General features: G+C 40.6%; 1 protein-coding gene and 1 non-coding gene across 3 annotated transcripts; both read right to left on the bottom strand.

Annotated features, from left to right (window-relative positions):
* Positions 1 to 33,948: 33,948 nt before the first annotated feature.
* On the bottom strand, positions 33,949 to 129,191 carry Trim33 (tripartite motif containing 33). Of its 2 annotated transcripts, XM_028877324.2 has the most exons (20): positions 128,660 to 129,191; positions 91,592 to 91,710; positions 91,049 to 91,193; positions 90,586 to 90,718; positions 74,724 to 74,840; positions 70,670 to 70,784; positions 67,533 to 67,679; positions 67,141 to 67,258; positions 65,011 to 65,285; positions 64,076 to 64,240; positions 59,880 to 60,077; positions 50,857 to 50,989; positions 48,707 to 48,770; positions 46,025 to 46,181; positions 44,558 to 44,907; positions 42,788 to 42,911; positions 40,684 to 40,758; positions 37,432 to 37,584; positions 35,926 to 35,976; positions 33,949 to 35,846 (listed from the first exon to the last, which is right to left on the bottom strand). In XM_028877324.2, exons 1-20 carry the CDS (start codon positions 129,189 to 129,191, stop codon positions 35,634 to 35,636), a joined length of 3,384 nt encoding a protein of 1,127 aa, XP_028733157.1. In that variant the 3' UTR covers positions 33,949 to 35,633. The 2 variants fall into 2 exon arrangements, with proteins under 2 accessions (XP_028733157.1, XP_028733158.1); XM_028877325.2 differs by lacking the exon at positions 35,926 to 35,976.
* Positions 78,397 to 78,503, bottom strand: LOC114698593. Its single transcript, XR_003735384.1, has one exon. It is a non-coding gene; the product is annotated as a U6 spliceosomal RNA (small nuclear RNA).
* Positions 129,192 to 144,179: the final 14,988 nt, after the last annotated feature.

The following is a 144,179-nucleotide window of genomic DNA, read 5'->3' as shown; positions in this document are numbered from 1 at the left end:
GCGAAGGCACAAATAAATCCACTGAAAGTATCTACAGTAACATGTATGAACTTTAATTTGCCAAAAGTAGGGACATGGGTGACATCCATCTGCCATATTTGTCCAGGTATAAGCCCTCTGGGGTTTACTCCATAATGAGGTTCAGGTAGGAGCATCAGGCAATTTTTACAGCTTTTTACAATTTCCCTAGCCTGCTCCCTAGTAATTGAGAATCTTAGTCTCAAAGTTTGAGCATTGAGGTGGTGAAGGCGGTGAGCTTCACGAGCGGCTGCTATCTGGTCATGTTCCAGATGAGAAATTAAGATAAAACGTGTAACAGAATCAGCAAGCTCATTTCCCTGAGCCAGGGGCCCAGGTAGGCCTGTGTGGGCGCGAATATGGCCAACATAAAAGGGTAATGACCTCTGTCGGATTAACTTTTGTAACTCAGAAAATATTTGGAAGGTGGAAGTAATGGGTTGGATTATTGGGACCATTTCCAAAGCCTGTAAAGCCCCTACCACATATCGACTGTCTGAATACAAATTAAAGGAGCGATTTTTAAAAATTTTCAAAGACAGCGAGGGCAGCATATAGCTCCACCAACTGAGCTGACTTGAAAGGGGTCGTCATAACGCTCTCTTGGCCATTGAGGACATAGGCAGGCTTACCATTACTTGACCCATCTATGAACAGCACAGGGGAGTCCGGGATGGGCTTCAGTCGGGTATTTTTGAGAAAAAACAAAGGAAGTAAGGGAGAAGAATTGTAGTAGTTTGTTACTGGGCATCTGTGTCTTCGGCTCGGAGTCTGTGTGATGGGGATTACCAGAGGTGGTGGGGAGGGTGATGTCGGCTTCTCCCGTAAGGTCAGCCTGTAATTCCTGTATCTGTTGGGTAAGATCTCTCAATTCTCTTTTCATAGAGAGGACATCCTTTAAATTGGTGATCTGTCTTAGAAGGGATTCCTTGGTCTCTAAGAGACCCTGCATTCCAGGTATAGCGCGGCCTGTCATTGTCCTGTCATTGTCTCTCTATGAATGGGGGCGCTCGGGCGCTGGGAGTGGGAAGGACATAGGAAGGCGGGGAGGGCCAATGAAGGCTCCTTTCACCTGTTTGGTGGCTAGTAAACAAGGCTTGGGACTGAGAAAAGGGAGGAGGATCATATCTTTCTGTCTCATAACGTGCTGCCTCTTCTTCCAAGTTTACCTCTGAAGAGGGTCAAGCCATTCATCGCCTGGCGCATTCTTGTAAATGACAGGGTAGATCTTTTTATAAGATTTAGTGGAGGTGGGTGGTTTTCATAAGGGGGAGGTCAACTCATTAGGAATAGGTTCATCGATAAGAGAGGGGGCACTCGAGACCGGGGCGGCCGCAGGGTCGCCCGTGATCTCAATGTTCTTTTGAGCCTCCGTCAGGGGAGAAGCGGACACTCTGGTTTTACTTTCATTTTTTGGCGGAGCGGCCGCCGCGGCTCCAAACTCATTATTGGGCGTCAGGCAGAGGGAGTCTGAGAGAAAACCCTCCGCGAGGGCTAATAAATGTGAAACATGTCCGTCTCCCTCTGCTTCCTTTAAAATATCTCTAATCACACCAGAAAAACTAAAAAAGGTGTCGGGGACATTTTCCCCATCTCTGAGCAATTTGTTAATATCTTTTCCAACCTTGTTCCAAGTCAGAGGGTGAATTCCTGGGCCGTTAATCACCAACCAGGGGCATTTCTCCTCCACAAATTGGAAGAATTTTATCAGATCCTTTTTTTTTTTAACTCTTATTCCTCTCTCCCTAAGGTTGCCTTTCATTTCTTTAACAAAAAGAGCCTCTTTAGATAGATTCTTGCCCATGGTTATGGGACGACTGTATTTACCTCAAGACTTCCCGTGTGGCACGAGTGATGCAGTCCAGGCGTCTCTACCCTGCGTGGTCTGGAGCTCCGTCGTTATCCGTCGTCCGGTGGGTCACCGTGCCTCAAGCCCCACGTTCGGGCGCCACTTGACCCGTCCAGCAGGTCAGGTTATTAGGTGAGACCCAAGGAGGCACCTCCTGAAAACCAATGGGGGCGAGAGAGAAAGGAGACCAGGCGCATAAAGAAAGACAGAGTCAGTCTGAGTCGCGTCAAGGTCTCATTTATTGCAAGGGGAAGCAGGCTTATATATACTGGGGGATAGGAGAAGTGAATAGGGAAGGGAGGGGGATGAAAAGTCTCTGAAGAATAGGATCAGGGTGAGGTCTCTGGTCCAAAGCTTGTGCAACCAACCAACCTGAACATGTTTCAGGAAGTTATTCTAAAAGTACATTTTGTGGTTTTTTCCGGGAACGAGTGTTTTTGTAAGTTATTAACGGTTGTCAAGGGTGTAGTTATGCCAGATCATCCAAGCAAGAAAGGTCAAGGTGCAGTCATCCAATTTTTGGTTCCCAAAAAGGGGGAGTGAGGGGGACCGGGAGTGTGCCTTGGTGGGGGGCGGGGGCAGCCAATGGGAGACACAGGAAGTTAAGAGACTGAGCACAAACTCAGTTCAAAGCTCACTGAAGCTGGAGTTCTTCTGTGTGTGGATAGAGCACAAAGCAGGTCAGTGCCTTTCATGCATGCCCCCCGAGAGCTGCAAGGGAAGAGGATGACAGGGAGCTGACATCACAGAAGTGGGGGAAACTCACCGTGCAGGGAAATGTCTTTAATTCAACTTCATTTCTTCTCATTTTTCTCATTTTTCCATTTTCATATGTGTGTGGGATGCATGTGTGTATATGCATATTTTGCATACATGTATGCATATTTGCATGTAAAAGGCGTATATGTAGACGCACATGTGTGTATGCTTGTGTGTTGAGAGCCGAAGCTGATGTCAGGAGTCATCCTCCATTGCTGCTCTGCCCCATTCATTGAGACAGGGTATCTCCGTCAAAACCGGAGCTCACCCACATAGCCAGATGTGCTAGCCAGCTTGCTTTGGGGACCCCCTGTGTCTGCCTTCCACTGCTGGAATCACAGAAGGGCCACCATGCCCACTCAGCATTTATGTGGGTTTTGGGGATCTCATGGCAAACACATGAACCACTGAGCGATCAGTCCCTCAACTTAATTTCTTGATCTATTTACTGTGCAGTTGAAATCTTCCAATTTTTCCCACTATCCATCATCATATTCTTGAATTTTTTTTTCATTAGCAATTATCCTTTCTATTCAAATTCTCCATCATAAAATGCTGACCACCAGCCAGGGCTTTCTAATCTAGCAACTACAGGTTGGGAATTTCCTTTTGTTACCTTTTTTTTCTAATCAGATTGTCTGTGTTTAGTGATGTAAATTTATTCTTCAGTTAATTTTCCGTCGGACAGATTGCATCAAGTATAATCCCATTGCCATTTTCATTTAGTGATCTTTAAAACAATTTGGGTACAGCCTGGGTTTGTTTGTTTGTTTGTTTGTTTGTTTGTTTGTTTGTTTTGTTTTCTAGTGAGCCGGTGAGGAAATGGGAACACAAGGCGGCAGTGGCCCACGTCTTTAATCCCATGACAGAGGTAACAGTTTCCTTACAGAGAGAGAAGAAGAAGCAAGACTGACGTGGATAAGAGGGGCCCTGTGCCAGAGAGGGTTCCTGGGTTCTCAATCCCAGGTGGTTGTTCAACAAGGGCACCCCGACCCTTGACAAACACCCACCGCATGGGGAGCCAGTGTAGACATCTTAAAAATAAATAAATAAATCAAAATAAAAACACCCACCGCATGGGGAGTCAGTGTAGACATCTTAAAAATCAATAAATCAATCAAAATAAAAACACCCACCGCATGGGGAGCCAGTGTAGACATCTTTAAAAAAATAAAAACACCTACCGTGTGGGGAGCCAGGACTATCTAAAGAGCCCCCCCCCCCCCCCCGCCCTCCACTGTGTCTTTTTAAGGAAAAACTCCGCCCATTTCTCTCCCTTCAGCTTACCTCCCTCGAGGTGATCACCCTCGACCCCCCTTTCTCTCTCCCTCTCTCTCTTCCTGTCTTTTCCTATCTTTCTCTTTGTGCCTCATTATAATAAACCGTTTCCCCCGCGGATGCAGCCTTCGCATAGAGTGGGTCGCCTGCCCGTGCATCTGCCCAGCATGGTTCCCTGCTCGCGCAGGACACCCTCGGGGGTCCCCCGCATCATCATCATAATAAATCATAACACTCTCCCCTCCCCCGCCCCCCACGCCTACACCAGTGTGGGGTGAGCTTGCAGGGGAGACCTCAACTCCTGTCCCTCCCCGTGATTACCTCACCCCATTCCCAGGGCCACCACGACACCAGACCGTGAAGGGAGAGCAAACCCAGCCCCTGACTCTCCGCATCCTTCTCGGTCCTTCTCTACCTCCTTTTTCCAAATTCTCTGTCAATGTATTCATGGATTTTATTTTTTTTTAATTTTTTTTAAAATTTATTTATTTATTATGTATAGTGTTCTGTCTGCACGTATCTCTGCAGGCCAGAAGAGGGCACCAGATCTCATTACAGGTGGTTGTGAGCCACCATGTGGTTGCTGGGAATTGAACTCAGGACCTTTGGAAGAGCAAGCAGTGCTCTTAACCTCTGAGCCACCTCTCCAGCCCCGTATTCATGGATTTTAAAGCATGAAAAAACAAGGGGGTTAGGTTGTTTAGCAAATGTTTTTGTTGTTGTTGTTGTTGTTTGTTGTTTGTTTTTTTTTATTCTCTTGGGAAAGCGACAGACCGAAGACAAAACTTTGTCAGTGCGCTCCATCTGCGTGGTAAGTCTTGCCTGCCGCAGCCTAAACTCGTGGCCGGCAGAAACCAGCCTCAGCGCCTGCTCTAAAGGCTTGGCTGTCCCAACCCTTGCAAACCTCTAGGCTCTGCTGCAGACCCTCTGCCGCTCCCCTAGCGGCCTCCCAGACGTCGCGTCTTCGCAGGGCACTGGCGTTCTGCTCACTGTTGTCCACCAGAGGGTGCCCGTGCTCCGCCGAAGAAGGACACAGCCACGGCTGCGCGGACGCAACCCTAAATGAAGTTCAGGGAGGCGACCGCAGGAGGCTGCAACGTCCACAAGTGTCAGCTTCCTTCAACAGCATAAATTTGCCTAAACATGCAGCCTAAGGACTTTTAGACTGAAACTATTTCATATCCCTCGTGGCAGTCCCTTGACATCATCAGCATTATCATCATGACAATAAACCGTAATGATAGTTGCGGTTTAATTGTAAGGGTCTCAGGCCCAGAATCATCTTCTCTTGGCTGTTTCTCACAGGTTATCTGAAGACCTAAGTTACTACCTCTCCCCGAGGGACTTTTCAATTTTTATTTATTTCGGGGAGAAATTCATAGGTCCCATTGTGCTTGTAGAGGTCGGAGGACAGCTTGAAGGAGTCAGCTCTCTCTGCTTTCCACCATGTGGGTCCTGAGACTTGAATTCAGATTTTCAGATTTAGCAACAGGCAAACTATCCACTGAACTACCTTTGCTGGTATTTTTAAGTGTTTAATAGTATCTTTCGTTGCATACTTTGCTTGCAATTTTAAAGTGCTCTTCAAAGAACATATCATTTAAGCAGAAGAAAGAAGAGAAAAAGAAGAAGAGAAAAAAAAAAAGAAAAAAGGAAGAAAAGAAGGAAGAAGAAGAAGAAGGAAAAGAAGGAAGAAAAAAAGAAAGAAAGAGAGAGAGAGAAAGAAAAGGGGTACCTTTGTGGGCAGGAACAGCCATGCAAGCCTGTAGTCCCAGCATTTGAGTGGCTAAGGCATGAGAATTGGGAACTGGAGACTAGGCTGGGCTAGTCGAGTCCACGTTACGAAATCCCGGTATGACAGGACCCACAGGCAGCCTGTCCAGGCCCTTCGATTACATTTAAGAAACGGCCCTCTTGTGTTAATATTATATCACATTGGCTCCATCTCACAGGCTTCAATCACTGTTCTCCCAGAAGGAAGCTCCTGGCTTCCTTTATCTCTGCCTGGATACCACACCTGAGGACTTGGAAATAGAGCAAGTGAACCCATTGCTGTTATCAGATTAAGATAAAAAAGGTCTTTTTAGCCAGGTATGGTGAGCCATGTGGTATCTAAGCATTCGAGAGATTGAGGCAGGAGGATCATGAGTTCAAGGCCAACCAGGGCTACATAGTGAGACTGTCTCCCTAAAACCAAGGCCAGGGTCTGGAGAGGTGAAGGACACTGGCTGCCCTCGCAGAGGAGCCCGGTTCAGTTCTCAGCACTCACCTGAGTTGCTCAACTGCCTGTGACTCCATCCAGGGGACCCAACGCTCTCCCTCTGCAGGCACACACACACACACACACACACACACACACACACACACACACACACGACGCACATGCAGACAAGCAGGCAGAAGACTCATTCACATAATACAAAAACAAATGTTGGAAAAAAACCTTTGAACTAAAGGCATGGAGAAAACAGGCCCTCGAGACGACTCAGCAGGCAAAAGGACTCTGACAACCAGAGCTGTAGCCCCAGATTCCAAAGGAGAAAGAAAGAACTGTCTCCCCAGAGTTGTTCTCTGACCTCCACATGTGCTGAAATGCATGTGTGCCCCCACAACAACAATAATAATAATTTTAATATAGGGCTAGAGACAAGGCTCAGTGATTAAGAGCACTAGCTGTTCTTCCAGAGGACATAGGTTCAATTCCCCAGCACTTATATGACAGCTCACAGCAGAAATACATGCAGGCAAAACATGCCCATAAAGTAAAAATAAAAAATAAATTAATTTTTTTTTCAAGACAGCATTTCTCTGTGTAGCCTTGGCCATTCTAGAACTTTCTCTGTAGACCAGGCTGGCCTCAAACTCACAGAGATCCACCTGCCTCTGCCTCCCAAGTGCTAGGATTAAAGGTGTGCACCACCATCACCCAGCAAAAAAAATAATAATTGGTTTTTTAAAGACTTATTTTTTGTTATGTACACAGTGTTCTGTCTGCATGTATGCCTGCAGGCCAGAAGAGGGCACCAGATCTGTTGCTGGAGGGCTTCTCTCCAGTTTCCACCAAGCCCCACAGTCCCACAATCCACACATAAAATAATCACTCAGACGCTTATAATACTTATAAACTGTATGGCCGTGGCAGGCTTCTTGCTAACTGTTCTTTTATTTTAAATTAACCCATTTTTATAAATCTATACCTTGCCACATGGCTGGTGGCTTACCGGCATCTTTACATGCTGCTTATCCTGGCGGTGGCTGCAGTGTCTCTCCCCCCTTCTTCCTGTTTCCCCAATTCTCCTCTCTCCTTGTCCCGCCTATACTTCCTGTCTGGTCACTGGCCATCAGTGTTTTATTTATATAGAATGGTATCCACAGCAAGATCACATTATAGATGGTTGTGAGCCACCATGTGTTGCTGGGACTTGAACTCAGGACCTTTGGAAGATCAGTCAGTGCTCTTAACCGCTGAGCCATCTCTCCAGGCCCCAGTGATCCTTTTTTTTAACATAGAGAAGACACTGAGGTTTTGGGGAGCCTAACAACTGTTTCCCAAAGGCGGCCCAGTCTGAGATAACGCAGACTTGAGTGTTTCTGTGCGTGTGGATTTATGGTTTTCCACCAGGTTTACGTAAGCACTCCACTGTGCCGCGTTCCCACAGAGCCTCCCATCCGTACCGTTTCAAGTGCTCTTCATCAAAACCACCCAAGGTCTCTTCATCTTCCAGGGATAGTTCTGCCCCATTCCCAAAACTTTACTCTTAGAAACTCAGGATGGAGGGAACTGAGGAGGTGATGGGGCCGTGGCCAGCACACAGGCCGGCAGTCAGGTGGATCGGGCAAATGCATGGGCAGACAGCGGTCCTCGGATGTTAAGACTCTGGGCAGAGCTCCCAAAGGCTTCAGGGAAACATTCTAGTGCCCCAGGCATGCCTGACTACCTGAGAAGAAAGCCAGACAGGCTAAGCACAGGGAACCTGGCCAAGGAGATTTATGTGGCCGCTCGGATTGCTGAGGTCTGGGGCCACAGAGACACAACTCCCACTCGGATTGCTGAGGTCTGGGGCCACAGAGACACAACTCCCACTCAGGATTGCTGAGGTCTGGGACCACAGAGACACAACTCCCACTCTCAGTCCCTAGCACCCGAAACCGGCTCAATCAAGCAAGTGCTGACCTCTACAAACCTCCAACTTTACCCCAGAACTCCCCAGGCCTCTTGCTCTGTGGAGCATCCACCTTAGCCCCAGACTCGTCGAACATCCTCCAGGGAGTTTGTCGTTGACCAGGTCAACAGAACTCAGTGGTCTAAAGGTTCATGCACCCTAGGGCATCCTAGTCTCCCCTAGCACAGGAGAGCCCCATTACCACCCTTCACCGCTCTTGAAAGCCCAGTGAGACTGAAAAGCCACCATTGAGATTCCTAAACTCTGCAATGAGTTTTTTCTTTTCTGTTTGTTTTTTGTTGTTTCTCTGTGTAGTTTTTGTGCCTGTCCTGGATCTCGCTCTGTAGACCAGGCTGGCCTCGAACTCACAGAGATCCACTGGCTCTGCCTCCCAAGTGCTGGGATTAAAGGCCTGTGCCAATGTACCACCACCACCCCACAAGTTTTTTTTCTTTTAATTTTTTTCTTTTTTTATTTTAAATTTATTTTTTTACACTCATGATATTAATATATATAACTGGATTTATGTTTAGGTCTTTGATCCACTTAGACTTGAGTTTTGTGCATGGTAACAGATATGAATCTATTTGCAATCTTTTACATATTGACATCCAGTTATGCCAGCACCATTTGTTGAAGATACTTTCTTTTTTCCATGGTACAGTCTTGGCTTCTTTGTCAAAAATCAGGTGTTCATATGTGTGTGGATTAATGTCAGGATCTTCAGTTCAATTCCATTGGTCTGTATGTCCGTTTTTATGCCAGTACCAAGCTGTTTTTATTACTATAGCTCTATAGTAGAGCTTGAGGTCAGGGATGGTGATGCCTCCAGAGGTGACTTTATTGTACAGGATTCTCTTAGCTATCCTGGGTTTTTTGTCTTTCTATATGAAGGTGAGTATTATTATTTCCAGGTCTGTGAAGAATTGTGTTGGGATTTTGATGGGGATTGCATTGAATCTGTAGATTGCTTTTGGTAAGATTGCCATTTTTACTATGTTAATCCTACCCCTTCTTCCCTCTCCAATCCACGTGTCTCTCCCAACACTGAGCTAGCCACTGTACAAGCGGCCATGCTTCTCCTTTATCAGCTGAAACTTTATGGGGCAAGCAAAGCGTCCATCATTTTAATCTCTATGACCACAAACTGAAGCCCGCCTAGAGTGGACTAACCCTTATATGAGCAGCAGCACTGAATGAAATCACCATTCCGTCTTTGTTTAGGGAAAGCATTGCTTTGAAAATAACAGCCATGCTCTTCGCCTGCTGCTGCAGGTAATAAACTCTCCTCTACTTGTGCGTCTTTCCTGTGCTTATGGTCGCTTTGCACGCATCAGGATGCAAGCCCATTGTGTTCGTTTATAAAGGTATCCAGGGTGGCTTTGCTCTCCTGCTAGAACCTCCAAAGCAGGTAGTAAGAGAGACAGGGTACAAAATGGAGAGGGGTGCTGTCTTAGTTTGGGTTTCGATTGCTGCGAGGAAACACCAGGACCAAAAAGCAAGTTGGGGAGAAAATGGTTTATTTGGCTTACACTTCCATATTGCTATTCATTATCCAAAAAAGTCAGGAGAGGAACTCAAACAGGGCAAGGTCCTGGAGGCAGGAGCTGATGCAGAAGCATGGAGGATGCTGCTTACTGGCTTGCTTCCCCTGGCTTGCTCAGCCTGCTTTCTTATAGAGGCCAGGATCACCATCCCAGGGAGGGCACCACCCACCATGGCTGGGCCCTCCTCCATTGATCACTAACTGAGAAAATGCCTTACAGCTGGATCTCATGGAGGCATTTCCTCAGCTGAGGCTCCTTCCTCTCTGATGATGACTCCAGCTTGTGTCAAGTTGACCCACAAAACCAGCCAGTCCAAATGCCAAAGTCTTATTTATTTTCCTATTAGTGGGGAGCTGGGCTACACACGCCAAGGTCAGAGGATATCCGAGAGTAAGCTCCTCCCCTCCTTCCACCTTTCCGTGGGTTCCTGCGGTTGAACTCAGGTTGCCAGGCTTGCAAGGCAAGCCCCTCCAGTCACTGCGCCATCTCGCTTGGCATGCTGGGCTTTTATTTTGCTTTTAGCTACGCATGAGACCTCCAGGGGCCCAAGTGTGTGTGAGTCAGGGCCTCCAGCAATAGCAGCATCTCGGCCCTAGGGCAGCCACAACTCCCATTGCTCTGGGCTCTTCAGTTTCCTGTCCGGGTGAGGTTTGCAGCACAATGCTGATCCCCAGGCTTGGCTATTGGTATTTCTAATACATTATAAAAGGTCCAGGGGTTGGGGATTTAGCTCAGTGGTAGAGCGCTTGCCTAGCAAGCACAAGGCCCTGGGTTCAGTCCTCAGCTCCAGAAAAAAAAATCCATGGAAAGAAAGAATTTAGGAAAGCAATATATGTATATGTACATGTACATGTATATGTATATGAGTGAATGGATGAATGAATGAATCAATGAATGAATGAGGTAAGACTTAGCATGGTCCCTGTTCTGACTGTGGCTGGTCTCAGATCTGAGATTTTAGTATCAAAGGCATCATTTGAGCTACTGATGTTGCCAGGAACTGTTAAATTTGCCTGCAGGTTCTCTGAAGACAGTGAGCTGCAACCTAACTTGTGTGAACAAACTACAACCCACTCTGGTAACACGTCACTGAATCTCAGCCAACCAAAAGCAGCCAGCTGTTCAAACCTCCTTCAGATTAGGAACTCTGCAGCTATAGCTAATCTAGTTGTCTCCAGTACTGGACTCTACTTCCTGCAAGCTGCTTCCTGTTCTCTGGCTGTAAATATAACCTTCCGTGCTGAGATGGGTGGGGGTTCGTGTACAGTGCTGTCTTCCTGTGTAAGGCCCTGGAGAGACAGAGAACCGTTTTAGGTTAGGCAAGTGCTCGATTCTAGAACCGCAAATAAAGCCAGCGAAGATCTGCAACACCAAGGAACTGGGCGCAGCTCAGTGGGAAAGGGCGTGCCTAGTTCAAACAAGGCCTGGTAGGAGAGCCTCAGTACCAAAAAAACCCCAAAGCTCGATCTGTCGAGATGTGATTTGAGAGAATGCACAGGCACACAGACTAACTCAGGACTAACACCCCAAGCCCTGGAACCAGACCCAGAAATAGTGGCTCTCCAGACCAGCCATGTCTCTCTCTGCCTTGCTCCTAGCCAGGGGCTCATTGCTGAAGCTGCCTATGCTCTGTTCCGCCAACCCAGCTTCTTTCTCTCATTTCTCTCTGTGCTCTGTTCTCTTAGTTAGGGTTTCTACTCCTGTGAAGAGACACCATGACCACGGCAACTCTCATAAGGAAAACATTTCATCGAAGTGGCGGCTTACAGTTTCAGAGGTTCAGTCCATTATCATCATGACAGGGAGCATGGCGGTGTGCAGGCAGATGTGATATTGGAGGAGCAGCTGAGAGTCCTACATCTTACAGACAACAGGAAGTCGACTGACACAGTGGGCAGTACCCTGAGCATAGGAAACCTCAAAGCCCACCCCCACAGTGACACACTTCCTCCAACAAGGCCACACCCACTCCTTCAAAGTCCCATCTCCTAATAATGCCACTCCCTATGAGATTATGGGGCCAATCACAATCAAACCACCACATCTGTCTTACAGCCTCAGTCTCTCTGGTTTGTTTTCTTCATATTGCAGTTTACAAGACCCCTCAGAGGCCTTATGTCTTGTCCTGCCACCTTGTGGCCCTTCAGCTACAATCCTGTGCTATTTGATTCCCCCCCCCCATGGTCTCAAACTAAAAATGTCTGTTTTAAGTCAACAGCAGAGACAAACAGGGGGTCCCAACAAAGCCAGGTTTGTTGACCTGGTGTGAAGGATTCACATCCCAAAGGAACCCCAAGATGTCTCACTCCGGGATTATTAGAGGATGTCAGGAACAGTGGTGTTGAGGCGACATTGAAATGGGCGGGGTCTCACGAGGTCCCCACAAAGCAGAGGGGTCGGTGTGTCAGATCTGGGTTGAGAAGTGAGCCAAGAGCCTCTCACCTAGAACTCTGCAAAGAAGGATGGATCCAGAAGGTGGGCTACACACACCCCACCCCGATCTGAAGCTCTCTGCTTGTGATACAGACAGACTCCTGTGGTCCTGGCTGGTTTTCCTCTTAACTTGATGCAAGGTAGAGTCGTCAGGGCAGAGGAACCTCAATGAAGAAAACGTTCCACCAGATTGCCTGTAAGCAAGTCTGTAGTAGTCCTTCTCTCTCTCTCTCTCTCTCTCTCTCTCTCTCTCTCTCTCTCTCTCTCTCTCTCAGAGAGCAGGTTTCTCTGTGTAGAAGACATGGCTATCCTGGAACTCTGTAGACCAGGCTAGCCTCAAATTTAGAAATCTGCCTGCCTCTGCCTCTCAAATGCTGGGATTAAAGGTGTTTACCACCACGTCCTGGCCTGTAGTAGTTTCTTGATTAATAACTGATGTCCATGGGAGACAGGTGCCACCTTAGCATAAAAAAGCAGCTGAGCAAGCCATGAAGAGCAAGCCGGTGATCATCACTCCTCCACAGCTACTGCTTCAATCCGTGCCTCCAGCTTCCTGCCTTGGGTTCCTTCCCTGGATGATAGACTACAACTGTAAAGGGAAATAAAGACTTGCCTCCCCAGGCTGTTTTTGGTGAGTGTTTTATCACAGCAATCATAACCTAAGACACCTGTGTCAGAGTGAAGTCGAGCCTCCGAGCAACAAAGGGAGGCAGAGATCCCCCTGCCTCTGCCTCCCGAGTGCTGGAATTAAAGGCGTGCACCACTATGACCAGGCAAAATTTCATGTTTATTGATAGGATTAATTTCTTCCAGGGCTGGAGCAAAAGCTCAATGGTTCTAAGCGCTTGCTTCTCTGTTGTAAAGACAGAAGTCTAGGTTCCACACACAGCAGGTGGTTCACAAATATCAGAACTCCAACTCCAAGACATCTATCTACATTCTATTCTGACCTCTATGGGCACTGGCATAAACATGCACATACACTCATACACACACACACACACACACACACACACACACACACACACACACACAATTAAATAAAAATAATTTACTTTATGCCCTCTCTACTTTTCAAGTGACTTCATAGCCCCAGCAGGGGTCTCAATGCTGGCCCTAAGAAGAGACTCTTTCTAGAATGTTCCACCAGAATAACCCTCACACACACCTCCATCACCATATCCACCACAGCATTCCTTGCTGCCCAATCCCCTGGACATCCATGTCACTAGCTTCAAGTTTTAAACTTAGACAGACGTCTGCCCAGCAAAAGCTTCAGTGGGCAGAACAAGCATGGCCCCAGGTGTCCCTAGGAGCACTGGAGCACCCGGAGAGCAATGGGTGTCTCCAAGGCTTTTCCAAGCCTCCTGGGAACAGTTTGTTCTGTTCTCCACATGGGGCCCTGTGCGGCAGGTGTGGAGAACACACTGAGATTGTGCAGGCTTCTGTGACTAGTCCCCAGGCTGTGTCACTCGTCTGTGTCACTTTCGGTTCAGTGACTGGGTAGGCAAAGTAGCAGAAGGCAGGGTGGAGTCCAAACTCTCCAAGTACAGCCATGAGCTCCAGGTCACACCAGCTTCCCAGACCGGCCTCCGGAGCTAGCAGCCATACCCAGAGGGACCTGGGAGGCTGCGAATGATGGGTCCCTGATATGGCAGATACAATCCCAACTCTCAACAGACCCACAGAAGTGGGAACTTATGAGCAGTGTGCTCCCCCATACACAGTTATTGAAGCCATCCCATCCCAATAGGTGGCCTTTCAATTATAAATATATTTCAAAAGCTGGGCGGTGGTGGTGCACGCCTTTAATCCCAGCATTCGGAAGGCAGAGGTAGGCGGATCTCTGTAAGTTGAGGCCCTCCTGGGCTACTGAGTGAGTTCCAGGAAAGGTGCAAAGCTACACACACACACAAAAAAAACCCTGTCTCAAAAAAAAAAAAATTCACACACACACACACACACACACACACACACACACACACACACATATTTCAATAGGGGCTGGAGAGATGGCTCAATGGTTAAGAGCATTGGCTGCTCTTTCAGGGAACCCAGGTTTGCTTTCAAACAGCCACATGGTGGCTCACAACTATCTGTAACTCCAGGGATCTGATGCCCTCTTCTGGCCTCTGTAGGCATACACATGATGCAATACACGCATAATATAATATATTACATACATTACACATTATATATTACATAACTGTATATAATATAAATATATATAACTCATACATCAAAAATTAATGTTTATTTTTAAAGGGGAAAAATTAAAAGGAAAATCGAATTGACTCAAAAATGGAGCAGTGAATAGGTCCAAGGACTATGGTAATCAAAACGCCATTGACTACTGCATTGGTTGAGAATGATTTTCAAGTGGTAAACATCAGAAGTGAGAGGGGCTATCTCACAGAAGCCCTGCTGAGGCAAGTGCCCCTCACACACACCGGGAGACATTCTGACAGGAACAAAATGACCTCAGATACCTGTTAGCCACTCGGTCACTCCTCCGGGGAACTAAATAAATCCATCCGAAGCCCTGCTGTTGGGTGACTTCACACACACACACACACACACACACACACACACACACACACACACACACCTTCTTCGGTGCACTGACCTGTGAACTAGAATTCCTGTCTGTGTAGGCTGATCTGCTGATAAAAACGCCAGTGACTGTGGAGATTTGGCATGCTGCTGATCTGCTGATAAAAACGCCAGTGACTGGAGGTTTGATCTGCTGGTGAATGCCAGTGACTGTGGAGATTTGGCATGCTGCTGATCTGGTAGCCTAATTATAATGACCTTATCCCCCTCAGCCGTCATTCCTTGTCCACCTCTGCATCGGACCTAACGTCCTGGTAAACAAAACCTTTAGGATGTATTAAGTTAACAAAATCACATTTTCCACCAATCCAAGGGCTAGGAATGCCGTCGGCCAGCACCTGAGGCATACACTAGAGATCATACATCTGCCTGCTATTCCTGCCAGCTTGATGTTTCCAGCAATGGGTTTTTAAAATGTCTTAATTTATAACTTTCTTTGTCCTGTGACTATAAAAACCACGCGAAACTGCTTCCACATTGGAACATTATACCTAGGGAGATGTAAGGTCTATGTTCTAGACCGTGGTCACTCAAATTTGATTCCAGAATAAACTGTGTCTTATACTTTCTGAGGTGAGAAATGTGATTTTTGCTTCACAGTCCCTGCAGAGTTATTATTGGCATGTTTAAGGGGATAGCTGGAAGTCTCTAAACTATCATGTAATCACAAACTTTTAAAATTTTATTTTCTGTTTAATTATGGGTACATGTATGTCTGTGAGTATCAGGGACTACAGGGGTTCAGCCCCTCGATAGTCCCCTCCTAGGGTGTGGGAAGAACCTACAACCAACTGATAATTAATCTTTGAAGAAATAAAATGAATCTATGTACATGAAACTCCTTAGTCTTAATTATTCTGTCCATATGCTTATTATTCTGTGTCACTTACCAGCTTATAGTCTGCTCTCACTTTTTGCTCCTTTCTTGCCCAATTTCTCTTTACATTTATCTGTTGTCCCCTCCAGGTTCTATCTTAATTCCTTCATCTAGTTCTGTCCCTTCTAGGTTCTCATCCATCTAGTTCTTCCCATATCAGCTCCTCTCCCATCTCCTTCTTTCTCATCTTCTTCCTCATCTTGTTCTTCCCCATCTGGCTCTTCCTCATCTTCCATCTCGTTCCTCTAGTCCTCTCTTCTAGCCCTTCAATTTGGTTCTTTCCCATCTCAGTTTGTTCCTCTCAAGTTCTTACCCATCTAGTTCTTCCATTCTCTTTTCTCTTCTCCGTCCTCTCGTACCCTGGAAGTCCTGGTATATATACACTTACAAGCAATAATCCCTTAGCAGTGCAAAGCCAGGCTTCCAGGGTCAAATGGAGGGGTGATAAGAATCACATAGGGAGGCAATAACCGTTAATTATCACTTGCAGCCCCAAAGGGAAGTGACCAATGGGGAAATGAATTAACTAAAGGCTAAATTCGGGTATTATCTAAGAAGAGGGATCTTATGTACTCAACTATAGTTTTAAATGTGATTAGTAGAAAATGTTAAGAATCCTTAAGTTGCTAGGTCAATGGGAGAAAATAAAACTGCCTTCTTTTTTCCTATGGCTCCTATCTGTCCAAGCTATCTGCCGTTTTTCTGAAGGGTGGGGGGAAAGTGTACTAGGTCGCTAGGCAACCTGTGTACAGGTGCCTCTGGTGATAGTTAAAGGGAGATCTGGAACTGGAGGTAAGATTTTGGAAAGGAGGAAGTTAAGCCTAATTGGCACATCCGCCAGACCTTCTCAAACAGGTAGCCTGGATGCTTAAGTTAGAGAGTACAGAGGTATCTCTGATAAAGTATTTTCCTCCATCTGGGGATGGACCTGGCCGGATGTTGCCAATGATGATAATTACAGGGAGGCTTCAACTGGGGTTCTGGCTGAGCATAGCTGTCAGCGCAGAAGGTTATCTAAATATTCCTAGAAGTGGTTCGATAAGGAGTTAGAGGTCTATAAAGTTAGTAAGGCCGTAAGAAAGGAGGGTCTGAGCTAAATTGTGTAAAGATATTACTTAACATCTACCTGACCTAGGCAGTGTCTCTTTGTGGAATTTACCTTGAATCAGGAGACTTTCATGTGGACTGTTGTTACTGCTAGTCCTTGAAAGTAGCTAAGGGAGATATCTGATTCCAGAGAAAGCCTTTCCTGAGGCTGTTCTCCAAATACCTGGAATGTGTATATCCAGAGAGTGATCAGTCCACACTGTTAGCCCTTCTTAGGGAAAAGTCAATTGGGAAAACTATGAAGGCACACATGATTTTCATAACAGAATACAGCTGATATATAACAAGCCAAATAACACCAAAAGCTCCTAGGAATTTGGCTTCCTCTGGAGGAGTTCCTTGATCCCTCCAGGCAGTGACTTTGCCATAACCAGCTGAGTTCTTATGATATATTCCTGCGGCCTGCAGCATGTGAGTAGGTATATGCATATGAATGTAGGTGCCCTCCTCCACTCCAGCCCAGATCCTCCACTGGATCTCCAGGGGCTGGAGTCATACAAGATTGTGAATCGCCCAACTGTAGGGCCCTGGTCTCCTCCCATATTGAGTCAAGCCGTTGCCTGCTTGCCGACCTTGACCAGATGTCCTCCCTATGATAATTCCCTGCTGGTATCCACCCTTCTTAAGGAAAGTTCCTTGTCTGTGTGTATCCCGCATATTGGGCATTAACAGCTTAGATGCAAGAATGTTGGGTAACAAACTTCTGCCCTCCGGGGATCCTCCATTTGCTGTAAGCCTGTATTTAAGGTTCCCTCCCTCTTTCAATAAATGGCATTTGGCATTCGGCATTCTGCTGAGGCGATTGACCCGCTGTCTCTTATCTCTTATTTTTTAATCCGCAGCCCCTCGCTCGGACATGATCAACGGGTATTGGTAACGCGGGCGTCACTGCAACACCCAACAAGTGCTGGGAACCAAACTTAGGTCCTCTTCAGAATCTGTATACTCTTGACGGCTGAGTTATCTTTTTGGCCACTAATCACAGAAATTTTGATAGTGCAATAAGGAAAAAATTTGAAGATAGATCATTACTCACAGGATGGGAAGAGAGAAGAAATGACTGGGATGAAGACTGGTGGAGACATCAGAGCTGGGCTCCATGCTGGAAGCCAGATCTCCGGAGTTGGTGATGCTTTCATTGGTGATGGGGTGTGAGTCTCTCTATGTTTTGTTTGATTAGATGCACATCCTACCAAATGTTTATAAAATCACATCTGCAGCCACCCTTCTCAAGCTTCTTCTTTTTTTTTTTTTTTTCAGACGGTTTCTCTGTGTAGCTTTGTGCTTTCTGAATCACTTGGTAGCCCAGCTGCTCGACTCACAGAGATCGCCTTCTCTGCTCCGTGCTGATTAAAGGTGCGCACCCCGCTCAGCTTCTAATGGCAAACTCTAAATGAGGGAAATGCCCTCTGCATGCAAGCAGCCCTTTCCCTGAGCCTCAGGGCTCTGGAGGGTCTGGGAACCAGCCTTGCTTCAGCTCAGTTTGTTCTCACGAGGACACTGTGAAGCAGGAAGCAGGTGTTAGAGGAAACCCAAAATACAGAAGCATTCCAAGATCTTCAGTTCAAAGGCAGATCTGCCTCACCCAAATCTGGTCTCTTGTGTCTGTTACATCTTTGAGAAGTCTGGACCTATGTCCTTTCGGGTATCTTGTCATTCCTTCTGAGCATATCTCTCTCTCTCTCTCTCTCTCTCTCTCTCTCTCTCTCTCTCTCTCTCTTCTTCTTTTTCTCTTCTTCTCTCTCTCTCTCTCTCTCTCTCTCTCTGTCTCTCTCTCTCTCTCTCATTTTTTCCGAGACAGGGTTTCTCTGGATAGCCTAGCTGCCCCGGAACTCGCTCTATAGACCAGGCTGGCCTCAAACTCAGAGATCTGCCTGCCTCTGCCTCCCAAGTGCTGGGACCACACCAGCAACCTCTTTTTTTCTTTACCCTCATATTTAAGCCTATATTAAAATACCTTTATTAAACCACAACAACAGGGCTGAAGAGATGGCTCAGAGATTAAGAGCACTGGCTGCTCTTCCAGAAGTCCTGAGTTTAATTCCCAGCAACCACATGGTGGCTCACAGCCATCTATAATGAGATCTGGTCCTCTCTTCTGGCGTGTAGTCATACATGCAGGCAGAATGTTGTATACATAATGAATAAATACATCTTTAAAAAAACACAACAACAATGCCAGGCATGATGGCACATGCCTTTAATCCCAGAATTTGGAAGGCAGAGGCAGCTGGGTCTATATATCAAGTTCCAGGACAGTCAGGACTACAGAGAGAGATCCTGCCTGCATAGAGAGAAAACCCACCATGACAAAAGGCAATTGGAAGTCTGAGGCATGGGCATCACACTCTCCAAGGATGACGGTCTATTTCAGGGCCACGGCTGCTCCAGTCCTCCTCCTGTCCTCTGAAACAGATACAAGGTGACCAGTGGCACAGTCACCCAATGTCAACTGCTTACCAGGGTACTCATCATCACAGCCTCCTGTAACAGTCCCCCATCTTATTTAACGTTTTTATAGTACATGTATGAATATTTTGTCTGCATTATGAAAGAGCACTGTGGCCTTTCCTCCGTGGCTTCGGCCGAGGCTACTGTGTCCTGCAGAGCGCGTGCTGTGCCCGGCGGCCAATTTCAGGAGATGCCTGCCCTGGATGACTTGGAAGTAGGGTGGTCTTCACCCCCTTGAAGGAAGTAGTAACCTACAACAGTCCAAGTGTGGTTATTAGATCCGAATGAGGAATCTGCCTCCACCGGGACTTCAGGTTTCTGACAACACCGTGTTTTGAGTAATGTATGTGGTCCCTGTAATGTTGAGGTCCTTATTAAAATACTCAGATGGGGAGAAAAGTTAGATTGACTTTAGAGGATTAAAGAGCTGTGATAAAATTCCAGAGAATGTTTGCAAAGTCCAGCTATGGTTTGGGGCATGGAGCAGTAAGGGAGCTCACACCCAGGGCAACTGAGAAACATCTTCAGCTGTGATTTCTTGAGGCTCTAGCTGATGGCTGTGTGCTACATACAGCTGGCTACTTGTTAATTAGCTAGTGGTTTAGGGGTTCTATTTGGATAGTAGCCATTTTAGGACAGCTCAGAACATTCCAAAGACTTTGGGAGATTGCTTTTTTTTTTTTTGTTTTTTTTTTTGGTTTTTTTTTGGTTTTTCGAGACAGGGTTTCTCTGTGTAGCTTTGCACCTTTCCTGGAACTCACTATATAGCCCAGCCTGGCCTCGAACTCACAGAGATCCGCCTGCCTCTTCCTCCCGAGTGCTGGGATTAAAGGCATGCGCCACCACGGCCCGGCTGGGAGATTGCTTTTTAAAAGCAAAGGTCTATTAAGTTCCTATAATGGCCCAGATAGTAAATATTGTGACTACTGTCTTTGTTTTGGCAACTGTGTATGAAAAGCAGATGGTGTATCAGCAAATGAACATGGCTATATTCCAATAAAACTCACTGATAAACACTGAAGGAAAAAAAAAAGAAAGAAAGAGCACTGTGTATGTGCCTGGTGCCTATAGAATCAAGAAGAGGGTGCTGGATCCCCTGGAACTGGAGTTGCAGATTACAGCTGACACATAAATGCTGGGAACTGAACCTGGGTCCTCTGCAAGAGGAGCAAGCTTTCTTAACCACTGAGCCATCTCTGCAGCCCAGCAGCTGGCTCTTACCCAGAACTTCTGTGGGTTCAAACTTCGAAACCATCCCCTTGAATACATACTTTGTCAGAACAGTACTGCTGTCCCCATTTTACAGGCAAGCGTACTGAGACTTGAGGTGGATGTTACATGCGCCTTTTGGTCTGTCTTAGAAGTCCTCTTCACACTAGGAGACAGGACAGATGTCCATTCCTCTATTAAATGAAGATCTAGCCTTATAATGGGGAAATGAATGCCCAGCTCTTCAAACCAAGCAAGGTGCAAACATTGCCATACCACAAAGAATTACAAAAAAGAGGATGGAACCCCCATGGCTGCAAAGGAGCCAGCTAAATTTTTATGGGCTAGAAGACATGTTGGAGTGAGTTAACCTGGGCTACACAAATGGGAGGCCCAAAATGGGCAGGTTCAGATCCTGGGGTAACTACTTCTTCCCTCCTTGTTGGAATGCCTGGAGGAGCGAATGTCTCGGTCGGCCTTTGTGCACCAGCGTAAGGTTGATGACAGCAGCATAACACATTACCCGGCCCCCGCCCCGCCCCATCCCGGATCACGCAGCTCGTGGCACTGTACCCAACTCAGCCACAAACTGCAGCCTGCTGAGAAGGCTGCAGCAGTCGTGCCTACGGCCCCTAACTGAGGTCAGGAGAGCTGGAGTGTGTGACTCGGGCTCAACCCCGTAAAGTGCTACACTCATTTTGGAGAGTCATTCCAATCCTAGAACATGTTCTTAAGTCGCCATTAGGAAGGCTCAGAAAAGCGAATTCATACCAAGTTAATAGTGACTCGGTGTGCCAAAAGGCAGGGTAGCACAGTGGTTGAAGGTACAGACTCAAAGTCAAATTAACCGATTCAAATCCACTAAGACTCGGACCTAGAGCGAGCTACGCGTCCTGGCCTCATTTCTTTGTAACGTGGCGCTGATGACAGAAACTCCTTTACGCTTGTCTGGGAAGGTGGAAAGGCTCACGGGATTCGCCTGCTGTGGTAGTGACATCCTTGTGATGCCAGCATGGGGGGGGGGTGGCGGCTTGAGGATTCGGAGTCGAAGGTTATCCTCAGCTACACATCGAGCTCCATGCGAGCTAGAGGTACATATTGAGACCTTGTTGGAAGGAAGGAAGGGGGGAAGGAAAAGAAGGAATTAGGGGGGTGCCTAGCACAAACCATGTAATAAACGTTGGCTAATGTTATCTTCTAGAGGCTTATGAATTTGCATAAAGGACAATGAGAGCATAGAGCATGTAAGTCTGGGTATTCATGGCTGACGACTTTCTCAGTTCACACTTCCTCAGTTGGGAGGGGGCTGTAGTGTGGGTGCTGCAAAAGTGAAGTCGCCCATGGGAAACTGTCTTAGTCAGAAAAGAGTGCCTCTGGGCTGTGAAGTCGAGACATGAAATCAGAATGAGCCTGGCAGGTTGGTCTCCTGCTCACAGCGGTGGGAAGTCCGTCCGCCATCACTCCTGGGACAGCTCTGTCCCACAAGCCACAGGAATGATTATGTGAACCGGCTGGAATGGGGGTGGTGGTGAGGCAGACTTGCTGGATAAGAATGGAAGGAGTTTGAAACCTATCCAGCGTAAGACCCTCTGCCCTTCCCCTCCGTGGAGAGAACATCTACCTGAGCTGGGCTAGTATGGGGGACGGGAGAGGCAGGGCTGGTGTTGAAAGTGGAACCTTAGCTCTCTCACGGAGGACCTGCCTGCTCTCCTCTCAGACTGAGTGTCCCTGTCACTCTCACCTACCACACCACTGAGGACCTGCCACTCAGATGCTTCTCAATTCTGACGAAAACAAATCTTATCCGATAAGTTGCTGATTGCTTTCTTTCTTTCTTTCTTTTTTTCTTTCTTTCTTTCTTTCTTTCACGCTTTTCTCTCTCTTCTCTGTATTCATCTTCTTTGATGTAGTTTAAAAAAAATTGCATTTATTAGTGAGTGCATGTGTGCGTGCGTGCGTGCATGCGTGCGTGCGTGTGTGTGTGTGTGTGTGTGTGTGTGCGCGTGTGTGCCTTGTGTGGCACGCAAAGACCAACTTGTGAGAGTTGAATTTCTTCCACATGTTGGTCCCTGAGAGCTAAGGAATTGGGCCAAAAGTGTCCGAAGAGGGGGTGCACAGTCAAGGGAACCAGCCTCCCCAGAAAGACTGAAATGGGGCAGAGGGCAGAGAGCAGAGGGCGGCGAAGACAGCACAGCACAGCCAACAGCAAGGGGTCGGGAAGCAAAGGGAGCTGAAGGTGTGGAGAGGCTGACAGGCCGCTCAGCAATCCTCAAGAGGCAGTTCTGCGGAGCAGGCTAGGGAAGGGGGGGGGCAAGGCTATGCCATATCTGAACCCCTCTTCTCTTATTCCAATCTTTCTACAAGACTAGATGTGTGTGTGTGTGTGTGTGTGTGTGTGTGTGTGTGTGTGTGTGTGTGTCTGGGCCTGGAAAGCCAAGGTTGCCTCTTACAATGAATGATAATATTTCAACTAGAAATCAGTAACTTCAGGTAGACCTGGTGGCTCAATGGTTAGGTGCTTCCAGCCAAACGTGATGATCTGAGTTTGACCTCAGGAACCAACACGTGGAAGGAGAAAATCAACTCCCACAAACTGTCTTCTGAGTGTCACACAAGGCAGGTCGCAGCGTGCGCGTGGGCACGCACCACACACACACACACACACTAAAAAATGCAATCTTTAAATAAAAAAAAATCTAACTTCATTGAATAAGATTCGTTTCTATCAGAAATGGGACACATCCTCTGAGTGGCAGGCCCTGGGCAGGATGGTAGGGGAGGAGTGTTCTGCCGCGCAGAGGAAGCTCAGCCTGAGAGGAAAGCTGGCAAGTTCTCAGCCCCCAGCAGACCATGCCACAGTAAAGGGAGGGAGCAGGCCTAGCCTAGGGCGGCAAAGAGGAGGAGACACAAGACCTGGAGAAGCCATCCTCTGGGAGAGCTTGGGGATGAAGACCCCAGCAATGAAACTGAGCAGGGAGCTTGTAGGGTCTTAGTGAGGGGCTCAGGCAATCCTCTTGGTTTCCCTTTACTCTGGTCTGCTTAAGAAAAGATTTCTCCAAGACAAACACTGCAAAGAACGGGATCGCACTATTGTGCTTGGGATCCCACTCCCTTCCACCTTCCCCCGTACTCACAGCTTTCTCCATTGGGTCCTTATATCTAATCTTGGCACACACGCAGACAATTCCCTGTCTACGGGTCCTCCCTGCTGTCTCTTCCTCAGCTTGCCTGATGTCTTGGAGACTGGATGTACATTGTCTTGGCTCTGCTGTCCTCCAGTTTTGCAGAAGGAGAGAGAAGGCGACTCCTGCACCACTGCCACCGACGGTGCATTTGGAGAAATGCCAGCGCGGCAAAGCTGCAATGGGCTGGTGGGGGGAGATCATGGCCGGATGGAGTCTTCCCCCCCTGTCACCCTTCCCCCCACCTGTGCACAAGGCCGGATGGAGTCTTCCCCCCGGCACCCATTCCACCCTCACCGTGCACAAGGCCGGATGGAGTCTTCTTCACCCTTCACCTGTGCACAAGGCCGGATGGAGTCTTCTTCACCCTTCACCTGTGCACAAGGCCGGATGGAGTCTTCACCCTTCACCTGTGCACAAGGCGGATGGAGTCCTTCCCTTCACCCTGTCCCCCCCCTCACAGGCCGGATGGAGTCTTCACCCTTCACCTGTGCACAAGGCGGTGGATCTCACTGTGCAGCCGGATGGAGTCTTCACCCTCCACCTGTGCACAAGGCCGGATGGAGTCTTCGCCCTTCACCTGTGCACAAGGCCGGATGGAGTCTTCTTCACCCTTCACCTGTGCACAAGGCCGGATGGAGTCTTCACCCTTCACCTGTGCACAAGGCCGGGTGGAGTCTCCACCCTTCACCTGTGCACAAGGCCGGATGGAGTCTTCTTCACCCTTCACCTGTGCACAAGGCCGGATGGAGTCTTCTTCACCCTTCACCTGTGCACAAGGCCGGATGGAGTCTTCACCCTTCACCTGTGCACAAGGCCGGATGGAGTCTTCACCCTTCACCTGTGCACAAGGCCGGATGGAGTCTTCACCCTTCACCTGTGCACAAGGCCGGGTGGAGTCTTCACCCTTCACCTGTGCACAAGGCCGCATGGAGCCTTCGCCCTTCACAGCATTTAGAACATGTGAGGTTAGTGAACCAGGCTCCTATGACGAGGAACCTGCCTATGGACTAAAGCTCCTGCTGGCTGGTCAGTCCCAGCAGCCACTGCCTGCTTTGACAGGTGCAGGCTCGGGAATAAGTTCATCGGAGCTGCCACTCAAACACAACCCGTCTTCATCTCGTGACCTACTGTTAATCTCTGATGCCTTTCTGGATGGAAACTGTCAGCCCCTAGAGTAAAGCAGCAGGTAGATCAGAGTCAGGCTGGCCAATACGTATAGCCTGTTCCATCAGCAAAGCAAAACCATTTAATCTCATTTTCAGTTGTTCATTCATTGCAAGTATACAGAATATAAATGACTTTCATGTAGTGTCTTGCAACCTTGATACTTTTTTCATTGTATTTATTTTTGATGGTTGCTAAGGGTCGTCTAGTCATAAGTTCATGTTGTAACTAGCTTTGCACCCGCATTTCTAATTTAGGATAGATTTTGCTCTGTTTTCTGTTCTGTTATCACTATTCAAAACTTCTAGTCCAAAGCTGAACACAAGTAGTGAGGGCAGACACTCTGTTTGCAAAAGAAAATGCTTAGTCTGCCACATGAAAGAGGACAATTCCACAGACACTCTTCGGCTGCTATTCCTAGCGTACCGAATGTTTCGTCATGAAAAGGTTCTGGATTTTGTCAAGTGCTGTCTATTTACTGAAATGTCATCTTTATACTTGTCATAATATGATATATATTTACTTTCAGATGATGAAAAACTTTGCACTCCAGGATAAGTCCTACTTGGTATGCATTAAGTTATTTCTTCACTACTAGTAGAGCCAAAATGCATGCTGGCTCACCGCTCAAGGGTGCAGTCTATCAGGGAGAGAGGCCAGTGTGGGGCAGCGGCCTGAGGCAGCTGGTCACCTTGCGTCTGCAGTCAAGAAGCAATGACCTAGCTTAGCTCCCTTTCTCCTTTTTACTTAGTCTGGCAGTTGGATCTCCTCACCTTAGTTACACTAATCTAGAACACCCCTCAGACTGGCCCAGAGGCCTGTCTCCATGGTGATTCTGGATCCTGTCAAGTTGAAGACATTAACCACATTCCTGGTATAGAACTTTTATGTTGCTGTATCTGTATCTGTTTGTTAGTATTTCCTTGAGAAGCTATGTACATCCACCCACAAGACATACTGAAATCGTCTTTCTCAAGAAGTCTTTGTGATTTTTCAGCAGGATAACGGTAACCTCATATGATGAATTAAAGCATTCCTTTCTTCTATTGCCATCATATTCATATTAGCCCTTCTAATCAATCAACACAGTCATTTTCTCAAATATTTGTTAAGGACAAAGCATTTATGAAGAATTACTATTAACCCTTGTGTTTGATGAAATTCAGCAATGAAGCTGGGCTGTGGTGTGTGTGTGGGTGGGGTGCAGCTTGGTGGTAGAGCTGTCCTCCAGTGCATGCAAAGCCACCAGTCCTAGCACTTAGAGAAAAAAAAAAAAAAAAAAAAAAAAAAAGAGCATGCCAGGTGCAATGGTGCACCCCTCTAATCCTGGCACTTTGGAAACAGAGGCAGGAGGATCTCTATGAGTTCCTGACAAGTTAAGGCTATATATAATGAGACTCTGTGTAAGACAAAACAAAAACAGGAAAGCCAACTGGGCCTGCACAAAATCAACAGATGGATGCGAGAGGAGGAGGAGGAGGGGTTAAAACCCAGCCGCTGGAGGCCAGCCAGGTAGCCGCTAACCATCTCCACTGTTTGAACACCGGAGTTTTCCTCTCTCCGAGGCAGTATATCCGTGTCTGACTTGTGGTGCTCTCTTGACATGATCCATCTGTTTGTGGCTCTGTGCTTAGGTCCCACTCGGGCTCATACAGGGTCCTGGAGGCATTACTGTTTTCCAATAAAATTGGGGACTTTTCAGCCACTATTTCTTTGAATACATTTTCATTTCCTTTCTCTCCTTTCTGGATGTTAGTCGTCACCCACCAGGTTAAGAATTGTTAGTACTTCCTCGTGTCCTTACTGTCCACTTGATACATCAGTGTCATTGTATCTGCGTGAACCCCTTTTCATGGGTTTCCTTCAGTTGAGAACAGTTTGGGGTGGTTGTTTGGTTTGTTTGAGACAGAGTTAATTTAACTATGTTGCCCTGTGCCCAACAGACATCTCCTTCCTCAGTCTCCTCTTCCCCAGTAGCTAGGACTCCCCATGTGCCCGCTGTACTATGCACAGCCAGTTCTGAGCTTGTTACTTTTTGCAGTGCTTTGCAAACGAGCACGCTACAAATGGAGGGATAGGGACGCCCAGTAACAGTGCTGGGGCTGCCCTCAACGGCAGTTTGCCAAGGTTCTTGTTATTTACTACTTTTCCATTTGGGCTAATTAGGGTTTTTGTTTGTTTTTGTTTTGGTCAACCTAACACAGCCCAGGTCATCTGGGAAGAAACCTCAGTTGAGAAAATGCCTTCATCAGATTGGCCTGTAGCCACAATTGTGGGCCATTTTCTTGATTAGTGATTGATATGTGGGAAGGCCCAGCTACCTCTAGGCACGTGGTCCTGTGTTGTATAAAAAAGCAAGCTGAGCAAATCGTGAGCAAGCCTGTGAGCTTAAGCTGTTAAAATACTGATCAACCAGGGTCTTATAACAAATTTAAGCAACCAGGATGACCTTAAACTTCTGGTCCTCCTGTGTCTACTTCCTGAGTGCTAGGATTACAGATCTGTACCACCACAGCCAGTTTATGCAGTGTTAAGAATGGAAGCAGGCCACCATGCATGCTAGGCAAGTACTCTACCAAAGCCTCAAGTCTGTACCTAGCAGTTGACTCTGAGTGCTAAGTGACAGTCTGCCAGGGGAGATGGGCCTACTGTGCAAGTGGCATGACTATTATGGGGACAACTGTCCTAGTTAGCACCGCCAATTAGATGTGGCCTAGGGTCTGAGAAACTTTAATTGAGGAACTGCCTGTGTCAGTCTGTAGATTGTCTTGATGCAGGGGGGCCCAACCCAAGGTGGTGGTACCATCCCTTACGCATGTGGTTCTGGGTGTGTAAGAAAGCTAGCTAATGAGCCTGTGAGCCAGCAAGCAGAGTTCAAGATCCTGCTTGAGTTCCTGCCAGACTTCCTTCAGTGGACTGTCTGACATGGGGCCTGTTCCTTAGAAGGGAATTCCTATCTGGTACTACGAAAGTGGTCAAAGGCCTATGGCTGGAGCGGTCATGGGCCCCAGAAGGGAACCTACTACTACTGTTGTTTTGCTAAATGGACAAGCTGTCAAACTGCCTTCTAAATATTTATGTTTACACTGAAACTTAGTACGGCTTTCTATCTTGGCCAGAGCAGATCCCCTCACCCCCTGCAATGGGCAGCATTCAATGCTCATAGCTGATCAAAAGTGCTGAGACTGTTGAATGAGTGCAGTTCTAAATGGGACAGCTATACCAACTCCTCCAATAGCCCAGGGACCCCTGAGACAGTGACAGAAAGAATGGTAAATGCCAGAAGATGGGAAGGAGTGCTATGAAATACTAGCTTCTGGATGTGCCATGGCTCACACTCATGAGCTCATAGCCATCTACTGTAACCTGCACAAGAGCAAGCCAGCTGACATTCTAGCTCAGTTGGGAGAAGGACTCATGAGTATTTACCCAAGCCTACTTGAGGAGCTATGGGCAACTGATGGCTGCTGGGCAGGCGGAGGGAATGAGTCATTTTTCTTCAGGCCACTGGTAGACTACCCATGCTCTGGTGGATGGCCCTACACCCAAGCACATGCAGGTAGCATGTGAGCCAACAAGCAGAGTTCCTCCATGATTAGATTACATTCTAACTAGAATCAGTGAGTTATTTAACAAATTAAAAATGAAGGAGACATGATGAAGTTTTGGAGGAGAATGGGTGGGTGGATTGGGTTGAGTATGATTTAGATATTCATATATGAGATTGTCAAGACTAAATATTCTCCAAAAACATGTATTTTCAAGGATATGAGGGGGCTGAACCACTACAAAAACCTGGCTTCCATCAAGACTCACGAATGTGATCTGCTACTTCTGCAACATCAAGTATGCTACTCTGTGCACACAAGGCCACTTACCTACTAAAATAAGAAAAAAGATGACATCGTACCTCCAGGAACTTTAACATGGTTCTCCAAAGGGAAAAGATATTCCAGCACACCTTAGAAAATCAAACATTACTCCATATCATGTAAGAGTCCATACAAAAACCTTCTAAAATGTCCCTCAAATGTCTTTAGTGGCCATGCTCAAGTAACTCAAAATCAACCCAAACTGGATCCAGCACATAGGCTGATAGTCCCAGCTACTCAGGAGGCAGAGATGAGAGAATTGTTTGTCCCTAGGAGTTAAAAGTCTAGGTTAAGGACTCAAACAAAACAAAACAGAAAAAATCCAAGTTCACATCCATTACTTGATCTATTAACAGTCTCATCATCCTTTTATCCATTGATTTTTTTGTTCTTTTAAAAAATACAAGCCAGCCGGGCGGTGTTGGCACACGCCTTTAATCCCAGCACTCGGGAGGCAGACAGGCGGATCTCGGTGAGTTCGAGGCCAGCCTGGGCTACAGAGCAAGTTCCAGGACAGGCTCCAAAGCTACACAGAGAAACCCTGTCTCAAAAACCAAAAACCAAAAACAAACAAAAAAAGACCAAAGGTCTTATTAACACCCCTATATTCCAGTTTTGTTTTACTGTCCCACATAATTAGACTGAGATCAAATGCTACACCAATGGTGTGGTAGAGCTTTGAGTAATTTTTTTTTTTTTTTTTTGGTTTTTCGAGACAGGGTTTCTCTGTGTAGCTTCGTGCCTTTCCTGGAGCTCACTTGGTAGCCCAGGCTGGCCTCGAACTCACAGAGATCCGCCTGGCTCTGCCTCCCAAGTGCTGGGATTAAAGGCGTGCGCCACCAACGCCCGGCCTGAGTAAGTATTTTTAAAATAGTTGTTTTTGTAAAATCAATCTTATCCAACATTTGAGGCATTTTATACCATAAAGAAGGTTCCTTGGGACACTGTCAGAAACAAATGTCCCTAAGTATTGTTTTCTTTCCAGATCACTAACAGTCCATCTTTACAAGTGAGACTCACACACAAAGACCCCAAACAGTAATGCGTTTTATCATCTGAGGCTATGTAATATGAAAACAGGGAAAATGGAGGCAAAAGCTTCCATTATGTTTTTATTTCTGTGTTCTTAGTCCCTAAAAATCCAAAGCTTTATTAAGATTGTTAGTTGTACTCTCGAGGTCGACAGATCAACTAAATTAATATAAAAATGTTTACCAATTTGTAAAAGCCGAGGAAAGGGTTAGAAAATGTCTAGTGTGGAAGGCCTTTTTCATCACTAAAAGAGATTTTTTCTTTCTCATTCAAAAATATCTTTGAGACAGGACCTCACTATGACTCCCAGGCTGGTCCCAAACTAAAACTCTCCTTGGGTACTGAATGAATGAGAATAAACTCTGAAAGAGGTACTGGATTCCCGAGAATGAGCTCCACAAGCTAGATGTGCTCATTCCTGTCTCACCAATGAGCCACGTGACTAGGAAAGGTCCACTAAAGCAAAGGCAAAATTGGGCTCAAAGTCTGTACAATGGATGACCAAAATCCATTTTTACCTACTACATAAATTGACTTCCAGTTTGATTTTTTACTTGGTCATTCATGTACTTAAGTTTTGTATAACCTGAAGAAAGGCCAGGAAGCAAGTTTCCACCCACCTTATTCATTTTGCCAGCAGAGTTCATGCCACTCAATCTTGGAACAGCTCATGCAGAGTTGTCTATGGCTTCCTTATGGCTAAACCCAATTTATCCTTATCGCTTGCCAAAACATCACCACCACCATCTCTCTGCTTCTTGAAAACTATGCCATGCTTCACTCATAGGTCTTGTGTGCCAATCCTTACAGTGGAAAGGAGGGGCTGTATTTTATCTTTTAAGTATCTCCAGTGTCTAGCAGAGCATAAACTTTAATGAACTGCAATTAAGTCTCAAAAAGAAAGGAAATTCATTTGAAAACTTTTGCAATTTTCTAATTTAATAGAAATAACCAAAACAATGTGTTTTTTTAAACAAGGCTTCAAACTAATCTAATACAACCTCTACAACACATTCCAGAGCATTGTAACAAGAATTATTTACAGGCAGCTAATGTATTAAATAACCATGAAAAGAAAAAACTTGCTTTTATTACACAGCAGCAAAAAATACAGGAACAGAACAATTAGAAATTGTAACCTTGTTTAAAAAATTAAATATGATCATTTAGAGAATACAATACCACAGAAACAGCACTTTTAAAGAATCATTCTGAAGGATAGTTAACTATGTGCAAAAATAGTAGTAGTAATTAGGGGAGACCAGTTGAAATACTGGGAGCAAGGAACTAGTAAGGCTGTGACTTTAACCCTTTTGTGTGTGCATGTCTATGCAGAGAAATTAACAGGCTTTCCAAATGCACACACTTTATGTTATAGGCTTACATCCATGTTTTGCTGCTTTAAACCATAGTAAATGCCTACATTTCTCAGATGAGGAGCAGACATGCATTTCATTCTTAAGAATGAAATTTAGGCCACAATTGAGTGGAATATTGTGGCACTTAAAAATCATTTTGGTGCCTTCATAGGAATTCATTGAATGTAACACAGTATCACTTTCAGTTTTTAAATAACACTTGCTAGAAAAGGGCTAACCTTGATTCTATACATTCTGTAGTTTAACAAATATACCCAACTTACTTTTGAAGATAATTTAGCTTCTAGATACAATAAAAATATATAAAGGATCACGTAAGGAAACAGAAGTAACTAAGATGGGAGAGATCTTCTGATCAAGTAAAACATGCATTTAGCCAAGTAAAGAAGCCATTATACCCAAGAGTAAATGCTGACATTTGAAAATGTCTATGTAAACTGTGGCATATAAATTTTTTTCTTAAAAAAGTACCTTCAGTTTTTTTTTTTACTCAAACAGCTACTTTTAAAAAAATATGCAACTTTCCCCAATTTTTTTTTTAAAATAAAATGCCACAATATATTGTCATTACTTCCAGCATACATTTAAATTTCTTAATTTTTTAAAAGATAGATTGGGTGATATGCATACAAACTTTCCTAAAAAATCACCATCCAGGAGAGGGTTATGACATGCTATTAGGCAACAGACTCAAAGCAGCGTTATTGCTTTATCAAGGAAGCATTAACTGGAAGAAGTAAGTTAATCCAGGTCAGTCGTACAATCCAACTGCAATACACCTTGAAAATCCCAATCACCTTCAGCAGATAACTAGTAAAGAGGCAAAAATGGTGTATGTTAAAATATTGTGTTTGGGGGCATGTGTGGAGGTGTGTACACTCACATGTGTGTGAGAGCATATGTGCTAGAGTGCATGTGTGACAGTGTGTATGCTTGCGTGTTATGTGAGGGTAGGTGGAGGTGTGTATGCTCGCAGGTTGTGTGTGACGGTGTGTTGGAGTGCACATGTGGAAGTCAGAGGACAACACCTCCCATCTTTGAGAGGGACTCAGCGTTGAACATGCCAGGCATGCCAGGCTCTCTGGCCAATGGGCTTTTGGAGGCGCCACCTCCGCTTCCCTCCCATCTGCGGTACACACACTGGGCCCTACTGTGCCCACCTTTATATAGGTACTGGGGATCCAAACCCAGACCCTCATGCTTGTCGAACAAATGCTTTTCACTTATGAACCATCTCCCCAGCCCAAAGAAATTGTTTCAGTTGAGGGAGTTAGGGTGGGTAGGTTTTATCTTTTCTTAAATTTTTATTAATAAACCCATTTACTGATCCAATCCAATGCTGGCTACAAGAAAGGGAATTTTTGTACTTTATGTGCTGTATGTGAAAGAGGCTGGGTACCAGATGTAGAGGCTAAGGGAGGGGGGACTACAGCATCGACTCCCCATTTTGAATAGAACAGACTGACTGTTTAATAACATGTGGTAAGCCACAACCCAAGGGCATAGTTGGAAGACCTCAGAATCTGTTGGCTTACTAACACTACTCACTAATAAATACATGGCAGGATACCTGCTGAGGTAATTGATAAATCTATAATTTGCACACTTTAAAGCACTGTCTTTGGATTAACAAAAAAAAAAAAAAAAAAAAAAAAAAAAAAAAAAAAAAAAAAAAACTCAAAACCTGTTGTAAGAAAGAATGAGGATTGACTTTTAATAATCTAAGATTCCCTTGTAAGAAACCAAAGTGGAGGGGGGCAAAAACCCCACAACCTGTTGATTCCAAAGGGGGCAATTTCAGCAGGGGATCTAATGCTTACCATAGCTCTGTGCCAATTGTTTGATGTTTGCAAATAAAGCAAGGTTCACAATATACCGACTTCTAGAGCCCTCCCACACCAGACCTGATAAAGCAGCTCATTAGCTCAGCCAAGCACTGGAGTCAAGTGCTGAGATAGGTAAATTAAGGCCAGCAGAACAGATTGAAGAACATTTATCCTTAGTTTCCCTAATGGGAAAAATAACCCGGAGTCCATCAAGAACCTTGAAGGACTTAAAGGAATCATCATGTGGACTCTTCTCCATATCTGAGACAGAGGCTCCAGCAAGGAATGCACACATCAGAGTTATCACATCTGCATCCAGGACTTAAAAGACACTCTGCATCTGTCTTTTAAAAATATAAATAGGGAAACGGGAGATAAGTTGAGTAAGAATTTAAGTTTGCATACTTTTTAACCATACTTATGTTAAAGCTGAACAGCCTGGAAACAAAATAATTAATGTGCAAAACAGGGCTTTATGAAAGTTAAAGTGAATATCACTTAAGAGTGGCTTGTTGATAGCAATTAAAATTATTCCTCAGCAATAGGGGTATCTTTGCTAACAGAAATGGAGCCTAGTATACACTGACCAAAAAGAAGCTTCTAAATTGACGGTCTTAAATTAAAAGAAACAAAGGGAAAACAAAAACCCCAAGTAACATGAGAATGATTTTAGGAAACATTCTCTCTCAGGGAATCAAATATTGAGAAACAATTCCTTAAAAATCTGAGTTTGCCCCACTTGACAGAGCTCATTTACAACTTATTACTAAATTGTAAAGGATTAATATGAGAAACAAATATAAAACACTAGCTCAGAAGCTTCACAAAATGAAGCTAACCCTTACTCCCCCACTTGCCAAAAATGTACCCTTAGATATACATCTACTTACAAACTAGAATCATGGGTATTAAAGAAAAGAGAAATAGATATAAAAAGAACATGTTAAAAATAAATTTTCTTCCCCTCATAAAAAAACAGAACTTGAAACTTCAATAAAATAAGACAGTTTGGAGCATTTTTTTTTTTTAATGAGGCTTAATTTATAAGGAAAGAGAAGCTAGAAGGAAGCCAGGAGATGAAGCAGTAATAAGATCAATATTGTTTAAGTGCAGTATGAGAAGACCTAAATCATACTCCTCTTTACCCACATCCCTTGTTAAGAAAAGAAAAACCCAAAAGAATCTGTACAATAATTTCTTTAGAGCACTTTATTTGATTCAATGCACACTAAAAATATTCACTTCTTCGACAATTACGTCAAATAGTTTTCTGAGGAAGTCTACAGTCTGAACTGCTTAAACTGATTTTTTTTAAGAGGCAAATGATTTGCCACACATCTGCTGACACCTGAAACGTTTCTGATGTTGATTCTACTTTGGTCACTTTATAATTCTACTGTGTCCATACAAAAGTAGGACTACAACTTTTAATCCAACGGAGATGCGCACACAGTCTAGAGCACACTTGATTTGAGCATCACAACGAAGAGGAGAAAAATACACCAGATCAAGATGGTCTATCTGCTTCAGGTCCTACTCCTGTCCTCAGGTAGTAAATCAAGTTGGGTTTATTCCAATTACCATTCAAGTGGGGATTGGCTCGTTCTCAGGATTTACTTACAGGTCTCTTCGAAGTCATTTAAAGCCCCCAGTCCATGCACATGTCCCACTTGGTGGACAGATGAGTAATCTAACCCCACCGGGTTTATTTCAATATTTTGATATTTCAATAATAAGCTGCTTCTGAAGATTTTTTTTGAGAAGTCTGTTCTCTATTAAAATAAGATAGAACCTCAAAATATGAATGTGAACATTAGAAATAGACAGCATATATTACAAATCCATTCTTGATAGGAACATTAGTAAGAATACACATTAGCTTAAAAAACAGGCTCAGCAAATGTTGCTGATCTGCCAGAAGTCTGAGCTCACTATTTACAAATAAGACAAAGTGAAATACAGAAAATTGTACACATTTGGTAGCTGACAGATTTCTGTTTACCAATAGTGGTCTACTGGAAACTGGTACAAAGAAAGACTGGGTGAGAGTCAGTTGTCACCTTCTCAATCTAATTGACATGTACAGAAAATTCTGAAATAAATGTTCTGCCTTTTGAGGGAGTAACTGTATGATCGGATGATTTGACCAGTACGTGTAATTGTTTAGAAGGATTTTCTGGAAATGACGTCCATAAATCTGTATGATCCACTACTGAAGTTTTATCATATTCATTTCAGTACACCACTGAAGTTGACCAGATGATCAATGGTTATGTTCTTATAGATCCTACATCTAAGTAGAAAATAAAACTACCATAGGGTTCTTTAAACCAAGTTAAAAACTAAGGCCCAATAGATCCAAATGAGAGAAAATACAGTGGCATGATTCAATGCATCTTTAGTGCCATTCAAGTGGAATCTGACTTACTCGATTTTTAACCAGAAAACAACCCATTTGTGTCTGTGTAGGGGAGGCTTATAAGTTGTTTGAGTAACTGTGTGCTCTAGCAGAGACACATGATGCAACATAAGCCTCATAGGCTTGACTCAGTATCCTGCAGCAATTAACGCACATGATCATTTAAGTTTTTAACAGCCAGAAAACCATCTTCATTTGTAACAAATCCTCACTCTCATTCACTTCTGACTTTGTTCGTAAAGTTGCAGCATTCTCTCCCCATTTCGTGACAAGAACGTTTTCTGTGTCCAGTATTTCAATCTAATACTGTATGAAAGCTACCAGCTTCTTAAGGAGGTACCCACTGTACACAGGATATTCCAGTAACACTTAAATAAAAGGGCATTTTGTTTTGTTTCCTTCTTCTGTTATTTCTTTCTCTTTAAAAACGACCGATTTAAGTCCACGTCACTTTACTTTATATGCACCGGTCTCTCATCTGACTTTAGGCGCTTTCTGCGAGGCTGTACAAAGTCTTCATCAGAGTCTTCCGTTACATCACCATCATCCTCTTCCTGCTCAAACTCTGGCAAAGGAGCGAAGGTCCTGTCTGAGTAGATCTCTGAGAGTTTATCTTCAAAGTACAATGCAACTGCTTTCCCTGCCTGAGCTACTTCTGAATCAGCCTGCAAGCAAAAGATAGGAATATTCACCTATTGATAATGCATATTCCGTCACCAAGTTTGCATGGTCTGAAAAGCTTACCTTCAAATTAATCTCTTGTGTGTCTGCATAAACTTGAACAACTTTCATCATCTAAAAAGGATACCAGAGTCAAAAAAAAAAAGGGAAATTATAATCCTTTCTAAAGTTAAGAAACTGTATAGGATTGGTGACGAAAGTCAGCCATACTAGGGAGATCAAATGCTAAAACCAGATTAAGTGCTACCTAAAATTCTACAGAACATGGAACCACTTTCTTTACAAAATTGTTCATAAAGTTAATTTGAAACCTCAATAACAGTCTCATTCCAAATTATTGAGGTCAGTCTTGGTAGGAACAGGTCGGAAGACATCAATCTACTCAGAGAAAAATATTTGTGAAACAAATAATGAAAGAAATGCTATTGTGGAAAATGGTCAAACTTTCCATAAGATAATCAGAATTCTCTTTATGGCAATACATTAATCACAAATTAATGTTCCTTTCCGTTTTGTTTTTGAGACAGGGTCTCCCTACACAGCCCTGGCTGTCCTGGAACTACTCACTATATAGACCAGGCTGGCCTAGAACTAGCAAAGATCTACCTGACTCTGCCTCCCCAAGTGCTAGGATTAAAGACATGTGCCATTATGCCTGGCCTACATACAAATTAACCCTTAACAAAACAAGCAGAACGTGTTTTTTGTCAATGATAGTATACAATAGCATATCCATTTTGAAAATAAACTATCTTTTAAAAAAAAATCTGGATTTTATAGCTTATAAATTTGAAGTAAGATTTTACTGATTTATTCTGTGGCAAAATCATAGGGATTTGGGTTTGAGTATTAAAGCACCACTTAGATGCCTCTAGAGACAGCTGTCGGTAGATTTGAATTCTCATTCAAGACCACTGTCTTCTATAATGAAAATCTTCCACGAAAACAAACTTGACTTTATTCCAAAGATAGCAAAGAATAACTCCCCTGACACAGATTATCTGTCACATTTTTTCCCCTTAAGGTATGGGTAATATATCTTTAGCCTACAATAAATAGATAAAGTTAACAAAAGTCTCAATGCAGAAACCAAACCCTCACCATTACGTACTGGGACTACTAGTCAATGGGCCTTCATTTAGTCTTCACACTATGTTAACATGGACAGTGCCGGAACTGAACAGGGACACTGTTAGCTTTCCCGTAAGTGCCCCAAATGTGGGCACACACAATCATATCCCACCAAATGACTTCATATTCAACCACAACTCCCTTTGGAAAAGATATTCAAGAACACACTTAGTGTCTTATATTTAAGAATATACTCCAAATTATAAATAATAAACTTTCTTCTCTGGAGCTGAGAATAAAATCAGATTTCACTTTTATAGAATGAAGTTTTGCTTTTTATAAAATAAAACAAAAAAACAAAGAAAAACAACCAACCAAACAAACAAATAAAAAAAAAAACCAAATTAGGTAATTCATCAGGAAAAAAAAACCAAGAACCAAAAACCAAGCAAAGGAGAACTAACAACCCAATACTCTATAGGTTGGAAGCTAACATACTTCATTAAACCTTTCACAGTTCTTGAAGATCAAACGGACATCAGCCACAAAATCATCTGGAATTTGGTAATGCTGGGAATGTTTTTTCTGAAGCTTCTTTTTCACCGTCGATAAATCCATTGGTTTCTTTATAATTTTATAGTAGTTCGGTATCTGAAAAATAAATCATGGCAGGTCAGAATTCTCCAAAATATCAAACTATTTAATTTGAAAATGTACAGCATATTAATTATATTTGAGGTACAACAAATATATTTCCAACTTTCTATCCCAATCGTATCTTGAATACCAAATCCTACTGTAAAATATGTGCTGGTTTCCATGGCTACTAGAAGTTCCAAAGTCTTATCATTAATAAGTATGAATGGAAAAAAGCAACCAGCAGAAATTGCCTCCCTCAAAATTTAAGAAATGTATCCAGCTCACTTTTGTACTTGATGACTCCTAAGAGCTCTTATAAAACATTTTTAAAGGAAAAAGAAAAAAATTTTTAAATAATTTATTTTTTATTTAATGTATGCATGCCTGTGTGAGAGTGTTAGACCTTGTAGTTACAGACAGTTGTTAGCTGCCATGTGGGTTCTGGGAATTGAACCCGGGTTCTCTGGAAAAGCAGTGAATGCTCTTAACTGCTGAGTCATCTCTCCAGTCCCGAAAGAAAAACAATTTTAAAGTCTATTAATGTATAGTTAAAGCACAGTGTTGTAGAAAAAAAAAATCACTTCACACAGCAATCTTGGCAATGCTGGAGAGGAAGTTTGCATTTAGTGTTCTGACTCCACCTTTGGGCACAAGTTTTCTACCCGTAAGATCTAAGTGAACACAGTAAGGGGCTGGAGGGTTTGGAATAGTTTTAAGAAAACAGTCTACTATGCAGCTCAGGCTGGCCTCCTGTCTGCCTCCAATGGTAGCACTACCATACTAAGCTAGAAGCTAACTGAATGCGCCATGAAAAGAAAACACTAGGGAATTCTTTTCTATTGTGAACAACCTGAACTTAAAATAAAAAGGCTTTCTAGAATCAATGACTAGTACTTGTATAAGACACTTTCCATTTGTTTAATCCTTTGTGCTTTTAAAATTCATTTCTTAGCATACTCAGTAAATAGGTCAACAACTATTCAATAATCTGTTAACATGCTCATATTCGACAACAAATAGCTAACAAGTGCACATAGCACACTTTATTATACTAACCAGGCAGTGAGAACCTCTAGCCCTTTTTTATTGTAGTATTTTATTTATTTATTTTTATTTTTTATTTTTTTTTGGTTTTTTGAGACAGGGTTTCTCTGTGTAGCTTTGCACCTTTCCTGGATCTTGCTCCATAGACCAGGCTGGCCTCGAACTCACAGAGATCCGCCTGGCTCTGCCTCCTGAGTGCTGGGATTAAAGGCGTGCGGCACCACCACCTTTATTGTAGTATTTTAAAGGCTTTATCCCAAGTCTCCAGTATAATCAACAACAATAACAAAAAAAAAAAAAAAAAAAAAAAACACGAACACGAAGTCTCCTAGGTGTCTTTTCTCAATCTTGACTATATACATTAAGAGGATTTTCAAATGGCAAAGCCATTGTAAAAAATTCATCCATACACTTTTATTCAACTAACATTTATAGATTTGTTTTCTCTATCAGCAACACTGGAAGAGCAGAGACGAACTCAAATAATTTGACACTTCTACAATACAATGAGAAACGAAAGGCAGCAAAGCACATTGTGTTCCCAGTTACAAAGTGAGCTGACACGGGGTATGGTGGTTCCCACTTGTAATGGGGCTCTCTAGAGTTACAGGCAGAGTCCTGTAGAGAAAAGACAAATAGACAGGACAGGAGAGGGAAGAACTCAAAAGAACAAGCTTTTGCCCCAATTCAATGTTCTTCTCATTAAAACTATTTCCCTTATGTCAACCTTAAACAGAAAATGTAGAAATACAACACAGTTTCTATCAGAGAAACATATACACACAATTGTTTTATTTTTTAAAAAGACAGGATACAGTGCCTTGCATAAACCCAAGCTGTCCTCCAAACTGCTACCTTCCTACCCTAGCTACCCAAGTACTAGCAACACCATTCCTGTCAACAAAGGTAATTTTAACAAATGAATCTTACATCCATTTAGCTCTAATAAAGTTTCTGATTTGGAATGAGGGTATAGCTCAGTCATGGAACACTTGACTAACAAAAAGCCCAGGTTCAATTTCCTAACTAATACACATACATGCTAATTAAACAACAGACCCTTAGCAAAGTTATATTCTATTTATATACACATTTTACACTGATTATTTTATATAATCTTCTGAATATCTCAATGAAGTTAAGAATAGTAGTGGCATACATCTTTAATCCCAGCACTCAGGAGGCAGAGGCCAATGGAGCTCATACACGTAAATTTTTTAAATTGTAAAAAAAGTATTTTAGGAGCTAGAGAGATGGCTCAGAAGTTAAGAACACTGGCTACTCTTCCAGAGGACCTGAGCTCCATTCCCAGCACTCAGAACAGGTTACAGTTACTGCTAACTATAGTCCTAAGGCAGCCAATGCCTCTTCTAGCTTCCCAAGCACCAGGTATGCACACGGTGTACAAATATACATGCAGACAAAATATCCAAATACATGCAAATAAATTTAAGAGAATAATAATCAGTACTTTATTTTTTAAAAGGTGTTTACAGAACATTTATCCCAGCAATAGGGAGACAGACAAAGTCAGATCTCTGTGAGTTCCAGGAGAACCAGTCTCAACCCACCCCCACCCCCACCACAAAAAAAAAAAAAAAAAAAAAAAAAAAAAGAAAAAAGAAAAAGGTGATTAGTCTGAAGTGAGAGACAAGGTAAGAAAAGAAGACATTGTCCAGAGAATATAAAACTTCAGTTAGACTGGTGTAAAAGTTCCATTGATCTACTGCCTTACTACATGTAAATCACATTTAATGCTACATTGCATATTTCAAAATTCTTTAAAGATTTGACATCCCATTCTAATCACAAAAAAGTTAAGGTGTTGATGAGCATGTTAATCCGAGTAAATCTTTCAATTTATATGTAGATCAAAACATCCAACTATACCCTAGAAATATTCACAACTTATCAATTAGGTTCTAAAAGATGGGGAAGAAGTTATCAGAACATATTGAGTCATAGAGTAGTTAAGCAACTCACTGAAGAAGCCCCATCTAAGCCACAGCCCACACTCTTTAAGTATTAGATTTCTTTATCAGGGTAATACTAAGGCATGCAACTCACCGAAACAGGAACGGGCTCCTGGAATTCAATACTTAATTCATGGCAATAGAGGTAAAGCAGGAGACGTTCACATTTCTGGCCCCCAAAAGAAAAAAGAGACAATAATTTTTTTCTCTGATAAGATATTTTGGAGGGTATAGCAATAAAGTAATATAACAACAAACTGAACAGTGCCTTCTACATAATAGGTATCAAACAAAATAATTTTGCTTTCCATTAAATTTTAAAACTATGTTCTATTCTACTTTAATTAAGTATACTTTTATTCTAATAGAACTAAGGTAATTTATTATTAATTCTTGTTTACAGAAATATGAGTCATAAAAACAACTTACAGTAACTGAGTAAAGAAAATTTCACCACTAGTACCTAATGTAATTCCCTAAAACAGGCAAAAACAAGTATTCCTCTTTTTCAATGACTCCATGCAGGCTCAAAAATGAACAAGAACTACCTCTCCAATGCAATTAAAAAAAAAAAAAAAACAAAAAAAAAACAACTACTTCTCTTTTCATTCTTTCTTTTATACTTCTTGAGATACAGTTTTACTATATAGCTCTGGCTGGTTAGAACTTTTATATACATCAGACTTGGCCTAAAATTTGTAGCCACTCTCTTGCCTCTCCTGACTCAGTCTGCTGTGGAATAATCCTCTTGTACACTGTAAAGATTTGTCACTGGAGTGGGTTTAGTTAAATGCTGATTGGCAAGTAGACAGGCAGGAAGAATGGATGGCGTGACCAAACTAAGAATACTGGTTAGAGAAAGGGCAGAGTCAGGAGTCGCCAGCCAAATATACAGGAAGCAAGATGAGAATGCCATACTGAGAAAAGATACCAAGCCTGTGTCTAAACATAGACAAAAGTTATGGGTTAATATAAGTGTAAGAGCTAGTTAATAATAAGCCTGAGCTACCAGCTGAACATTTATAATTAATATAAGCCTCTGTGTGGTAATTTGGGAAGCAGCTGCTTGGCATTTGGGAGTTGCTGGTGGGACATAAGATTTTGAGTTTCATTTTTAACATGGGATGCTATTGAAGAACTGTAGGAACTGGAGAGAAGACTCAGCAGTTAAGAACAATGATTGTGGACCCAGGTTCAGTTCCCAGCAACTACATGGCAGATTGTAACTGTGTGTAACTCCAGTTCCAGGGGACCTGAAAGCCATGGCAAAACACTAATGCACATAAAAAATAAAATTGAAAGAGACAGAAAAGAAAAAAGTCCTGTTAAAAGAATTGTAAACAATGAAGTGATAAATGTATTTACATTTTTTTAAAAATAGGAAGAACACTGCTTAAATATAGAAAAACAGACTAAACGGGTAAGACAAGAAATAAGGAAATCATCACAAAATTATCAAAACAGTCCACATAAGAAATTACGAATGTGGGGGCTGGAGAGATGGCTCAGTGGTTAAGAGCACTGGCTGTTCTTCCAAAGGTCCTGAGTTCAATGCCCAGCAACCACATGGCGGCTCACAACTATTTGTAATGAGATCTGGCGCCCTCTTCTGTCAGGCAGAACATTGTATACATAATAAATAAGTAAATCTTTAAAGAAAAAGAAATTACGAATGTGTTAAAGTGATAATGATGGGGAGCTAAAGGAAAATGGCATTACAATCATGTTTGACTTGTTACCTCATAGGACTCTTAATGCAACAACAGAGGTGAACAACGGTCCCATGTAGTGACAGGGAATACTGAGAAAGGAATTATCTGCCTGGTGTTTGCTATCATTTTGAGGGAGAGGATCAGAAATTAGGATTTTAGTTGAAAGACATTAAGTTGAGAAGTCTGCCTGATGGTACATGCTTGTAATCTCAGCACTCAGAAAGGAGTACTACTGCAAATTCAAGCCCACCCAGCACAGTATAGCAACAGATTAATTACTACCTTTAAAAAAAGTCTTGAACCCAAAACTAAAAATAAAGACTTTAGAAGTCTTAATACACCAAACGATACAAAACTTACCAGGTAATGTGCATAGTACACAAGGGTGGGTATTGTACATCAAATGGGTGAAAGAGGAAGCACAAGATCCACAGGCTGACAACCATAAAATCCCTTTTAACAAGTCAGTTTTGACACTTAACTTACCCTTTGGTCCACAGGGCTCAAGCCCTGTGCAGTTTTCCCCTTCTTACTGTGTTGCATATTATCACAATCGTATTCCACTTCTGGCTTCCCAATATCTCTGCAAAATGTGCATATCCAGTCTCCACTGCACAGGGAAAAGGGCAATTAGTCCAGGAATCACAACAAAGCCTATTCTGGAGAAGATAAGTCCTTAGTTATAAGTCTCTAGCTTATTTTCTTTTAGTTTCCTTTTTTTTGGAGAAAATGACTTCTTTATTTTTTTTTTTTTTTTTTTTTTATACAGAAGTTGACATCTCATTACAGATGGTTGTGAGATACATTGTTGCTGGAATTGAACTCAGAACCTCTAGAAGAACAGCAAGTGTTCTTAACCTCTGAGCCATCTCTCCAGCCCGACTTCTTTATTTTTTAATCTCTTAAGTTGTACAATAAATTTTCCAAAACGTTTCCCAATTACACATCAAGTAATAACCTGGAAATCTATAAAATGGAATCTCTACATTAAACACTAATCTGTTCATGATACAAGTCAATGATCAGTTTCTGCATCAAAATACCTGACAACTTCTCTCAAGTTCCCATATCAGCATCCCATGGTTTTAATTCTGTGACAGGAAAACAATCTGTCAGTCAATTACTTTCTTCCAAGCACAAAGACCTACTTGGCACCATCACTCCTATCACAGGGGAGAAGGGTGGAGGAACCCTGGGGTCCACTGGCTGGCAAGCCTCGCTACTTGAGTAGTTCAAGTAGGCATCTGAGAAACAACACTCAAGGCTGTCCTCTGGCCTATACCTGCATCTCCCTCTACAATGTGCATACATAGTAGAAAATAGTAGAGAGAATGTCTTATAGTGTTCTGAAGTGTATTAAATAATACACCAACAACAAATCAAATCTTTTTCACGACCACTCAAAAAACTAGATATACAAACACATTCTTGTAAGCACAAAGCATATACATATATTCCTTTAACCTTTAATTCAGATAAAATAGTTTTTTAAATTAGGATTTCTATTAAATTATAAATTTCACAAATTATTTGTTCATACTTTTTCTTTACTCCCTGTGTATATAAATATACAGAGATAAATAGAGGCATATTAATCTAGGTAGATGAACAAATAAATACTAATTCTAGGAGTTTTATATAAAATCTATGCCAATAGTTTATATTCCTAAGTGTCTGCCTTTGAAAACTGGCAAAATCTTAGCTAGACGTGGTGGTATACACCTTTATTCCAGTACCAAGGAGGCTGAGGGAAGTAGATCCTTGTGAGCTCAAGGCCAGCCTGCCTGATCTACATAATGAGTTCCACAGGAATACACAGAGAAACCTTGTCTCAAAAAAAAAGACTGACTCCACTAAGTTGTTCTCTGACCTCCAGACAGGTTCCACAACACTATATGTACAAATGTGCATGCACACATGCACAGACATAGACATAAAAATGTAAGAAAAAAAATTTCCTAGATCATCAGCAAAGCATATCTGTAAGATTTAGGTAAGTAATACAATTAAAAAAGAAAACAAAAACAACCAAAAAATATCCTGGCACTGTTTATATAGCTATTTTTCTTTCCCATTTTAGTGCTTGAAATTAAACCCAGGGGCACATGCTCAACCAATGGGCTATATATTCTCAGCCTCATTATCTGCTGTTCGATCTTTAAATGGGCTTTTTTGAGAAAAGCCCAGAATAACTTTTTGCTATACATTTAGATTTGAGAACAAAAGGACTAAAAAAATCAATTATTTCAGCGGTACCTTGGAAAGCTGAGAAGTGTTGGAACATGACAAGTAAGATGAAAGACCTTCGGACATTTTTCACAGCATAAAAGATCCCCTCCATTCTGGCAGACGGCACACCAGTCTTCATTTGGGTCGTCATCTTTGCTATTGCCATCTCCTCCAACCCTTGCTGACCTGTGCATGAGGTTTCGAACTGGAGACTTTCCATTAACTAGGCTACTGAGTCCTGACTGTTTGCAGCTTTCATTCATATCTGTAGGTTCAGTTTTCACGTGGTTCTCCAGGCCTGTTAATGTATCCAGCTCACTCTCTAGATGGAGGTTAGTTGAAAGAGGTGGTGTCAAACTACTCTCAGGACTGCTCAACTACAAGAAAACAAAGACAAGTTTTTAAAAAAAATCATTTAATCCTTACTTGTATACAGTGTGTGTGTGTGTGTGTGTGTGTGTGTGTGTGTGTCTATATTAATACACATACACTAAAATTATTCTTTAAATAGCATTAGTGAAATAAAAGAATACAAATAACCTAATTACTTACATACAATAACATGATTTTTCAGGGTTCTGTCCCTCTAGTATTGGTTCACTCAAGTAATTCAGAAATTTAAACCATTATACACAGTGATTGAGAAATGAAGTAACAATCATTCCTTTCTTACAGAGAGCTTATTACAGTACACTATTTTTCCAATTAAAATCAGTTATATAGCATTTGAGAAATATTTTATACTATCCTTTGGCACATATATCATTCAAGTGATAGAAGACTGTGGCAAAGTAAAACAGATCTTTCACCATACTACCCTTTTCACTGGGGCACTTTCTAAACTAAGTGTTTCAGTGGAAAAAATGGCATTGTTATAAACAACCAGCTTAAGTTGTAGCTCTTTAATCCATACATTGCACTGAATATAGTAATATGCTAAGATTCCTATGTGCCAATAACATAGACAGAAAAGTAAAAAGACTGGGCAGGAAGAATACAAATTGTGAAATAAATGAAGATAGGTTTGGACAGTCCTTCATTCTGTTTTATAAATTATATAAACTATTTCGTCTACGAAGCTCTAGAATGGTTATTATAAAACAAAAAGGAACTCTTTCTACCACAAAGTCTTTGATCAACAATCTTCCTTCACATGAACTATCTTAGTGTTGAGCTCCTAGGTTACAGACCACAATAGTTAAGTTTCTGCTGTGGCCTTGAGATCCTATGTGTACATTGAGAACATTAATAGAACATAATTTAGCATCATGGCATTAGCATTAATGAAATATAAATTCCAAGATATTATCAAGTGAGTACTTAATGCAATCAAGTCTTTCTGATTAATTATAGCTGATTGTTAAAAACAAACAGAAAAGGAGATACTTAGCTTATGTCATCAGACAGAAAAATTTAAAGACAAATAAATACGCCTACTCTGATGGGAGGTCAGGAAGTGACCTCCTAAGGTCTGTCAAATCCTGGGGAGCTTACCATGCAGGCACTCCTCCTGCCATCCTCTGTCTTCTCTTGTTTCACAGCTCCTGAAAAGCTGCATATCTCTTCCTCAGTCCCAGGTTCTTGCTTAACCTTCACCTGGTCAGATTTGAAACTATGATTTTTCTCAGCAGTTCTTCCTGACGATCCACAGCTAATAAGAAACAAACAGCACGTTTGGTTGTATAGCATAAGCAAAGTGAAAGTACTATCATTAAAAGATAGTAGACCACTACATCAAAAAGGAATGTAACAGACATAATCCCAGACCTTAAAATTATACTTCATGATCTGAAACACTTAAGAGTAAACAGTGAACCACTTAAGAATTCTAGTAAATGATTACATTACTCCATGCCACCACAAGTTGAATATCCCTATTTCAAACACCTGACATTAGTTTTGAGATGTTTTTCCTATTCTGAAATATTTACATATATATAGGGTGGGATGACTTGGAATGGAACTCAAGTATAAATATGAAATCCATTTTTGTTTCTTACATATACAACCTGAAAGTAATTTCATACAATAATTTAAGTGTACCCAGCAATTTGATTGCAACCTAGCATAACATGAGACTAGGTAGGGAATTTTCTACTTGGAGCATCATACTAACGCTTGCATTTTAGAGTATTTCAAATTTCAGGTTAGGGATGCTCAACCTGTAGCATAAAATGTCAGTGATTGTGCCTCTTTATAGAAATAGTTCCAACACTACCATCTCAAACAGCTAAAGAATACAACATCAGCACAAGTGGGGACAGGAAGAAAAGAACAGTAAGTAGCAAACAACTTGACACAAACTTAGAATCACTATAATGAAAGTGGAGAGTACAGATACATGGCTAAAGGTTCTAGAAAGCACAAACAACAACAATTCTCCACTGAGCAAAGTAAAAAGACTAGTATAGCCGGGGGCTGGAGAATGGCTCAGCAGTTAAAAGACTACTCTTCCTGAGGACTTGGGTTCAATTCCCAGCAGCCACAACTGTCTGTAACTCCAGTTCCAGGTAATCCAACACCCTTACACAGACATACATGCAGGCAAAACTTTAAGGTACATTAAAAAAAAAAAAAATTAAAAAAAACAAAAACAACACCAAAACACTAGCACAGCTAGTCAGAATGAAGTTTTCACTGTTTCTTGTTCTTTTGAAAGTACTGGTCATTAAAGTACTAAAGAGCCAAACAAGCACTTTTACTAGGAACAGCTTTCAGAATATATAGACATGTAAAACCCCAATTCTCAAATATCTTGGTTAAAATTTCATACTTTATTAAGTGATACAAAGTACAAAACAGTAAAAAGGTTGTATTTATTATGTTTAATCTTAAAACATATTTCTTAGCTCTATCCACGGAAAAGGCCGAAGGGAAAAAAATTAACAATTTAGAAGTAATGAGCGTTCTTAATACCTAGGACAATATTAAAATTGTGTTGGAATAAGTGGATTCATAAAAGTATAATAGTCAAACTCCTGGGACACTAATGAAGAGAACTGGAAATCAATTCACCACAAAAGTCAATAAAGAAAATTTATCCTGGCACCCCTTAACTCAATAATTAACAAACTTTCTTTATACAAGTATTCTAAAGTAATAATTACCAAAATAACATTTTTCAAAGAATAAAGAAACTTGCCACCAAGCCCAACAACCTCAATGTGATCTCAGGTCCCATACGGCAGGAGAAAAGTCATTCCCATAAACACACACACACACACACACACACACACACACACACACACACACACAAATTTCAGGAATTCCCTGGACAGCCAGCCAGCCAAATCTGCGCTTCAGGTTCAGTGACTGTCTCAAAAAGTAAACTGGAGAAGTGAGCAAGACATCTTACAGACCTCTGACCTCCACACACATTCACCTCCCATATGTACACAAACCACATATACAAAAAGAAAAAGTACACACTCCCAATGGAAGCACACAGTATTACAATTGAAGTATCCCTGCTTCCTCCTAATTAAGCCCAATTCTCTTATTTCTAAGGTTTATTTTTAAGTGTGTGTAAGTGTGTGTGTGTGTGTGTATACACACCTGACTTAGGTGTTTTCAAAAGCTAACAGTGGTAGATCTCACTAGAGCTTGAGTCACAGGCAACTGTGAGTCAACTGACATGGATACAGGAATCATAAGCTCTTAACCTCTGAGCTACCTCTCCAGCAATCCCCACCCTGCCAAATCTATTGCTCTAAATTATCCACACGGACAAAAAGGGAAGCAAATAAATAACAGTGAGAGAAATAGAAGTCTACAAGAGAAACCTCTACATCAACAAACTGATGTAATACAAATAAACTGATGCTGTACAAACTGATCTGTTGATGACAATGCATAGGGCTTATTGAAATGTGGTTCAAATAAATTATTTGTTTAAAAAAAAGCGTTTATGTGAATAAATTGGGAACTTAATAACTGGATCTAAATAATACTGAGTGGTTACAAGTAAAATGACATAATTTCTAAGATTTGTTTGAAATAATCCAGACAAGAAGGAAATAGAAAAGAGTACAAAGGAAAGAAGACTGGCAATTAATTAATGTACTGACTGTTGAAACCGGGTATATGAAAATTAGTTTACTTTTATTAACTATATTTGAAATTTTTCTTAATAAAAAAGTTGTAAGTGACATAATACCAGGAAAAAAAAATACTCACCTGCCTCGACTGCCAGTGCTAGATGTACTAGGGGGTCTCACAGGTGTGTGAGAATTGGATAAGCCTAAAAAACAGTAGTCAGACTGAGCATCAGAATGGTCAGACAACACAGCCTAACTCAGAGACTCTTGTAAATCAGACAGCTGTAAAGTCAGAGATGGCAAATGTGATTAGCAGGCATTGACCAGCTTCTTCCAGCTGAATCCAGACTGACCTTAGCATCTTCTAAGTATTACCCATAAGCAAAAAGCAGCAGATTGTCAAAGTTGTCATTTCTTCACATCACAAAATAGTCTATATATCCTTAACTCTTTCTTAAAAATTGAGACGGCGTTTCATTCTATAGACCAGACTGGCCTTAAACTCTCAATCATCCACTCTCTCCATCTGAGTGCTGACACTACAATGTGCACAAATCAACCAGACAATCATCCTTTTTTTACTAAAATTCAATGATACAATTAAAAAAAGTTAATAATATACTTCATGTAAAACTCTGTACCTTGGCCAGGAGGTAGTGGGCACACCTTTAATCCCAGCACTCAAGAGCCTGAGGCAGGAGGAGTTCACCTACCTCAACTACAAAGTAAAGTACCAGGCTAGCCTAAGCTACAATCTGAGACCCTGTTCAAAAACTCCAAAAGAAAAAAGGAGAAAAAAAAGTATATTCCTGAATGACTTGACTGTTAATCTGTTTGGCATTACTCCAACCATGAATTATTAATGTCTCAGCTGAAACCACATGACAGTAGGAACAATAAAACTGGGGTATGAGGAGAGAACTACACTTACATATACTTTAATTGTTAAAGGCAAATTTAAGCTTTTAATTTTAAAATTACAACTTGAACATACAGTTTTCTTCAAATTTATTAAACAACTTTTCATTACTTTAAAACTATTTTGAGTTGAAATCTCATAATTCAATTCATCATCCACACTGTAAAACATAGGACATAAAAAGCTAATACACGGGGCTGGAGAGATGGCTCAGAGGTTAAGAGCACAGACTGTTCTTCCAGAGGTCCTGAGTTGAATTCCGAGCAACCACATGGTGGCTCACAACCATCTGTAATGAGATCTGGCACCCTCTTCTGTATAGATAATAAATAAATAAATCAAAACAACAACAACAAAAAAAAAAAAAAAAAAAAAAAAAGCTAATACACTCCAAACCCACCGAAGAATGAGTAAGGTGGAGTTGGATGCTTTAGTGTTGTCAAAAGATAGAACATACGTATGCTCTGTACCATTCTAGCCAGTTAAAGATTGTCAACATTATTTAAACATACATGCATGTGCCGGGTGGTGGGGGGTACATGCCTTTAATCCCAGTACTTGGAGGCAGGGGCAGGGAGAGCTCTGCAAGTTCAAAGCCAGCCTGGTATACAAAGTGAGTTCCAAGACACCCAGGGCTATACACAAAGAAACCCTGTCTTGAAAAACAAAAACAAAACAACAACAACAAAAAAAACCCAAAAAACCCCACCATATATGTATTCATATTTGAAAAACCAACCAAGAAAAGCCAACAGACCTTGAGAAAAGCAAATTATCCACCACAATCCAAGTGAGCTTCATTTAACCAGCTGAAGCCCTTGAAAAATAAGAACTAATCCCTTTAGTCCCTTAATGCATTTTACTTTGGACACTAGACTACAAAGTAACTACCCTGAGTCTCTAGCTTGCTAAAATGCCCTGTAGATTTTGGACTTGCCAATACCCAGAAAAAGAATCAAGAGAGCCAATTCCTTAAGATAATTCCTTATCCTCTTCTATCCTCCCTACCACATTGTGAGTGAGTGTGTGTGTGTGAGTGAGTGTGTGTGTGTGAGTGTGTGTGTGTGAGTGTGTGTGAGTGTGTGTGTGTGAGTGAGTGTGAGTGTGTGTGTGTGTGAGTGAGTGTGTGAGTGAGTGTGTGTGTGTGAGTGTGAGTGTGTGTGTGAGTGTGAGTGAGTGGTGTGTGTGAGTGTGAGTGAGTGAGTGTGTGTGTGTGTGAGTGTGTGTGTGAAGTGCATATCCACATGATCGATCTCCTCACACCTCCCTCGTGTTGCTGTTTTTACCTGATACAGATACCAGATGCCTTCACTCCTCCACCCCGGCCTGAAGGTGTTAGAGCAATGAAGCAACATCCTTGTTTGTTTTACCTGAAGATCCGGGTGATAACGCAGAGGGTCCTGGGGAAGGATTCATGGTACTTGTAGGCTGTGGGGGTAGATGACTGCCTGAGATATATCTACTCAGTAGATTATCTAAACTACTTGAGCCAGCATCTTCCAACTAAAAAGAGATAAAAATAAATTGGCTTTGATTAAACTGAGGATGAATAAATTAATGTCACTGTTTGTTCTCACTTTACTATAATAGATTTATGCAATATCAAGTTCAACCTGACTGTTGCTTCCTTAGGCTCTTCTGAGAACACAGTAAGTTAATGTTACTGATACTGTAATTTATATTATACAACAGATATCCAGCTGCTAAGACAAACAATAATCCGTTAAGCCCTGTCCAACTACAAAAACAGTTCTGACATACTAACAATTAGTTCACTTTCTTTTCTCAAAATCGCTGGAGTACCTTTGTCCTTAGTCTCCCTTCCTCCATTTTAGTGTCCCATCAGAATCATTCACACAAAGAGAAACAGATGACAAAACCAAACCTTAAGCTCCGACAAACTCATCAGTATCCAGCCTGACCAAAGCACATCACTGTATACACAAGAAAGAAAAAGCAGGAAATCTGAACTCATTTCATACTCTGAGGCAGTAGGATGAGGTGAGGGGATAAATCGTTGCAATTTTGGGACAGTTCTCGCAAAAACAAACAAACAAAAACAAAACAAAAAAAGCATCAGTTTCCTGCCCTAAAATGAGCCATCTATCCTACAGAATGTGATGCTTCATTGAGAAAATATTTACACAAGTAAAGACACTGTTGAAAGTATCTGAAAATCCACACTACTCCTAAGAAATTGTCAAATTATTATTACTTGTTAATCTTCTTGCTTATTCTATTTATTCCCACACTCCAATCTGTTCTCCAGACAAAGGTCAAATTATTTCTTATGCAAAGCTATTTCTGACTTAAAACAAAACTATGTACTAACTGACTGCTCTCTTCCTAAAAGTTAACTAATTTTTAATAGCAATAAAACAAAGGCCAGGCGATGGTGGCACATGCCATTAATTCCAGCACTCAGGAAGCAGAAGCAGGAGGATTTCTGTGAGCTCAAGGCCAGCCTGGTCTAGAGATAGTTCGAGGACAGTCAGGGCTACACAGAGAAAGAAACCCTATCTCAAAAAACCAAAATAAAATAAACAGATAAACAAGCAAACAAACCAATGCAGAACGGGAAACTAAGAATGGAGCAAGGGAGGATCCTTCTTAAAACCAAAAATCACAATTTCCCAAAGCCCTACATAAATCCCAAGCCAGTGACAAGCTGGACTGAAGGTGAGAAGGGTCAATTAGAAAAAACAAAAAGTAACACTATTTCTGTCCATCTATCCTGAGGATATAGCTATTGATTAAACACCCATTTATAAGCTGTAACTACAGGAGAATCCCGTGTGTGTGTCTTCAGAGGTCAGATGATGGCACTCTATCTCTGGAACTAGAGTTATAGGCAGTGGTGAACCACCATGTATGTGCTGAAAATTAAACTTGAGTACTCTATGAGAGCAGCTAGTACTCTGAGCCATCTATCCAGGCCCAGACAGAGTGATTAAAAAAAAAAAAATTAGGGAAAATAACAACCCTAGTCTACTCCTTTAATATTTTCTACCTATAATTTTTATCTAGGTAAATAGATGACCCTAAAGTTGAATGAGTCAATAGGTCAGGAAGACGTGGACATGAATACAATCATCATAAATAGAGTTAAAAGTCATCTCATGGGCTGGATGGTAGGGAAGCAGAGGCAGCAAGAAGATCTCTTTAAGTTCAAGACCAGCCTGGCCCACATAATCAATTCCATGGCAGCCAAAGTGACACACTGAGACCCTATCTCAAAATAAATTAAAATAATTTAAAAACCACCTAACTTGAAAAACATCAATTCATTTATTATTAAATATTTACTTATTAGTACCCCCAAATAACTGCATGGGTGTTACCTAAGTTCTATAAATAACTTGTGGTGTAAAAGCAAAGGCAATACAAAGGAAAACTGCAGACTTCTCACAGAAATTAAAAGTAACATAGCAAAGAACACACTCAGAGATGAAAATCAAGCCAGCTTGATGGTGCACACCTATAATCCTTATACCCACTCCTTAGCAGGAGGATCACAAGTTTGATTCTCCTAGCTAGCCAGCCTAGGTTACTTGGTGAGGCTGTCTCAAAACCACAAAGGGAAGGAGGAAAAAGAAGGAGATTGTAAAGGAAAAGGGAAAGGAGATGTAATTATGATAGACCCCAGACTCAGGGTACTACCTTCTCGAGTGGGCGCCCCAAGAACCCAGACTCCAGTTCAGTTGATGCAACAGCACGAGGTTTATTGAAGCAACTGTACAGACGAGCTACTCTTGTCCTGAGAGCAAGAGTCGCATCACACTGCAGCCACATAGGTACTTTTAAAGGAAAAACCCACAAAAGCCACAAGATTACAGTTCCCATACAATTTCGTTTTGATTGACTTATGTCTAGAGGCTAATTTCATAAGATCATGGTATGATCACAGAGTGATCACAAAGTGGATACAGTCACGTCAGCATGCACATTCTTCCCGAAACCTCAAGGGGGGTATCAGGGTGGGAGTGAAGTTTACACAAAGGTTACAGTGGTCCTTCCTGGAACACTTGCAGTTATCCCAGTCACAGTTGAGCACATCTCTTAATAGAAATCTCTTTATATTGTTACATTGTGGCAGGGGGGTAGTTGAGTAATGGCAAAGTCAGGTTGCCCTTGGAACTAGATTTTTAGTTCCTGGGGCTTGGGGGTGTAAGCCTGAAGGGTTAGGGTCTTTCAATTAAATCATAATGATGTCATCTTACCTACCAGACTGGCAAAGATGAAGACTGATTTTAATCCAGTATTGGGAAAGGCAGAGCCGAAATGGATACTCTAAAATGTGTAAGCTGGGAGGGTTGAGAATGAACGTACTTGCCAACCATGCCTTGCACCCTACCTCAGTTCAATCTCTAGCACCATCAAATGGACAAATGATCAAAAGAGCGAGCTAGTCCAATGGTAGATATATTTGACCTCTCCTGAAACTGAACTCTTTTTTCCAGTGGTCATTGTAATTTATACTCCTACCAACAGTGTGTGAGGAATCTAATTCCTTTACTTTCTCACTAATAGTAGTATGGTTAGTATGTAAAGTTTCAGGCATCATCTCCATAGTGACTAGTTATGATTTTTCAAATGAACAGCTGTTATGTTTTTTAATGTAAGTTTAAAAATATTTTTGTTTATGAATGTTTGCCTGCATGTATGTATGCACACCACATGTATGCCTGGTGCCCAACAAATCAAAGAATCATGTAGTTTTAAAAACAAGAAAGCTAAACCGGAGGTGATAGCGCACGCCTTTAATCCCAGCACTCAGGAGGCAGAGGCAGGCGGATCCCTGTGAGTTCGAGGCCAGCCTGATCTACAGAGGGAGTTCCAGGACAGGCACCAAAACTACACAGAGAAACCCTGTCTTGAAAAACCATAAAACAAACAAATAACAACAAGAAAGCTATAGGAACTGACAAGAAAAATGGGGTATTTTCACTTTTTTTTCTGATTAACTTAAAAAGCAAATACCATCTATAATGGGTTACTTTTAGGAAATCTACAGAGGCCTTCTAAACTTGGGGGAAAAAAATCAGCTAGAATATTCTTCCCATCCCTCCTCACCTACGATGTTGCCCTTCAAATACAAGGAAGGCCCTTGCTGAACATAGAATAAAATTAAAACTCCTGTATGCAGCTTACTAAGGTCTCATATGCCCACTTTCTATTGTCTCTAGACTCCTTTCTTCCCATTCCTGCCTCCTTTTCCATTCCTCACTGGCCTTACTTTTGCTCTTCAAAAGCTCCTTCCTACCTCATTGGGCTTCAACATTCTGTTCCTTTTACCTCATATAATTTATTGCCAACAACTCCTTTCCTAATTTCTACTCAGCCTACAGGTTTCCAGGAAGTTTAACACCTTACCAGATTGACTTTGTGCTTTCCTCTTTAAGAAACAATCATGAGTAGGATTTAAAACATGTTTACTCGCTCTCTTGCCAGCAAGCCTCTCTTATCCCCATTGTTTTTCAAGAAAAGTGCTTAACATATTTCTCAAGTAAATGTTTTCCTTTACATAAAATCTCTTGGTTCTTTCCTTAAAGCTCTTCCCTTAAAGCTACTTTATAAATATTGGAGGCAAGCTAGTTATAACAACTAATATTTATTAAATACATGCACTGCAGACACCACTTAATAAATTATTTACTCTTCCTAGTAAGCCTACAAGACAAATCCTATTAGATGCAAGCATTTAAGAACTTAAAGAATGGTTGGTTGGGCGGTGGTGGCGCACACCTTTAATCCAGCACTTAGGAGGCAGAGGCAGGTGGATCTCTGAGTTTGAGGCCAGCCTGGGCTACAGATCGAATTCCAGGACAGCCAGGTGTACACAAAGAATCCCTGTCTCAAAAAACATAAACAAAACAAACAGAAACCTCAATCTCTAATCTTACTTTACTATACTGCCAGCGGTATTACAACCAAGTACTTACTGATAACTTGGTGTTTGCTTGAATGTGTAATTCTTTTTTTTTTTTTTTCCCCAGACAGGGTTTCTCTGTGTAGCTTTGCGCCTTTCCTGGAACTCCCTCTGTAGATCAGGCCAGCCTCTGCCTCCCTGAGTGCTGGGATTAAAGGCGTGCGCCACCGCCCAGCTGCGTGTGTAATTCTTCCTGCCTGGAGTTTCTGCCATCAATACCTGAGACTCTCATCCCTTAAATCCACATTGAAGATGATCTCTTATAAAATCTGACTTCCACAGGGAGAAGACTTGAATGTTCTACTCTTCTACCTACATCATTACATACATCCAAATGAAGGAATCACTTCATGTTTTGAACAAGCCTAGAAAACTATATCCTTATTACATGAGAAAATCGTTGAGGTCAAAGACTGTTTCTCTTTTGATCTTTAGACAACCAGTACTTAGAGCCTAATATGTGGCAAGTTCCCAAATATTTCAAGAAAATGCAATATAGTACAGTGATCCGTGTTTCCAGAAATATGTTGCCTTTAAACCTCAATATACTGAAATTCTGACCTTGAACCTAAAAAAAAAGTATTTTATCAATCAAAAGGAAAATATTACATTCTGCCAACACACATACTGTTCTAAACATGATCAATCAATCACATACACTATTACTGTAAGTGAAACATTAAATATGAAGCATTCTGTTTTCCATTTACAACTTCCTATCATCTTCTCCTGAAAGCAAACTGTATTTTTCAACACTTTACTTTGGGATCACCAAGATGGCTCAGCAGGCAGAAGCACTTGTGTATAAGCCTAACAATCTTCATTTGCTCCCTGGAAACCATGCAAAGGTGGGTGAAGAGAACTGACTCTGCAATCATGTCCTCTGGTTTCCACATACCTGTACACAGCTCAGACACACTCAGACACAGACACATAGACACACACACCCTACATGCACAATAATAATTTATTTTTAAAAAATATTTATTATGTATATAGTGTTCTGTCTGCATGGATGCCTGCAGGCCAGAAGAGGGCACCATATCTCATCATAGATGATTGTGAGCCACCATGTGGTTGCTGGGAATTGAACTCAGGACTCCTGGAAGAGCAGCCAGTGCTCTTAAGTTCTGCGCCATCTCTCCACCTCATAATTTAATTTTTTAAGTCCTCACTTTATTACTTTCTAGCTATCTAACTGTCAAAATTATAACATCTTCAGAAAAAGGCTATATATTATTACTAATTCCTAACCAATTACATTTTATCTATCTCTTCAGGATTTTATATCTTCTTTTCATGTTTTCAAGCCACTACTAATAGTATTTTTCACATCTAAAACAAAATCTTTATGCTGACAACCAAACCACACAGTATATTTACATGTTCAAGTACAAATCAGTTGTTCTCTGGATTGAGCAAAATAGGTAAGTCTGAGACTTCATCTCTGTATTTCATATTAAATTTGCTATTTGAATATTCATTAACTTTGATTAATGTTAATGCTGGATTTTCTCTATGTGAAATCTTAATTTGGCATAATTTCGTCTCCATTACATAATTTATTAGAATATCATTATATATGTGATTGCCACAGACTAAATCAGTGTTTTGGAACACATAACTATACTGTGCTTTAAACTATTCTTCTAAATTCCTGTTGCTTAATGATGCCATTCACAACACAAAGTCTCTGATGTTGCTGATGCAAACAAACATGCCACATGACAAATTATGTAAAATTTGTACAATTACATACAGCACATAAAACTTGATAATGAAAATAATGACTACTAACGATGTATGTGTTTACTATACTTTATGTTGTTATTTTATAGTCCTTGTAGCTATAAGAGAACTTTACAACCTGGCATGGTGGTGCACATCTTTAATCCCAACACTTAGGAGGCAGAAGCAGGTAGGTCTCTGAGTTGGGAGGCCAACTTGGTCCACATGGTGAGTTCCAGGGCAGCCAGGGCTATAAATTGAGAATTTGTCTTTCAAAGTAAAGGAAGGAAGTGGTAAGTAGGTTGGTTCCTTGTACATGCTATAGTTAAGCATTATACCATCAAGCCACATGCCCAGTGCGAAGTTCACTCTTAGCAATGTTAACTGTCCATGTTATGATGGCAGCAGCTCCATCACTTGAATGTTTAACCACGCTTAAGGGAAGTCCCACGCCCATCAGTAGATGGCCAACACAAAACAAATTCACTGATAAGGTATTTTTGGAGTCTTTTTTTTCTTCTTCTTTTTGTATGTCTTAACTATGTTTTGTCTGGGCTGAAAAAACAAAAACCTAACAGGTCTTTTCATTATATATTATGGTTGCCAATTGTATGTCTGAATGGATTTCTGTTAATGTGTATCTCCGTGTCTATACGTGTTTCTTGTGCTGTTTCTTTGGCTCTCTTTTGTTCTTCCTGTCCATTTGTTCTGTCTTATTCAAGTTACTTTTACTTTATCTTAGAGAAATAACTTGCACACACACAAAAGCTTACAGACCAGCGGTATTCACCGGTGGGTCACAACCCCTTTGGGGGTCAAAACACCCTTTAACAGGGTTTGCATCAGATATCCTGCATATAAGGTATTTACATTACAATTCATAACAGTAGCAAAATTAGTTATGAAATAGCAACAAAAATAATTTTATGATAGGGTCACCACAACATGAGTAACTGTACTAAAGGGTCGCAGCATCAGGAAGGCTGAGAACCACTGTTATAGACAAAAGCCCACACAGTAATAGTATTTCCTTACAGGCAAAAAGTAGAAATCCAAATGTCCAACTAACTGTGATAGATCCAAAGACAGGAACAGACATGGGATACATGCCTATAATCCTACCATGTGAGAGAGTGAAATGAAAATTCTATCTGAGGCCAGCCTGGGCTACATAGTGGATTCCCGGCCACACTGTTCTACATTTCAAGACCCCATCTTCAAAAGAAAAGAGAAAGAGTATTCTACACAGCACAATATTATTCAGCCCTAAGAAGGAATCAAGTTACAGCATAAAGTTGGTAAACATTATGCTAAGTCAAAGAAATAAAAGGTATAAAGAAATGAAAGGCATAAAAGGCCACATGTTTTATCTTAACAAAATGTCCATAATAATAACGGAAGAACTATTAGCTTCTAGGAGCCAGAAAAGAAGGAAATAGAGAATGTCTGCCAGTGTCATGTTTTGAAACCATGAAAATACCTAGAATTAGAAGTGATAGCTGAACAATTTTGCAAACATCCTAGACAATGACAAACTACCTTTTCAGGTCTACAGCCTCAAACTACCTTCTTGGTGTTGCTATGAATAATGAAGAGAGTCTAAATTTATAGTCCATAATTTGAATCAAATTCCAACTTTTTTTAAACCTACTATGTACAAAGGAAAATCACCATGATTTCATTATAAATAGCAACATTATATATTCTAGCAGGTGATTTCAAGCATCAAAACTAACACATTGCTCAATAAAGCATTTTGTTAATTGTAAGATAACTTACAAATGTAACCTTTTAACTTGAATTCCAAAAATTACTATATTCTACTATATAGTCTAATCCTTTTAGCACCAATCCTGTTATTACCATTTCCTTGGGGGGGGACCTCCTCCAATATCAAGAAATTGTAGTAGATTGAACAAATCACAAGAATCCAGTGGTTCTTCAAGCAAAGTATCATTTAACACTCCCACATAGACAGGCACTGGTGGCTCACGCCTTCAATCCTGGCTCAGGTGTCAGAAGCAGATGATCTCAGTGACTTTGAGGCCAGCCAGGAATGCACAGTAAGAACCCCTCTCAACAAAACAAAACAAAAACAGTCCTACTATTTCAGCAACTTGACTGCTCCTTGATCAATGGTGACCTCCAACTCTAAAGTCATACAATTAGGGAAATAACAGTACAATCCTCAAAGACTGTATTTACAAAGGCTGAAAGAAATTAGAAACCTCAGAGCGCACTTTGTGATTCATCTTCTCCTTTTCACCATTATTTCTTCCATTTTACTATGTCTCCCTTTCTCTGCTCAACTGATTTGTATGAGGAGTGGACTATTCTTACTTGTGGATCTAAAAGAAGAGTTAGCAAAGGTGAGATCCCAATTGGGTTCTGTGTCTCTTCTAGGCCCCAAATTCATATCATAAGCATATTATTTCATTGAGGTTTTGCCTCTAGCAAGTGATAAAAAGTGTGAAGAACCAGCACATAAACAAAGCTGGTATTGGTCCATTACTGTACTTGTTTAGATAGATTTTAACACACAGTATTCAGCTTCTTCTAACTTTAAAACATGGAGGCATACTAGTTTCAGCACAGTAACTTTAAACTTTACATATACCCTTTACTCTTCAGAAGGTTCAAGGAAATCACTGGTCCTGAAACTGAACAAAATCTGAAATACGTATCTTCTCCAATGAGTCTGACATTTTCAACGATTCAATTAACTTCAATACAAACCTGTATAGGTGGAATGTCTGGCAACGATGGAAGGTTTTCTGGGTTGGTGACGGAGGGAATTAGTTCTATTGCTGTAACAGATGGGCTGGTGGGACCTCGGTTTGCATTTGCCATAGTTGCTGTGGTAGGGCTTGTTGGGTTGATTGGGTTGTGTGCTGATACAACAGGAAAGGGTCCAGCGTGCCCTGGGTTTGAGTGCTGTTTAAGAAAGAAGGTCTTGTTACTGTGTGCTCTGCCCCACCTCTGAACCATGCCGTACAACAGCTCTATCTTTAGTATCTCCGCTGACAAAGAAGTGGGGCCTCTCAAACTTATGCACGAGAGTAGTTTGAACTGGTCTTTTCATTTCTCATTCATTTTTATGTACTATCTGAGGTAGAACAGATTTGAAAATAATTGTCAACCTGTCCACCTACTGTTCTGATCTTCAGAACAAAGATATATAAAGATGATGTAGAGGTCACCAAGTTTGCCAACAGAGGCCCACGGAAGGCAACAGTTCTGAAGATACTCTTATTTGATCCTTTAGTCTACTATCGAATGAAAAGAACTACAACATTTAATATATGGTAGAAAGAAGGATGAGTTTCAGAAAGAAACTATGACATTCATTCCTGGCTCCAACACTATGAAGTCTGAAGAGTCCCGGTCTCAGTAATTGTGATACATGAATAAATGATCCACTAATTGTTTTATTAAAAGGACTGTTACAGGTTTATTTAAGGTCATACATGTGCCTCTCTTGGGAAGTAAGTGACTATACACATACAATTAAGTCATTTAAATATTTAAAAACTAAAAATACTGACAGTGAATTTTTAAGGGAAAGCTCTAAAACCTAATAGCTAGTTAGTCTGACTCTGCACTCTTTCAAATGCTAAACCTTGATACTCACAATACTTGAAAGCACCCCACGAACTAAGGAGTACATGGGTATCTCAATACTTACAAGGAAAACAGTATCCTCAGTCTTCCTAGGTATTATTTTAAAAACATAGTTGCCTAAGACTGTGTCATGCATGGTCTTTTCACAATTGTCCTTCTCTCACTTGACAAAGTAATGGCATACTGCCAACTAATGTGGGAAAAAAACTAAAACCAAATAGTAAAGATAAACAAAGGCACAATTGAAAGAGGACTTGGGCATTAAAGGGGCTATCCTGCAGACCAACAATGGAGAGCCAATAAACTGGACTAATGAAACAGAACTGTTAAGAGAGCTGTTAGAAAATGTTCAAAAATGTGAGAAATATTTTTAGAGTAAAATTTCTACTCTCTGATTACACAATTTTTTAATCAAGTTTCTTGAGCATTACATAAAAACAACACTCACAATAAAAATCAATTGTTCTAGTTCTAACAATAAATAACAGTAAAAAACATATAGCTGAAAAGGAGATAAAGACTACACTTACATCATTTGATTATTTGTTTTAGAGCCATTTGTTCATGTATATGAATGTCTGCTTGTACATGTGCACCACATATGTGCAGTGCCCAAGAGGTCAGCAGAGGGCATCAAATACCTTGGAAAAAGAGTTATAGTTTGAGCAGCACGTGGGTGCTGGACTCAAAACAGGTCCTCGGCAAGAGGAGAAGTGCCCTATCTGCTGACCCATCTCTCGAGCCTCGTCTGCTTAGTCTTACACCACAGGAACACACTGTCTCTGTGACTGTCGACAAGTAATACAATGATCACTTTTCAACCTTAGTAAGAGCCTTTGTTATCATTCAATTTAACCAACAATTTTTGTTGAAATATCTTTTTCTGCAGAAAATTACAAAAGTCTAACTTTTGTTTGTCAGATATATACACAAAAGATACAATTCTGTAGAAGTGTGGTAAAAGTGAAATTCAAGTCCAAGGAGAATAGTCTGTGAATTTTTCAATTTCTTTTTTTCCCTAAACATTTACTTATTTTTATGAATATGAATATTTTCCCAGCATGTACACCTGTGCACCACATGCAGTGTGCCACAGAGGTCAGAAGTTACAGGTCCCCTGAACCTAGACTTGCAGATGGTTGTAAGCCATCAAGTGGTCACTAGGAATCAAATCTAGAAGGGCAGGCAGGGCTCTAACCACTGAGCGATCTCACGAGACCCCCTTTCTCTCTGTGTGTGTGTACATATGGCATGGTGTGGATGTTGAGGTCAGAGGACAAAGTTGCAGGATTTGGTTCTTTCCCTCCACTCTAAAGTTTCTGAAGAACAAATTCAGGCCATCAAGCTTGGTGGCAAGTGACTTTATCTGCTGAACCATCTTACATCCCACTTTTAGCTTTCAAGTCAATATTTACAAGGTGCTAGAATATTTTTTACCACCACTTACATATATATAAAAGTTTTTAATACAAGGTGAGCAAACGTTTTTCACAAATCTTTCTGGGTGTAATTTTGGTCAAAAAGCGGGGAAATTGGCCAGGCAGTGGTGGCGCACACCTTCAATCCCAGCACTCGGAGGCAGAGCCAGGTGGATCTCTGTGAGTTCGAGGCCAGCCTGGGCTACAGAGTGAGTTTCAGGACAGGCACCAAAGCTATACAGAGAAACACTGTCTCAAAAACAAAACAAAACAAAAACAAAAACAAAAGCTGGGGAATCACTGCTTTAAGTGTTTAACGTGCAGACTGAACAAATAAACTTAGTGAAGTTTATTCTAGGCTTTCTTTGGAAATTATTTGATTCTATTTAAGATGTATTAGTTTCTGTGTGTGTGTGTGTGTGTGTGTGTGTGTGTGTGTACGCCTGACTGGTTTAAACACACCACATACATACAGGAGAGGGTGCTAGATCCCTGGCACTGGAGGATACAGGTAACTGTAAGCTACCATGTTAGCACTAGGAATTAAATTATGGTCCTCTGCAAGAGGAGCAGTAAGTGCTCAGAGCCCAAGTCATCTACAAACTCCCAATCCCCAAAATGGTTATAGCTCAGGGCCTCTTCAGCATGCTTGTTTCATTTTTAGACAAGGTCTCTATAGACCAGCCTGGCTTCCAACTCCCGCTACTTCTACTCTATCTCTTGAGTCCTAAGATTACAGGCGTGCACTACCATACTCAGCCCAAAGCATGTCCATGTTTTGAGAAAGCACTCACTGAGTTTAAAAAATAATAATAATACTGTTTATAACTTGAAATACTGTTTAAAAACACTTCATTTTATAATCATAACTCATGAATAGTTCATACTGTGTTTATTTAAATTTATAATTTATAAATCTGCCTCGAAATAACTGTTTTTTTGTATTTTATTTCTTTTTAAATTTCATTTATTTACTTATTTGTTTATTTATTTATTTGTGTACTTGTGTGTTGCCTCCATGAGTTTCTGTGTAACGTGTGTGCAGTGATCTCAAGAGCCAGAAGGTGGTGTTAGACCTCTTGGAACTGGAGTTACAGATGATTCTGAGCTGCCAAGTGAGTCCTAAGAACCAAACATAGATCGTCTGTAAGAGTAGAGTGCCTCTAACCACTGTGCCATTTCTTCATCCCTATCTAAGATAGTTGGCCTTTTGAGACAAGGTCTAATGTAGCCTAGGATGGCCTTGAATTCTCCATGGAAGACAGGGGTAACCTTGAACTTCTGATCCTTCTACCTCTACCTCTCTAGCACTGGGATTACAGTAATAGCGACTAAACCTGGCTTAATCTACTTTATTATTGTTATCTTAGAGATTCTTGGCAGTAATAGAGATCAAGCCCAGGGCTTCAAGAATTCTAGAACTGAGCTACACCCTAACCCGCACTAATTTTTAAGATTAAGCATATCTATACTTCATAGAAAAGAAAAAAATATATAAACACATACATACATACATACAGCTAGCCCTATTACTTAAAATTTTCTTTAAGTTATCAGTATCAAAATGTCATATTAAAAAGCACAATAAAAATATCAGAAAATTTAAGTTCTAACTTTGATTTTCAGAATTATCATTTGTAAGTTAAAGTAAATCAAAAGTTCCTTGTTATTTCACTCTGTAGGTAATGGGTTTAGTTACACAAGAGTATCTTAATCCATAGTATTTGATAAGCTTAAAGAGACACATTTTCATGTGTATGTATTTTTTCTGGGACAAGCAGATATACAACAAATTGTCAGAAGTATCAAAGACACACCAACAACTAATTATGAAAAAGGATGTCTTTTAGGTTGAAAATTGCATGACTCTTACAAATGTAACTCTAGGCATACTTGTCTTTGGAGGTGGGGCTGCAGCATGGAGTACTGAGGGCCGCTGTGCCTGGGGATCCCTGGGATTCTAGCAGCATTCTGAGCCAGTCTCATCTGATGGGCTTGAAATGCTCCACAGTTCATGTTGCCTCTTTGCATTGTTTGCACACTGATCAATCTTGGAGGCTATAAAAAGTAGAAATGGAATTTATATTTTCCCCTTGTTGTTTGTTTTTTTTCAAGACAGTGTTTCTCTGTGTAGTTCTGGCTGTCCTGGAACTCACTCTGTAGACCAGGCTGGCCTTGAACTCAGAGATCAGCCTGCCTCTACCTCCCAGTTACTAGGATAAAAGCTGTACAACACCACATTCAGTACATATACTTCTAAAATTTTTCAAACATAAAATGATAAAGTAATTCAATGAGAACAGAATAGTATAAAGCAAATAGAATAAGCTGTATTCCCTTTTATAACCCCAATATTTATAGGATTGGTAACTACTATAAAAAGTTGGTCTCTCCAAAATTTCTCTATCTACCTTTTCTGGGAGAGAGAAGGAGGGAGGGAGGCGGTAGGGATGGTAAACATTAATTCATCTCATCATGGAGTTAACACTACTGATTGTAAAGTAGTACATAAACAAAAGACCAAAGAATAATTTGAGCAAATGCCTAAAGAATGCAACAGATCTTAGAAACAATCTGGTTCTTTGGCTCACAATTTTATGTGTCTGTGTGTGCACTCATGGGTGTTGGGGGGTATAATATGGAGGGCCAAAAAAGTCACTGCTTCCCATGCTCTTACTTAACACCTATATTCTTCAAACTTGCACCACATCTGGTCTTTGAACTCCATCTAGTAACTCTGAATGTGTAATTAATATACACAGAATGAAGGATGCAGGGTCTGATGATCTTTGTAATTTCTACCACTGATGGAGAGACACAATGCTTACCTGTTGCTGTAACATCTGGGGGGCTGTTTGCCTAGGATGCTGTTGCGTTGTTGTGGTTGTTGTTGGTACGGGAGCTGGAGGTTGCTGCATTCTCATCTGCTGTAACTGCTGATGTTTCTGTGCGTACACTTGTTGCTGCATGTGCTGGAGTCGAAGCTGTGCTAAGTTAATCTGTCCCGGGGTTTTACTAATGTGGTTTGTACCTGGAGGAACTTGCCCAACTACAACATTAGGAGTATAACCAGGAGCTGGCTTACTCTCTATTACTAGATTACCTGAGGGTTTAAAAAAATAAGAAGGATTTACAAATAATCAACTAAATTGCCCACTCTATAGATGAATCATTATCTTTTCCTCCTCCTGACAATTAGCATCTCAGAGCATCCAACAGCAAAGCACAGATGAGCGCTAGGTCTAAAGATAGTAATTAGAAACTAAATAGATTCCAAAGCCCCTTGAACCCTCCCTAAGCTCATTATTCAAAACACACTATCTGTTCTCATACATGTGGTGGTGTGATTTATGTGTGTGCATGTGCATTGTGTGTGTGTGGATGGCTGTGGGCATGCACAACAGTGCACATGTGGAGGTCAGAGAACAACCTTTGGATGTCAGTCTTCACCTTTCCAGCTAGTTTGAGGCACGGTGTCTTTGCTGCTGCATAACCCAGGCTAGCTGGCTGGAGACTGAAAGAGACATTATTAGAGGAAGGATCCAGTCAGTCTGAATCAATTCTTCCATGACAAAGACTCCAGGATACTCATGATAGTTGCTATACTAATTCTTTCTTTTTTTTTTTGAATGTGTATGAATGTTTTGACTGCACATATATCTGTGCACCACCACTGTATGCCTGGGTGCCTGAAGAGATCAGAAGAGAACATCAGATCCCTTGGAAGTGGAGTTACAGACAATTGTGAGCTGCCATGTGGTGCTGGGAATCAAATCTGTGTCCTCCTAGAGTGGCTAGGCTTTAACCACTGAGCCATCTCTCCATCTTCCTGTCTGCTCTCCAATTGCCAATGGTAAGAGTAAAATCATTTTCTATGGAAATTCAGAATGCTTTACACCATTTATTCCTGTAAACTGGTCATTTCCCTCCCTTTTTATATAGTTATTTCTTGCTGAGAATAAAAGGTACGTTCTAAAAAGGCACGATTTAAGGTAGATATTGGAGGGTACCAAAAAAAAATCTGTTACAGTCAATGATTTTTTTTTAACTTTTTGAAAATGAAGAACAACAACAACAACAAATTGCTTGTGCACACGCGCGCCAAACAATAGTGATTTTCTGGTGCTGCATCAAAGGTCAAAACTGAGTGTCTTCTGTCTTTCATTTACCCAAGGAATGCCTTATTTTAAATGGTACAATTCAAATCTCAAGGACAAGACTATTTTGATCAAAGGCGTGCACCACCACCACCTGGCCCTGACATGATTATTTTGAAAGTGAAGATATTCCAATGGATGACAGGTTTCATCTGAGTCATTTTGTTCCATTTCATTTCATGTGACAGAGACAGGATCTTACTATGTCACCTACACTGGCCTCAAACTCCTCCTGCCTCAGTCTCCTTAGTAACTAAAATGACAATATGAACCACTTGCTTGACTTTTTAGTTCTCAAGTTTTTTGTTTTTATTGTCTACCCAAACACCTTTTACCCATGGTCTTTAGGTCAACAATGTGGAGCAATAAAAGCATAGTTTCTTTATCAAGTGAAGAATTCCTTTTGTCTAATACTCCTTGGGACATGACTCTAGAACATTTCAGTGTTCTCAAGCTCCTCCTCCACTGCACCACCAGACAGGAATTACTAAACATCTAAACATTATGCAGACAGTCATCATTTCTATATAAAACAATCAATGTTAATTTTGAAAAGGAAAGGCTACAAATGAACTACACTCTACAAGGACTGAAGAGCAGACAGCATGCTCAGAGTGCCAGAAGACAGGGTTCAACACCAGCACCAAAAGCAAAAAACAGCCTACAACTAAAGAGTTTCCAACATAGCACATTTCTTATGTTATTAACATTTTAAAGTTAAAAATTTTATCTAGAATTTGCTTAAATGGTTTCTCTTCGCAAATTAATAGTCCAAACCATATCCTTGAAAAGATTTCTCACCTAAATTCACTACATTTTTAGCCCAGAAGGTGGGATCACAATGGAAACGGATTGCTCCATTGGCAGCAGGAACAGGATCACATCGTGCTTTCAAAATATGACGTAACTGAAAAGTAATCTTCAAGGGGGGAAAAAAAAATCACATCAGTCTTAAAATTAAATGTAGTTCAAGTTAGCCTTGAACTCACAATTCTCTTGCCTCAATTTCCCAAGTATTGACTGGAATTATAATTATATACCACCAGCTTAGCTACTCTGTAGCTTTATATACAGACGGTTACAGTAGCCAAAATGCTTACTTATACTTTAAGCAGGTTTTTATATTTACAATGCAAACATTCCAGCTGGTAAACAATAGGTCCCTTAGTAAAAACAGATACTCTGTGTCTCACCAGCCGCTTGCTATACAGCAGTGCCGTGCTGCTGCCACTTGCAATGGCCCAGTTGGTAAAGTTCATGACGTGCTTCACCTGCCGGGAAAGGCCTGTGATATCATTCTGCTGCTGCAGGAGCTTCATTTGTCTTTCTTTTGTAACATTCTGAAACAGAACAGGAGTGTCACCAGAGAGTTTAAAAGGTCACATACATAAATGTCTCTACTTCCTTCAAACAATGGACCAAGGGAAGCTTGTAATTATTTCATGAGTCTATGAACAATCTGAAGGAAGTAACTAACTAAAGTGGAACTAGACATTCAGTACTAAGTTAATCCACTCCATTCAGGACATCAGCAGTAGTTTATGGCTTTTCTTTCATCAAATAATAACTGTTCAAAATAGTGTCTTCTTGCTTTTAGATTAATCCAAACAATATGAGCTGATCTTGAAGAATCATGTTATATAATCTTAACTAACTATACTCTCTGGGTTAAAGAAAATACTGAGTTACTAGTGCCACCTACTGGTACAGCTTTAGGACAAGGTTAAAATTTCTCAAACAAAAGGGAAAAATGATAAATTTCAGACATTAGGCAAACTGGTATAACAAAAATTAGGCAAATTGGTATAACCAAGTTCACAAAGAAAAACCAGTTTCAGGGAAATGCTGCAAGGAAGAATAAACTTCTCATAAGAAACCACTACCCAAAAAGGGTGGGCAATGTCCTATATATCTTGCCAAAAATAACCTATCTACTTCTTCCTTAACCATTTTCTTCCCCCCAAAACATTCAACTTCATTTACTCAAGAGTATTTTTCAAAAGGGAACAAGTTCATTTATAATATAAATAAATGGACAAAAGTGTTTGACAGACAGAAAGAATATTGATCATACTAGAAATCATCAATTCTGCCAGTGTTGGCACACACCTCTAATCAAGTAATCAAGTACTCAGGAGACAGAGGCAGACAGATCTCTGTGGGTTCGAGGCCAGCCTAGCCTATAGAGCGAGTTCCAGGACAGCCATAGCTACACAGAGAAACCCTGGCTCCAAAACACCAAAAACAAACAACGCTCCCCCTCCAAAAAAGACAAAAAGAATTCTTGAACAAAGTGTAGGGCGACCTCTCTTTTACAGTTTAGGAAAGTATTAATACAAGAAATAGCTATTTTAAAAATTATTAATGTGTTAAGAACATATAAAATATTTATCAGAAACATTCTTATATACACTTTAGTATTAACATGCATTTTAAAATTCTGAAGCTCTTGAAATAGATTTACAATGACCACTTTTAGATGTATGGATAAAATGTATTTATAATACATTAAAATGTATCAAAAATAGTTACTACTGACTGCTCTGGAGTCTAATGGTTATTCCAAAGGGAAAAAAACTCTACTAGGGTCAAAACTCACTGACTACAAGGTACAATAGGAATAAGACTCCAAACATCAACGAAATGTTCAAGACTTTTAATATCACTACTATTTTCCAATGTAAAATGTATTTAAAAGACAAGAATTCATATATTTTGCTCACAAGATTTCTTTTACACATTGCTACCTGTCTCATATTTTTAAAGGGTTCTACGGATAAATGAAATAGAAACAACCCTCTAAAGATGATCTAATGTTTATACTTTAAAAACCTCAACTTGTATAAAATTCACATTTGGCCACACAATGATGGCACATGCCTTTAATTCTAGCACTTGGGAGACAGAAGCAGGTGGATTACTTTGAGTTCAAGGCCAGCCTGGTCTATAGAGTGCATTCTAGGACAGCCAGGACCACACAGAGAAACCCAGTCTCCAAAAATAAATAAATAGATAAATAAACAAACAAACAATAAAAGGTAAAAATTTAAAATTCGCATTTGAAATCTTCTGAAAACACATTAACTTTGGGCAGTAAAGATTTAGATTAAAACTTAATTAGGGGACAGACAGTAGTGGCACGTGTCTTTAATCCCAGTACTTGGGAGGCAGAGGCAGGCAGATCTCTCTTGAGTTCCAGGTCAGCCTAGACTATGGGTAAGTTCCAGGTCAGCTAGAGCTACACAGAGAAGCCTGTCTTGAAAAACCAAAGCACAAAAAACTTCATTTGGATTTCAAAACAGAACTAGATTCTCAGAAATTTTATAACTACATATTAATCTCAAAATATGAAATAAAGAGACCTAATACTATAAAATTAGTAATTATGGGGCTGGAGAGATGGCTCAGCGGTACTGGCTGCTCTTCCAGAGGTCCTGGGTTCAATTCCCAGCAACCACATGGTGGCTCACCACCATCTATAATGAGATCTGGTGCCCTCTTCTCGCATGCAGGCATACACGCAGACAGAACACTATATAATAACATAATAATTAAATCTTTAAAAATTAAAAAAAAAAACTTAGTAATTAAGTTCAAGGTTTATATATTTCAAAATGTGGAACATTTTTGGCAAATTATAGAAATACATAAATGGCTCAAACATAAGCCCAACTTTATTTATATAAAGAAGGTAAATTGAGGCCTCTTGCCAGAAAGGAAGAAAAGAAATTCAAAGGGCTTGTTTTGTCTTCATTTATATCATGCTTTATTAATAATTATTTCCTAAGGCAGTATCACTATTACCTAATTATATGGCTTTTTTTTTTTTTTTTTTTGGTTTTTCGAGACAGGGTTTCTCTGTGTAGCTTTGCGCCTTTCCTAAAACTCACTTGGTAGCCCAGGCTGGCCTCGAACTCACAGAGATCCGCCTGGCTCTGCCTCCCAAGTGCTGGGATTAAAGGCGTGCACCACCACCACCCGGCAATTATATGGCTTTTTAAAAAAAGAAAAAAATGTTTTATGTCAGGCATGGCGGTATATACCTTTAATCCCAGCACTTGGGAGACAGAGATAGGCTCTATATAGACTCAAGACTAACATGGTGATTTCAAAATAGGCCAAAAAAAAAAAGTCAAAGTGTTAATAAAATCAACTACAAAGTAACTAAACATAAAAGGCTTTCTTTCCCAGTAGTACCAATCCTGGATCCTCAGGAAAATGCTACAAGGAAGAATATGCCCCAACCCATTTAAAAGAGCTTTCAATAAACATACAGAACAGCTGAAGAGCAAGAGAAGCATGTTTTGTTTCATTTTGGCTTTAACCATACCTCTAGCTGCTGTAGGAGAGATTTTCCTTTCTTATTAATTTCATTGATAAGGGTGAAAATGGCCACTTTAATTTCCTGTTCTACTCGTTTGTTAGTCTCATTCACTTCTTTAATCCTGAATAAGAGAAATGCACCATTAGTTTATCAGCTCAACCTGTGTCTGAATTCATCCAACTAGGCACTTTTCCAAGTAATTAAAGGTAAGTATTTGTCAACATGTACAACTTATGTTGCACCAGACCTAGCCACTTAATTAGATCCACAGTAGTCATACAAAGAATGAATTCTATATTTAGTAATTTAAATTAAGCTCACAAAGACCACTTTATTCATCACATAATTATGGCATGAATGTGATACACAAATGTCTAACACTACTGGCTGTCAATCAAATTTACTACATATATATTGTCTAATCCTTATTTTTAAAATTCCACTTAAGATGCTTTCTGCAAACAAAATACAAAATAATATCACAATGAATAGTTACAACCTTTTGAAAGAGCAGGAATTTAAAAGTATCCAGTTTCATTTCAAACTTTATCACTTCAAATGTGGCTTCTAATTAAGATTGTTTCATAATTTCCTCTCAAATTGGCTTTGCACTATAGATAGTTTTTAAAAAAAAATCCACAACATATATTAAATCATTGGGGGTAGGAAGTATGCCTGTTAGCAGTGACCCAGAGCATTCTTTTTTTGCTAAGAATGTGTTTATTCCCAAAGATTATAAAGCAACCCATTTTTAAAAAATACCTCTTACATTATTTCATAAATAAATATCCACCTATAATTACATTAAAATTCTAGTTACATGTATAAAATGCTAGACTGCTTTCATATTTATAAAATGAGAAGCAAGCAATCTCATTAATATAAGTAAAATGTCAACACTCAACCATAATATCTAGTCTTTATCTGTTATATATTCTACTTTTGTACACACTGTCTTCCATTAGCCAAATATATACACAATTTTAACACACTCTCGGCAATATAATGCAATTTTTTCCTCCTTTGCCTGCATATGACTGCTTGCTTACTTATTTGCAAATTTTATTGAATTCTGTCCTTATTAAAGTAAATAGAAAAAAGTAAATAAAATATAAAGTTGCTGCCAGGTGGTCGTGGCACATGCCTTTAATGCCAGCACTTGGGAGACAGAGGCATACAGATCTCTCTGTGAGTTTGAGGCCAGCCTGGTCTACAGAGTGAGTTCTAGGACAGCCAAGACTGTTACGCAGAGAAACCCTGTCTTGAAACCACACACACACACACACACACACACACACACACACACACACACGTAATATAATATACAGACCTCCAACATAAAACAACTACAGCAAAAAATAGAAGTCATGAAGCACAATGAAGCAGAAAATAGTTTCAGAGAGAACTTACTGTACTTAAAAAGATGTCCATTAGCCGGCCGGTGGTGGCGCACGCCTTAATCACACTGGAGCAGAGCCAGCGGATTCTGTGAGTTCGAGCAGCCTGGGCTACAAGTGAGTTCAGGAAAGGCGCAAAGCTACACAGAGAAACTGTCTCGAAAAAAAAAAAAAAAAAAAAAAAAAAGATGTCCATTAAAAACTAATGGGGTGGGGTGGGGTGGAGAGATGGTTCAGAGGTAAGGAGCTTTTTCAGAGGATCCAGGTTTGATTTCCAGAACCCATGTGGGCAACTCACAACCATTTGTAACACCAGTTTGAGGGGATCTAACACCTTCAGACATCTTCAAGCACCAGGCATGCAGTGTTACAGATATACACACATGCAAATCACCCATACATATAAAACAAATTTTTTAAATAATGGCCAGGCAGTGGTGACACACACCTTTAATTCCAGCATCTGAGAGGCAGAGCCACGCAGATCTCTCTGAGTTTGAGGCCAGCCTGGTCTACAGAGCGAGATCCAGGACAGACATCAAAACTACATGGAGAACCCTTGTCTTGAAAACCCAAAATAAATGAATGAATGAGTGAATGAATGAATCGATAGATGGTGGATGAATGAATAAAGTGGGCTGGAGATGGCTCTACGGTTAAAAGCACTTGCTATTCTTACAGAGGACCTAGGTTCATTTCCAGTACCCATACCAGGAAGTTCATAACCATCTGTAATTCTAGTTCCAGAATTCCAATCCCTTCTTCTGGCCTCTGTGAGCACACACTGGTGCATGTACAGATAAGCAGGCAAATATACATATACATTTTTATTTAAGTTTTTTTAATAGAAAAATATTGAATAAAAATTTTAAATACTGGGGAGGGGAGTTGTGGAGAGAAAAATGATTAACAGAACTTGCTGCAGAGTTAAAGAATGAAGTTCAGACCCCAGCACCCACACACAACAAGTCAGCCTCATGCATTCTGGGTGCCAATTCCAGATCCACTGAAGGGCAGTAAGTATTCAACTGCTGAGCCATCTCTCCAGTCTTGCCTTTTATTTTCTTGTGGTCTCACTAAAGATGAAAAGTTCCGTCAAACACAAACCACTTTTTATTTATTCAAATATGTAATACTTTGTACATCTTATTATGTGCCATTTTACCATCATAAACTAATAGTTTTAATAATATTCAAGACAAAGTTTCAGTATCATCGAGTCTACACAATTAACTACAATTTAACCCTACGCATCACTCTCAGGAATTTCCAGGTTTAAAGTGTTCCAGTTCCAAGTATGTTTTTTTCCAGTAAAAAGAGTCCCAACTTTATTAATTTGCCCTCTTTAGAGCTTACTACCACTTACCCTACAAATATACCTAAACCAGTCCTGCAGACCCAAAGCTGCAGGATCTCTACAACACAGGGCAACAACAGGATATCCAAGGAGTCCCAGTGCTGGCCCAGCATTGATAGTGTAGCAGAAACCAGGCCTCAAACCAGACAGCTTCCATGACAAGATTGATTTTTCCCTCTTTTTTTTTTCCTTTTTTTTTTTTAAGATTTATTTATTCATGTATTTTACATATATACCAGAAGAAGGGATCAGATCTCATTATAGATGGTTGTGAGCCACCATGTGGTTGCCAGATCCTCTGGAAGAGTAGTCAAGTGCTCTTAACCTCTGAGCCATCTCTCCAGGCCCCGTCTTTTTTTTTTTTTTTTTTTCTTTCTTTTCTTCTTTTAAATTTTATTTTATTTTGGGGGGAGGTTACAAGGGCAGAGGGTGGATACAAAGGGACAGGGAAATGAATGGGATCAAGACGCATGATGTGAAAAACACAAAGAAAAAATAAAGTTAAAAAATTTTAAATACAAAAAAATTAAATAAAATACATAAATGTACCTAAATAGAATAATTATAAAATAATGAAGATGATAGTCATGGCAATGATGAAAATAACAGCGGCTGGGTGCTTAGGATGCCAAAATCTGTATTACAGATTCACCTTATATTGCTGCTAGTAAGCTAAGTAGTTTTGAATAACTGATGAAAAAATAAATTTGTTCACTACTGTTTTGTTTTGTTTTGTTTTATGTTATGTTTGCATACATATGTGTGGGGGTAAGAGCACAGTGTAGAGACCAGAGAAGATGTTGGATGTTCCTTGAGATGGTCTCTCACTGAGCCTGGAGCTAGGCTGGTGGGCAGCAAGCCTGAGTCCTCCTCCTGTCTCTCCCTTTCACTGCTCTGGGCTAATGGTGGGTGTAGAGCCACACTCAGCTTTCTATGAGAGTGCTGGACTATATCAGGTCCTCGGGCTTACCCATCAACAATTCTTACCCACTGAAGTCTCTGTTTACTATCAGTACTTTCTCTGCATCTCCACACAAGCTCTACTTTAATTTTATAACTCAGCTGTCTTCATATTAAGTTATTTTTCCAAGTTCAAAGCTCATATACATTGAAGTTTTATTAATTATTAAAAAAATCAATGATATATCCTCAAAATCTTTTTAATGTTGGTAAACTTTAACAAATACATCAAGCGCAAACTTTATCATTTTGTCTATTAAAATTTACGTCTTCTATCAATGTTTAATGTCGTAGGAAAAACATTTGATCTAGATGCATTCTTCCTTAACAGTTCTTACAGACTTACCTATTTTGCACTTGTGTAGCGGCAAAGTGAACGTAATTCTTCTTTTCAAGAAGCTTAGCCAACAGATTTTCAATTGCACCTTTCTGATTTTGAAAAGCTTCTTCCAAAAACTGATACCTTAAAACAAACAAAAACTATATTCAAAACAGAATATTTATAATAACATTTAGGAAATAACAGTTACATGAGTCAATCTTAAAGTAGCTCTATCTGTTGCTGGTCACTTGTATATTATAACAGCAACTGTTAATGGCAATCCAATACCATTTCATGTAGAAAAGACACATGAAAGAAAAATTTCCTCAGAAAACTGAGTACTCTTACTTATATGAATTTTAATTAAAGGTTCTATATTTTTAATCGAAATATCTGAATAAGGTGTACACAATTTAAATCATAAAACATATACTATACAAACACTATCAAAATCACTAGAGTTCCAAAAATACATATATAATAAATCTGCTACATTAAAAAAAAATTTAAGAGTCCAGTGTTCATATGGCATTTTAATTCCAACACCTGACTGCTATTTCTTGATACAAAGAAGAGGTAAGAAGTGTGTCCACTTACCATTATATACATCATGCTAATATAACAAAAATCTCACAAACATTATGCATAACCAGTGAAACCATGCCCAAGTAAATACAATTTTCAGTTTGAGATTCTTATTCAGTTAGTTCACAACTATTTTGAGAAAACTCTCCATAAAGGGTCAAACACATTAAAATTTCTATAAGAGTTAATCGATAGCACAAAATGCATATGCTTTACTATAGGAGGGATCCTTATATGCTTATAATATGTACTTATAGTCTAGGGAGGCTTAGGCAGGCAGATTGCTCAAACTAGGAAGGAGTCCATGAAGAGGCTAGGAAACAGTGAGATCATGTTTTGTTTTGTTTTGTTAATTTATCTTATAACTGAGTGGCGGTGGCACACGCCTCTAATCGCAACATTTGGGAGTCAAAGGCAGGCAGATCTCTGTGAGTTCAAGGCCAGCTTGGTGTACAATGCGAGTTCCAGTACAGTCAGGACTGTTAGACAGTGAAACCCTGTCTAAGAAAAAAAAGTATTTTGTGTATAACTGCTTTACATGTATGTATGTATGTATGTATGTATGTATGTATGTATGTATATGTACACCATACCCAGGTGATGGCAGAGGTCAAAAGAGAACATAAGATCCCCTGGAACTGGAGTTAACAACCATGTGGGTATGAGAGTCCAACCCAGGTCCTTTGAAAAGAACAAGTAAGTGCCTTTAACAGCTGGGCCATCTCCCAGCCCTGAGATCCTGGCAGACATGGCAGCACATGTCTCACGGAGAGACACTGTGACGCGGTCTCAGAAAACGACAGTAATGAATCCATACTGAGAACCCATGACTAGTTTTCTTCAGGGGCACGGCTCTCCGTAGTAGTACAGAGCTCCGGTGGATAGCCCCACTCACGTATACGAACCGCGTAAACTGGAGACAGTGGATGATCACAAATAAATAAGCAGAAAGAGAAAATCTTTTAATACATCCTAGTTTGGGCACAAGACCCAGAAACCAGTGTCTTCATTTATCATCTGACCTATTCTTTATGTTCTGCATGCTTGCGTAGCAAGCATTCTTACTGAACTATGTCACCAACCCAATTTCTCTTAACTAATTAAAATTGTACCAAAAATGAAAAGAACCAATGGACAATTGATATTGAAAGTACTTTTAAAAATAATTTAAGACTTGGATCTTAAGTGATTTTCAAAAGGTTCTGTACACATTTAGAGCACGTCTATGTACCGTACATGTGCAAACATGCCACAAGGTGCAGTGCTGGTCAGAGGACTCTGGCAGACATTTGTTCTCTGGCCACCGTGTGAGTTCGAGGCACTGAACTCAGTCGTCAGGCTTGGCACAAGCACCGTCACCGCTAAGCCATCTCACCGGCCCCTTAATCTGAAGGGCTATTTTCAGTATATCAAAATGTCTTAAGAAAAAATTATATATGTTCAGGACTTAGTTTAGAATGCTTCAAGAAAAACTTCCTCTTCTTTCACCTAGTCTAATACACAATATAATGAATAATCTAGTTCTCTCATAATTCAGTAGTCCTTTTGTCCTTAAAAAATAGATTTTATTTATGTAATTTGTTACACAATATTTGAAAATATGGTGCTCATGGGTAAATGAACAATGAACAACAAAGATTTTTTTTTTTTCTTAGCCGGGTGTGGTGGTGCACCCCTTTAATCCTAGTACTTGGAAGGCAGAGGCAGGTAGACCTTTGTGAGTTTAAGGCCAGCCTGGTCTACAGAGTGAGTTCTAGGACAGCCAGAACTACACACTGAGACCCTGTGTGGGGGAGGGGGGAGGGAGGAGAGAGGGAGAGAGAGAGAGAGAGGGAGGAGGGAGGGAGGAGGGAGGGAGGGAGGGAGGGAGGGAGCCTGCCTTTTTTTTAACTTAAGACTGAGAATCAGAAGTAGAGTAGAGAGATAGCTCAGAGGTTAAGAGCACAAATGCTCTTCCAGAGGACCCAGGTTCAATTCCCAGCCCCAACACAGCAGTTTCAGGAGATCCAACAACATTATCTTCTGGCTTCCACTAGCACACAAGTGATGTTAGATGCAGGCAAAACATTCATACTTATAAAATAATGAAATAAAACTTTTAAGAAAATAAAAAATAAATTTAAAAAAGGGGGGGGATTGAATATTTAGTCAGGCGATGGTGGCGCACGCCGCCTTTAATCACAGCACTCAGGAGGCAGAGCCAGGCAGATTCCTGTGAGTTTGAGGCCAGCCTGGTCTACAGGTGAGATCAAGAACAGGCACCAAAAGTACACAGAGAAACCCTGTCTCGAAAAACCAAAAACCAAAAACTTTAAGACGGAGACTCACTAACTTGTAACTTCAGTCTTTTGAGGTTTAAGCCTTTGAATTATGTCCTAAACTCTACTATTCAACTTGCCAAATGATTACGGTATTCTATTTTTAGAATTGTCACTGTATATCAATTATCTAACTCATCTTAATTTGCATCTAAGCTGAATATACAGGGAGACCTTTGTATTAAACAATGTCTTATTTTTCTTCAGATATGCCATTGTTCAACACATAATTTGTTGCTATTTTTGTTTTGTTGGTAGTAGAGATTTTGTTTTTGTGGAGGGTTTTTTTTTTGGGGGGGGGGTAATAGTTTGAGACAGGGTTTCACCATGTAACTCTAGCTGGCCTAGATCTCAGTGACCTGTCTGCCTCTAACTCCTCAGCAGTGATTAAAGGTGTGAACTGCCGTGCCCAGCTTACATATTTAATCATACATTCAAAACTCAATTTCAATGATCCTACTATCAACTGTTATCTATGTCAGCCAAATTTATCTGTACCCTTAGATTACTGTATCCAAATATTTCTTTTTGTTTGTTTGTTTGTTTGTTTGTTTTTTGTTTTTCGAGACAGGGTTTCTCTGTGTAGCTTTGCGCCTTTTCCTGTAACTCAGTTGGTAGCCCAGGCTGGCCTCGAACTCACAGAGGCCTGCCTCTGCCTCCTGAGTGCTGGGATTAAAGGCGTGAGCCACCACAGCCCGGCATATCCAAATATTTCTTAATCTATAGACTGTAACAACTATCCTGCTTTGAGAATTTACTAGCTTTCCAGGAACTGTATTATCTTTTTTTTTTTTTTAAATATGGAACACTTCACGAATTTGCGTGTCATCCTTGCACAGGGGCCATGCTAATCTTCTCTGTATCGTTCCAATTTTAGTATATGTGCTGCCGAAGCGAGCACTGTATTATCTCTTAATGAACTTTTTTCTTAGTGCTAGGGATGCAATGAGGGGAGGGCTTCCACATTTTAGATAAAGCACTTGATAATCCTGACATGACTTAGATATATTATGGCTCACAGTCAATAGCTGGATGACACAGACAACTCTCTCTGTCCTAGTTCTCTTCAGTAAAATACAGAATGATCTTGTGAGCAAGGTTTCAGACATTCTGAGAAAGGAACTAGGTTCTTTTATTTGTGTCTCCATACTGAGACAAGTGAAGTGAACAAACTGAATGGGTTTTATCTTGGAAACTGGCTGCATCTGCAGCATGGCAGATGAACTAATGGAAAACGAGGTTGAGAAAGAACTCAGAGCCTTTTCTCTACTTGACAGGGACTGTGATTAGAACTGTAGCAACAAAGGCACTGGGAACTATAATGAGGTCTCTTGGGCAGAAGCCCACAGAAACAGTTATAGACACAATTAATGAAGTAGATGGTGATGTTTATAGCAAAGATAACTTTGTTAAGGATTAGACAGTGGTGGCAAACAAAACATACAGTAAAGGATTCTTAACCAGCCTGGATTAGAATCAGTTTTATTTATTGTTATTGTTGTTGTTTGTTTTCAATCTGGACTTAGGCCTGGGTATCTTTTTTAATCACTATAAGTAGTTTTAATACACATCTAGGATTGCAAATATCAGCCATAAGACATATCATGCAAAAATGTCAGTCAACCAAAGAAAACTGATTTCTTTAGGAAAATATTGTAGAGAAATTTCATTTACAAAGTTCCACTCAAGATCTTTATATATTATGTTTTAACATATATATAATATGTATACACACACATGTTTTAAGCAGTCATAATTTCTCAATAACACAAAATTACAAGAGTGTAAAAAAATTAGGGTTAAACAAAGATAACTCCCTTTTAAAGCATGATGGAATCGCCAATATGATAATAGTCTTGCCACTAAAATATAAAACAATAAAAATAAAGGCAATCATTATATTCAGGAATTGTCCACAGGCAAAGATAATCACAATCACCCTGCCTGCTTTCTATCTATAGACAATGTATTTTTTTTTTCCTTTGGGTTTGCTGAGGATCAATCCCAAGGCATTGTACATGCTAAGCAGGTACTCTTATTACTGTGCCACATTCCCTTCCCCCTAAAGACCATCTTATAAAAACCGGGACAGAGCTAGAGATCAACTAGAACACAGGCAGAAATCTTAGTGCTCCTGGGTGCCTACAGAGAAGCTACATTTGATATTAAAACAACAACAACAACAACAACAACAACAACAACACACACACACACACACACACACACACACACACACACACACGTCCATTTGTGGGTAAAAGCTAAGTGAATCTCACACAGAATGAATTGAAATACCTATCCTAAGGAGGAAAAAAGAACACTGCTAAGACAAATATCCAAAAGAAAGAGGAAGGTAGAAAGCAACCAGAGAAGGTTATCTAACACTCAGAAACAGTATTAATGATACACCTAGCACATATAAAGATGAAGGTTCTATCTCAATATCAAAAGGGGGAATGGGGTAACAATGCACAGTATTAACATATTTGCTTAAAAGAAAAAAAGGTCAATTCAGAACTTTAAAGCACCCTTCTCTAAATTAAGGCCTTTCATACGAGTAGAAGCTGAAAGGAGTCACTGCCGGCAGATTTTCGAGAAGTGCTGGAAGATGGCCACGAGAAGGCTCAGCGGTCAGGGGCGCTTGTGCACAAGCCTGATGACCCGAGTTCAATGCCCAGAACCTATGAAGAGATGAGCCATCCACCACTGGTTTTGTTTGTTTTTTGAGATAGGATCTCTTTTTGGCCTGAAACTCACAGATTAGGCTAAACTGGCTGAGCAGAAAGCCCCCAGGGACCCACCTACCTCCTCCTCCTCCCCAACACTGGGAATTCAATCATGTGCCACCATGCTTGGCATTTTTACTATGTTCTGAGTATGGCACTAAGCTCTCGTGCTTACACAGAAAACACTGTACTGAACTAGCTAACTCCCCAGTCCAAAAGACAGCTTCTTTTTTTAAAAAAAAAAAATCTGCTTTTCACTGGGTAAAGACACTCACTTCACAAGTGAGCCATGAGATAGATCAATCCCCGACAACCCATGTAAAAGTACAAGGAGAGAACTGCTTCTGCAAAGTTTGACCTCTACACCTATACTGTGGTACATACAGCTACACAATTAAAAAAACTTTAAGTAATTATATATAAGACTGAATAATATGCAGTAAAGCTAGGTTTTTAATACTGAATTATTCTATAAAGTTACTTAATTGTGAAGTGAGAAATAGTAAAAATACTTAAATAGATATTAAGTCAGTAGAGTTACATATCATCATCCAAAAGCCATCACTAAGACAAATAAAGAAGTACACCTTTCTTAACCAATCGGACAGACAGCGATCTTTTATTGAGCAGCTGGCTACAAGACTCAGAAAGCAAACTAACAGAAAATTTAAAAAAACCAAAAAAAAAAAAAAAAAAGAAGTACACCTTTAAGGGCCAAAAGTAAATAAAAAAGATTTATAAACATAACAAGAAAAAACTAACTCAAGAACAAAACAAAAAGGAGGAAAATAAAGCACACACAGCAAGGCTAGAGATGTGTAGTTCAATGGTAGAGGACATGTCTAGCATGTACCAGGTGCTAGCTTCAATAAACAGTGCCACAGAAGACAAACAGTACGCTTAGACATGCAACTGAAGGAAGGACTCCAACTATAGGAGAAGGGACAGGGGATGGTGCATTGGTAAAGTACTGGCTGTGCACGCCTGAGGGTCTGAGTTCAGATGCCCAGTCCCCACATACAAAGCAGGTGTGTGGTGCATGACTGTAACCCTAGGGCTGGGGTGGTGGAGAAACAAAAAGATCCCTGAGGCTTGCAGGCCAGCTAGTCTAATCAATCTGTAAGCTCAAAGTTTAGCAAAAGACTTGACTCAAAAAATGAGGCAGACAATGATCAAGAAAGACAGCTGACACTGACCTTTGGCCTATACAAACACACACACACACACACACACACACACACACACACACACACACCACAACATCCACAAGATGTAGCCTCTAATTGAAAGATAAAGCAAGGGTCTCTCAACTATTTATGCAACTTAAAATTTTTCTGTAAAAATATAGTCACATACTACATAATGTTTTGGTCAATAACATAGAGTCTTTACATCAGAGTATAACAGAGTAAAATTCCTATGTGTTTAAAGCTCAAGTCTTACTATAAAAATTATGTTTTAAGGTTGTGGTGGTTTGAAAGAAAATGGCCCCCAAAGAGAGTGGCACTATTAGGAGGTGGGGACTTGTTGGAAGAGTGTGTCACTGTGGGAGCAGGCTTTGAGGTCTCTTTTGCTCAAGTTTCCCTCGGTGTGACTGTTAGTTGACATTCTATTGCCTGCAAGATAGAGCACTCTCAGCTCCAGCACCATATCTTCCTGCATGCGGCCATGCTCCCATCATGATAATGAACTATCTCTGAAACTGTAAGCCAGCCCAATTCAATGGTTTCTTCATAAAAGTTGTTGTGGTCATGGTATCTCTTCACAGCAATAGAAAAACCTTAACTAAGACAAAGGGTTTTAAAAAAAACGTTTTAAACTTGAGTGCAGCCCAAGTATACCATGCTTATGAACACCACGATAGGTTGAGGTCCTAGACCTTCAAATTGACTTACCTCTTATTAGCTCATCAAGAGCAACTTTCAGGCCTGCAACTTCTATCTGTGGTGTCTTACAGAGTTTAAGATTTTAATCTTTTGCCGGGCGGTGGTGGCGCACGCCTTTAATCCCAGCACTCGGGAGGCAGAGCCAGGCGGATCTCTGAGTTCGAGGCCAGCCTGGGCTACCAAGTGAGTTCCAGGAAAGGCGCAAAGCTACACAGAGAAACCCTGTCTCGAAAAATCAAAAAAAAAAAATTTAATCTTTTAATATCATATATTTGTTGTATTTGGGGAACTATACAGTGACTTCCAGGGCAGCCTGAGCTAAAGAGACCATATGTCAGAAAAGGGGGAGGGGGGAAAAAGAAGCTAACAGAACAAAACACATCAGAAAACCTGCCCAAACTAAGGGGGTCTGAGAGAGCAAACTGCAGAGTAATATAAGTGTCAGACATTAAGGTAATAATAGTATTCTACAGTTAGCCATTGAGTTAAAAATAAAATCTTTAAGAGATGAATGGAATGACCTGAGCTTTTACAGAATAGCAACAAAAATTGGTTATAGATAATAACATGATTTTAAAATCTGGAGATCTGGAGGAAAGAGGAAAAATGGCCTAAACAACAGTATAGAACTATCTCATATCTCCAGGTCCAATGACAGGAGACTATGAAAAGGACAATTAAAGAGGACTACAAGGGAAGCAGTGTCTAATTAATTGGAAGGGGAAAGGACCTACAAAATGATAGAAGTTGAAGATACAATCTATTGATGGCAAGCCATAATTAATTAGTGAACAAAGAAAAGCAACTAGGCACATTATGAGTCTTATGGGAATTAATACATTACAGAGGATACCTGGGAATGTAGTACTCTCTTGGGGTGACAAGAATAAAGGATACATTAGTCTCAGTAGACTGAAGGTTAAGGGTGATAGAAAAGCCTCAAAAGGTGATAGTGAAGAGAGTTAAAGTCTGGGGCTTTCTTTTGTAACCTACCAACGGAAAAGAAACTCTAGTTTTACACTGAGTCAAGCCCATCTTCACCCTAGATAAGGCCTTAAAAGTAGATTGTGACCTTCAAATAACTATTCATTTCAAGAGAAAAAGCCTTACTCTATGTGTGTATGTTCCATTTTATGGTATGCTGACATTCTGTAAGTTTCCCATGAACATATTTAAGATTATATTTAAGATTTATTTATCCTTTGGGGGGTGTTTACCCACCAATCCACAGCTCCCCAGAGTTTTCTTGAGTGCGAGTAGCAGGAAATATTAGATAGAAGGATTTAGACTGTGGAGATAAACAGATAGAAAATAAAGGATAGGAGGGCCTGGAACCTATTCCAACAAGCCCTGACTGTCTCTGCCTCAGGGTATTTAGAGATGCCAAGGGGTGGAGCAAAAGACCTCCCCCCAGCACAGTCAAGTGCAGATCATCTAGACACCTGCACTCGGGCCTGTGGTCCTAATCATCCTCTCTACGCGGAGAGCTGGGTAAAGCCACGAGGAACCTGAAAACCGGCTCCCACAATTCTTATTTTATGTGTATGAGTGATAAGCCTGCACATATGCAGGAGTTCACAGGAGCCAGAAAAGGGCAGTAGATCCCCTGGAACTGGAGTTACTGACAGCTGCAAGCCCCATATGGATGCTAGGAACTGAACCCAGATCATCCTTAGAGTAGGGAGTACTCTTGTTTGTGCTGTTTTTGAGAGCCAGTAGCTCTTCACTGTGAAGACCAACCAGGCCTCAGACTCAAAATCCACCTACCTCTGCCTTGTGAATGCTAGGATTAAAGGCAAGTGCCCCCACACCTAGCTAATACCAATTATTCTTAACTGTCAATGCCATCACTCCAATGCCAATACCATTATTTTTTAAATGGCCCAATATAACCAATTAAAAATCTGTAATTTTCATTCTCAGTCTAATAACTGCACCTCTACTGCTCAGGGCATTCCTTTTTTCTAGTCTCTTGCTTTACAAATTTGATTTAAGTGAATTCATTCTCTAGACACTGTTCACAGAAATGACTAGTGTAACAAAGCACTCTGAACAGATATTTCCAACATCTGACTTCACTGCCAATATAAACAGAAAGCATATTACTGCAACTAAATTTTTGTGGTTATGATTTAATGCTGCATCTTTATGTTTGTTTAAATCTCTCTCAACTGGAATACCACCATATAATGGTGTTTATTTAAGTTTTGATTAACTTTTGCCAACAGACTGAGGTGTGTTTAATGGTTATAAATGAAAAAGGACACCACTGCCTATGCATACCTACTAATTCAGAACAAATGTCAAGTCTTCTTATTTTATTCTATACTTCACTACATACATTATCTGAGAGTTCTGTCACAGTGTCACTAATCTCAAAAACCAAAACCAAAAAACATGGGTAAGTGGTTCCACATATTTAAAACCTACATGGTCAAGGGCCACCTGTCTAAACATGAGTGGGTAAAAAAGCTGCGTAGTACATAAAGAACATTGAACTATTTCACAGGGAAACTCAATGCACTAGGATTCCAAAACCCATTATTCTAACAGTTATTAAAGCTAAGTCCTAACACATAATAAAATTAGACTAGAAGTGGCAATGTGTAATAAAATTAAGGTAAAAACTAAAATGACTTTAATAGACTTAATGTGAAGTGGTTCAATTTCCTTTACCTGAACATTAAAACTAAGATGAATATCATGTCTAACTGGTGAACAGCTCACCTGCTGAGTATTATAAAACAGATAGCCCAAGAGGTGGTGGTGGCACATGCCTTTAATTCCAGCACTCAGGAGGCTGAGGAAGGCAGATCTCTGTTAGTTCAAGGCCAGCCTAGTCTACAGAGAGAGTTCCAAGAGAGCCAGGGCTACACAGAGAAAACCTGTCTCTAAAAAACCAAAATAGTATAAAATAAAAAAAGGGAGAGTTTACTTAAAAAAGAAAGAAAGAAGGAAGGAAGGAAGGAAGGAAGGAAGGAAGGAAGGAAGGAAGGAAGGAAGGAAGGAAGGAAGGAAGGAAGGAAGGAAAGAGAGAAAAGGAAACAACTTTCCCCACTTCAAACACAGTTGAAGCTACATGATAGAGATACCAGGTTCACTTTATTATTTTACTTTAATATAAGAATTAAGGGGGAGGGCTGGAGAGATGGCTGAGAGGTTAAGAGCACTGGCTGCTCTTCCAGGGGACCTGAGTTCAATTCACAACAACCACATGGTGGCTCACAACCATCTGTAATGAGTTCTGGTGCCCTATACTGGCCTGTAGGGATATGTGCAGGCAGAACACTGTATACATAATAAATAAATCTTTTAAAAAAAAAAAAAAGAATTTAGGGGGAAGATAAAAAAATTTAACCCAAACTAAAGTGGAGTGGGGGCAATACCTGAAAGAAGTCCATACTTTAATGAGGCCTGAAGAAACCAGGCTATGTGTGAAATACAAAAGTTAAGTCTCTCGATACTCTTTGACCACACTCAGTATATATGATACATACTTAGATGTGATGTCTGGAAATATCTGGCAACACTTTAATGCAGACTATAGTTTATGGCAAAAGGCTGTAAGGGGCACCCAATGGCAAGCATTTTAGAGCAGGAAATTTCTAGATACTGGGAGATAATATAGACCATTTGAGAAAAAGTAGGCTGATAATAGACAATATCAAGACTGTAGCTGGAGGATATAAATTAATCCTGAAACCTAGAATAATTACCACATGTTCAAGTATTGAGAGAAACTCTAACCTGGAAAGAAGCATCCACTAGAGTTTCTATAAAATGGAAATATATTTTTACAGGAATGTGCAACCGGGAGAATGAAAAAAAAAAAAACAATGCTCATCATACCTGTAATCAAGTACCTTTTCCCCCAAGGGAACTTGGGACCAACTGAAGAGCTGCTGGATCCTTTGATTAGGATCTAGCAAACTATTCTTGATTACCAAAATGTTATATAGTTTATAGTCAATAATTATAGCATGAAAGACCAGCATCCTCTTTAGAACGCCACCACCCTGTAGAGTATGCCACTTGCTAATACATTTGGGGTTTTGCTGTACTCTGAAGATGATATCAATAGTAAAAGTAGTCTTGTAATCAGATAATGAAGGAAAAGATAGAAATAAGATTATATAGTGTGCGGTACACTAAAAACTTATACCTTTTGATTACAGAGGGCCACTTAAAAGTATTTTGTTGTTGCTACTGATGTTATGTTAACATACTTCAACTAAATAATAGGCAGCAACATAGATAGAAAAACCTTTAACGTAACAGGTCTCAAAGCAGACAGACTAGCCTGCATTAATGGGAAACAGAGCTTTTTCAGAACAGTTCTACAATCATATACATCCAGGCAAAGCATAATGCAAATGCAGGCCTGGGCGTGGTGTCGTATCTGTAATCTGAGAGGCTACAGCAGGACAGCAAGTTTGAGGCTAGCATAAGCTACTCAGCAGGTCTTGAGGACACCCTAGGTTACATCAAGACCTCATATCAAAAAACAAACATTCACTAAAACAAAATGGAAGTGCAAACACAAGAGAAAGATGTGATACTATGATATATGTCATATACCTCTTAATGGGGGGTACCCTGCAAGTGCTGTCATTAAGAAATTTCATCACTGTCCCTCTAAACTTAAAAGAGATGGTTCGAAGGTTGAGCTGATCACAAATGACCAGTGACTTTCACTTTAATCAATCAGCGCCACTCTCGTATTCTACAGTAGTATCAAAGCCTACACAGTGTCGAAAAAAAAAAAGAAAAAAATACAAAAGGCAAAATTTGGGGAGCTTCTAGGCTACTGAACATATGGACAATAACAAACCTACTGATATATCCCTTTCTCTTATAGCTTGCCCTATGTATCTCATCAAATGGCTGTTCATTTGTATTTAAAATATCTTCATAATAAACTCAGTTGCAAATTAAAGAGGTCCATAACCTAATTTACAACTGGTGTCTGAAGTAAGAGCACTCCACCAAAGGACCTTTAATCAGTTGGACTAAAGTAACTCGAAGTATATAGATGTTCTAAGTGAATTAAAGGACATTTAGTTGGTGTCAGAGAACTGTTACCAGTAAGAATAAAAACAAATAAAAAACATATAAATGGTCACAGAAATGTTCTGAAGCTGAATACAGAAGAAGGAAAATCTTCAAGACCATATGTTAAAGCTGGGTAGGGTAGCACACTTAACAATCCCAGCACTCAGGAGACAAGGGCAGGAGGATCCTTATAAGTATAAGGCCAGTGTGGTGTACATAGCAAGTTCCAGGCTGCCTCAAAGGGGGGTGGGGGGGGCAACGGAAGACAGAAACACATTATTAATAAAATTAGGACTGATGGTAAAGGAAAAAAGACTACAGTTAAACTTGAAGGTAGAAAGTCAGTTGAAGCCGGGCGGTGGTGGCGCACACCTTTAATCCCAGCACTCGGGAGGCAGAGCCAGGTGGATCTCTTTGAGTTCGAGGCCAGCCTGGGCTACCAAGTGAGCTCCAGGAAAGGCGCAAAGCTACACAGAGAAACCCTGTCTCGAAGAAAAAAAAAAAAGAAAGTCAGTTGAAGCTAATCTTCTACCACTCCCTACCCATGAACCCTCTACTTTTTCTCTTTTTTGGTTGGTTTGTTTTTTTCAAGACAGGGTTTCTCTGCATAGCTTTGGAGCCTATCCTAGAACTCACTTTGTAGACCAGGCTGGCCTTGAATTCACAGAGACCTGCCTGCCTCTGTCGTCTGAGTGAGTGCTGAGATTAAAGGCGTGTACCACTCTCTACTTCTTTAAGCTATTTATAACCAATGAAGCAATTTTGCCACAAGAAAAAATATACTATCTTCCTTTGCTTATTGCTTTTCACCAGCAATTTTATAACACTATGTAGCCTGAGAGATGGGTCAGCAGGATAAAGACATTCACTGTCAGGCCTAACAGTTCAATTCCTGGGGCTCCTATGATAGAAGGAGAGAGAGAATCAATTCTAAAAGTTGTACTCTGACCTTCACACTGAGCTTTGGCACTCCCCTCCCCAAATAATTAAATGTAATAAAAAATTTTAAATACTATGAAAAAAATTTGAGAGATCAAAGTATCTGGCTGAAGCTGTGACAAATTAGAGGACAAATAATACTGTGATTTGGCCCTAAATGTGAAGTCTTCCATAAGATTAGTCACTTCAGGTAAAACACTGCAGATGAGAGACATGAAACATGAAGTAATGTTGCACAAAGGCTATCCAGTGAGACCTGACTCAATGTCAGAGAATCTGAGCTTGATTTACCCAGCAGAGCTGCATAATGGGATGATTTTGGCCCCGGGTGTGTTTACTAGGTGTTTGGAAGGGACTACATACACTTAGCTTACGGAATGCTTTGATCTTACAAGAGAGAGGTCTTTTGCCTCTCCCCTTGGCATCTGGGTATTGACGCAGGGCCCTCCTGAAGCTATCCTTTATCTCTGTCTTCTCATCTCTTTCTGTGTTTCTGTCTATCATTTCCTCATTCTTCTCTCTTCCACCCAAGAACCCTTCGATAGCTGGTCTCTGGCAGACTCCTACATATAACTACTCCTACATGTAACTAATTAAGGTTATAAAGAGTTAGAAAATGCTCTTCTTTAAAAGGTATTATATCTGGATATAATCAAATGTGACCTGTTTTATGTAATGTATACTGTACAGAAACGAACATATAGATAAAGAGATTTAGAGCATAAACACTGGCACGCAAATCGTGGCTCTACCACTGCACAAATTACTAAAGCCTCCTGAGAGCAAGTTCTTACATCTTCCAGAGCACTTTAATACTTCATGAATTAAAAGAGCACTCAGCACGGAGAAAATAATAACTGTTAGCAATTGGATGACAGCATCAGTGACACTCAATAAATCCACTGAAGAAAACACACTTAAACTATTTACTCCAGGCACAGTTGAACATTCTTATAATCCCAGGTGCTTGGAAGTCTGAGTGAGGCAAGATCATAAACTTGAAAACCAAACTGGGCAACTCACAAGACTTCAATTGACAAAGAAAATTAAGGGGAGATGGAAAACATAGGTTAGTTGGGGTTTGAGGCAGAAACTATTTACTACCCTTTCTTGATAAAACTTACTTTCATCCATTTAGAAAAATTTATTTTATTTATTTATTTTTGGGTTTTTTTTTATGGTTTGTTTTGTTTTGTTTTTGTTTTTCGAGACAGGGTTTCTCTGTGTAGCTTTGGTGCCTGTCCTGGATCTCACTCTGTAGACCAGGCTGGCCTTGAACTCACAGAGATCTGCCTGGCCCTGCCTCCCGAGTGCTCGGTGCGCCAACACTGTCTGGTGAAAAATCTATTCTTAAAAAGATCCTAGATAATTCTAGTTTGTGGACAGACCATACCACCTACTATTTCTAATAAACAGAAGCCATGGAAAGTGAGAGAGTATGTAAAAATTTTGTCATATGCCTAACTAAAAATTCTATTACAGTTCTAAAACTGTTCAGATGAACACACATGTGTGAGTATTGCTGATTCAGTCAAAATATGGTTAATAAAAAGATATGTATTGCTGGGCAGTGGTGGTGCACGCCTTTAATTCCAGCACTCAGGAGACAGAGGCAGGGGGATGTCTATGAGTTTGAAGCCAGCCTGGTCTACAGAGTGAGTTCCAGGACAGCCAGGACTCTTATACAGAGAAACCCTATCTCAAAAAAAAAAAAAGGGGGGGGGGGTAATGTATTAAAACTGTACTCAGTAACAATGTTTACCTATAGCCAGGCAGTGGTGGTGCACGCCTTTAATCCCAGGACTTGGGAGGCAGAGCCAGGCAGATCTCTGTGAGTTTGAGGCCAGCCTGGGCTACAGAGCAAATTCCAGGACAGCCAGAGCTGCACAGAGAAGCCCTGTCTTGAAAAACCAAAAAAAATTACTTGTTTATAGAGTCCTACTTTTCCTGCAAATTATATATCTAATGTGAAACCAGTGTATTTATGTTTAGATATTAAAACAAGGTATCAGCCACATATGTGAGAATATTTATCAGTCACCTCTATACAAACAATTGCTAACTTTTCATATAGCCTCTAACCTAAATACATTACATTTGGAAAAAGCTTATTTGAACAATAGGACTAACAAACAAGGAAATAACATAACTCCAATCTTACAAACCCAAAACCACATTAATGATATACCATAACAAATATTCATAATAAGTAAATATGAACATAAAAGACATTATCCTATCAAACATAGATTGCTTCAAGAAATAAAATCAGGACTAAGACAAATATGCTAAGACAAAATTATAAGACCAATATTTGTTTAAAACAAATTTATCGGTACTATTTCTAATATTTTTCAGTAAACAATTAAGACTTCTGTACCTATGTTCTTTGTGCTCCAATAGCTGACAGTCTCTACACGTCAGTCTATCACATGTTTCACAGAACAGTTTCAACTGTTCTTGTTTATGTACAGGACAAAACACAGGGCGCTGACCAGATGCTCCAACAGACTCTGTAACAAAATAAAACATTTAAACAATAAAATTCTTTACTAACTTTTCTCTATTTTTATTGGTGCTAGTATTCAAAACTAACAGTAAGTAGACCATAGCATTTTTGACTCAAAAGGTTAAATGTGAACATTAAAACTAAACAAACAAAATACCTCAGTGATAAAGGCATATGCTGCCAAGCCTGAGGGTCAAAATTCCATCCCGGGGACTCAAATGCTATAGGAAACTCAACTCCTGAAATTTGTCCTGACTTCACAAATAAGCACTGTGGCATGATGGTACACACACAATGTTTTTAAAAACAGCAACTCTATGTACCATTGTCGTACCTGAGACATCTTCTTTTTTCCTGATTAGATGATCTTTAGTGAATTTTACTCTCTGATGGGCTTCAATGCATGTCTTACATAGCCACTCTCCACATTCTACACAAAAACCAACTGCACTTGCATTGTCTTCACAACTAGTGCAAACCTAAAAGAGAAATAAACACTAGTCTACATCACATTTGCCAAATGTAGATCCACAAAATAAAGAAGTAAAAACTGTGAATTGCAAAAAAAAAAAAAAAAACCCAATTCATTATATAAAGAATAAAATCATCTTGTTATCCATTTATCTTTAACAAAATTCCTTTATCAATAAACATTTATTTAGATAGGTAAAAATCTAATACTCAGAACATAAAAATCTATGCAAAAATTAACTTTTTAAATAATAACCTTTACTTCACCAGGGCTGAGGGTGTGGAAGTTTATTTCTAATTGGAAATATAGAGCTTAGTGGAAGTGTCTAATTATTTAACCAAATATTTTTCTTATAATTTAATTTTGAAAACAAGGAAAAATATACAGAAAAATTGAGGTGCATACCTGTTCTGACTTCTCATCAGAACTGCTAGGAGCTTCAGATGTGTCTTTCACAAAATAATTATCCACAAGATCTATCTGTCTGCATTCTTGACGGCATACTGGACACCGTATTACACCAACTAAAAAAAGAGATAGGAGTTAATAATGAATAATGTTCTTCAAAATGGAAAGAAGGAAATTCTGAGCTGGGTGGTGGTGGTGGTGGTGGTGTGGTGGTGGTGGTGGTGGTGGTGGTGGTGGTGGTGGTGCACACCTTTAAACCCTGCACTAGGGAGGCAGGTGGATCTCTGTGGGTTTAAGCCAGTTTGGTCTGCACTGTGAGTTTCAAGACAACCAGAGCTATATAGAAAGACCCTGTCTCAAAAGGAGATCAGTAGAGAAAGATGTCATCAAGGTGCTTGAGATGTACATTATTTCTAAATTATTCAAGAGGGACCCTATAAGAGTGAGGCAGACGCAGATTAGTGTTTGTGTGCAGGTACCCAAGGAAGACAGAAAAAAATGTAGGATCCTTTATAGCTGGAGTTCCAGGCAGTTGTAAGCCATCAAAACTGAGTGGATGCTAGGAAATGAACTCTGGAAGAGCAGCAAGCATTCTTAACCACTGAAGCTCCTCTCCAGCACTCCCATGCAGATTAGACAACAAAGTGGCTGAAGACAGTCAGAAGACTGGAGTGACTGCCAAGAAAGATGGCCACTAAAAGCTAAAAAGGTAGTAATGGATTCTTCTCTAATGCCTGGACAATCAATCAGTCCTGTCAACACTGCCTTTAACCCAGTGAAACAAGATTTCAAAGTTCCTGCCTCCAGGGCTTTAAAAGTAGAAGGTATATGTGTTCTAAATCAACAAATTCTTGGTGGTTTTATTGTTGCAAGAAATAACAATTATTCTACAAATTTTAGTTTGGTACTTAATATAGTTTACGCAACTATGGGGGAAAGGGAACCCATATTTTACCCATCAGTGTCTTCATATCTATTAGAAAGGATAACTACTGATATAATATGGAAGCTAAAGAATTAAATATTAACACAGAAGTCAATTAACAAACTACTGACAACCATGGAATTGAAGGTACATATAAAACACAAATGACATGATCCGGGCTGGAGAGAAGGCTCAGCAGTTATGAACACAGACTATATACACTTCCAGAGAACCTGAGTATGACTTCCAGTACCATGTCAGGTAAACTCACAACTACCTGTAACTCCAGTTCCAAGGGTAATCCAATGCCTCTGGCCTCCAAGAGCTCCTGTATTCATGTGCACATACTCACACAGAGAAACGCACATACACATAATTTAAAAATAAACCTTTAAAAAACAAAAGATTTGCTGGGTGGTGGTGGCGCACACCTTTAATCCCAGCATTCGAGAGGCAGAGGCAGGCGGATCCCTGTGAGTTCGAGGCCAACCTGGTCTACAGAGTGAGATCCAGGGCAGGCACCAAAGCTACACAGAGAAACCCTGTCTCGAAAAACGAGAGAGAGAGAGAGAGAGAGAGAGAGAGAGAGAGAGAGAGAGAGAGAGAGAGAGAGAGAGAGAGAGAGAGAGAGAGAGAAAATATTTTTAAAAATAACTGACATGATTTATGCTTGACAAGATGGCAGATATTGGTAAGCATAAAATGTAAGAGGCAGAAGGATCCTAAATTGATGGCCAGTCTGAACTACATAGCAATACCCTATCACCAAACAACAACATATAATTCTATAAAGGCTCAAATTAGTGTATGTTTATAATTTATAACACACAGAATTCCAATAACACCATATGCAAAGACCAAGGTATAACAGAGTCCCCAAGAATTGTGTAGTACACAAACCACAGTATATGTATAAAATCCGTCTGACAGAAAATGAAAACAAAATTTCTCATTCTAGCCAGGCATGGTGGAAAGCACAGCTATTCAGGAGGTTGATGCAGGAGAATCACTTGAGTCTGTGCATTCAATAACAGTCAGCCTGAGCAACATAATTAAAGACTGACTCATCCCACCCCCATCTTTCTCTCTTACCTCTTACACACTTGTACACTTGCATGCATGCTAGTGTGTACACACATACACACTACCACATTGTAAAGCAGTGGTTCTCAATCTTCCTAATGTTATAACCCTTTAATACAGCTCCTCAAGTTGTGATGATCCCCAACCATAAAATTATTTTTGTTGCTACTTCATACCTGTAATTTTGCTGCTATTATGAATCATAATGTAAATATCTCTGTTTTCCAATGCACTTAGGCAGCCCCTGTGAAAGGGTCATTTGACACTCTCCATCAAGGGGTCTTTGAGACCTAAGGTTGAGAACCACAGTACTAAAAGATTATCAGAACTTCCCAGGAGACATACATACACCGTAAAAACAAACCAACAAGATGGAGTTGCTTGTGCCAGCCTTTTCAAATAACTAAAAACCCAAGAGATTGCGAAAACTGTTTATTTTTGTTTTCTTGAGACACAGTTTATCTAGCACTAATTTTTTTTAACACTGGTACCTACTTAAATTCTATTTTTATTATATTTGTTCCAGGCATAGACATATTCCATCTCATAACTTAGTTATTAAAACAGCAAGTGAGGAAATGGAACCAGGCCTGGCAGAAAATACTCTTGTTCTTTACATTCTCTTAGTTAATGTGATAATGGGGTTTGTGTAACTGGGAAAAATGTCATATAACTTTGTTTACTATCAGTAAAAATTCAGTTTGTCCATTTATATTTTATTTTACTAAGAGTTTTTAAGACTTAAATGTAGCATGAATCTTAAAGAGTTTTATTAATAAAACAAAACCCAAGGCCAGTTATCAGGGTGAACGATGGGAGATCAGAGAAGCAGAACAAGCCACAGCTACCTCACCTCACCAGTTTCTCAGCTGATCCTGTTTCCTCAGACTAGAAGCCTGAGTCCTCATCCAGAATGAATCTCAGCTGAACTGTTGCTCAAAAGCCTAAAAGCTTAACCAGGCTCTAGTTCCTCATCCTCACGCCTTAAATACCTTTCTGCTTTCTGCCATCACTTCCTGGGATTAAAGGTGTGAGTCACCATGCCTGGCTGTTTCCAGTGTGGCCTTGAACTCACAGAGATCCAGGTGGATCTCTGCCCCTGGAATGCTAGGATTAAAGCCGTGTGCTACCACTGCCTAACCTCTTATGTTTATAATATTATAGCTGTTCTGTTCTATGACTCCCAGATAAGTTTATTGGGGTGCACAATATATCAACCACACTTAAAAGGCTTAACATTTGAAAACTGAACTATGCTGTATGGGCTTAAACTTTCTTAAAACATGTTCATTCCATACTATATGAATGTACATTTGTAAGACTCATACACTTTTAAGAAGATATTCCTTTTCAAAAGGGTGCAGAGCTAAGATTATTTCCAAGTCAAGGAGCCAATCAAGGAAGAGGGACAAGGAAGGAAAAAAGAACAGAACAGAACAAAATAATAACAAGTAAAACCTCACTTTTGTTTTCTTTCTTGTTTGGTCGGTTGGTTTTTTGAGACAGGATTTCTCTGTGCATCCCTGGCTGTCCTGGAACTCACTCTGCAGACCAGGCTTACCTCAAACTTACAGAGATCCACCTATGTTGGGATTAAAGGCATAGGCCGCCACCACTACACAACATAAAACTTTGTTTTAACACGTTAACTGAAAACCTAAAAATCAAATGACATAAAATAGCCCAGTTACTGGAAAATCAATTAATCTGTATAGGCCAGCTCACCCAGTAACTACTTTAGAGGTTAACAGGACAGTTAGATGTCACACCAAAGTTGCAGCCCCGAGGACCACACTCCATATTTGAGAATAGAAATTCTAAACTATGGGCAAGGATTCCAATAATCTCTGTTGGTACCATTTTTTCTCCTAGCTTGATTTGCAAAAACAAAAACAACAACAAAACCCAAACAAATGCCCAGGAAAGCAGTGAGGACATAGGAACTCTCCATTCCCTATCTGTCTAATGCATTGAGCATAGTTCAACTGTGTTCTATCCTGCACTTTTCTCTCACTCAACAATTTTTAAACTTGCCCATTTAAAAATGAGGGCTATGATAGAGATAAAAGTCAATATTGTCCAAGTTTTATTTAAATTTTTATTAATACAAGCGTCTTTGTTTTTTTAGATTTATTTATATTTTATGTGTATGAGTGTTTTGCCTGCATGCATGTCTGAATTACAGACAGTTGTGATACATCATGTGTGTGCTAGGAATGGAACCCGGTCCTCTGAAGAATAGCTTATGCTCTTAACAGCTGAGCAATCTCTCCACCCTTTCCCTTTTTTGAGAGAAGTTCTCACTATGCAGCCTTGGTGGCACTGGAACTCACTTTGTAAACTCAAGAGCTCTACCAGCCTGCCTCCTGAGTTCTGGGATTAAACCTCGCTCCAACAATCCAAGCTTGTATTGTAAAACACACATGACTGTTTCACTTAGTTTTCTTTGTAGTTTAAATGACTGGCCCATTTTAAAGGTGAAGAAATCGATATTCAGGGACCAGAAAACTTGCTCAAGGACAGATAGAGATATAAATAGGTCAGAGGGCACATAGGACCTAAAATCAAGATGCACTCTACAGTACATGCTCTTGAAAACTGTTAAATCCTTTGGGGAAGGAAAATACAAATTAAAACTACCTTGAGATTCCAACTCGCCCAGCCAGAAAGAACGACAATCATCTATAAAACAAGAACACCAAAAGCTGGGAAGGGTTCAAAGAAAGGAGAACTCCTATTCATTGTTGAGGAGCATATCAATGGGTACAGTTACCATGGAAATCATTGTGGAAACATCTCAGAAAAACTATAACTAAAACTAGAATTACCAGCCAGGTGGTGGTGGCGGTGGTGGCGGCGGCGCCTTTAATCCCAGCACTTGGGAGGCAGAGCCAGGCGGATTTCTGTGAGTTCGAGGTCAGCCCGGTCTACAGAGCGAGATCCAGGGCAGGCACCAAAACTACACAGAGAAACCCTGTCTCAAAAAACCAAAAACTAGAACTACCATACAATCTAGTTACATCAGTCCTGGGCATGTCCCAAAGGATTCCATAGCCTACAACAGAGATGCTTACACACCTACATTTATTGCTGTTCTATATGGAACCAATATACACAACACCGATAAATGGGTAATAAAAATGTGGCTCATATACACAATGGAATTTTATTAAGCCACAAAGAAAAGGTAAACTATTCAATTTGCAGGGAAATGGAAAATACATCAACAGAGGTAGCCCAGGCTCAGAAAGACAAATATTGCAGGTTCTCTCCCATATGCAGATACTAGATTCTAAATCTTATAGCATATTTAAACACAGCAAATAAGTTTTAAATTAAATTGATGCAGTGATAAGTTAATTGTAAATAATTAATAGAAAAGTAGTTTAGTGTGTGTGTATTTACATGGGAGTATATGTAGGTATATACCTGGGAGGCCAGGTAACTAGAAAGGAGCCCACAAGAGGGGAATAAGGTAGATTGGGCAGTTACAGTAGAACACATATTCAGTAAAAGTAGAAATGAGACACTAGGTGTGGAAATTTAAGCAAGGATGATGGGAGAGAGAAATGGTTAACCTCTAAAACTATAGATGTATGCAAAGAGCCATAGGGCAACAAACACATACACATATGCAGGCAAAATACTCATACACGTAAAATAAAAAAATACACAAACCTAAAAAGTAAGTTGCCGAGCATGGTGGCACACTTCTTGGCTCCCAGCAGTCGGGAGACAGAGGCAGAAGATCTCTGTAAATTCAATTAGAGGTTAAAAGCACTTGCTCTTGGATAGAACAGGACTCTACAGAGGAGAGTTTGGTTCCCAGAGTGCTCACAACTGCCTGCAACTCCAGCTCCAGAGATCCATTGCCCTATTCTGGCTTCTACAGGGCAGGCACCTACATACATGTACAAACACACACAAACACATATATCTAAATAGATGTTTCTGAAAATTAAATTAAGGGATTGAAGAGATAGATCAGTGGTTAAAAGTACTTGTTTTTTTAACTTACAGAGGTCCACTTACAGAGGACCTGAATTTGGTTGCCAGCACCAACATCAGGTGGCTCACAGCCATATGTAACTAGTTCTGGGGAGTCCAATGCCTTTAGTCTCCTCAGGCACCTGCACACACTTGCACATACCTACACACATGCTCATAATTTAAAAAGTAAAATGTTTAAAGATAAATTAACTAGTTAAATTTAAAAGGACTGTGTTAGGGCTAGGGCTAGATGGTTCAGAGGTTAAAAGCACTGGTTTGTCTCAGATAGGACCTGTGTTCAACTCACTCACAGGGCATCTTAAAACCACCGGGTAATTGCAGTTTCAGGTAATGATTCCCCCCGTTCTGGCCTCTGCAGGCACATCATACATGTGTTGCACAGACATGCATGCATTGCACTCATACACTTAAATGACTTGCATGGGCTAGGGAGAGAATTCAGTCAGTAAAATGGTTGTAGTTTGGTGGGAAGGTAGAGAGGAAGAGGATCCCTGGGGTTTGCTGGCTAGCCAGTTTGGTCTACCTGGTGAGTTCCGGGTGACAAGGAAAAAACATTCTCTTAACATCTATCTGCTGTTACCTCCATGCTAAAAAATTTCTGTGGAAAACATCAGTGGCCTCTTGCTTCAGGATCTAGTTACTATCTTTTTGTCTTCCCACACCTCAACAGACAAACAGTTGTTCCTGATGCACACGAGCGCGCGCACACACACACACACACACACACCTTTAAAAAAAAAAAAAAGGCAAAGTATAGAGCTCCTGAAGGACCCACTTGAGGTTCACATACACATAAAAACATAAATGACTTCATGTTGATAATGTGGTAATATTTGGTAAGAAAGAAATTAGGATTTCTAAGATGTTTTTCAAGTTTCTAAGTGGTTAATTTTAATGAAAAACTACACAATTATTCAAAATGAGGGAAAGGTATTTTAGTCAAATGTAACAAGTATGTTTCTGGTAAATACTATTGGACTAGCTTCTCAACGGAACCATCAGGATGTAAGCAGGTCAAACCTAAAATGCGACTTTGATTACTGAAGAAGCAAACACACAACTTAGGAAAGGCAAGGATGTAGCTCAGTGGTAGAAAGCTTACCAACATGCATAAGGACTTAGGTCAGGGCCCCAGTTTAGACACAGTGCCCTTGAATTTGTCAGTATTTACACGTCTAAGAGAAGAAAAAAAAGTTCTGAGATGCAGAAAGCAGCTTACCAACATTTTCAAACTGAAGTATGTAAACATATAACAAACTACTTTCCCATTAACCACTTATAATTAGCCTCATCACTTCAGCAATTTACTTCTTTCTTTTCTTCCTTCCTTCCTTCCTTTCTTTCTTTCTTTTTTTTTAAGACAGGGTTTCTCAGTGTAGTTTTGGTGCCTGTCCTGGAGCTCGCTCTGTAGACCGGCTGGCCTCGAACTCACGGAGACCTGCCTGGTTCTGCCTCCCGAGTGTTGGGATTAAAAACCTGCGCCACCACTGCCCAGGTAGCAATTTACTTTTAAATATATACTATGCTTGACCAGCAGTTCTTTGCATGACCTAACAACCTTTAAATTCAGCCCTAGATTTTCCTTCTGTTATCTCTGAGTAGTCATCCACATCTTTGAATCATAAACAAGCCTCTCCCTCAGAAAATATGTAAAGATTAAAAAAATACAGGTATTTTCAGTTGAAGAAGTTCTTGACAGAAGTAACACATATGGTCCCTAATTGTTTAAGTGAGAGATCAGTCCAGGAAAAGAAAAGGCCCTGTATATTTATTATAGGAAGACTGAATTAAATAATTCAGGGAAGGGCTGGGACTACTGCTCAGTGGTAAATAAAGCACTCCCCTACACTTGTCAGCCCTGTGTTCAACCGTCTTGCCTGTCTTGTAAATAAGAGCAGATGGAGGAAACAGCAGATTTTAACAGTCCTATGGAGAGCTGGAGATGAGGAGGGTTGAAAACTATGACAAAACAACCGGCAAAAAAGCAAAGGGACAGGATGGCCAAATAAAAAACCATTACTTGATACAGATAAAATGGGGTGGGGCTGGAGAGATGGCTCAGTGGTTAAAACCACTGACTACTCTTCCAGAGGACCCAGATTCAATTCCCAGCATCCACATGGGAGTTCACAACCATCTGTAATTCTAGTTTCACTAGCTCTGATGCCCTCTTCTGGCCTCTGAGGACACTCACTGTATGCACATGGTACTCAGACTCTTACACATAAAATAAATCTAAATAAAGAAAGAAACTTAGAGGTATAATACAGAAAATAATTTATGAACTGGCTCACCCCTAAAGCAATACCATATAGCAACATATGTTTAGATTATGCTCATAAATATCCAGCAAACTCCCAAGTCAGTTTTAGCATTATGCATGAACATATCTTTTGAAATCAGTTATATAGTGATATATGTGCATATATGATTATATTAAACCCAATTCTGATATCAAACAGAATGAAATATATTTAAGTATTATAGTAAATAATTATTGATACTCTTAGTTTCAAATATTCTTTTTTTTGTGTATGTGGCTTGTTTTTTCTAGACAAGTTTTCTCTGTGTGTATCCCTGGCTGTCCCGGAACTCACTCTATAAGACCAGGCTGGACTCAAGATCTGCCTGCCTCTGCCTCCCAAGTACTAGGCTTAAAGGTGTTCGACCACCCAGCTAAGTTTCATATATTCTTAAGGATCTATATGTCTTCAAATTAAAATTTTAAAATCTTATGTAACCAGAAAACAATGAGTAAATATAGCAATATTCAGCATAATTTAAAATACACTACAAATTTTTTCAACATGGCAAAAATCTGTATTTAAAAAAAAAAAAAAAAAAACATACTAGGGACTGGAGAGATGGCTCAGAGGTTAAGAGCACTGGCTGCTCTTCCAGAGGTCCTGAGTTCAATTCCCAGCAACCACATAATCATCTGTAATGAGATCTGGTGCCTTCTTCTATATACATAGTAAATAAATAAATAAATGAATGAATGAATGAATGAATATTTTTTAAAAAACTAACATACTTTTCAAACAGTTATACATAAAATAAAGATAATTATAGCTTATTGACTATTTTTTTAAAATGCAAGTTTAAAAAATAAAGTAGGGCCAACAAACATTATTCCAAGCCAGGCAGTGGTGGCGCACCCCTTTAATACCAGCATTCGGGAGGCAGAGACAGGCAAATCTCTGAGTTTGAGGCAAGTCTGGTCTACAAAGTGAGTTCAGGACAGCCAAGACTGTTAAACCCTGTCTTGAAAAACCAAAAACAGTATTCCAAACACCAGGACTCATGTATTGGAGGGAGAAAACTGACTCCTACAACTTGTCCTGACCTCAAGAATGCCATGGTATGATAGGCAAGATGGCTCAGCAGTTAACAGTACTGGCTGCTCTTCCAAAGGACTCAGTCTCAATTCCCAGCACCAACATGGTGGGTCACAACTGTCTGAAACTCCAATTCCAGGGGATCTAATTCCCTCTTCAGGTCTCCATGGGCACTAGGCACACATGTGGTACACAGACCTAACATACAAGTAAAACAGTCAAATACATAAAATAAAAAAATATATATTTTAAAAAGAATGTCATGATGTGCACATGCTCAAATGCATACACACATACACTAAAAAAAAAGAACATTTTTTTTGATGTTTAAGTAAAATAAAGTCATAATTCTACTCTTCTGGGAGAATGAGGCAGGAAGATAGCTGTGAGTTTAAGGGAAGCCTGAGCTATAGAGTAAGATTCTATCTCAACCCAAAAGCAAAACCAAACCAAATCAATAGTAAAATATTTCAGCTACTAACCTAAGAATGACTTTTAAGTAGTAGGAGAATTTGATCAAGTGTTCAGTGGAAGGGGGTATAAGTATAATGGAGAAAATTCCATCGATATATGTATGTATAATTGTAGAATGTTTATTTTTAAAATGATTTTTTATTTCTATAGAAACATTTACTATGCAGTCCTTCACATAAAATTTACTGTGTGATTTTTCACTAAAGTAGACAGAAATTGTACTTCATAGCCAGAAATTACTTAAAATACTCAATTCAAAGTACGGAAATCCTGGGTCTAAAGACACAATCATAGGACACAGGACTTTTGTCTGCATGCATACACAGATGCTTGCATACGTGAATTTACATTCAACTAGACGTGTTTCCTCTTTATGCAGGAAGGAGGGAGGTATTGAACTGCGCAGACCCAAGGAACTGTGCAGCCATAACCATGAAGATAGGGGAGTCTACGGCTGCCAGGATCCAGTGCATCTGCTTATTCACTGACTCCTTTAAGGTCATTTGAATTCTGTACTAAGAGACTCAGTCAGTTATGAAAAGTTCAAGAGAGGTCTATTCCAACCCTATTTGTACTCGCCGACCAGGAACAGTGAGGATCTGTTATCCTTGGGATACAACATTTAATTTGAAAATGCAGTCCGTATAGGGCAACTGAAACAAAGGGTATCGTGTCTAACGGTCTGCTGGCTCACCATTGACCAATAACTACAAAGTCATGTACCAACTTGATCCTGTAAAGGGAGTCACACTCATGAATAAGCAAAGAACAAGTATATCCCATTTAAGGAGATTCGGTAACTTGAGGGAAACCAAGCTGAACAATCTGAACAGGCTGGGAAATTCCTACTGAAGCGTAAACTAATGGAAGAAACAAAAGAAAAGCTGAGTTAAAAAAAAAAAAAAAGAAAGAAAGAAGGGAGGGAAGCAGGGAGGGAGGGCGAGAGAAAGAGAAAGAGAGAGAAGGAAGGAAGGAAGGGAGGAGGGAGGAGGGAGGGAGGGAGGGAGGGAGGGGAGGGAGGAGGAGGAGGGAGGAGGGAGGAAGGAAGGAAGGAAGGAAGGAAGGAAGGAAGGAAGGAAGGAAGGAAGGAAGGAAGGAAGGAAGGAAGGAAGAAAGAAAGGGAAAAATGGAGAGAGAGGCAGAAGAGGGGGGCTGTTGTAAAAATCGAAAGGGGGGGAGACTACAGTGGTGGCAGCAGCAGCAAAATTAAGAACTCTCAGAGAAATTCAATTAAAAGGAAAAAGCTCTCCAAGAATGAAATAAATGATTTCTACATTTTAAAAACTGAAAGATGTTAAAATAGAAAAGCAACAGAAGTAAATTATTCAGGAAGGTCAAATTACAAAACATAACTATAGAAGACTCAAAAGCAAAGGCAACAAAAACAGAAAAGTGAAACTATATAATTAAGGAAACAAAGTAAACAATCTTCAGGACAGAAAGAAATTGCAAATTAAACATCTGAGTAGGAATTAATACTCAGAACATATGTAAAACAACAGCAAACGCCAGTAGCAGTTATAATCCAAACTAAAAATGGGCAAATAGAGGATAAGGATGACGCTCAGAAACACATCGATAGCCTAGTGTGTAATCAGTCCCCATCCATCGAATGAAATGGAAAAGTGATTTGGATACTTCAAGACATATAAAAACTGTTCAAGGACGGGCAAAACAGCTTAGAAAGTAAAAACACTTGTTGCAAGCCCAAAGGCCTGAATTCAATCCCCATGACCCACATTTGTATACATGTACAAGTATGTGTGTGTGTGTGCACGCACACACACACAATGTCATTGATATCAAAGAAATACAAACCAACACCACTACAATGAGTTATGATCTTACTCCAGTTGGAATGGCTATTATCAAAAGGACAAGAGAATAAAAATGCTGTTGGGGAAGCAAAAAAAGAAACTCTTATGCACTGTTGGTGAGGATGTAGAATAGCACAGCAATAATACAAAACAGTATGGAGGTTCTGAAAAACTAAAATAACAGTTCCTTATTTATAATTCAGCTATCCCATTATCAGATATATATTCAAAGGAAATGAAATCAGCAAGCTCTAGAGATACCTGAAAATTCCCCTTGTCTACTGTAGCAGTAGTAACCAACATATAGAATAAAACAAGGTGTCCATCAATAGGTGAGCAGATTTTTTAAAATGTGGTGTAAACACACATAAACACCTATCATGCACACACAAATACAGCAGGAAACATTATTCATCCATAGAAATTTAATTTAATTCTACAAGACAGCTCAGCTGGCAAAGGCACTTGCTATGCAAACCAGACCCACTGAACCCACACTTAGACTAAATGTAAGCATTTTTTAAATACTAGTATATACAAAGAACTCAGAAAATTAAATACCCAAAATAAAATCACAACAATAAGCAAATGCACTGAACAGACAGCTCTCAAAAGAAATAAAAATGGCCTATAATATACTTAAAATAATTTTTTCAGCATCCTTAACCATCAGGGAAATGCAAATCAAAATTACATCAAAGGGCCAGAGTGGTGGTGGTGCACACCTTTATTCCCAGCACTTAGATCTCTGAGTTCAAGGCCAGCCTATTGTACAAAGCAAGTTCCGGGGCAGTCAGGGCTACATGGTGAAACCTTGTCTCGGGAGAATTAAAATAAATAAAAATAAATAGATAGATAGATAGATAGATAGATAGATAGATAGATAGATAAAATTATATGGAAGAGCTGGGGAGACAGCTCAGTGATTAAAGTGCTTGCTCTGTAGTGTGAGGACTGACGTTCAAATCCCCAGAACCCATGTAAATGCCAGGTGGTGAGGTGGACACTGAAGCTGTCTGTAATTCCAGCCTCTGAAAGAGGAGACAAGGGATCCCCAGAGCAAGCTAGCTAGCAAGAGTAGTGAGTTCTGGGTTTAACTGGGAATAAGGTCGGAAGAGCCATCAAGATTTCTGACATCCACCTTGGACATCCATATGCATGTGTATTCCTACTCAAAAATGGGAAAGAAAAAAAAAAAGACCTACACTGAGACTCCATCTCACCTCAAGCAGAATTGATTATCATCAAGAAAACATTCTCTGTCTAGTTTTGGTGCCTGTCCTGGATCTCACTCTGTAGCCCAGGCTGGCCTCGAACTCACAGAGATCCACCTGGCTCTGCCTCCCGAGTGCTGGGATCAAAGGCGTGGGCCACCGCCGGCGCCCCTTTATACTTTTATTAGACTATAGATATGGGTTTCTTTTCCAGAATCAGTCTTAATATAGAAGTGGTAAATGTGAGATTTTTCTTTTTATTAAGGCTGTCATATATATGTAATGAAAGATATGTTTGTTATGCTAAACTTATTTTTCATAATGAGAATTACAAAAGAATCTCATCATCACTAAGAAAAAAAAGTAACATTTGGGATACGGGCAAGTTTACTCTGTAACAGAAGAGCTATGCTGCTTTGCCAGAGAACCACCTAGTATTTTGTGTTTCAAAAAAATTCTGAATTGCTTTCTAGTTAGACAAACTAAAACGCAAAGTAAATTTAAAAAGTTAAGTCCAAGACAGGCATGGTGGCACAAGCCTTTAATCCCAGGACACAAAAGACAGATGAAGGCAGATCTCTGAGAGTTTGAGGATAGCCTCATCTATGTAGTGAGTTCCAGAATAGCCATGACTACATAGAGAGAACTTGTCTCAAACAAACAAAACAAAACAACAACAAAAATTGGACTAGAGATGGCTGAGCAGCTGTTCTTCCAGAAGACTCAGGTTCAGTTCCCAGTTGACACAGCAGCTCAGAATTTGTAACTCCAGTCCAAGGGGATCCAACACGCTCGTCTGACCTCCACAGGAACTGTACACACATAGTGCACATACACACACACCCAGGACACACACCCAGGCAGAACACCCATACACATAAAAGGTTTAAAAAAATTAAATTTCCATATACTTTGTTAATATTGAGCTAGGCTAATTTTGCTGTTGAAAAAAATAAAGTTATTTTCAACATTAGTTCACTGTTGATAGTTAACACATTATAAATGTTACGGAGTTTGAAATTTTAGTATTTAGTGAGCATACCGTAAAGTTATCAAGATAAAATCAGTATTGTCACAAAAAGGCAATATTACATTTAAAATCTATTCATTAGATCACTAGACTATGTTTACAACAAAAAAATGTTATATCTGTAATATAATGCTATAGGTATCTGACAGATGTTATTAGATCTACTAGTGTCGTCCACAATTTCTTCAGAGTATAGATATAAATTTATGAGGGTTACAGAAATAGGTCTTACATGATTTATGCAAAATAAGGTTGATCATAATTGAAATGTTTATATGGATTTTCATATTTTATTATCAAAGCAACTACACTTTCTCAAAATGTTACTCTACTTTTAATAGAATTTTTAAAGGACTAAGCCTGATTGACAAAAATTAAATGTTCTGTTTCCTGTTAAATTTCATCAGGCCTTTAACAAAATTGGAGTCCCCTTAAATTTCTGTTTAAGTACTAGAAATCAGTCTGCAACTAACAGCAAGTATTGCTCTTACAAATGACTTGAGCTTGGTTACCAACACTCATGTCAGGCAGCTTCTAACTGCTTCTAACTCCAGCTCCAGAGAGATATGGCACCTCTCACCTCATCAGGTATCAGCATACACACATGATAAATCCTTACATTTGTGCTTAGGCTGAGATCTATGTACAAGTGCATGCACAAGGGAGCAAGTGCCCAAAAGTGTATGCATGCATGTAGAGTTGAGCTTGCCTGTGCATCGGTATGTAAGCACGTTCTACCTTATATCTGAGACCTGGCCTACAATTGTCAATCCTCCTGCCTCAGCCTTCCAAGTGCTATACGTGGAATCACAGGTATGTTATCACATTCAGCCTGAAGTTTCTATAACTTGCTCTACATGGCAAAACACCAACAAAAACAATTAAAAAGTACAGATATTTTATCTAGAACAAACATTAAGAAACTAGTTGAGCTGGAGAAAACACTTAGTTGTTAAGAGTGCCTACTGCATTTACAAGGCTCCATTCCCAGCACCCATATAGGGTGACTCACAACCACCTGCAACTACAGCTCTAGGGGAATCTGACATCTCTGGCCTCTATGTGCACTTAGGTGTACACACCCATGCAAAGACACAGACACACACACAGACACACACACACACACACACAAATTTAAAAAACAAATCTTTAACTCAGGAGGCAGAAGCAAGCAGATTCTCTAAGTTCCAGGCTAGCCAGGGCTACAATGTGAGACCCTGTCTCAAAGAAACTAGTCAAAATACTATATAAAATCATAGTAAGTCATAAAATCATAAATAAAAATGTAATCTTAAAAATGTTTAGGTAACTCACATGGAGGCATCAAGGAAAGATACAATGTATGGCATATTTAAGCTGTGACACATCAATAATCATCTTAAATAGAGCTAAGTAACTTAAACACCTCCAAATACAAATTAAAACTGGCCGACTAGACAAAATAAAAACTAAAGTCTATGACACTTGAACCATGGCCCACTCTCCAACCTCTTCTACTATTAGAATAATGAAAGCAACATTCTAGATGAACACACTCAAAAAGACATTTTTGTGTTTTGGGTCAAGGTCAAACAGCCAAAATGACATTTTTTGTTTTTGGTCAAACACAGGTCAAAGACAACATTATCCTCCCCAGGAAGCAACAACCACAAGCATTTCTTATCCCACCCATGTTTGAATTTCACATTGAAAGCCAAGACAGTGTAGCCAGAGATCTGGAGCTTCCTTCTTTCCCAACCCCAACTCCCAGTGCAAAGATTCTGTCCCAAGCACTGCAGACCAAAAGATGAGACAGCTCACCTGTAGGACAAAGAATTCATTCCAGGAAGGTCAAGCCAATGAAATCAATAGCTATGGCTCCTGTCTTCTCAACATCCTGCTCACATCATCCCAAGAAGTAAGCCACTGTTGTCATCAAGCACTCCAGAGCAGAGGCTCAAAGAATCTGCCCAGGTGGCTGAGATGGCTCTGGGGGTAAAGAACTTGCTGCCCAAATGGGAAGATCTTTATTCAAATCCCCAGAACACATGTAAAACCCAAGTGTGTAATTAATATAATCACAGTGCTACTACAGCAAGGGGGAGGCAGAGACAGAAGAATCCCTGCAAATTGGTAGGCCAGCTAGGCTTGCATATTCATTCAGTGACAAAACAAAGAGACTCTTGTCACAAAAAGGTGGAAGGCAAGGACAGCTATCCAAGGTTGTCCTGTCCTTGTCCTATGACCTTCACTCACATGCCTGTAAGAACCAATGTGCACATGCACACACACACACACACACACACAATCTGCTCAGGGAAAAGGAAGGCCATAAGAACAAAGAACTATCAAACTCTTCCCCAAAAAAACTGACCTTATTTGGAACAAAACCAAGAAAACGTGAAGCCTAAGAACACTCTTAAAAACAAGAAATTCTGGTAGCCAACAGTTGAGACGAAGATGACAACTCCACAGAACAAATGAAACTGAAGTTGACAGGACAGGCCACAAAAAGGCGTTGTCCTCCTGGGGCCAGAACATCTCTCAAACCAAGCACAGAGGCAGGACAGCAGAATACAGACTTTGCTAAAATGACTCCCTCAAATCACTAAACAGAAATCAGTAAATAACAACTGACAGTACCAGAAGTGAGAATGATCAGTACTTGGGGAGGCAGAAAAGTTCAAGGTCATCCTCAGCTATATGGTAAGTTCGAGGCCAGCTGAGGGGCTACATGAGACTCTGTCTCAAAAAAAATTAACCAAACCAGATAAATGCAGGTAGTAATGTTAGAAGAGGTACATATGATACATGAGAAATAAGAAAAAACAAAATGGCAGTGTAAATCCAACTCTATAGTCAACCATAATAGCATTAAGTATGAATGGATTAAACAACCAAAGGCAGACAGTGGTACTTGGGTCATAACTCACTGGTAACTTAAACTAAATTCAAGTCCCAGAACAAACAAACAAACAAATAAGATTTTTAAGGATTAGACTGAAAACAAGAATAAGATCCAAATGTATGTTGTAAATGAAAAGACAGTTTACACTCAAATATGCAAATATATTCAAATGAGAAGGGTGGGGAAAAATTTATCATGCAAACAAGGGGAGAGGGGTGTATACATGCCTAGAGAGCTGGCTCCTCTTCCAGAGGGCCTGGGTCTCTCTGATTCCCAGAACTGACATGGTGGCTCACAACTCTCCTCTGAAACTCCAGTTCCAGAGATCTGACACTCTTCTGTACTCTGTAGGCACCAGGCACACAACCATGCACAGATATATAGAAAGACAAAACACCCATACTCATAAAATTTAAACAAAAAACTGGAGTGGCTATGTTAAGACAGAAATAATAAATAAATAAATACTATATAATAAAAAAATAAATATGTACACAGAAAAGAAGAATCAATACATTAATTTTAATGTAGTAAGCTGGAGGTGGAGCACATAATTAGCACACACGAGTCCAAAGGTTCAGTCCCTAGAATGGCTGGACAGACAGGCTTGTGGGCCAGATGCACTGGCATACAGATAACAACATATATCTATATGCAGTGAAAAACTGTCAAGGGACCCAGAAAACCCTCTAAAAACAGGCAGTGTAGGGAAATGGCTCTGCAGTGAAGTTCTTGCAGAGACCTGGGGTCGGTTCCTGGTGCCACCATGGTGGCTCACAACCTCTGAGCCTTATCTTCAGCCTACAATTAAGGTTTGTTTTTACAATGCGGGGACTGAACATCCAGGCCTTGTGGCAAGTGCCCCCTTCCAATGAGCTTCATCTCATTAAAAAAAAAAAAAAAAAAAAAAATTTTTTGAGAGTGGCTAGATTAATATCAGATCAAACAGTCTTCAGTGAAGTGTTTCCACTTACATTGACTTTATTTGCATTGACAACTCTCATTATGTAGAATAGTTATCTCTAAGGCTGCTTGTAAACAAAAATTAACAAATACTGAACTAATCCTGTAAGGAATACAACATAGGTTTCTGCAAAGCTCTAGTCACCTTTTCACCAACATTTATCACAGTACTATTCTATGCAACCTTTCTTTTTTTTTTTTTTTTTTTTTTTTCCGAGACAGGGTTTCTCTGCGTAGCTTTGCGCCTTTCCTGGAGCTCACTTGGTAGCCCAGGCTGGCCTCGAACTCACAGAGATCCGCCTGGCTCTGCCTCCCGAGTGCTGGGATTAAAGGCGTGCGCCACTACCGCCCGGCTCTATGCAACCTTTTAAGATGCTTTTTAGTATGTACTGTTGGCCCAATGCAACTGAATCCATAGTGTTCTGAAACTTCTTTTTTAAGGTGTGAGGTGTCTTTTTCGTTCTTTCTTTTCTTTTCTTTTCTTTTTTTTTTTAAAGATGTGGAGTGTCTTTTTCCCTTTTTTATTATTTTGTGTATATGAGTGTTTTGCCTGATGTATGTCTGTGAGTGTACCTCATTAACCATGGAGACCAGAAGAGGGTTTTGGGTCCCCTAGAACTGGAATAACAGACAGTTATAAGCTACCATGTAGGTACTGGACTCAAACCAGGGGCCTCAGAAGAGTATCAAGTGCTTTAAGAGCTGAAGAGTTTAACTAAACTCTCCAGCCTTCAGTACCTATAAGTCTTGCCTCAACAAAGCCTCTACTACTTTCTAAACACACACACACACACACACACACACACACACACACACACACACTGCCATCTGATCTCACACACATGTAACATTTTTAAATTTTAATATTCTACACTATTACATACCCAACACAAAGATTTAGTGTCATACTGAAGACACCTATAATTAAAAGGGCTTATGTGAATTCTGAGACCTAAACACCACTAACTAGTGTGATGTTCCAATCAATTTCCAAATACAACTACAAGATTCAAATATTAATTTGAAAATGTTTGCATTTGCTTCTTGCACAGTGAAATACTGATGATTATAATGATGCTTGTTTTTTTAAGTATTTATTTACCAGGGCCTCTGGTAGACCAGTCAGTGTTTTAACTGCTGAGCCATCTCTCCAGCCCCCTGATGCTTGTTGTTAATAACATATTACAGCGCTGGGAAGAAGGCTCACTGGGTAAAGTGCTTATGACCAAGCTGGAGAATCAAGTTCAATTTCCAGCACCCAGATAAAAAAAAGATGGGCTGCACACTGTGATGCACACTGGAGAGGCAGACAGAAAAATCTTTAGGGTTTGCTGGACAGCCAGTCTAGCTCAATCAGGTTCAATAAGAAACCCATTCTCAAAAAATCAAGTCCAGAAATCAATTTAGGAAGACCTGACATCAACCTCTGACTTTTAGGTACTGCAGACACACATAAGAATAAACACACACAGCTACCCAGCCACCAAACCAGATCACCAGAATCATAAGTATATAATTCACCGACTGAAATCAGCTGCCCCTGAAGAAACAGCCCAATAGCACCAATTTAATCAAGAACCCCTACTAAACCAAGACTAAAAATTAGAACAAGAGAGGCACTCTCAGACAGACACCACCTGCACCACACAGAGGAAGAGATGAGTAGACGCCAGTGCAAAAATACAGGCAACAACATAAAGACCTATATGGCAACATCAGAACCTAGTGATTCTACACCTGTAAGACCTAAACATACCATGACAGAAGAAACAGAAGAAATCAACCCTAAAAATGACTTTAAGAAGATGATAGAGGCCCTTAAAGAAGAAATAAAACATTCCCTCAAAGAGGAAATAAAAACTTTCCTTAAAGAGGAAATGAAAAACTACCTTAAAGAGGAAATAAAAACTTTCCTTAAAGAGGAAATGAAAAACTCCATTAAAGAGGAAATAAAAACTTCCCTTAAAGAGGAAATGAAAAACTCCATTAAAGAGGAAATAAAAAACTCCCTTAAAGAAATGGAAGAAAAAACGAACAAAAAATGGGAAGAAATCAAATCAAGCCAAGAAAAAGCAATTAAACAGATGAAAGAAACATTCCAAGATCTGAAAAATGAATTTGAGACAATAAAGAAAACATGCTGAGGGAATGCTGGAAAAAGAAATCCTGACTAAACGTAACAAGAACTACAGAAACAAGCATAACCAACCGATTACAAGAGATAGAACAGAGAATCTCTGACACTGAAGACACGATAGAGAAAATAGATTCATCAGTCAAAGAAAACACTAAAGACAAAAAAGTCGTAACACAAAACGTCCAGGAAATTTGGGACACCATGAAAAGACCAAACCTAAGAATAATAGGGATAGAAGAAGGAGAAGAATACCAACTCAAAGGCACAGAAAATATATTCAACAAAATCATAGAAGAAAACTTTCCTAACCTAAAGAAAGAAATACCTATGAAGATACAAGAAGCTTACAGAACACCGAATAGGCTGGATCCAAAAAAAAAAGTCCCCTCGCCACATAATAATCAAAACACTAAACACACAGAACAAAGAAAAAATATTAAGAGCCGCAAAGGAAAAAGACCAAGTAACATATAAAGGCAAACCCATCAGAATAACACCAGACTACTCAATAGAGACTATGAAAGCTAGAAGATCATGGACAAACCTCATGCAGACACTAAGAGACCACGGATGCCAACCCAGACTATTATACCCAGCAAAACTCTCAATCACCATAGGCAGAGTAAACAAAATATTCCAGGATAAAACCAGATTTAATCAATACCTGTCCACAAACCCAGCCCTACAGAAAGCACTAGAAGGGAAAATTCAACCCAAAGAAGCTAAACACATCCATGAAAAATCAAGCAATAGATAATCCCACACCAACATACACCACAGAAGGACAACACAACACAACCACAAAAAACAGGAATTAACAATCACTGGTCATTAATATCCATCAATATCAATAGTTTCAACTCACCTATAAAAAGACACAGGCTAACAGAATGGATAAGAAAACAGAACCCATCCATCTGCTGCATATAAGAAACACACCTTAACTTCAAAGACAGACACTACCTCCGAGTAAAGGGCTGGGAAAAGGCTTTCCAAGCAAATGGACCTAAGACACAAGCTGGTGTAGCTATCCTAATATCTAGAGAAAAAGGATGTTTCAAAAGAGAAGAAGTCTTGTGGCAATGCCTCAGTGGTCCAGGTAACTACCAGAACTCGGAAATCCACGATGGAGACTAAGGCAGCAGAGATGAAACACATAGATGTACATACAGGAAATAATAAAGAAAAAGTCAGTAAAGTCAAGAAGAACAAAAGAAAGGTGGATGCTGAAGCCCATCCGTCAGATGAGCCTGTGAACGAGGAACCAGTGACAAAAAGGAAAAAAAAGATGGAAAGCAAATCCAAAAATAGTACCAAGGTGCCAAAGGATGACAGCAAGATGGAGGAGACTAAGGGGGACAAAAAAAGCAAAATACTTCCATTAAAAAAGGTGCAAAGAAGAAACCTCAAAAAGGTAAATCAAGTAAGAAAGGCAGCAGACCTGCTCGGGAGACGCAGAAGGAGCTGGCTCAGGAGGAGGCCTCTTCCGGTCCTGCACTCACTCAGGTGGTGGTCACCCCTACAGGCTCTACTCAGCCCGGGCTTCCTTCTCCCATGGATATTGCTCAGACTGGGCCTGCTCAGATGGAGCTGCCTTCTCCCCTGGAGCCTGCTCAGAGGGAGCTGCCTTCTCCCCTGGAGCTTCCTCAGAGGGAGCCGCCTCCTCCCACAGAGCCTCCAAAGATGGAGCAGCCTCTTCCCATGGAGCTTACTCAGATGGAACAGCCTCCTCCCATGGAGCCTGATCAGATGGGGCCGCCTCCTCCCATGGAGTCTCAGCGGGGACATTGTCGATATATGGTCGATATTTTGTGCTTCTATGTTAATCATTATGAAAAGTGATTTTTGGTGGGTTTTTAAATTTTTTTTTATTTTGGTGCTTTACTGGCTTAAGATGTTGCACATGGTTTTTTGTTTTTCTTTTTTAACCTATGCAGTTAATCCCCGCCCCAGAGATAGCATTGTGTTTAATAGTAACACTTTATACATATATGCATGTTATTTTTTTTCTTTTTGGGGGTTACTTTTAGGCTTGTTTGCAAAAGGGCCATTTTTCTTTGCTGCAGTTGTCTTTTTTGCAGAACGATAGTGTGTGCAAGTTTATGAGCAATGGAACATGCAGGTTCAATCCATTGTTTTTATTTTTTTAATCTTAACCTCTTGATCTATGCCAGAAGCAGTTTCATGTAAGTTATTTTGATGGTGAGCATATGTGTAATTCTACAGCTCTCCGGGTCTGGTTTTTGCAGTAAGCCACTAGATCCCATATTGAACACAATTTAATCTCAGTATCAGCCATTAGAGTTTTTTTTTTTTTTTTTTTTTTTTTTACTTTGCTGTTTCTAGCTTATTTCTTACAGAGTGAGAAGTCATTCTTTGAAGAGTTTCTTTTTTCAATAGATGGTTGATGTTGGGATGGTTACTCAAATCAAGTGATGAGTGATGAACTCCAAGTCATCCTTGGAAATAGCAAATCTGTAGCCCAACATAATTATCCTTTAAACTAGAGAATATCACTTGTGAGAAAGCCATCATGGCCACATGGCTGATCTAGAGTGGAGTGCTGAATTCTGGCAAACAGCTGCATCTTTCTTCCAGTGAGTACCTGAACAGGGCTGATGTGAATTATGTACAGTCCAGATTTTAAGAATCATACTTTCTCAGGGATCTCCACAAACTAGTGGGTGTCCTCGCTGCCCCTGTGAGACAGCCTCTGTACGGGAGAGGCCTCACGTGACTTTGTCCCTGGTGTTCCTCTGGGGACACCTGTGTGAGAAACTGCATGCTCCAGAACCAGCTCTCGTGTCCTTTGGCCAATGCCGGAGTGTTACTGGTAGTAAACAAAGGATGATCCCAATCGGGAATCGTGACATTTTTTTTTTTTGATGGTCATGTTCTGTTTTGAAATAACCTCTGTGTATTTCATTTATTTTCTTTTACCTGGCGATCTCTGAGCAGGCTTCAGATTTTGACAGTTGATGAAAGATACGACAAGCATTAATGTGTGGGTGAAAAGCTTGGTTAAATTCTGCGTGAAGTTTTATTTAAAGTTGGTTGAACTTGGGATTGACTGGGAGGCCAAAGATTTAAAAAGCAGAAGATTCTCTCAAGACACAAGTTGTGTGATAATAGTGTGTTTTGTGTGTGTGAATGAGAATTTGTAAATGTTGAATTCTAGGCTCCGACAATCATTGTCAGTGCAGATCAAGCTGCAAGTATTTATGTTTTAAAACTTAAATTATAAAGCTAGTTACGTCTTTCTAACAACTAGTTTTAATGTTTATGAGCATATTTTACCTACATTACCTTTTCAGGATGTTGAGAAAGATGCATCACAAGCACAGGCTGGAGGCTGGGGGCTAGATGGTTTTGAGGAAGAGGTCTTGGTGGACTCTTTCATAGAGCAAAGGGAAGCAATGCCTTCTGGGAATTGAGCTAAGTTTTAATCTAGTCTTTAAGATTAGAAGTCAAAAACAAAAATATTAAGGAAATGAAAACCTAATTGATCTTTGAAGCATTGTTATGTGGAATTGAGTGGGACTTTTGAGGCCTTTCTTCCAGAAAACAAGGACTTGGTTGTCAGGCCTATATTAGGCCTAAACCTTGGTGCCATGTGTTTGTACTTAAATCATTTCAATGGAAAGTGTCTTAGTGATTGGAACTTCTAGTGCAGTTTGGAGTTCTTCCATTTGAAAAATGTGATATTTGCATGGGATTGTTTGAATCTTGTTTTCTAGTCCCTCCCCATCACCACCCTCATAGTCTGAAGGTAGATTTTTCTCTTGATAAAGGAACAAAAAAAAAAAGTGAACATTTTGTTTGTAAATTGGTATCTAGTAACTAGTGGTAAACTTGAAATTGGTTTGAGACATTCTTTACAAGCCCTAGATTCTACAGGTATGCTCTTAGCGGAAAATAGAATGTATCTTAATTATTTTTGAACCTGTATTCACCTTGTTTTTTTCAAATATCTTAAGTTATATTTTCTTTTTCAGAGCTGCTTCTTATTTGGGGCTACTTTTTTTTTTTTTAATTGAGGCGTAATTCATAAAAGGGTACATTGTTTTGATGAGACTTTTTACAACTGTGGCTGGATGTCTTTCTTTAGTCTTCCAAGAAGGACCATTTTACTTTTTTAGAGTTAATTTTTAAAGTCATGAGGTCAACAACTTGGACTACTATGCATGTAAGTGCTAATGCAAATTAAAGTCCAAGTTGACCTCCAGCAGCAGCTCATTCTATGTTGACAGTGAGAGAACACTTTGCCTGTTAGGATACTGTCACTCGTGGACTGAAATGCTGAAGAAGCCCCTCCCCCTATTTTATTTTTTGCAAAAATCAAGGTATATTCTAGGGTTTCCTGGTTGACCTCAACAGATAAATTGAGCTGATAGTTTTAGTTCAGAAATGATCTGAATGTAGATTTACAGTCTACGTGTACAGCTAGCTAAGTGAGATCGCTTTCACAGTTCTGCATGTATCCCATCGGCTCCCCATTAGTTACTGAACTCTTAAAACTAGTATTGTAACATTACCACAATGTTTTGCGCCAGTTTTATAAACTTTACAGTGCAATATGTGTTCCTTTTCTGAGGCAAACCAAAGGTATATTTCTCAAGGTTCTGCTGCTATCAGCAGTGTTGATGGAGGATCTTTTGTACATTTGTAATAGAAATAAACCAGATTGCAGTTTTTGTTTTTCTTTTTTTGAAAATTTAAACCATGTACCAAGTTTCTGGTCAAGATTGTGTAGGATAAGTTAAACATAATTGCATTCTATTAACCAATATAAGTGTATTTCTTATACATATAGTTACATTGAAATAAAGTTCTAAAAAGCAAAAAAAAAAAAAAAGAATAAACACACACATACAAATAACATCAGTATATTACAATACAGCTACTGAAAATCCTCTAAAGGGAAACATTTACTTAAGTACTTAAACTTCAAAGTTAGAAAATCAAACTAAGGGATGGAGACGGCTAAGTGGTTAAGAGCATTGGCTGTTGTTTCAGAGGAACTGGATTCAATCCCCACTCACATGACAACTCACAAGTGTCTGCAACTTCGCTCCAACACCCGCTTCTCAATTTCAGGCTGGATTTCTTCATTACTCCCTATATTTTATAGGTTAGTACCTCCAACATGAAAGAGCCGTATTTAAGTATGACTTTATCAATCTACCTCAGTGGCCTTGTTTGTTAAAGTGAGTGGACTTACAGTGAGACCTGGCATTTTTTTTCAAGGGGGAATGAATGAGTGTATGGGAAGAGACGGTTCAATGACATGGAAAGTCCTGGGTTTGATTCTTAGCACTAAAAAAATGTAACATTACTGTACCTTTTAGATCTTTATAAGCAATAAGGTAACATGAAAATGTTTTACATTGAGACTGGTCATTTCCTTGCTTTGTTTTCAGAGGAACATGCTATATGTAACCCAAGCTGGCTTCAAATTCAAAGTGCTAGAATTATAGACAAGCAATACCGTATCTGGCTTGGACTTCATGTTATTTTACAAAGTGGTCTAGATGAATTCAAGGGAAGTATTCAAATAATTCACTGTCCACAGCTAATTTTTCCTGCCATTATTAATTCAGACAATCTATCTTGAATGCATACAATATTAAGAGAAAAAGATGGATAGATGTAACAAGAGAAAGTTGGACAGATGTAAGAACAGTTTGAGCTACATACAAGTGAAAGGATACAGACCACAATCAATCATATATAATATGCATATGAGAAAAAGGGATCATCTCCAAGCCAACATAATGGGCAGAAGCAGCAAATTTCAGCAATAACTAATCTCTACTTCTGACCACTTCAATGAATATTTGATTTACTGTTACAAAATATCTTGCACCATTTTTTAAATGATTTGATCATTAATCGCTTCAGCAAGTTTCAATGGGCTCAAGGTTTATTACATATCCCCCACCACCATAGTATGCTTCACAATACATGAAGGTAACACTAAGTGGAAAACAGAAAACTTAGTATCCTGATAACACTGAAATGCAGTGCTTTTGTTACTTGTGATTCCTCAGACTTACAAGTCAAGCACAGTGAAATTCTAAGCACCCTACCTCGTATCTACTGTAGTCCATATAAAAACGGGTAAATGTTTTCTTCAATAACATTCACCCTGTACACTAGTACCTATTATGTGAGACTTGTTTCTAAAAAATGTTGTATAATTTTGATATTAGCATTCTATTAATAAACCACAAATAGGTACCAGGCCAAAGTGCTCCAAAAATTTTATTCCAGCAGTCACTTGTAATGTTTCAAGTAAAAATCTGAGCAATCTCTTTCAAATCCTGCATAACATACTACACTGCAAACACACTTCTTGAAACCTGACTCATAACTGTTACCTAATACTTCCCACCAAATCCAAATATGGGGACATGGTATCAGAGGGTAGAGCAAATGTTTTAGGCTTTAAGACAATATCAAGGATATGAAAGGAACTTATATAACAAAAGAAAATTTCTATAATTTTTATTGAAAAATTTTTTTAAATAAAACAGCCTAATAAAATTATTTGTAATACTTAAATAATAATAAGAATAGAGGCCTGGCAGTAGTAGTACATGCCTTTAATCTCAGCACTCAAGAGGCAGAGGCAGGTGGATCTTGGAATTCCAGGTCAGCCTGGTTTATAGAGTTCCAGGACAGCCAGGGATACACAGAAACCATGTCAAAACACACAAACAAAAAAGAACGGAAACATTTGTAGAATAATTTGGAACGTTTTGCTCAACTGAGGAAGATTTAGTATAATTCCCTCATGTAGAGGACTTTCCTTGCTTGGCTTAGAAATAAAACACTCAGAAATTTACTTTGTTTATTATTTTGAGCCTATGTATTTTGGTATGGTAGCCAGCCTCTGAGGTAGACCTTAAGGGCATTTTCATTTTTGTATTTAAGAAATTTTGCTGTGACTCAGGCCAGGTCATTTAAGGCACACAACTATTTTCCTTATACTTTGGATCTTTGGTTCTTGGGGAAAAGTTGTGCTTTTATAGTCCTTTGAAAGGGGCCCATATAGAAAAAAGTTTTCTACCATATGAGTGAGCAACTTTGGAGGTAGTGCATCTTCTTCTAGCCTTATCAATTTCAGATAACTGTAACCTAGTGATTTTGACTACAACCTCACTAGAAGCACTGAGCCCTAACTGCCAAATTCTTGGGGCATTTTGGGAGCTTGCTTTTTTTGAGACACGGTCTTCTATAGCTCACGCTGTCCTTGAACTTGCTATGTACTTGGGGATGATGCTGAACATCTGATCTTCTTGCCACTAAGCAACCAAGCACTGATGATGACAGGCATACACCAGCACAGCTGGCTCTATTCTTCCTTTATTTCTTTTGTTTCCTTTTCATTCACTGCAACCCTTCCTGATCACAATTCTGCCTGCCCTCTCCTCTTCTCCCTTTACCCCGCATCTCACACACACACACATGCTGAGTACTCTATTCAAGCCTCATTTCCCTTCTTCACTAAAGGGCCACTCTGCTTTATGTAGGTGACTTGTTGCCTGTGTGGTTGGTGTGGTGATTTGAATAAGAAATATCCCCCCCTTAGGTTCTGGTATTGAACACCTGGTGCCCAGCTGGTGGCGCTGTTTAGGAAGTCACTGTTAATTGTCATGTTCTCTTGGTCATAGAGATCAGCCTTGAGAAACTGTGGACACCAACCACAAAAAGATAAAAGACACAGAACAAGAGGTCTACCTTAGTTAGAGGCTGATTATCATACCAAAATACATAGGCTCAAAATAATCTTCAGTTTACATATTCAACAAAAAATACACATAATCCACTGAGAATTCTTGCAAAAGCAAAGATAAGCAGTCTGAAGAAAAATAGAAAACATACAGACAATTCATAGAACAAACATAAATCACATATACACATTCAGCTGTGGTGTAGCTCAGCAGTATAGCATTTGTCTAACATAACATGTAAAGGCCATGGGATGGATCCCCAACATATGGGATTGGGGGGTTGTTCATTAGTACCATGGAGTGCCCGCTCTTTCATCACTAAGCCATAGACTAAGCATTTCTCTATAAAAGATGCATCTGTGTTCATTCATTCTTGCAGTCTTTCCCACTATCCCCCTTGGGTCTAATGACTAGGGACAGAGGGGCAGTTTGTGACTCACAGAAGAGACAGAGGTTAATTTATCCATCATCCCAGCCTAATCTCTGAATTCGACACTAGGAAAAAAAAAACAGTGGTGGAAAAGTCATAACCATAAAGAAAACAAGATCAGTAGGTCTATGGTGAACTATTTATGAAAAGGCTAACTCCAGTAAGAAGCGCTTACTTCATTTTTACATTCTGCTAGGGGCATACTGATGGATATACCTAATCTCAAGACTGAAAGTGAACAAACCTGACACCTCCTATTCTCACTGTCCCAATAATTGTAAATTATCATTTTCTTATTGTCCTTTAAAGAATCAAGTCTTATTTTGACCTTAGAATCTTTATATTCTAGTTCTTAAAAGACTCAAAGCACTTCTGCCTACATTATAGCCATTTATACACAGAATATTAAAAAAAATTTAAATAGTTATCAATTCACTAGGGAACAGGGAGATGGCTCAGTGGACACAAAATATTTGCTATATAAGTACGAGGACTAGAGTTCAGATCCCCAGAACCTACACTTGAAAACACCAGGGCAGGGCAGTGCTGAGCATGGGAGTTTACATTTTTAATCCAAGCACTGGGGAGGCAAGGGCAGAGGGCTGGAGGGCAGAAGGCAAAGGACAGAGGCAGACAGGCAGATCTGAGTTCAAGGAAGCCTGGTCTACACAGAAAGGTTCAGTCGGGTGGTGCACACCTTTATTCCCAGCACTCAGAAGGCAAAAGCAGGAGGATCTCATTGAGTTCGAGGACAGCATGGTGTACAGAGTAACTCCAGGACAGCCAGGGCTACACAAAGAAATTTTGTCTTGAAAAACGAAAGGGGAGCGGGGGTGCAGGGTATGCCTGACTGCTGCCAGTAATCTCAATACTTGAGTGTCAGAAACAGGGGAACCTGCTGTGGGATGTTCTGTATGTCCTGTGGGAGCCCATTCTCGGGTTCCTCGTGGCCTTACCCAGCAGGTCCACATAGAGGATGATCAGGACCACGGCCTGAGTGCAGGTGTCTGAGATGGTCTGCACTTGGCTGTGCTGGGGGATGGTCTGTATGTCAAGTTGCTCTGATTGGTCAATAAATAAAACCTGATTGGCCGTGACTAGGCAAGAAGTACAGGCGGGACTAACAGAGAGGAGAAATTAAAGATCAGGAAGGCAGAAGGAGTCACTGCCAGCCACCACCAGGACAAGCATGTTAAAATGCCGGTAAGCCACAAGCCACATGGTAGGGTATAGATTTGTGGAAATGGACTAATTTAAGCAAGAAGCCTGCCACAGCTATACAGTTTGTAAGCAATATAAGTCTCTGTGTTTACTTGGTTGGGTCTGAGCAGCTGTGGGACTGGCAGGTGACAAAGATTTGTCCTGACTGTGGGCAAGGCAGGAAAACTCTAGCTACAGGAACCACTAGCCAGATTGGTTGGAAGTGGCAAGCTCCCAGTTCAGCAAGAGATGCTGTCTCAGTAAAGTGGAGTACTCAAGGAAGAAGACACCCAAAATAAACTTCAGGATTCCATGGGCAGGTACCCACATGTGAACATATACCTACCTGCACATACATGTACCCATACACACAAACACACACATAAACACACACACCACACACATAACAAAATATAATTCTATCAGAAATAGTTTTCATATGTGTGTGTGCGTGTGTGTGTGTGTGTGTGTGTGTGTGTGTGTGTGTGTATAAAAAATGAAGCTAGAGCTATAACTCATGTGTCTAGAATGCTCTAGGCCATGGGTTCAATCTCTACCACCAAAATAATACATACATATATACATATGCACATAGTTAAGAGTGGCATTGTCCTACATTACTTCCAACCTCTTTAATGTCTGCTAGTAGAAGTTGACCTGATATAAACTTTCACATTAATCAGGGTTGTTTAATCAAAGTTCCACTACAGTGACACCAGGTTGGCTCTGAACTTGTAGACTTAGATGCTCTTCTTCTATCAAGTTCTCAGGTAGCACCAGGGGCTACAGAAACGCACCACCGAGCCAAGCTCATCTGATCTGTCTTTAGACTTTTTTCTTTGAAGCACATAAAAACCTAACCTCAGCCGGGCGGTGGTGGCACACGCCTTTAATCCCAGCACTCGGGAGGCAGAGCCAGGCGGATCTCTGTGAGTTCGAGGCCAGCCTGGGCTACCAAGTGAGTTCCAGGAAAGGCGCAAAGCTACACAGAGAAACCCTGTCTCGGAAGGGAAAAAAAAAAAACCTAACCTCATATAACGATATACTTAAGAAAAGGAAAGATTACATTTAGTAGTCTTTTCAAATAATTGTAGAAAAACTGACAGTTCTCTCACATAACAGAAAAACTTCAAAAGTACATTTCTTAATTGTCGCAATGTGGACTCCTAAACCTTTTACTTCTCTCATATTTAAATCTATGTCCTTCTAGCCTGTTGTGCTTTGAATCTCTTTCCTAAGCATATTACAGCATTACACATTGATCAGTTGGATAATATTCATTCACTGAGTTGTACAGTTCTTCCAAATGCTGACATTTTATTATCCAATATAAATACATGCTCACACACACACATGCTCTACCAATCTCATCAGAAAAGGATTTAAGTACTAAAAAACTGTCAGGCTCATAGCAACAGATACCCTTTTTCCAAAATTCCAATTTTCATTTAAAAGCTCAACTTTTATCCTTGGCAAACATATACTGCAATTTGTTTTCCTAGAAGTGACAGGCGCAATTCATTCACTCTTGATATAATGGCTGCCAAACACCCATGCCTGAAAACATCGTCTGTCAGTCACTTTCAATTAAATTATTTTCCATTTTTAAAAAAAATGCAGCTAACTCAACTCAAAACTCTTAACAAAGTAGCAGTATGGACACAATGACTTAGGCTGGCTAGGAGGTACACTCAGTAGGAAGGCACGAAGCCACCATCTTATGCTATGGGACCAGCAATTTTACCCACCACTATGTCAGCACACTAACTAGAGCAAATAATGTAGCAGTGTAGTTATTTAAAAAAAAAAATGCTTTAACCCTGCAAACCATGAAAGGGTCTCAAAGATAACAGCACTCATATTCTGTGGACCACCCCTTAAGAACTACTGTTTAGCTGGGCAGCGGTGGTACACACCTTTAATCCCAGCACTCAGGAGGCAGAGGCAGACGGAGCTTTGTGAGTTTGAGGCTAGCCTGGGCTACAGAGCAAGTTCCAGGACAGCCAGAACTACACATAGAGAAACCCTGTCTTAAAAAAAAAAACCAAAAACAAACAAACAAAAAAAGAACTACTGTTTAGCCAGGCAGTGGTACCCTGGCCTAAGATCCCAATTTCTCAAGAAACTGAACCAGGAGGATCAATTACTTGAGCCCAGGAGTTCAAGGACAGTCTGGGCAAAGCAGCAAGACCCTATTTGGAAAAACAGGGCTAAAATTCAAAGTTGGTAAAATTTTTTCCTAACAAGCATGAAGCCCTAAATTCAATCCTCAGCACCTCATAAACCAGGAGTAGTAGCACACCCCTGTAATCTCAGTACTCAGGAGACAGAGGCAGGAAGATCAGAAGTTCAAAGTCATGCTCAACTATATACTGAGTTCAAAGCTCTGCTATAAGACATTATCTCCAAAAATTAAAATTAAGAAAAAAATTAAAGTGGGGTTGAAGAGACTGCTCAGCTATTGAATACGTACTCTTCTTTCAGAAGACCCCAGTACAATTCCCAACACCCACATCAAGTGGCTCACAACTGCCTAGAACTCCATCTCCAGGGAATCAGAGGCCTCATCATTGTGCTACCACAAATGTACCCAAGTAGGTTTCCTCTTCAAGAGTTTATCTGGCCGGGCGGTGGTGGCGCACGCCTTTAATCCCAGCACTCGGGAGGCAGAGCCAGGCGGATCTCTGTGAGTTCCAGGCCAGCCTGGACTACCAAATGAGTCCCAGGAAAGGCACAAAGCTACACAGAGAAACCCTGTCTCGAAAAATCAAAAAAAAAAAAAAAGAGTTTATCTGGTGTTACATGCCTTTAATCCTACCACTTAGGAGGCAGAGGTGAGTTCAAGGCCAGCATGGTCTACACATGAAATTTTAGGACAACTAGGTCTAGGGGGGGTGGGAGGGGTTGGTATCTGAAATTTTGTTCTGATGCACCAATAAAATTTGTATTTCTACTGTTACATTATAGATTTAAATGTACACACTACTAACAGCTTTTCTGACACAACCTGACAATGCACCAAACATTTTTTAAACCACAAAAGCACTTTTAAAAGCTCACTACTGAGATTCAACCAGTGTGAACTAGTTTGATTTTCCAATGCTCTAACACTAAATTAAACTTGTTTCTCAAAATACTTAAATCCAGAAGCAGGCAAGGTAACGCTTACTGCACTTGTAGAGGACCCAGGTTAAATTCCCAGCATCCACTTAGCAGCTCATAACTTTCTATAACTCCATTTCCAGGGGATCCAATGCCTTCTTCTGACTTCCATAGGTACTGCATGCACATGGTGTGCACATATACATCCAGATACAACACTCACAAGATAAAAATTAAAATTTTAAAGTCCAAATTCTTCAAAGTCTGGTAGATATTATCTGAACCAGAATCACATGAGGAGCATTTTAAAAGTGTGTGTACAGAGTCCAATCTGGTGGCACATGCTTACAATCCTAGTCCTTGGGAGATCAAGAGTTAAAAACCATACTAAGATACAAGCAAGTCTGAGTCCAGACTGGACTACATGAGATCCTGTTTCAAAAACAATAATAAAAGTGCAGATACAAGAGGTGGAGGTAAAATCAGTAGTAGAAGGCTGGCCTTAAATGATAAAGGCCCTGAATCCAAACTCCCCCACTTGAAAATAAAAAAAGGTACAGTTAAATTAAAAAATAGTAGTAATAATAATAATAATAATAAGTAAATAAAAGGAATGTCAAGATGGCTTAGCTATTAAGAGCACTGGCTGCTCTTCAAGAGGAGCTGGGTTCGATTTCCAGCACCCACATGGTGACTCACAGTCAGTTTTAGGGGAACTGATGTCCTCTTCTGGCCAAAGGCAACAGGGACACACATGCAAAGATATACAGGCAGGCAAAACACCCCACAAATAATTCTATTTTAAAAAGGTATAGTTATGGGGCTGGAGAGATGGTTTAGCGGTTAAGAGCATTGACTGCTCTTCCAAAGGGCCTGAGTTCAATTCCCAGCACCCACATGGCAGCTCACAACTGTCTGTAACTCCAGTTCCAGGAGACCTTCACACCAATATACATAAAAATAAAGTTAAATAAATTAAAAAAAAAAAAAAAGAATCCCTCTAGAGCTGGATTTATTTAAAAAAGAAAAAAAAGCTATAGTTACTTGGAGTCAATCTCAAATCAAATTTCTGAGAAAAATCCCAAAAATCAATATTTAATAAGCTCTGCAGATGATTCATATCTTAAAAGATTTGTGTGTGTGTGTGTGTGTGTGTGTGTGTGTGTGTGTGTGTCCATGCTAGAGCTACAGGCAGGTGAAAGCCCCCTGATGGGTTCCCTTGGTGCTGGCAACCAACTTTGGTCATCTGTAAGAGTCATCAGTGCTCTTAATTAGTCATCTCTCCAGTCCCTCTAGATCAGTTTCTCAACCTGTGGCTCATGACCCCTTTGCCAAACCTCTATCTCCAGAAATATTTACATTACAGATTCATAACAGTATTAAAATTACAGTTATGAAGTAGCAACAAAAATAATTTTATGGGTCACAACATGAGGAACTCTATTAAAGGGTTGAAGCATTAGGAAGTTGATTTTTTGTTTGTTTTTTGTTTTTTTTTAACAAGATTTCTCTGCATAGCCCTAGCTGTCCTGGAACTCACTCTGTAGACCAGGCTGGCATCGAACTCAGAGATCTGCCTGACTCTGCCTCCCAAGTGCTGGGATTAAAGGCATGTGCCACCAGCCCCTGGCTTTTAGATAATTCTTACTTGCTCAAAAGTCCTTTATTGAACACACATTCTGCAATAGTCTAACAGAAAATAGAGATGAGCAAGTAAAAAACTAGATTTTTAACTGTGCTATGAAATGTAAAGGGCACATATAAGTTACTGACAAAATATTTCCTAGATTGTCTGCCTAAAAATGGCTGATTCAATACTCAATTTGTTTTAGATTCTCCTCAGAAAATTACTTAGAAAGCAGCATTACTTAGAAGTGACTGTGTTTATTCCTTTCCACTTATTTTAGTTCAAAAACAAAAGGGAAGAGAATTGAAGGAATTTACTGATTATTCTCTCTCCTGCACAAATTTCAGAGAGCCAACTTTGTAACTTCAGTCCCTCAGCTAATCAGATACATTTGCATCTTTGGTTCCCTCTAAATGTCTCCCCTAACACAGGCTTTCACAAGAACACTGAATCTCATGTGTCTTATTATGCTCTTAAGGGCCATAAGCAGTTATCCTCTTTATACCTATTATCATTTAGTATCTCCATCGACCAAAACTCAGATTTTAATTTTTTTTAAATTTTTTTTTATTTTTATTTGCATTGGTGTTTTGCTGCATGTATGACTGTGTGAGGATGTCAGATCTTGAGTTACAGACAGTTGTGAACTGCCATGTGGGTGCTGGGACCTCTTAACCACTGAGCCATCTCTCCAGCCCCCAGATTTTAATTTATTTGTTGTTGTATTTGTAGACAGTGTTTCATTGTGAACTAACTATGTAAACCAGGATGGCCTCGGAAGAAACAGCAATTCCTCCATGCCTCAGCCTAAGTGATGGAATTATAGGTATACACCACCACACTCAGCTAAGAACTTTATTTTTGGCTGGCCAATGGTGGTGCACACCTTTAATCCCAGTGTTCAGTAGGCAGAAGGATCCCAAGTTCAAGGCCATCCCAGTTTACAAAGTAAGTTCCATGGCTACACACAGGAACCCTGTCTCAAAAAAGAAGAGAAGAGAAGAATTCATCTCTCCAATTTCTTAGGAAATGACCCTAGGGAAAAAACCCAAATTCAGCATTTCTCATAAAGCCAATACCTACCCTAATACCAAATGTGCCCTTTTATAACATCTGGTACCAGTTTTTACTGCCCATTCCAAAGAATTTCTCATCTAGATCATTGTCAAGATTCTAACTGGTCCCCCTGCCGGAAGCCTTGCCTCTTCTTGTCCCTCCGAGTGCCCTATGTCATCTCTCTGGATCACAAATCTGAATTTTTTTTCCTCCTGATAGAAAAACTCTTCAGAGGCTGGGCTAGCTCAGTTGGTCAAGTGCTTGCCTAACATGAATGAAATCCTGGATTCCATCACCAGCTGTTGCAGAATACTTGTTTAACTATGTAAAGATGCGTTGCTGTTTTACCTTGCCTGCTTAAAGCACCTGATTGGTCTAATAAAAAGCTGAATGGCCAATAGTGAGGAAGAAGGTATAGGGCAGAACTTCCCAGCAGGGAAAGTAAGGAGGAGGTTTGTGGGGAGGGGCAGAAGCCAGACAGACACAGAGGAAGCAGGCAAGTAGGACATACAGAATGAAAGAAAAGTAAAAAGCTCTGAGGCAAAATGCAGATGAATAGAAACAGGTTAAATTAAGTTATAAGAGCTAGCAGGACAAGCCTAAGCTAAGGCCAAACATTCATAATTAATAAGTCTCCATGTCTTTATTCTGGAGCTGGTTGGTGCCCCAAAGAAAATTCCAACTACAATCAGAGCTACATAGGAGTAGTGGTATGGCTAATCCCTGAATTTAGGAAGCAGAAGCAGTAGGATCAGAAGTTCAGGGTCATTCGAGACACTATGTAGAGTTTGAGGACAGCCTAGGGTAAGACACGCCTTCAGGAAAGTCCTCTAGTCTACAGGATAAATCCCAATCAACTCTTTGGCATAGTCCACAATCCCTTACTGGCAGTTCCAAAGTCATTCAAAAAGCTTTGAAATTATAAGCCTTTTAGCAAGGTTGTCATAAAAACCTAACTCATTTAATTGTAGGATGTATCTACCCATTAATGTATTTATTAATTTCGATATAGAAACATAGTTTCATAATGAATACTTATATTCTGCTACAGAGTACACAAGAGATCTTTCTAGGAAATGGAAAATTCCAATACTGCATCTCAAATCCCTAACACATCTAAACCTAACAGTTTCAGAAACTGCAAGGGTAGATCCCGTAACTATCGAGCCCATTAGTAAATCTAACTTCCACCAATCACCTTACATATCTTTCAGTTAAAGGGTTGTAGAAAGTGCCCTGAGCAACCAATCGAGGTGCTCACTCATCAAGAAACATGCTCCAGGACTTCCTTTACTAGGAAGCTTCCCAGACCTTCCCTCCATTATGCCCAACCGTGGAAGCCACCTCTACTGCTGCAGGTTCCACAGACTGAATGAAATCCTGAGTATTTATTCAGTGCCCTGAATACTTGGGCCTAGTAATGCATAACCAACGAAATAATGTAAGCCCAACTCTTCCTAACACTCTCTTCCGCCCCAAGTTCCTTTCTTCATCCTCAAATCCAAGGATTTCCCCTAACCATGCAGGCCCCTCACAACTATTATCACTTACCGACCTCCTCATCGCAATGTCATCGTGGGGCCTTCTTTTAGCCTAAGGTCTCCAGTGCCTTTTATTATCATTTAACCGGTAGTTCTTTCTCCTAGCCGAGAACAGGCCAATTCCCCTCTCCAAAGCAATCCATCCCAAGCCCTATCTGGCCACTCACTCGTCCAATTCTCCCGGACCAGAGCCCTTGCATCCAAAAGCACTTCTCGCGGCGGGTTTTTGCAGACCCCTTTTCTGTCTCTGTTAGTCCACCCTCTGCAGAAGCTCCTCCAACCTCCCTCGCAGCATCCCCTCCCCCAGGCCCTCGCTGCCGGCACCCCTCCCTTCTGCCTCCCCGTATCTCCGGCGGTGCAGCTTCTCTAGTAACCGTCCCCGGGGCCGTGCCTTTCGCCTCTGAAACCTCTCGGCACGGCAACCTCCGAGCAGCCCCAGGACCCCCGCCCGCGTCCCCAGACCCGGCACCAGGGTGCGGCCTGCTGCTGCTCACCTTGCTGGACGTCGCCGTTGCTGCCCCCGGGGATGGGCACGCTGAGCTGGCGCTCGGGCTCCGGCAGACAGCGCAGGCAGAAGGAGTGCAGGCAGGGGAGCAGCTTGGGCTCCGCCTCACGCCGGCTCTGCAAGCTCTGCTGACACACGGCGCAGGTGTCCAGGAGCGAGGCTGGTGGCCCGAGAGGCGGCCCCGACGAGGGACCCGGGGCCGGGGCCGGAGCCGACGCTGCAGCCGGGGCCGGCGTCGATGCCGCGCCCCCAGGAACCGTGGAGCCCACGGAGGCCGCGGGGACCGAGGCGGCCGGGGCCGAGCCTGAGGAGGCCGCGGTCACCCCCCCGTCGTCGGGCCCAGCCGCACCGCCCTCCGCGCCAGCCCTGCCGCTTTCCTCCTCCTCCTCCTCCACCAGCACCGCGGCGAGAGGCGGCTCCGCCTCCTGCGCCGCGGGCCCGGCGGCCCCGGCGGTTACCGGCGCGCTGCCGCTGCCCCCGCCGCCGCTCTCTGCCTCACCGCCGCCTTTGTTTTCCGCCATGTTTTCCTCTTTGAACCCGCCGGACCGCCCCGCGCCGCCCGCCGCTCGCGCCGCCGCCGCCGCCCCCAGCCTCAGCCGCAGCCACAGCGAGAGCGGCCGCCGAGAGCGAGCGAGGTAGCGAGCAAGCGAACACACGAGAGCGCGCGCGCACGCGGCGCCCCCGCCCTCGCGTCGCGCGGCGGGAGGGGCGGGCGCGCGCACGCACGCACCGACGTCCTCCGGAGGGAGGCGGGAACTCGGGGGCGGGCGCGCGGGCGCGCGGGCGCGGAACCGTCCGCGAAGCCAGCCCGCGCCTCGGGGCGGTGCGTTGCGACAGAGCCGGGGCTCTGTCGCTCGGAAGGAGCTTTTAAAGCCCGAAGTCGGTGCAGCTGGGCGCCTGTGGTCTGGAATTGGCTGCTGGCGCCGAAGGGGCGGTGGTGCGGGGAGAAGGGAGGGAAAGCGTGCAAGGGTAGGAGGCTGGCCCGCGTCCGTCCCCGAGCGAGCGTCTCCGCGGCGACGCCGTCCCCAGCGACGGGCGCGCCTCCGCGGGAGCTTCACCTGTCGCGCGCTCGGACGCGGCGGCCTTCCAGCTAGGAGGTGCGGACCACCTGGGTCTGTGCTAGGTGTTGATGGCCCGCGTTCTCTAGAGGGCTGTGACTCCGGAGAGCAGCCGAGCAGGGCCCCACTCCCCCATCCACACACACACCCCCGAAGGTCTCCAGGAATAGGCTTCCTCCGGTGAGAAAGAAGTCTCCTAATAGCTATTTTTAGCTTCTTAAGGTGATTCTCCAACGTTGCTACATACCTGGAAGCCAATCAAATGATCTTTTTCTAAACAGAGATGCCAAGGCCACACCCCAGAGCAGAATCAGGAAGTTGGAGAGCAGATGAATGTTGAAAAGTCCTTGTGGCTGATGTGCCAGTTTAGGAGACCACGTTTCTAACCAATATTATATATCCCGAGAGTCTCGCTCAGCGTCTCCGGGTGAGCAAGCTGACTGTCCTCACCGTCTGTCACAGAAGCCTTCTGAAAGGGTTTGGTTCGTTTTGGTTTGTGATCAGGCCTCTCTACAGGCTGGCATCAGACCTCCACTTTGCCAATACAGCTGTAACATGATAGTGGCCATCTGTAGTCACCTGCGGACAGGCCGAGTTCAAGGCCAGCTTAGGCTTCTCAGGGAGACTTGTCTCCAAAAGGAAATGGGGGAGGGGCAATGTATGTAAGTGCAACAGCTGCTTTAATGTTAGGTTCAGAAACCCATCCTGAACCATAGACAGTACTGCAGGAACTATATTTGTCTGAGTCCTTAAATTTGCAGAAAAAAACGTTTTTCATTAATCCCTTCAAAACCTCTGCTGCCCCCGTATGTGTTAGGTACAACACTGGGGTTTCTACGGGGCTAGAACAATGAAGCTCTCTGCCTTCAAGAAGTTGACAAATTTAATGGATGAACGCGGACAGTGTGTCAGGGAATGATAAACGCTATGGAGTAAACTCAGGAGAGTGTAAAGGATTAGTGCTGATTGAATAAGGGCTCTGTTGATAGGTGAAGGCTGGCTTGCACAAGAGTATTCAGATAGAGGAACAGGTAACAGATACAAAGGGCCCGAGGCAAATAGAGATTCCTGGCTTCCGGAGAGGAACAACCTGGAGTCAGAGGGCTTAGAATGGCTTGAACAAGGAAAGGAGAAAAACACGAGATAAGACTGTTGTGGTGGTTGGAATAAGAATGGCCCCCCATGGGCTCATTTATTTGAATGTTTGGTCCCCAGGGAGCAGACCTGCTGGAAAGGATTAGGAGGTGTGACCTTGTTGGAGGAAGAAGTATGGCGCTGGGGCTTGCAAAGAATACTTCCAGAGTAAGTTTGACAACCACTAATATCAAGAGAGTGAGAACAGAAACGAGTTCTGCACCCAGTTATTATCTACCAGCTCTTCTGTATTTCCAAGATCATTGAGGTGCACAATAATAAATACACCAGTACTGAAGCAGAAACGTCCAATTTACAAAGTATTCTCTAATTCTTGCAATTAGTAAAATGTTTCCTAATTTAGACAATAAGTAGATTTCATTATATGAATATATTGTGATGCATTGGCTACTATTTTTAAACAATAAAGTGGTTTCTAAATGTCTATTAAGAAACAATACTGTGCTGGGCAGTGGTGGCACAAACCTTTAATCCCAGCACTCAGGAGCGGAGGCCTGAGATCAAACCCAGCCTTAGCCAACAGATCCATTTCCAAGACAGCCAGGGCTACACAGAAAAACCCTGTCTCAAAACACCAAAAAAAAGAAAAGAAACCAAAACAAAATACTGTGATAAGCACTGTGGTCATAATTTACATGTCTCCAATTATTTCTTCTGGATATTCTCAAAAATGAAATTGCTGATTTAAATAGTGGGGCCATTGTAAAGATTTTCAATAATAAAATTCCAATCTCTTGGGCTATTAACCATTAGGCTAGGCAAGGACTTCCTGAACAGAACAGCGGCACAGGGCTAGCTCGGAGTTTCAGCAGATGGAGACTACAAGTAATTAAAAGTCTCTACACAGCAAAGGAAAATATCAGCAGAGCATGAAGACAGTCCACAGAATGGGAGAAAATCTTTACCTGTTATGTCTCAGACAGGTGGCTAATATCCAGAATTTACCAAAAATTGAAAGAGAAAAAAAAAAAATCAAGCAACTTAAAATGACCAGTCATCAAAGGGGCTAATGAATAGATACATTTTTTCTTATTCTTCACACTTTTATTTTACTTTTTTACACTTCTTTTTTTTCTCTAGTAAGAAATTTTTTTATTCATTTTACGTACAAACCACAGATCCCCCTTCTTTCCCACAGATCCCACCCCTCCCAGCCTTCACCTCCCAAACCACCCCCTAATAGATACTTAAAAAAAAAAAAAAAAAAAAAAAAAAAAAAAAAAAGCCGGGCGGTGGTGGTGGTGGTGGTGGTGGTGGGGTGGGGTGGTGGTGGTGCACGCCTTTAATCTCAGCACTTGGGAGGTGGAGGGAGGTGGATCTCTGAATTTGAGGCCAGCCTGGTCTATAGAGCGAGATCCAGGAAAGGCTCAAAGCTACACAGAGAAACCCTGTCTCGAAAAAAAAAAAAAAAAAAAAAAAAAAAAAAGAAAGAAAGAAATTCCAATAAGTGACCAATAACTTTTGTTGTTGTTACTTGGAATCAAGGTTTCTCTGTGCAACAACCCTAGATGTCCTGGAACTTGATTTGTAGACTAGGCTGGCCTGGAACTCGCAGAGATCCATTTGCCTAGCCACCTGAGTGCTGGGATTAAAGGCGTGAGCCACCACCACCCGACCAATAACTAATTTTTAAAATGTTCAACTTCCATAGTCATCAGGGAAATGAAAATAAAAACTACTTTGAGATGCCACTTGACCCCAGTCAAAATGGCTATCATCACAAAATCTAAACACAGGCCTAGAAAGATGGCTCAGAGGTTAAGAGCACTGGCTGCTCTTCCAGAGGCCATGAGTTCAATTCCCAGCAACCACATGGTGGCTCACAGCCATCTATAATGAGATCTGGTGCCCTCTTCTGGCATGTATACATAGTAAATAAGTAAATCTTGAAAAGAAATAAAAAAAAATCTAAACACAAATGTTGGAGAGGATGTGGAGAAAGAGGAACCCTTATTTTTTAAAAAAATTAATGAATAAGCAAGTAGTTTTTTCAGTTTTTTTCACATTTCTCACTCTAAAGATCTCTATTTCCTCATATGCCACTCATATCTAAATCCACTCTGGCCAGATTTCCAGTCACATCACTCTACCAAAACTGCTTTCTCCAACACTGTGGTTTATTTCCATATATTTGCATGAAGTGTACATGTTTGACTCCTGTCATCTCAAAGGGATTTAACACTGTTGCTCTCTCCCTCTTCAGGAGTCACTTCCTTGGCTCTCAAGATCCCACCCTCTGCTGATTTTCCTCTTGCCACTTGAACTGCTGTTTCTATGCTACAGACTGTTAGAGGCCCCGGTACCATGCGTAGGCTCAGTGATTTGCTGAATGAACCTATACAATTTCAAAAGTCTGCTCTAATTTATTAAAGTTGACAGGTATAGGTAAAAATCATCCAAGGCAAAAGACATGGAGAACAAAGTCTCAACGTTTCCAGGTATCCTCTCATGTTAGAGTTACCTTGGTTCCCCCAACAATGATAGGTGTCAACACGTATATTGTGCTGCCAATCAGGGAGGCTCACCCAAGCATGCTGTCAGAATCTTTATTGGGAGTCAGTCCCGTAGACATGCAATGCCCTTGTGACATCTCAACTACCCAGACTCTGTTCTCCCAGAGGTCAAATGTACACTGTGACCACTTCTTCAAGCAGACAGAAACTCATACTAGAGTATTCCAAGGACTCAGAAGTTATTTCCCAGGAAGCCTAAAGACAAGCTTTTCATTAGAATGTGTACAATTTGAACAATCAGTCCTACTAAGCAAACTTCGTTTGCTTGTTTTTGTTTTTCAAGACAGGTTTCTCTGTGTAACAGCCTTGGTTGTCGTGAAACTCTGTAAATCAGGCTGGCCTTGAACTCACAGAGATCTGCCTACTTCTGCCTCCAGGAGTGCTGGGATTAAAGGCGTGTGCTGCCACCACCCTTCATAAACGAACTTCATGTACTCAGTCATTAAATGTTGGAGTTTCTCAAATCCTACTGTAGTTTCTCTTCTCAATCATTTTCTCCCTAGATAAATTCATTCATGCCACAGGTTCGTTTACCACTGATACAATGACAACTCCCAGGTATATATATATATATATCTTCAGTCCAGATCTATGCTTTGAAGACTAGGCCCTTTTGCATATTGCCTTCTTTCTTACTGATAAAAGGCTTCACAAACAGCATGTTGAAGACTCAATCTCCCTGCAGATGCTCCTCATCTCCCACATTCTCAATCTCAGTGGATGGTATTATTATTCACTGGGTTGCAGTAGAAAGATACATAGAAAATAAATACTGGAGGCTGGAGAAATGGCTTTGCCATTAAGGGTGCTGTTCTTCCTGAGGACCAGAATTCAATTCTCAGACCCATACTGGGTGGCTCAAAATTGACTGTAACTCCAGGTCCAGGGTATCTGATGCCCACTCCTGGCCTCCATAGGCACACGAGGCACATGCGCTCTCTCTCTCTCTCTCTCTCTCTCTCTCTCTCTCTCTCTCTCTCTCTCTCTCTCTCACACACACACACACACACACACACACACACACACACACGAATAAATATTTAAAGGAGGTGGAGAGATGGCTCATCAGTTAAGAGCACTTACGTTTTTTCCAGAGGAAAACATGCTTGCAACATATAAATTCTGACTCCTCCTATCCAGTCTCCTGCCAGGAATGGCAGGCTAACACTTGTAATTCAAGTACTTGGGAGGCTAATGTAGAAGAAACCATGTGGTGATATATTGTGTACCCTAATAAAATGTACCTGAAAAACAGAGAACAGAACAAGCCACTAGATTAAACACAGAGGCCAGACAGTGGTGGCACACACCTTTAATCCTAGCACTCAGGAGGCAGAGATCTGTCTGGATCTCTGTGAGTTCAAAGCCACCCTGGACTACATGAGATTGACTCAGTCTGGGAGAGAAAACAGAGTCAGGCAGTGATGGCACACATCTTTAATCCCAGCACTGAGAAGCATACACACCTTTAATCCCAGGAAGTAATGGCTGGGTGGAGAAAGGTATATAAGGTATGAGGAGACAGGAACTAAGGGTTTTTCCACTAGAAGCATCCCTTTCAGCTAGAGGCTTTTTCAGCTGAAGCCTTTCTGGCTGCGGAAGCTCATTCAGTTAGAGGTCTATTGAGTGAGGCTTTTCAGGCTGAGGAGTTGGTGAGGTAAGAGGTGGTGGCTATGGCTGGCTCCTTTGTCTCTCTGATCTTTCAGCATTTAACCCAATATTCTGGCTCCGGGTTTTTATTATAAGACCTTTTAGAAATTTGAACAACAAAACCCATCTCAAAATAGAACAAAACAAAATGTGTTATCCATTCTTTCAAGTTTGGCTTCCCGAATATTCATCCAAAATCTCCCCATTTGTCTCCATTTCCACAGTCACCATCTTAAATAAACTTTCTACCCTCAAGATGCTGTCTTCATCTTTATGTTGTCTCCTCTGAAATCATTGTCCAAGCTGCAATAATTCTTTAGGAACAAAGTTGTTGGGGAATTATTAGTTGAAGATGGGTTACATTTGCTTATGCTGTGGAACATTTGTTTAATAATGCAAAGATGTGTTGCATTATTTTATGTTGTATTTGTTTAACTCTGTGAAGCCATGTTACTGTGCCTGTCTAAAACACCTGACTGGTCTAATAAAGAGCTGAACAGCCACCAGCTAGACAGGAAAGGGATAGGCAGGGCTGCCAGGCAGAGAGAATACATAGGAGGGAAAATGTGGGAAGAAGGATCGAGGAGTGAGAAAAAGAGAAGGAGAGGAGGGCTCAAGGAGTCAGCCACCCAGCTACAAAACCAGTCACGGAGTAAGAAGTAAAGAAAGGCATATAGAATAGAGAAAGATAAAAGCCCGAGGCAAAAGCTAGATGGGGTAATCTAAGTTAAGAAAAGCTGGCTAGAAATAAGCCAAGCTAAGGCCGGGCATCTATAATAAGAAAAAAATCTCTGTGTTTTTTTAGGAGCTAGGTGGCTTTGGTGGCCCCCCAAAGAGTAAAAAGTAAAAGAGTAAAACAGCCAGCTACAGAAATTGATCTCTACTTCCCAGCCACCTCTCCCATGTCTTCCCATTCCTCTTAACATGAAAAAGAAAACTCTTTAATTCTTCCCAGTCCTTGTATCATCTGGTCCAGACTGTCTCTAGCCACACCATGCTGAGTTCTCCCCAGGCTCCCTCTCTCTAGCTTCACTGGTCTTCAACAGCTTCTCTGTGTCCACCCACCACCCACCACACACACACACACACACACACACACACACACACACACACACCTTGCCTTAGGGATACTGTACATTTTCTCATGGGACTGGCCATTCCCACCACCACCTACTCAAGTTTTGTGTCTTGTCTCAAGTAGTGGCCCTCAGAGAGCCTCCTGTTTTGATCAACTTTTTTTGTTAGATATTATTCTCAATCGTCAGTAAACTCAGTCAGTAAGACACATCCTAATTTTAGTTAACAGACTTCATTATGTGAATGTATTCTTCTATCCAAGACATTTGTGAAAAACAGTGGAGTAAAATGGTTAAGAACAAAGGCCTAGCTTGGCATGGTGGGGACACTTGGATCCTGGTAATTGGCTGGTAGAGGCATGAGGATCAAGGGTTCAAGACCATCCTCAACTACATAGCAAGTCTGAGGCTGGCCTAGGCTACATTAGACTCTGTCTTAAAAACAAACTGCAGGCTGCAGCCTGTTTTTGTGTGCTTCCAGAAGGGAATAATGGTTTAATACACAAACACTTGAAATTTGGTAATGGGAAGTGCAGTGTGTGGTGATATTTTATCTGTGCGTTAATAAATGAAGTTTGCCTGGAGATCAGAGGAAATAGCAAGCCATTTTAAGTAAACACAAAAGTCAGGCAGTGGTAGCACACGCCCTTAATCCGATCACTTGGCAGGCAGGGTCTCTGTGTGTTCAAGGCCATACAAGAGGGAATAGAGCCAAGGGTGGTGACACCCGCCTTTAATCCCAGTACCAACCAAAGAGACCTGGAGGTCTGTACAGACAGGCAGTGACAAGGAAGTGAGGTGGCTGGGCTAAGAGCCAATGAGAGGGTAGAAAAGCAAGGCATATAAAGGTGTGGGTATGCCAGGCGTGGTGGCGCACGCCTTTAATCCCAGCACTCGGGAGGCAGAGCCAGGTGGATCTCTGTGAGTTCAAGGCCAGCCTGGGCTACCAAGTGAGCTCCAGGAAAGGCGCAAAGCTACACAGAGAAACCCTGTCTCGAAAAAACAAAAAACAAACAAACAAAACAAAAAAAAAAAAGGTATGGGTAGACAGGAAGTAGCTCACTTTGGAACCTTAGGTGTGGTGAGGTAAGGTTGGCTGGTGACTATTCCTAGTTCCCTGATCTCTAAGGCTTTCACTCCTATATTTGGCTCCGTGTTTTTTACTTAATAAGACCATTTACAAATTCATCTACAGCAGTTAAGTCCCAATTAAGCAAAGTGTTGATAGTACCACTCAAAGAGTGATGATTATTTATTTATTTATTTATTTATTTATTTATTTGATATTTGCAATGCTGTGTACAGAACTAGGGATTTTGCACATGCCAATCATTAGTAGATTTGTTTTATTGCAAAAATAATTGTACATAGCCTGGCAGTAGTGGCCCATGCTTTTTTATTTTTTTTATTTTTTATTTAATGCCAAATGTTGTTTATTGAAGGAGGGAAGAGGTCTTAAATACAGGCTTACAGCACAATGGGAGAACCCTGGAGGGTAGAAGTTAGCTACAGATGTTTTACAATCTTGCATCTAAGCTGTTAACACCCATTATGCAGGATACACAGACAAGGAACTTCCCTTAAGCATTCAGGAGGGTGGAACCTAGCAGGGAATTAGCATAGGGAGGATACAAGGTCAAGGTCAGCAAGCAAGGCAACAGTTACCCAAAACAGGGGCCAGGGACAATTGAAATATATGTAACTATTGAATTAAATTTATCATGCCCAATAGAATGAAAGATTAACTAACTGTGGTAGCTACTTTTGTTGCCAGGGTCTCCACTGTGCTAGCTGTAGTAAGCAATTATGAAATGGTAATCCCAGAAACAGTAGCAGCGGTGATGGCCCATGCTCTTAATCCCAGCACTTGAAAGGCAGAGGCAGGTAGGTCTTGGTGAGTTCAAGGTCAGCCTGGTCTATAAAGAGAATTCCAGGACAGCCAGGGCTGTTAAGCAGAGAAACCCTGTCTTGAAAAAACAAAACAAAACAGAAAATTGCACACAACTACTTATCAATAACAATTTGGTGGGAGCTTGGGAATATAACTCCCTGGTAAGGCAGTTACCTAGCATGCTAGAGGCATAGGTTACCATACCCAACACCACACATAAAAAAGGTGGACTTTTGATTTCCTTCATAGTAATCAGACTTTTTGTCACTAGGGTCAAAATATCTGACATGAACAACTTTAGGGAAAAGGATTTATTTTTGCTCACATTTCCTGAGGTTTACATCACTGTGGGAAAGGCATGTTAGAGTGTTTTATAACCTGGTAGGAGAGGCAGAAAGAGAAGGGAGGGAGGGAGGGAAGGAGGGAAGGATTAGGACAGAATATAGCCCAAGGATGACCAGAGTGAGCTAGTAATCTACTCCCTCCAACCATGCAAAGACTTTTCCCCCTCTCCGCCAGTAATGCATTATTTGGAATCAATGAATTAAACCATTTGTTAGGACAGCACCCCTTGTCATCTAATCATCTCTGAAAACACCTTCATGGACACATTCAGAAATGAGCTTCACTATCTCCTAGGTGCTCATTCCAATCCAGTACACTCTCAAGATTAAACATTATACCCTTTTTATATAATTGACTATAGAATAGTTTTTTAACCTGAGTGTTTTGCCTGCATGGGCCCATGGAGGTCAGAAGAAGTCATCAGATCCCCTAGAATTGGATTTAAGGATGATTGTGAGCCACCAAGTGGGTGCTGGGAACCGAACCTAGGTCCTCTGCCAGAGGAACAGGTGCCCTTTTTTTTTTTAATTTTTCAAATTTATTTATATTTTATGTATGAGTGCTCTGCATGTATATCTGCAGGCCAGAAGAGGGCATCGGATCACATTATAGATGGTGTGAACCAACATGTGGTTGCTAGGAATTGAACTCAGGACCTCTGGAAGAGCAGCCAGTGCTCTTAACCTCTGAGCCAACACTCCAGCCCCATCTTGATTTTATCTTTTGACTAAAGTAGCTTCTATTTTGGGCCTTTGCCAAAGAGAAACTTTGCCAGCACCTGACTGAGAGATAGGTAATTGCTGTGGGATGTTCTGTATATTAAATGTGTTGCTCTGGTTGGTTAATAAATAAAACACTGATTGGCCAGTAGACAGGTAGGAAGTATAGGCAGGACAAGCAGAGAGGAGAAGGCTGAGGCAGAGAGACACTGCCAGCTGCCATGATGACTTGTGTCCTTCCAGAGGACCCAGGTTTGACTCCCAATACCCACATGGTGGCTCACAAACATCTGTTTTGTACTCTTCTGTCCTCTGCTGATACCAGGCATGCATGTGATACACAGACATGCATAGAGGCAAAACACCTGTAGACATTAAATAAAAAAAAAGTTAAGAAAATAAACTCATGAAGTTAGGAATAGTGGCACCCTTGTAATTCTAGCACTTAGAAGGCTAAGGCAGGGGAAGCCAGTTGGCCACTTAGGGAGAACCTGTCTCAAAATAAAGAGCAGAAAAAGGGCTAGGCATGGAGCTCAGTGGGGGAGTGATCACCTAACATGTTTAAAGCCCTATGTTCGATCCTTGATCATGCAAAATAAATAAATTAATTACAAATAAATGTTTTAGAATAGTCTGCTGTGAGAGCTGCCTATATGTTATTGTCAGATCACAGAGAGCGTTAAATTATGAACTATGTGATCAAACAGCTGGCTTTTCCTATACAGAGAAGATAAACTTGGAACATTACCCATGTCACTGCTTCACCACATGCTTTTGCTTTCTGGAAAGACATAGGTTTAGAGGCCACAGGATAGAACATTGAGATGCAAAACGAGAATTGGGATAGATATGATAAATTTGGGATGGGAAAAGTCTGAACTTGACAGAGAACTGACAAAGTCTAAGACCGTGGATTGGAGTATCTGAAATGTCAAGGCTGGCAAAGGCTCACAGTTAGGAGCGGTGGCTGCTCTTGCAGAGGCCTGGAGTTTGTTTCCCAGCACCCCTGATAGCTCAACAAACATGCAACTACAGCCTGGTCCAGGGGATCTGATGGCCCCCCCATGACCTCCATGACCTCCACAGGCACCCACACAGGCACTCACACACTCGTGCCACACACACATACTAAAATAAACTTAATAGGTTTATTCCTCCCTTCTTAAAAATGTAGAGTAGCTGCTGAGATAGTTCAGTGAGTCAAAGCGCTTTGCTGCCAAGCCTGACAGCCTGAGGTCTAAATTCATTACCTGGAGGACGCATATCGGAAGAAAAGAACTGACTCCCACGATTTGTCCTCTCTCTCTCTCTCTCTCTCTCTCTCTCTCTCTCTCTCTCTCTCACACACACACACACACACACACACACACACACACACACACTCACACACTCACATACTACATAAACGAATAAATGGGGAAAAAAGAAAGATTGGGATATAGTTCAGTGGTAAAACACAAGATGTGTTTAGATATTTAGCCTATGGAGGCCCTGGGTTCAATCTCCAGCACTTAAATAAATAAATGAATTAATAAATAAATATAAATGCAATTTAAAAAAAAACCCTAAACCCGTAGTAGGGAAAAAGTCAACATATACCATGTTTGGGGATATAAGTTAGTTAATAGAGAGCTTGCCTAACATGCACAAAACCCTAGGTTGGAACCCAGGACCATATAAAACTAGGCATGATGGTATCTATAATCACAGGTCCTGAGAGGTAAAAACAGGAAGATCAAGAATTCAAGGTCAGCCTTCACTGCATAGCAAGTTTAAGGCTACTTAAGATAACCTCTTTCAAAAGGAAAAATTCTCTTAAACTGGGCATGGCAGACACGCCTTTAATCCCAGCACTTGGGAAGCAGAGGCAGGTAGATCTCTGCGAGTTCAAAGCCAGCCTGGACTACATAGCAAACTTCAAACCAGCCAAGGCTAGGTAGTGCAACCCTGTCTTGAAAAAAACAAACAATAACTTGTTGTTGGAGGGCTTCTCTCCAGGTTCCCCAAGCCCCGCAGTCCCACAATCCACTATAAAATAATCACTCAGACGCTTATATCACTTATAAACTGTATGGCCCACCTACTTCCTGCCTGGTCACTGGCCATCAGTGTTTTATTTATATAGAGTAATATCCACAGCACTTCCCCTTTTCTTCTTTTTTTAAAAAAGAAAGGTTTTAACTTTAACATAGTAAAATTATATATAACAAAACAATTATCAAGCAAGAATTACAGTTACAATATTAAAGAAGATGTCTTATCTATCTTATATTTGTGAGTTTAAGGTTTTATATCTAACTTATCTTTTATCATAACTGAGGAAATTACAACTATCTAGTTTTCAACCACATCAAAGACCTGAGAAGGAACATAATGGTACCTGAGAAATGGTAGATGGATGCAAGCAACTTTCGGGAATCTTGCAAAAGTAGACCAAGACAGCTGGCAGCCTGGACAGTCACCTAATGTTTCTCAGCATTGTTGGTGCATTCAAATTGGCTACAGGCCTATAGTATCTGACAGATCATTTTTAGAAGCAGGAATTCTGAGAGACCATCTTACCCTGTCTTGGCAGAGTACAGTGGTCGCTTTCCTTGTGTCCCGCTTGTCCAGAAAGGACAACATTATATTTGTACTGTCAGCCGTCAAGGCAAGGGCAGTTCTTTGCCCAGTAGGCCATTTTGTGCCAAAAAGACAAACTTCCAAATGGAAATGTCTTAGAAGCCCAACATTCTCTCGGGATCAATTGGTGCAGCCAGGAGCAATTGTGTCTCACATCAACAGAATTCTAAGTTATTTAAATGCCATATTCTCTAGGTCTATGAAGTGTTTGAAGATTACCTATCTATCTGAAATATATCTATGTATACCAGAAGACTTAACTAACATGGCTACAAATATGATTATCATAGATGACTGATTATTAATCTATTTTTTAATTATCCATTACAATTTTAAATGAGTTACATAAACATAATACCTCAAACAAGAATAGAAATACATATATACAGTATAACAAAATTAACTTCAAGTTTGTATCAATAAACTAAAATCTATACCAATGTAAAACATTTTAAACAAGTTGTTCTTTAAAAGTAGGTTCATTAATCTACCCTTTTATCTTATCATCTCCATATCCTATATATCCATATCATATCCCCTTTTCTTTTTTAGAAAGAGATCACATTTATAATCAACCTGTTTTAAATAAAAATATTGGTTTTTTTCTGTCCCACACCAGAGGGCTCTTCTGATTTGGGACACAAGAATCTCTTAACCATTTTTTTTTTTAAGCAATATGTCTGGGTTTAGAGGGGGAGTGAGCCAATTCCACCTCTAAAGCCAGCTTGGTATATTTGGGAATTTGGGCGTAGCATCTCTTACTACTTCCTGCTGGAGGGGGGCGCTGTATCTTATGGGGATGTAAAGAAAATTTTAGGCCTATGGGGTAGTCCGTGAGGCTGTATTGTGTGAACCAGTTGCCTTGAAACCGCTCTGGATGTTGGATCATCTGGGCCATGGTGTCATCGGAGACCTTTCAGGGGGTCTTGGCTGGTGAAACCTGATGTATCTTAATCTGGAACAAATCCACAGCCTCTGGCTTTCTGTGGAAACAGAAGCAGAATCTCTTTTTCAAAGCAACATATCCTTAAATCCAAATTTTGAAGTGAAGGTACCTTTAAAATATACATTTTGGCATAACTCAACAGCTTTTGTAATCAAATGTTTTTCTTCAGTTACGAATATCAAAGAGAACATAATCCAGATTCTCTGTGTGGTAGCCATCTTTACGTGGCTTATGTTTTATATTACCTTGAGCCTTGAGCCTATTGTTTTTTTGTTTGTTTGTTTTTTTTTGTTTTTTTTGATATATATTTTTTATTTTACAATACCATTCAGTTCTACATATCAGCCATGGGTTCCCCTATTCTCCCCCTCCCACGCCCTCCCCTTACCCCAGCCCACCCTCCATTCCCACCTCCTCCAGGACAAGTCCTCCCCGAGGACTGTGGTCAACTTGGTAGACTCAGTCCAGGGAGGTCCAGTCCCTTCCTCCCAGACTAAGCCAAGTGTCCCTGCATAAGTTCCTGGTTTCAAACAGCCAATTCATGCAATGAGCACAGGACTTGGTCCCTCTGCCTAGATGCCTCCCAAACTGATCAAGCCAATCAACTGTCTCACCTATTCAGAGGGCCTGATCCAGCTGGGAGCCCCTCAGCCTTTGTTTCATAGTTCATGTGTTTCCATTCATTTGGCTATTTTTTTTCAATAATTGAGTAAAACTGAAATTTATTATATGCCACAGTCATCCTAGGGACCTCCATGCTATATATATAGCCTCTATGGTTCTATGGGTTGTGGTCTGATTGTTCATTTTATATCTAGAATCCACCAATGAGTGAGTACATACCATAACTGTCTTTCTGGGTTTGGGTTACCTCACTCAGGATGATTTTTTCTAGTTCCATCCATTTGCCTGCAAATTTCATGCTTTCATTGTTTTTTCTCTGCTGAGTAGTACTCCATTGTGTATATGTACCACATTTTTTTCATCCATTCTTCCGTTGATGGGCATCTAGGTTGTTTCCAGGTTCTGGCTATTACAAATAGTGCTGCTATGAACATAGCTGAGCATGTATCTTTATGGTATGTATCAGCATTCTTTGGGTATATGCCCAAGAGTGGGATGGCTGGGTCTTGTGGTAGTTCAATTCCTAATTTTCTGAGAAACCGCCATACTGATTTCCACAGTGGTTGTACAAGTTTACATTCCCATCAACAGTGGAGGAGTGTTCCCTTTGCTCCACATCCTCTCCAACATTGGTTGTCATTGGTGTTTTTGATCTTAGCCATTCTAACAGGTGTAAGGTGGTATCTCAGAGTCGTTTTGATTTGCATTTCTCTGATGATTAAGGATGTTGAGCATTTCTTTAAATGTCTTTCAGCCATTTGTAGTTCTTGTTTTGTGAATTCTCTGTTTAGCTCTTTAGCCCATTTTTTAATTGGACTGTTCAGTGCTTTGATGTCTAGTTTCTTGAGTTCTTTATATATTGTGGAGATCAATCCTCTGTCAGATGTGGGGTTGGTGAAGATCTTTTCCC

Source organism: Peromyscus leucopus, chromosome 6 (genome assembly GCF_004664715.2).
Source record: "Peromyscus leucopus breed LL Stock chromosome 6, UCI_PerLeu_2.1, whole genome shotgun sequence".
Classification (NCBI taxonomy): domain Eukaryota; kingdom Metazoa; phylum Chordata; class Mammalia; order Rodentia; family Cricetidae; genus Peromyscus; species Peromyscus leucopus.
The sequence above is the reverse complement of the archived record's forward strand: the minus strand, read 5'-3'. Positions and strand labels throughout refer to the sequence as shown.

Excerpts from the sequence above, each read along its gene's own strand:
- Trim33 (XM_028877324.2), bottom strand. The coding sequence starts at position 129,191 with ATGGCGGAAAACAAAGGCGGCGGTGAGGCAGAGAGCGGCGGCGGGGGC. Across the intron at positions 67,259-67,532 it reads TGCTGTATAGCAAGCGGCTG|ATTACTTTTCAGTTACGTCA; the intron begins GTGAGACACAGA and ends CCCCCCTTGAAG. Across the intron at positions 48,771-50,856 it reads GTTATCACCCGGATCTTCAG|GCTTATCCAATTCTCACACA; the intron begins GTAAAACAAACA and ends ACTGTTTTTTAG.